General features: G+C 40.8%; 1 protein-coding gene across 1 annotated transcript; it reads right to left on the reverse strand.

Annotated features, from left to right (window-relative positions):
• Window positions 1-1,576: 1,576 nt before the first annotated feature.
• IPO5 (importin 5) lies at window positions 1,577-61,882 on the reverse strand. Its single transcript, XM_032314524.1, has 29 exons — window positions 61,790-61,882; window positions 61,314-61,392; window positions 51,632-51,742; window positions 45,999-46,092; window positions 39,750-39,830; window positions 36,914-37,106; window positions 33,911-34,013; window positions 32,705-32,801; window positions 32,379-32,483; window positions 29,952-30,074; window positions 29,748-29,868; window positions 27,906-27,993; window positions 25,613-25,719; window positions 21,865-21,989; window positions 21,684-21,773; window positions 21,392-21,565; window positions 18,646-18,864; window positions 17,488-17,571; window positions 15,880-16,012; window positions 15,672-15,793; window positions 12,918-13,014; window positions 11,605-11,777; window positions 10,275-10,386; window positions 10,133-10,188; window positions 9,019-9,141; window positions 7,685-7,904; window positions 6,667-6,895; window positions 4,780-4,921; window positions 1,577-3,957 (listed from the first exon to the last, which is right to left on the reverse strand). The coding sequence occupies exons 1-29, from the start codon at window positions 61,839-61,841 to the stop codon at window positions 3,871-3,873; spliced, it is 3,540 nt and encodes a 1,179-aa protein (XP_032170415.1). The 5' UTR covers window positions 61,842-61,882; the 3' UTR covers window positions 1,577-3,870.
• Window positions 61,883-144,179: the final 82,297 nt, after the last annotated feature.

The following is a 144,179-nucleotide window of genomic DNA, read 5'->3' on the forward strand; positions in this document are numbered from 1 at the left end:
AAGAAAACAGGCCCAGGCAAGAAACCAGTGGTCTAGTACACCAACGTGGAATGGGGCTGAAGAGAAACAGCCCCCGACTGGCACATCTAAGCAGTTTTCCAAACAGCAGGAAGCCTGTGGGGCCAGTTGGGAGCTTGTGGAGGCAGGGCTCTGGGGGGCTGTGGACTGGAGTCAGATGGCAAGATGGAACCAGACCCCACTGGCCAGCCCCCGGCCTTGCAGGCCTCCGGGAAGGACTCCTGGGAACTGACCTCTGCATTAGGAAAGCAAGCGGCTTTGGAATGATCGGGGTCCCTAAAGGCCGAAGCAGGGCTTCACACTGTCTCTGGTGACAGACCCTGAGGCTTCCATTTCGGGAGGGGAGCAGAGGGTGATCTCCATTGCGAAACCAGAAAGCCTCTCTTAGTATCTTCACATGCGGTCTTCATGGAACCTCAGAATCCTTCCTGTCACTCAGGAGTCATTGCTCTTCAAAGAAACGGCTGTAATTTCAATCCATTGTCATGTCTCCACGTTAGTGTTGCTATATTCACTCTCTACTCATTTTTTAAAAGATCTGACATAGAGTACAAGCAGGGGGAGCAACAGAGGGCGAGGGAGAAGCCTGTGTCTCCCTCTCCCACTCCCCCTGCTTGCGTTCCATCAAATAAAATCTTAAAAAAAACACAAAAAACCAAACCCCAACAAACCAACCAAAAAACCCCCAGCTACAATGTGAGCTTCTGGTCTTATTTATTATAAATGGTGACCCAACTCAAGAACACTAAAAATTGTATGTTTCATTTTTCTTAAAATCTTTAATAATAAATTTGAAAAAACTTTTTATTAAGATTTTTAAAAAATTTATTCGAGAGAGCACCCACGAGAGCACGAGCAGGGGGAGGATCAGGAGGAGGGAGGGGGTCTCCTCCTCGGACTGCTGCTACCCCCCATCAGCAGCACCGATCTTTAAAAAAACTTTTTGTGGTGTTTCGCACAAAAACCATACACATTGCACTCCTTTTGGATTCCTTTTTTTATAAAGTAAAAATTGAGCTATAATTTAAGTGTCATATTCAAATAAAAGTAGTATGTAAAACAAGGTCAAATACTGTCTAGTAAATGTCAGGCTTCTAGAGCTGTGTAAAAAAAGGGGGGGCAAGTCTAGTCCAGGATGGTCTTCGAGTTACCCCTGCCCCTGTGCTTCAGAAGTTCAAGAGTTCGAAGTAAGAGGGATAAGGTGCGAGGTGGTTTCTATGGAACAAGACAAGAGCCAAAAGATTGTTTGGTACTTCAGAGAATGAAGCCATACTAAGTAAAATATTTAGCTAGCCCCTTAAGTCTTTCCAACTGCTTAATAGGAAATCATACAAGACTAGATCATAAAACTGTAATGCTCCCACCACTGTAAATATGCACCCCCCTTATTTATTACGAGACCAGGTGCATCAAGAATGTTTATTTGCTTATGTATTTAGTGATGGTTCTGTTAGTCAAACTACAACTCCAGAGTCATGATAACGTCGCCTTCCCATTACAGAAATGCCAAATTAGCTTTAAGACAATTTACTTTTCTTTAAATTTACAGCATTAAAAAAATACTCCAAATGAGTTCTGCTACAAATTTCTAACACTTGTGCACGTAACTTAATCCTTTGTTACAAAATACCCAGAAAATGTAAGAGCCACACACATTATTTCCTCCCAGAAATAGCTTGGATTCATAAATATATCATTACTGGTGGACATACAAGGCCACTAGGCAACTCAATTTGGTACAAAAGGAAAAAACATGAACTTCCATCTTGTGTAGACAAAATGAGGTATTAAAAATGTTTCCCCGGAAAATTCCAAAGCACTGTTAGTTCATGAACAGATTACAGTGAGCTATGAGCCCTGGATTGCAGGATCACATTAACAGCCTTGAACACCAACCTTCCCCAACAGACTGGATTCAGTGTCAATGACCTGTTTCTCTAGCATCTCTCCAGAAGGTGGATTTGCACCCCTTTACTTCCTTCGGGGATCTTAGCGACTCTTCACGTGTCCGTCTTCTGACTGCTCCATTAATGCTTAACCAGAAGCTACGAAGAGTCGGACCTGAACGGGCTTAGAACGGAGCTCCACACACACGAGATTCTCCGAAAACGCGTGGCTATCCTGTGACCACACGTCCGTCTGAAGTTAATAAAAGTGTGCCACATTTTTAACATGCTTTCTTTCAAGTGTAGTAATAATTTATATTAAAAACAAAAGTGAATCTGCGATTGGCATCAGTACATGAACTGGCTTTTCACACTATTCTATGTCAGAAAGCACAAAGGAGTTGTCTTGACACGTTCTACTCCCACAGGAACACAAGGTATGGAAGAGCTCCAGACACACCAGCTAGCAGGCGCGGAGGCGCCCGCGGAAAGCAATGCCTGCGCTGGTCAAGTCTGCTGTCTGCCAGAGACCGAAGCTGCTGGGCTACCGATGCTGTGCTGAAAACTGAAAATAGATTTGAAGGGTAGCTGCTACCAAGTGAACCATCTAAGATGATTCATTCTTTCTATTCCATTTCAGATTTTGTTTTAATAAAGTAATGCAAATAGCTTAAAGAAAAAATCTTTAATTTTAAATTCTGATCTATGCATAAAATTCATTTCTTTTTATCACGGTTAAATTTAGTACAAACTATAAAAATGTTAACACTGAAGTTTCAACAGAAATCTGGTTAAGATCCCTTAGAAAAATTACCGAAAGAAACTACAGCAAGTCATTTACTGGTATGAGGTTAACACATAAAGAAAAAAAATTCACACATTTAACTGAATTTACCAGTAAATCATTTTAGGCATAATATTTATCATAAAATTAAAAGTTTGAAAGTTGTGTGTGGCTCCGTTATCAATTACAATTTGCAGTGAAAATACTGAGCCGAATCTTTTTTTTATCTACCAGGACAATCCTAATTTTAAAAAACTATTGGCTGAAATTTGCAAACCTTAAAAGATACCGCTTGTGAAGGAATAGGCATATAACTTAGTTTAAATTAAAGTAGAAGATGGTAAAAACTAGATGCTTTAATTAATGTTCCAACTGCACAAGGAAAATATTAGGGGAAAAAAGAAAACATTCAAAGCCACAGTTACTACTCTAAAAAAAATATTAGCTTACTCTTGTATTAAGAACATTAAATGAATCAAAGCCAGACAGTACTGAATTTTTACACAAACTTCTTTTGTATTTCAATGTTGTTTATTGAGGAGTGAATGAGAGACTACTGCCAGACATGCCAACGACACTTCACATTCAAGGGCTGGAAGCTGAAAAGCTTTCCAAATTGAGTCACTGCATAAGCCTTTTGGGAAAAAACTGAAAGTGACATCAAATATGACATCTTCATGCTTGTTTTTGTCTCCAGCTTTTTTTTTTCCTTTTTCAATTTTTAGATCTACTAGTTTGTTGGGTAGAAGGCTTCCTTCTACCCTACAAAGAGACTCACACTCCCAATTAATAAAATTAACACTAGGTGTATAGCAAATTGTTTTTAACAGACATCTACGCTGATTAACTGATCTTAAAGCTGTTTTGTCTTAAATTTCCTTTGTCTAATGAGAACTTAATTTCACTTCCCTTTCACGTTCACACGGGTGGTTTATACCAGTAGAAAAATACTCTTCAGTGCTACTGTAGGGCTTACGGGGAACCTCTTCTGTGGTACCAGAACCCGTTCAAACACCACTCTGAAACCCAGTGCTTCTCTTGCCGCTGGTGTGGCCTTGTAGAGGAAGGGCCTACACAACACAACTCTACCGCTCTCTTTGCTCAAAAACAAAACAAAGAAACCTAAACAAAAGGGTAAACGTTTATTTGGAGTTAGTTTTCTGGTGGTGATATTAAGGCCCTTCAAGCAGAGTTCAGGAGCTCCTGTATGGCTGCCTGCTGCTCGGGACTGAGCTGTGCTATGCACTCGGTCCACAATCCTCCAGAAGTCTAGGAAAAAACAGTTTCAGAAATTTAGATTCAGTGAAACGGTCATTTAGAAGCACTGTACTAACCATCATTAGGTAGACTGTAATAATGCCAAATACTTTCTTTCAAGGTAGAGTAGTTTCATGAGTATCCTTATAAAAGCAAGAAATCTGTTCATATCTTTAAAGTTCATTTACACGAAGTTTTCTTCATTTAGTCTGATCTGATAAACCTATACTTGGTAGAGGACACAGTCAAGTAAACAACAGGTAAGAATTTGGGGAGCACAAATCATTTAAAAGACTTTGGTAGATGACAGCTTACTTACTATTCAAATCTCATCCTTTTTTTCTTCAGACAATGCAAAAAAAACCCTACATGAGTATGTGCTAAGCACCAACCGGAAGATTCAAAATGTCTCAGGTTTAGGACAAATGTTTTAGTGCTAACAAAAAAAGTAAGAACACACAGACCATATATTAATTAATTTGAGCCTTGAAGATGAGAGAATATAAAAATGAAATTGGGGGGGGCGGCGCCTGGGTGGCTCAGTGGGTTAAAGCCTCTGCCTTCGGCTCAGGTCATGGTCTCAGGGTCCTGGGATCGAGCCCCACATCGGGCTCTCTGCCCAGTGGGGAGCCTGCTTCCTCCTCTCTCTGCCTACCTGTGATCTCTGTCTGTCAAATAAATAAATAAAATCTTAAAAAAAGAAAAAAAAAAAAGAAACTGGGTACCTATTTCTAATACAGAAGAAAGGAAAAAAAAAAGCCCCCACACCAAAACCAAGACACCTCTCAAAAACTGTATTATTGCCCCTTCCACAATTTTAGCAAAACAGCTTACCTGTACTTGACGAACTACATTAGCCAGACGTTTGGCACAAGGATCTTCATGTTTAATTGCTTCATGCATTTCTCCTTCTGCAATTATACTGAATATTTTGGGCAGATTGGTATTGTTTGGGCCAAGAACGATGGGGTGATTACTGCCCAAAGAGAAGAAAGCCATTAAAAATGAAAATTATAAGGAGAAATCACTCAAGCACTCATACTTTCCTACATCCTTCCTCCAACATAGAATTTTGTTACACAATTTTGTTCTGATTATGCATTCACTAAAGTCATATTCAGTGGGAGGAAACGCAGTTGATTTTATTTATTAGCTCTTTAGTGTCTTGCCATGTAAATGAGGAAAAATACTTGGCTCATTTCTTAGATTTGTTTTAAGGGGCAAGGAATAGAATGTTCGAAGTGCTTTATAAATAATTTGTGACTTAGTTAAGGAAAAAAAGATTACTAAGAATAACAGTTTCTTAACACTATTTTTATTTGTATGTGGCAAAATGGTTTCCAAATAAATTTGAAGTTTAAAAGGATTTAGGGGCATTTCAAGAGTATGTTGGGAAATAAACTTTACGCGAGTTTAATGGAAAGAAACATCATAGTGAATTTAACTAGAATTCTAGCCTTTCATTAAGAGACTTTCAGAATAGTCATTTCCAAGGGAGAGGATCCAAGAGCATAACGGAGAACTGGTGGCTTCAGAGGCAGGAGCAGATAAGGAGTGTACAGTATCCAGGATGGCTATCACATCCCCTAATGACAGTTCTCCGTGGGACACTCAAACACAGCATTTGTGTGAACAAGAACTGAAAAAGGCATGAAGGACTATGCCCACTGGCCTATTTCTACAACTTCTAAGAAAGGAGTGGTTGTAGTCCTTAGAGTTATTCATGAATAAAAGCAGTAGTTAACAGCAACAGAGCCTATATCTGATAAATATTTAAAAGACAGGGGCGCCTGGGTGGCTCAGTGGGTTAAAGCCTCTGCCTTCGGCTCGGTCATGATCCCAGGGTCCTGGGATCGAGCCCCACATCGGGTTCTCGGCTCAGCAGGGAGCCTGCTTCCCCCTCCCCCCGGCCTGCCTGCCTCTCTGCCTACTTATGATCTCTCTCTCTGTCGAATAAATAAATGAAATCTTAAAAAAAAAAAAAATTTGGAAGACAGACACCAAAGAACACGCCCTGGATGTGATAGCTTCCATGGCTTCCAGGTTGCTGCAATTCTTAGATACACTCATGAACACAAAATAGCATCAATAATGCCAGAGCCTGGGGCCAGATCTTGATTTCTGGTTCGGAATACTTTCCTTACACCACTGATTCTTGAATTCCCTCCCCTGCCAAATACCAGAATTTTAGAGGGTCAAATAATGGCCCTATCAACATTCTTCAATCTCATTCCACTAGTATGTGATATATGTCAATTACACCTTAGTAAAGCTGAAATTTAAAAAAAATCTAAAGCAGGGTGCCCAGGTGGCATCTGCCTCTGGCTCAGGTCACGATCTCAGGGTCCTGGGATTAAGTCCCGCATTGGGCTCCTTGCTGAGCAGGGAGCCCACTTCTCCCCCTGCTTGTGCTCTGTCAAATAAATATCTTAAAAAATAAAAATCTAAAACCAAATAAACAAAAAACCCCAGATAAATGGGGAGGGTGACAATACTAAAAGGGAATCTTCTTATAACATTATATTCTACAATGCCTCAACTGCTGAATTTAATTCCATAAAGAGTCAAAATTAGATCTAACTGTAAGGCAGCATTAACTGTGATATGGATTAACATGGTTTATAAGACAACATTATTAGAAACCTATACATCTGAGGGCTATGCACAGGAAACACTATAAAAAGAGGAAGAAAATACGGTCTAATTTGTCCTTTTTCTTACCTTTCAATCAAATCACACAAATAATTAAAAGTCTGAACAGCTTCTTCTTTATCTTCATGTAGTGGAAGCCAGGACAACCAGTGTGGCAGCACTTCTTCAACATTCACACAGTCAGGCTTGAACTTCATAATTTTCCCTACTGCTGAGATGCAGTTTTCTGTAGCATTGACATTTTCTTTGGTCTTAGAATCAGCAGACTGAATAACTCTTACCAGCAGTGGAAGTGCTTCTAAAATAGGCAATTGCAAGGAGGTCAGTTAAAACCTCACAGTTCATCCAATATTTTTTTTAATCTATGGCCCCATTATCGATTACAGTGAAGAATCAGTAAGGTGTAAGGCATACTGTGTCATTTTGGCGACAGAACCAGACCCAGTGAGGAAAGGCAGGCTGCCCCCAACCTGGAGCACCAGCACTCACTCTACTGAAGGAGACCCTACGAGGTCAAGGTCAGGAGCCTCCAGATTTACACTCCCGACCACTTACTTCAGCTTTAAAAAGCCTCCAGCTATATTCCTGTGCTACCCCTACAGGGATCCCAGTATGTCTGGAAAGTCCTATGCTCGGGGCGCCTGGGTGGCTCAGTGAGTTAAGTGTCTGACTTCGGCAGAGATCATGATCTCAGGGTCCTGGGATCAAGCCCCCTCATCGGGCTCTGTGCTCAGTGCAGAGTCTGCTTCTCCTTCTCCCTCTGTCCCCACCCTGGCTCATGTGTGCTCTCACTCTCTCAAATCGATAGAATCTTAAAAAAAATTAAAAATAAAAAAGTCCTCTCCTACAGCTGGGGCGTAAACCCCAAACCTGAAATGAACTGTGCTCTGGAGGACGTGGTGGAGAGGCTCAGACTCCACTCAGACTTCGTTTCCATTTCTAGAACAAAGAGGGCAATTTGTATGCACCAAAGGTGACAAGTTTGAGAAAGGGAAGGAGAATACAGCAAAAATGCAATATAATGTTTGGGGGCGTGGAAGAGAACTAAGAAGTGATTAACAGAGTGCCTGGAAACAAACAAACGTACCTGTACAAAAAGGACGGTAGTTATCTCCACCATACTGTGCCATGACTCCCAAGCCATATGCAGCTGCTTGCCTGACTTCCGGGCTGTTGTCACACACATATTGGAGCATCGGCCTTAAGAAATATTCTGCATATTTAAATGAGGCTGGACTACAGTGTTCTATGACATCATCAAAGATGCACAATCCCCATTGTCTGTCTGGCCATGGTCTATGTGGACACTATAAAAGAGAGAATCTTTTAAGCTTTGAATACCGGAGTATGTAAAAAAATGTAAACAAAACAAAAACAAAAACAAAAAAACCCCAAACACTATTGACTATCAGCTTACACGGATATTCCTGATACAGGCAATGAAATACAACACAGTAATAATCACTTCTTGTGAATAACAATCTTCAACTTACAACAGAGATTTAATGAACTACAAGTTTAAAAGACTCTAGGAAATTTTTCTATAGAATTTCACAACCTCACATTAGCACATACCAGGAAGAACCAGCAGCAGCAGCAGCAGCAACTTATGTACATTTGCTTCATAAAAAAGATAATGATAATGCTGTCTTTAAGAAACAACAAGAAAGGGACACCTGGGTGGCTCAGTTGGTTAAGCATCTGCCTTCGGCTCAGGTCATGATCCCAGCATCCTGGGATCGAGTCCCACACTGGGCTCTCTGCTCAGCGGGGAGCCTGCTTCTCCCTCTCCCTGCTGCTCCCCCGCCTTGTGCTCACTCACTCACTCTTGCTCTCTCTTTGACAAATAAATAAATAAAATCTTTAAAACAAAAACAAAAAAACAAGAAAAGCTGCGGACAGGTTTTAACTTTATGTACCCACTCAACAGGCTAAGTCACATGTACCTCAACTTTTTAAAAAACGTGCTGCACTACTAAATACAAAGCGAAAGTAAAAGCCAAAGCAAGGCAAACTTCTACTGATTGCTTTTCATGCATATTTAAAAAACTGAATACATAAGGCTGGTTGTACGTAACAAGGATTTTAACTGCATCCTCTAGGGTCCACCAAAATAAGTAATAATTTTATTAATTTAGCAGGGCACACATAACCTCAAATAATGAAAAGTCATTTGTAGGTCCCTGGAATGCACTGTAATTTAACTGAACTACGGAGAACCTCATTAGCAAACCTTAGACATGTATTAAATGAGAAAGTATCAAGGGCAATGCAATAAACTTGACAAAACTAAAGATGTACTCTGGAAGCTCTCTAGGATTTCTAAGATCCATTTTAACCTAAAAGTGTGTTTTCAAAAGCTGAACTGAAAACATCCCAGGCAACTATCTAAAATAACTATCAGAGAGAGGCAACACTTACAATTAGGTTGACAATTAACGGAAGCAGCTGTTCAAACCACGGTAACACCTTTTCCTTGTAGCTACTGAATATTGAGTGTAAAATGTCTGACACTTTGGTCAGAATATAAACATCATTATCATCCTAAAAACAAAAACACACACAACATCCATATGCATTAAAAAGTTATCTCCACTATGACAGTTACATTTATTTTTAAAAATTTAAGATGTGTAGAAAACTCAATTTGTCATCATTTTCTTAAGGGCACAGCAGGAGTCTGCAGCCTGCGCTTACACTGTTGACTGGGGGTGGCGTCTCCTACCCGCCCAGAAAGAGAAGGTGTGGGCAAGTACTATGCTTATTCCAAAGAGTTTTCTTGAAATGGACTTAAGTTTCAAAGTTCTGAGAGTGTTTTTTACTTCAGTACTTTTTGTTTTCTGCAAGAATGTTTCTAACCCGGGAGTAGGCTGGCGAGACGTGGGTTCAGTTACTCACAAGCTGCGGCTGTCAGCATGTGAGGCCCCTGCACAGCAAGGGGCTGACTGGTCTACCAGGATGGCTACAGGCCGCACTCTGGGCCCTGAACACACAGCGCAAGTAGATTTCACGGCATCAAGTGACTGGATGAGGAGAGAACTGGCCAACAAGCTAAAGACGACTGACTTACGTCAACCACTCTGTGTGTTATCTGTGATAAAATCTGTATTCTGTGGTCCGGGAGAAAAACAACTGATGTCACAGAAAGATCGAGCCTTCAGCCCTAGACCGTCAACAGGGTGTGGCTTAGATAGTCATTCAACAGCTGATCTGAGCTCACTCTAATCTTTAAAGTGCTAAAAGCACCAAATAAAAAGTTGTTCAGGGGTACATAAAAGAAATAGCCGGGGAACATCGAGCATTGCTCTGTGCAAGGTACGGCCGCAAGACCTTCCCCCAGCGTCCCAACCACAATCAGCTAACTTCAGTTACTTCTTCTCTAAATTAGTAAGTGCAACACATGTCAGAGTCTTCTGCTAAAAATTACTGATAATTACCATCAGAATGACAAGTCAGATGAATCAGAAACTTAAGCATTTAAAATCGTCCAGATGCAAACGATCATAGAAATTAGGTTCCGAAGGGAGTGATTTACCTCATCTTGCAGTGACTCTTCCACCTGCTCATCGTAGTCTTCATCTTGTCTTTTAACTAAAACACACCCAAATAAATGTCTTTGTAAATGTTGCCAAAATGGTCAAGGATCACATTCAGAAATAAAAGCATGGAAAACTTACCTTGCCGCAGTTCTTGATTTTTAAAATGCTCTTCGAGTTTAGCTTTCAATATTCCTCCCAATTCTTCAAAATGTTCATTATTAAGGCATCCATCTCCCATGACTTCAATGCACTACAATGGAATTGGGTCAAGAAAGCAAGCCATGGGATTGAAGGGTTTTAGAGTCACTAGTTAAATTCCACTAAGAATCACACATGGAAAGGGGTGCCTGGGTGGCTCAGTTGTTAGGCATCTGCCTTTGGCTCAGGTCATGATCCCAGGGTGCTGGGACTGAACCCCACATTGGGCCCCCTGCTCAGCGGGAAGCCTGCTTCTTCGTCTCCCACTCCTCCTGCTTGTGGTTCCCTTTCTCACTGTCTGTCCAATAAATAAAATCTTAAAAAAAAAAAAAAAAGAGGAAGAAGAAAAAGAATCACATGGGAGCATGAGAAAAATTCACTAAGCCAGTACCCTGGAAGACTAATGACTGACTGAGTAGAAAATGCATGGTATGTGTGTGTTACAATGACAGTACTTCAAAGAAAAAAACTTAAACAATGTTTTTATATGAAGCATATGCTGAGCAGGTCTTAATTAAATGTCAGGCATTACTGCTAGGTGCTGAGGTCTCAAAGGTGGAGCAGAACACCCAGCCTCTGCGGAGCTCAATCAGCACTCAGACTCTGCACAGACCCAGCTCGAGAAAAAGGGCAAGCGTGTGCTGGGAGGGCAGGCACTACAGCTTCGGGGAGGGGGGGGGGTGGTGGTGGAAGATATACGCAAAGGCCCAGCAGCATGCATTCTTTGGAAAAAGAAGTCAATTCAAACTGCAGGAGGGTAAATGGGGACAAATAAAGATGATGAAAACTTTCAAAATGAAGTGTGAAGCAGGCCATGGAACTGACCAAGAAATACAAGAAGGGAAGTGACAAGTAACAAGCAAGTTCATGTTTGAGAAAAGCAGCATGAACTGAGAGGGAGAGAAAGGACAGACACTTCTGGAACAGACCAAGTAAGGCTATCTCGGCCCAAAGACACAGGCAGTGGGAACAGCAGAGAATAGGACCAAGTAGGTGTGGGCTGGAAGTGAGCCAAGATTCTGCAGCTGGATTATTAGGTAAATGAGGGTAGAAACTAAGCAAGACTAGACTATAAGAGCAGCTACTCTGAAGAAAAAAAACACAAAACAAAAAAACACAAAACAAAAAGCGTTAAACTAAAAAAGAGGATTAAACATTTTCAGTAAATAAAATAATCTGTGATAGCACAAAAAGATTCAATTTTATTTATTTAGCTAGACTAATAAATGAAAACACACCTTATATGTGTTTTTAAAAGAAAAATACTTACCTTTGCAAAAGAATGCATTATTTCTGAGAGGACATCTGAATCTGGTTCTGTGCCAATGGCCTTGATTAGAGCATCGCACATAAAATGCCACATCTGAGTGAGATACTCAGGGCCACGAACTCTCGCACATTCCAGGAGAAGAGGCATGGATTCTGCTGCTGCCACTCGAACACGTTTTGTTGTTAAGGAAACATAATCACTATTCTTAGATACACTTATTGTAATTGCTATCCTCAAAAGATGGCTCAATCCCTTTGCTTATGTAAACATTAAAGTGCTCACTGAGCACCAGGTAACCTGTTTATCCCAGACTGCTTCCCAGGAGCTGAACATGTGTACAAACCAGACATCTCCCTACCCGTATGACTTATCGCCCATCTTTTCCGTCATCTACAATACAGCAGCAATGAGTCTCAGATGTGGAAGGATCTGGGATCCTTAGAGCCTATCTCGAGATGTTCCTATCCCAAAACTTTAGGCAAATTGGTTTCTAATAAAAGCAACCAAAGCTATGATTCTCCTGGGAAAACGAATGAGGATCTCCTCCTGTCAGAGCCTTTTCAGTTTTCAGCGAAGATTAATTGCCCCTCCCTATCTAATATCATTTGTAAAAGAAGGTTCGGAGACTTCCTCTTAAAAGACTTTTTTGTCCTCCGGCATCATGTTAAGTGTCTGTTGGGCAAAAGCTGCCATTTGTAAAGGACGGGACTGCATGAAGGACGACAACAAAGGGAACCTAGAGTCAGGCGAGTCTCAGTTTGGGTCTGGACTCAAACACTGTTGGGCTGTCCTTTTTTAAAAATCCATCTATGAAATGTGTGTGTGTGTGTGTGTGTGTGTGTAAAGGCCATAAAAATGTTTCTATATGTATGAATTATTATTATCACATTGGAAAGAAAAGATTTAACATGCAGATTTATCAAATGTTTCTCCCCAATGTAAAACCACACAAAATTCTGAGTCTCTAACCTATTAAGAAAGGTCTTAAGTTTCTTAACATCACCCCAAGATATTTGAGAAAAGTAGCAATTATATATATAACCACAAACATTTGCTTATAAAATATCAATCCTTAAAACCTGTCAGAGGTTCATAGAAAAAGCTGTCAACTAGAAGTTAAGACCTAACATTTCCTTTTTCATGCTTTTGGCCCAAGCAAAAACCATGAAACTAAAGCACATGCAAAAAACGAAGTTTATCTACAGTTAGTGCAAACAGTGACGTAGGCTGCAGTTAACACAAAGTCTAATACTTGAACAAGCTACAACTGAACTAATACTAGAAAAGTTATGCGTTCAAAAATTGTAGGATATCATCGTGGAAATAAAATTTCAGTAGAGGGACCATCAGTTTGACAACCTGTTCAGTATATTCCACAAAGCCTTCCTTCAACTCTTTAGCATAGCAAACCTGCAAACAAAATATTGGAAAAGAAATCAAGATCCATGTTAGTTTTTAAGTATTAATGCTTATTAAATAGCAGAATCATAAGGACCACAGAATGCTGAATCCGGACTAGAGATGTATTCAGAGCTGCACGCAGCGGGTGCCTGGGTGGCTCAGTTCGTTAAGTGTCCCACGCCCCATTTCAGCTCTGGTCAAGATCTCAGGATCCTGAAATCAGGCCCCGTGTCAGGCTCTGTGTTCAGTGTGGAGTCCCACCAAGAGGCCCTCTTCCCCTTCCCCTGCTCTCTCACTCTCGCTCTCAAATAAATAAATGAACAATATCTTAAGAAAAAAGAAAAGTGGCATGCAGGACTGTGAAGGGTATTTGGAAAACACAAATATAAATGTAAAAAAGAACTGTAAAATGCGCAAGGGCCATGGTGTGACTGCAGTATACACTGTCCTTCAAAGGTTCAAACACCACTCGTTTTAGTTCTTGTGCATGGGAGAATTCTGCATAAGTTTCAGCACTGTGAGAAACTTCAAACAAAATGTATCAAGTAAGGAAAAATAATTTAAAAAGATAAGGGGCACCTGGGAGGCTCAGCTGGTTAAGTCACTGCTTTCAGCTCAGGTCAAGATCTCAGGGTCCTGGGACTGAGCCCCACACTGGGCTCCCTGCTGGGTAGGGAGTCTGCTTCTCCCTCTTCCGCTGCCCCTCCCCCTGTCTGTGTGGGTGCGAGTGCTCTCTCTCAAATAAATTTTAAAAATCTTGGGGGAAAAAAAAAAAAGATATAGGGGTGACTGGGTGGCTCAGTCGGCCGAGAGTCTGACTCTTGATCTCAGGGTCCTGAGATAGATCCCTGTGTCGGACTACGAGCTAAGTGTTGAGTTCGTTCACGATTCTCTCTCCGTCTCCCTTTGCCTCTCCTCCACACTCATCCTCTCACTCTAAACTGTAATCGTGGCATATCATTTACTTTGTAAATCTGCCAACTGGCTTATGTTATTTTGTATTTTTTAAAATAATTATTTCAGGGCGCCTGGGCAGCTCATTCAGTTGAGCTTCCAGCTCCTGGTTCCAGCTCATCACCCCCACTTTGGGATCAGTGCTCAGTGGGGAGTCTGCTTGAGTAGTTTCTCTCTCAAATAATCATTCTTAAAAAAGAAATAATTTCGGCACCGAAACAGAAAAACAGTGCTGTCTGCTTACTTACTTATTCAGAGACAGAGCACCTGTTCCCAGGGACTGTGGGGTGGAGGAGTGGGGTGGCTGAGAGCGGGAGAGAGAGAATCCCACGCAGGCTCCACGCCCAGGGCAGAGTCTCATGCAGCTCCCTCTCACCCCTCAGACCCTGTCCTGAGCTGAAACCAAGAGCTGGATGCCCAAATGACTAAGCCACCCAGGTGCCCCAAACAGTGCTGTTTTAAAAATAATTGTTTCTTTACTTTCTTCCACTACATTAAAAGATCTGATAATTTTGTTTAGAGATGTGACATTTGTAACTGCTCTCTGCTTGAGAGATACCACAAAAATCCAAGATGTTCATAAATTATGGACATTAAATGTTCATAAAATATAGTAAGTACTCATAAGCTAAGTTTAGGAAATACAAGTTTAATGAATTAGAAAACACAACAACAGTCCTTTATTAGTACACAATAAAATGTAAGCAATTAACTTTTATTTAGGCTTATTTAATTGCTTAATTTATTATCCAAAACCATAATTTTAAAATTCTTTTAAAAATAAATTGTTGGGGCACCTGGGTGGCTCAGTGGGTTGAAGCCTCTGCCTTCAACTTGGGTCATGATCCCAATCCCAGGGTCCTGGGATCGAGCCCCATGTCGGGCTCTCTGCACGGCGGGGAGCCTGCTTCCTCCTCTCTCTCTGCCTGCCTCTCTGCCTACTTGTGATCTCTGTCAAATAAATAAATAAAATCTTAAAAAAAAAATTTATTGTCTCTGTCTATAACACAAGCTCATGAAGGGGAAAAAAACAACTCAAAGAGAACTTACACACAAGACCCCATAATACCACAAGAGATAATCACTGCAAACTTTCTGATGTCCCTAGCATGTTTATGTATTTTTTTTTTTTAAACAAGTGAAACCATACAATTTTCAGTATCCCGAGCACATTTCTGTTCATTCATTCAAAAAAAATGTTCTTTGGCCATCTCTACTATACGCTAAGCACAAAACAGACAAAAGTCCTTGCCCCCACGTAGCTTTGTATCAGCTGTGTAATGTTCTAGGGTACGTTATTATTATCTTCCTAGTAACAAGCATTCGAGCTGCTTATGTTTTGCTGTTGTTAGAAACAGCACCGATAATGAAGTTTACCTACATGATTTCTTTTTTTAAAGATTTATTTATTTTAGAAAGAGGGAGAGGATGAGCAAGAGGAGAGGCAGAGGGAGAGAATACTCGGCCCGCTGAGCATAGAGACCCCAGGGCCTTGAGATCATGACCTGAGCCCAAAGCAGGAGTAGGTGGCTTAGCTGACTGAGCCCCCCAGGCACCGCACCTACAGGATTTCTTTATTCAAAAGTAAATGGGTCACAAGGTTTCTACATTTTAAAGAGTATGTTCCTGCTCTTTGAAAAGAACTCTGAAATGTGTACGCAGGTGTTATGGGAGACTGTCTACTTAAGTTTGGTAACAGTGGACGCACTCACCAGCATCTGACAAGCAGTAGACTTCTCTTCCAATCCTGCAGTTTTAATACCAAAACTTTGCTGATCCCCAAGGTTCACAAACTCCCAACCATCATCATCACTCATATTCTCCATGTCTTGTGCTATTAACAGGAAGAAAACAAATTTATGTTAAAAATAATCACGGAGAAGAATTTTACAACTCCTATGTCTTTGTGAAGACACCTACTGTCTAAAAGGGCTACTTCAGGCTTAATTGAAGCGGTCTTCATTAAAGGCCCCATAACCACTGGAAGGTACTGCTGAAATTCTTTTCCAAGAATTTTGCACATTCTGGCCCATGCTGAGATCATGTAAGAGATCTGGGGAGAAAAAATTAGAACTGATTTTAAAACAATGGGTATAAAGACATCACAAAGAAAGACATTTCCCTATTTCATAGAAACAATGTTTTATTTTACACTCAGCCCTCTTTAAGAGGTAAGTGCATTTTCTGAGGTCACATACTTAAAACATTCAGAAATAACAAAATCATTGTGAACCTTTACCCTTGGATACAGACAGCATATGAGGTAAGAAAGACCAGGACCGGGTCTTATTGTTTGTTACTTTCAAGAAGCAATATTTAGTTTTTCTCTAATAGCATCTGGACTACATAAATAAAACCCACTTAACTATAACAGGTTAAGGTATGGCACTGAGTTTTTGAAGGCAGGAACCTATTTTATCTGACTGTATCCCTACTGCCTAGCATTCCATTTGTTAAACATTTATTTACACCCAAGAAACAAAGCATCCCTTTCTCATAGCTGTTTTAATTTTCTAAATGGCTAGGCATGTTGAAGACACCTCTTCTGCTACTGTACTTACATAGTCTTCATCACCCGCAAATTACCTACAGAGATTCCCAGTTTTTAATTCATCATCCTGGTAACCCGGAAGTGATTTTTTTCACTCCCCAATATATCTACCCCATGTGTGTTCACACAAATACTCCCCATTCCTACTCTAAAACAAAACAAGACAAATTTTAAGTTTATGGGAAACAATTATAGTGTGGCTGTATAGAATCAAAATGTAATTCAGCAATTATTTATTAGGTAGTGTGGGTATTTATTTATCAGGTAGTGTGGTAATTATTTATTAGGTAGCAATGATTTGTTAGGTACTGTGAATATTACCAGGATTACGACACACACACTTGTGATTTACAGCACAGGGTCGTAAGAACCCACTGTCATGACTTATACCAGACGTGCAGTATGAGCAGGGCTCAGGCTGAGTGGGGCTGGGGGGTGAGTCCTAAGTGAAACGAATGTTTGTTCACAGGCAGAAAGAAAAAAGCAGAGCATGTGCTAAGTTTGTTAGGTTTCTGTATTTCTTTTTTGACTGGGGAGGGAAGTTAGGTGGCACTGAGAGGACTGGAAGACAACCCAACGGGGCTGTCTTGTAAGCTGTTGGATAAATGAACCCTGAGTTCAGAGAAAGACCTGGAAGTCACAGCATACAGAGGAAAACTGAAGCCACGGTGTAGAGGACACTGCTCAGGAGACAAGGGGCCTGGGACAAAACCCGAAGAGCACCAAAAATCAACTGAGAGTCAGAAGAGAGGGGGGCAGCAACTATTTATTATTTGTTTATTTATTAATAACTGAGACTGAGCAAAAGGTGGCAGGGAAGTAAAGGGAAGCCAGTGAAGAATGTCTCTGAAACCAGGGGTTCTCTCAAGGAGCGCAATGATGCCTTTTATTTTTACTCATTATTTTTTGAGTTCATTAACCCTGCACTAGCCACAACTCCTAAATGGATCAAGGCCAATGTGAGCAAGCTGCGTTACCTGAGGGTCATCATCTTCCATGTCACTGAAGTCTGTCTGGGTCTTCAGTAAGAGCTGCATCACATCTGATGCATCTTGCATGAACTAGAAGGAAGTAGGAAAATCAACACCAGTGTTACTTGTGGCTCCCAGATCAGAGAGGTGCTTATTGCTACCCAGTTTTGTTTCTTGTGTAACAACATAACTTTCCAAAAGAAAAATCTATTACATTTCCCACATGGGTCACAACCCCTCAGACTAAAGTTACACAGAAAAATTCTCATCTATATATTGCAGACTTAGTGCTCTTTCTAGAATAATGTATTCTCCAGGAAGGTCAATGTGAACTGCAGTACAGAGGTATCTCCAATGACATCAAGTTTTGGTCAACAGTTTATGTATTTCCAGCAGTAAAAAGATCCCAATCCAGAAAGAAAATTTTGGATTGCTCCTTAGAACCATATGATTTTCATCTAACTCTGTGTAGTTCTGGCAATCTCCATTGTATAAACAGGCAGTGTTTCAAAGACAGTTTTGAAAACCAGACAGAGTATGGAACATAAATTATTGGTTAGGTTCTCAGTATCCCACAGAAAACAGTTCATAAGGTAAGTTAAAGCTGATGCTGGTTTTGGAAAACCCACCAGAGAGGTTCGAATGTTGATAGTTCTGAGAATTGGAACCTGAGGGGTCAGACGTCCTTTGGATCAGCTCTGACAACTCTGAGATGCCGGGGGTTGGGGCGGAATACACTGGGGCATGGTCCTTGGTAATTATTTTCTGAAAAGCTATATGCATATAGGATTTCTCTCTTAGGACACCTGATGCTTTTGGATTAGTAAGAAAGCAAGTGGAATGTTTCCAAGTACATGCTGAAACTGGTGAAACTACACATATGGATCTTGAACTCCACATGCCTCCTAGGAGACAGACTGTACACGGGCTAAGAAAAGGAGTAGGTTTCAAGAGCGTAACTGAATTAAGATTAAACCTTAGTATTAACACTGATAAAATGAACTTATATACAAAGTAGCAGTGATAGGAGAGTAAGACGATGGGAAAAAAAAAAAAATCAAGCAATCAGAAAACTGTTTATCAGAAGGAAAAGCCCTCTAGAACCCTCAATGCCTCCACAGCTGAATTACATACAGTAAATTCAACCTTTGAAAAATCACTTACTTTTTCCTTCCCAACAGCCAGACCAATGAGGCTGATGCACTCAATAGTTTTTCCTCTGAGAAGTCTGAGTTCCTTCTGAACTGCGTTCTCGACAATATGCTTTAGTGATGGCATAAATAAATCATAGTAGGGGACAAATTTTTCCTCTGCGGTATCTGCAACTGATGCAATAGATGTCACAACTTGTTCCAACACTAACTTGGTGCCTTTCTGAATCAACTAGAAGGAAAACACAAAAGACAAGTCATGGAAATGAGAAACTGGTGGAAACACCTGCTGCGAGCTCTCAAATGCTTCTCTGCCAGTAAGCTGAGACCACCCTCCAGCAGCCAGAGTGAAGACTGTGGGTTCCAGAGCAAACGGAAGGATCCCCACGGAACTACCGAGAGTGGCAGCTAGCAACATTTAACAAAGCGCTCGCTTCTCCTGTCTGCTTTATCTCAGAGCAGCTCATGCTCGACCACAAATCCAATTCCTCTTCCAATTTTTGTATCCCCAGCTTAATGCCAGTCTTTCTCTGTCCTTTTTCCTCATTTACTCCCACCACTTACTGTGTACTTGGTGCTGTCCTACCAGCTGTGGAGAGAATTCCCTTTTTCTTCTAATCTGACTGTCCCTATAAGGTCCCCCTTAACAGCACCACGGGTGCCAGGGCTCCCTCACGAACAGTTTCACCGTCTGCTGAGACTGATGAGCACGCCCTCCTTCTGCAATGAAGACCTGCGGTGTTCTCTGACCTGGCCGGTGACGAGCAGTGGGTACTTGCAGCTGGGCTCATGCTGTGACCAGTAATACTATTTTATAATTCCTGTGGATTCATATGAATACCTGACCCAGTGAGTACTCCAGATTTTTTCATTCCCCTTAGCAACTTTAGCCACTCTCCGCAGAGGTCTTCAACTCGGGGTACCACTTCCACTGCCCCTTCTTCTGCATCTGCTCCACATTTCAGTTCCCGACCCTACCTCTGATCTCAGATCAAGGCCGTTTTTTCTTGGCTATCCTCTCTTAGTACAACTTTTGCCCACATACCTTATCCTCTTCCCATCCCATTTTAGCAATTCCTTCTTTCAGCCTTTAAAAATCTGACCTGTCGCCCATCTGGGGTAAGGGGATGCAATAGAAACTCTCTTTACTCTTCAACCCTCTACCCAAACCTACTTGTAAAGTCACGTTTGGTCCATCACGCCTGACTAACCAACTCGTGAGCTTTCAATTTGGGTCTGCTTCTTTGTCTTCAGATTAACTCATGTTCCTTTACCATGTTCTCAGTCTGTTGTCCTCTGACTCTGAATACCGGTCCTGTCTCGAACCCCTTTTCTTTGCCTTCTGAGACACTGAATTTTGTCTTCCACCTTGTTCTCCTTGAGAACAGGGTTAGGCAAACTGTCACTGGTTCACAATGAATTAATGTAGAAGAATTAAGATTCCAGGGGCATCTGGATGGCTCAGTTGATTGAGCAACTGACTCCTGATTCCGGCTTAGATAGAGATCTCAGAGTACTGGGATCAAGCCCAGCGTTGGGCTCTGTGCTCAGCAGGGAGTCTGCTTGAGATTTTTCTCTCCTGCCCCTCCCCAATCTCAAATAAATAAATAAATCTTAAAAAACAAAAACAGGGGCGCCTGAGTGGCTCAGTGGGTTAAAGCCTCTGCCTTCAGCTTGGGTCATGATCTCAGGGTCCTGGGATTGAGCCCCGCATCGGGCTCTCTGCTCAGCAGGGAGCCTGCTTCCTCCTCTCTCTCTTTGCCTGCATCTCTGTCTACCTGTGATCTCTGTCAAATAAATAAAAATCTTAAAAAAAAAAAAAAAAGAAGACAAAACAAAAAATGAAAACAAACAAACAAACAAAAAACCCCAAAGAAATGAGTTTCTAATGTTAGGCTACTTTTACAGCAACTTGACAGTAACTTTATGACTGTTAAATGTAATACCTAAAAAAAGGCTTTTATTTGTCCTTTTTATTCCTGTCAGTTTTATAGCAATTTATTTTCATGGTATTTGACAACAAACCGAGCCTAAATCTTTGCCTCTCTCCTGCAGCCTCTTTCTCACACAGTGCTGTATTAAACATCGTTCAATCGTTTTTAGGTTGCACCGCTTATTTAAGCTGTAACTATAAACCTTCTATTTGGACAGCCGGGCCTTGTTTGAAATCCAACATATTTAAAGCAAAAAGGAAATTTTTTCTCATCTCTCTACTTCTGTCATCCAGGTGAGAAGAATGGTCAACATTTTTCACTACTTCTTCATCTTTTTAAATTCAAACCAGCAGAAACTGTTACTGCTTCCCGAGAAATGCCTTTTAGAGTCATCTTCCACCAATTTCCTCCCGAGCTCTCTGAGCAATAATCTTCTGACAGTCTTGAGGTAAATCTTCTCCCTTTTTGTTTATGCCTCACAATGCTACTGTGCTAATTTCCGACAATCACATTACCATGATTTCTTGCCGCAGTTAAGAAAAAAATGGTTCTTCCAAATTTACATAAATCAGAATTCAAAATAACTGCCTTGTTTCCAAGGCAATTCAAATACTGATTTTACCTAACCTTTAGGCTCTCTCTTCTTCCCCAATTCCAATATCGGCCTATTCTCTTGTCAAGACTGAATTATTCTACTTCAAATAGCTGAACTTAACTTTCTATTCTATATGGCCATGCTGAAAAGTTTCTCTTTCTCCAGGTCTTACCCATCAAATTCACCTATGTTAATCTCTAGATAAGGAGCTGAAAGACCTAGAAACTTACCTCTTGAAGTTTAAGTACCATGATGGAATGCAGATGTTTCACTAGATTGTCTAAATATGGGATAAGTAGTGACTTGGGACAGTCCTCAGTGAAGTTAATAAGCGCGGCAGCGGCGTGGGCCTGTACTCGCTGGTTGCCTTGGTCTTCCATGGTCTGCAGCAGAGCTGCGATCACCTGTGAAATGCAAGTAGGTAAGCACCCATTTCGAAATGCCACATTTCGAAGCATACACAGAAAATGCCAACCCTCTTCTTAAAGTCTTGATTTGAGTGTTTGGGGCATTGTCACTTACCTTCTCATGAAACTTCTTCTGGAAACCAGGTGCAAAATCTGTAGCCATCTGTCCCACAGCATTACAGGCTGCGTACCTTACTCTTGGATGCTGGAATGGGTAACTTTGTGTAAGTAAAGGCAATGGGTTCCCATGAGAAACTACAGTCATAAGTATGCGTCAGATATTTACTGGTACTTACAGGATCCTGGAGAAAAAGCAAAACAAAATTTACTATCTCGTTTAAAATTCCTTCCATTTGCTGGTGGCATCCTTCGCCAATGGCAGATAAGGCCATTAATCCTGCATGCCGGTATTTCCAGTCCGCTACAAAAAAATAATCACACATGAAAGAAGAGCAATTAACCAGTACAAACATGTCACTCTGGTAGTCAGAAGTCTAACACCAAGTTCTCCTTATTTGGAAAAGACTATCAAAATATTTTTACACATTAATTAGAAAAACGAACAGAGAAATGTGCTTGACTGGGACTATTTCACTGGGGGTGACAGTTCTGTCACACGAGCACTTAATATTCCAGAAGTAGTTAAAAGGCAATATGGAAGCAAAGAGCTTCTAAGTATTTTCACCAACTGCCGAAAATGAGGCTTTACCCCTAAGATGTACCGTAAGCAACAAGTACCTGGATTGTGTGTCACATACGCTATTTACTGAATAAAGAGTCACTTTATCTTTGTCTCCGGTCACATTTCCCTTTTTTTTTTTTTCCTTTAAAGTTTATCATTTTATTTATTTAAGCAATCTCCACACCCAACATGGGGCTTGAACTTATGACCCCAAGATCAAGAGTCCCGTGCTCTACTGAACTGAGTGAGCCAGGTGCCTCAGTCACATTTCTTTAAAAAGAAAAAAAAGCCATGGAGGAAAGATGCTGCTTTTAAAGAATGTTTATTTAACAATATAATACATAAACACAGATGAACTTCATTTGTATTCTATTGCTAATAGCTACGTGATTTTAGACTAACAGAAATTAGCTAGACAATATTTAATTAAACCTTCCTATTATATTGTAATATGTAATTTCCCTGACTCTCAATTCTAAATACTTGTATTTGTATTATTGTTCCCTTTGAGGTGTTTCATACAGCTTGTGGCAAAAAGCAAGAGATACATAAATACCGAAAGCTAGTATCTGTAAAGCAATGGTTTTCAAAGTGGGGCCCAAGAACCCTGGGATTCTCTGAATCAAAACTATTCTGATAATACTGTCTCTCATGAGGGTCCAGTGGGGTACTCCAAGGATTATAAAACATGTAAGATCCCATGAGACTGAAGGAAGAAGCAGAAATAGGAACTATTTCTAAATATCCTAAGATATTTAGAAAATATTTACAAAAATGCATAAAACATTCTTCTCACTAACATGTTTTTGTTTTGGAAGAGTCATCATTCTTCATGAAAAATGATTATTTGTTAGTGTGCAATGGGTTTAATACCGTTATCTTTAAGTGCGCATTTTAAATGTTTGTTTTCATTTCTAATGATATAAACATTGATACACCACATAAACAAAAGCACTCTGGGATCTTCAGTAATTTTTAAGAGTGTAAAGGGGTCCTGAAGACAGAAGGTTTGAGAACTGCTGGCTTAAGGGTTAACTAAAGTTGCAGTAAAGTCTGATATTTTATCAGACTTAGCTGTTCACTTTGGGGAGCCCAAAACCCACATAAAGATGAACTCTGTAGTGACTGTTATGTACCTTTTCTGGATTCTGTTATGTACCTATTCTGGATTTTTAGTTCACAACTTCATACATTTGAAAGATGGCTTGAGTTGGTCAAGAAAAAGCTGGTCAACTTTTCTACTAGAAAAAATTTCTGAGAAATTCTTAATTTTGCTGTTACGTATTAAAACATATTATTTATAACATTATTAAATATTTATTTTTAGTGAGTTTCAATTACTCAACAGATCAGTAAGCCAAAAATTTTCAATTGAGGAGTGATCACCCTAGGAAAGATGCTAATCTTTGCACAATGAATTTACTAATTTAAAGAAGAGAGGCAATAATTACTGAAGGTCTCCATATTTGGTTCAGAGAAGAGAGAGATGCCTACACATCTCCAACAGGCAGTCCCTGAAAGTATGTTCAGCAGAATGTGATCCTATGGTATAGGGATTTGGAAATGGATTTTCTCCTTTAAATTTTCCTTTTTATTATTTAAAGCAAAGCCAGTAGAACAATCTTTAAAAATACATGAGGCTCATGTGAAGTTAATAGGACATACATACTGTTTGCTGTTGCTGAAGCCCTCTTTGCACACAAGAAATACATCTCTGCATCATTTTTTCTCGTTTACAGATGAGGAAATTAAGGGGCAGAAGATTTGCTTAAAGCCATACAGTTAACAGTAACAAATCTTATTAAGAGTTCACTGCCATATATATAAAGCCTCTGGCATCCAGCTAGTAAGCTGTAGCAGAAATTTAAAAGCCAAATTCTTGAACTACAAGTCACAGTCACATCCACATTGATTTGAAGAATAGTGTGAACCAACGGTGAGACAGTGGCAGCTAGGGTGATCCTGTGCATCTGGGCTACTTTCTTCATTTTAAAAATGAAAAAGCTAGATACTTCCTAACAGCTCTTATAACTTAAGCAATCTTTGATGCTGTCTCCATCCCTCTGAAGGGACAAAGAAACTGTCAATAAATTTAGGAGGGAAAAAAAGGGGAAGATAATTATCCAAGACCCAGATACACAATCACATCATTAAAAAAAGGAATACCGGTTTTGGGCCATACCTTTTCAGGAGAAGAGTCTTATATAGGATAAGAAAGAATTAGGTAAACTGCATAAAGCCTCCAGTTCTCAATGATTCACTTTGATTTGAAGGTAGTCTTTTGTTACAACTCTGTTTTACTACTTTAAGATGCTGAATCAATGGTCGGACCCTCAAGTGTCTATCTTGTATGTAATGTGCCCTATAGATATAAATACACATACAAGTATGCCAGGATTTCTGTAGAAGAGTGTATGCATTAGCATTATTTGTAATCAACAAAAACTATTAACTTTTAGTGGAGTATTGTAGAAGGCTATGTGGTTGTTAAAAAAATGAGGGGGAGCTGTTTATGTGGTGATACAATATACCCTGGGGTAAAAGCTTAAACTGAGTATGGTGTCCATAAGGTATGTTCAAACTTTTTAAAAACTGCATGTATGCACAAAGGAGGTCAGACAAAGTGTCAGAGACCAATTAACAGTGGTCATCTCTAAATCTAAGCCACATTTCTGTATTTGAATTTTTTAAAAAAGCTAAGCACCTTAACTCCATAATTAAAGACACAAAAAAGAAAGGGGGGGGGGCACCTGGCTGGCTTGGTGGAGCACACTGGATGCAGAGATTACCTAAAAATAACATCTTAAAAAAAAAAAAAAAGACAAAAGTAGAACACCTATACAACAATTTTTGATACTGCTATAAATTACAGGTACAGAGGCTGACAAATGACCAAATATTTGCTATGAAAACAATAGCAGAAATACAGAAGAGGCTTCACTTCCAATTATACGTTTTTAAAAACAAAAGGGAGTGGATAAGGGAAGATGATATGAATTAAATATGCTAATATTTCATAAACAATAAATAATGATATCTTATTTAAAAGTTAGAACCTAGATTATTTCTGCCTAGGGAGGAAATCTATAGTTTTTCCTTGGATTTACAATTTCCTCCTATGCACTGAAACCAATTCTAGGGAGGGAACTGAATGAACATTTGCAGTAGTGAGAAAAAGCGTTCTTCCACATAAGACTGAGTGGTTCTAAAGAGGACGAAGTAGGATTTTATCAGGACCATACAAAAGTTGGGCTAAGCGCAGGATAAAAAAGGCAAAGAAAGTAAGTCTCAGTGCTTGTCTGAGTTTAGGATTTAGAAAGCCACACTGCACCCCTTGAGCATTTGAGGGAGACCCGGCTTACGATTCTGGAGCATCTGCATGATGTGTTCCTTGATCATCGGCAGCACCAGCTTCCCACCGAGTCCGCATGCCATTCGGTCCAGGGCGCTTTCCCCAGCAACTGCATTGCTGCACACAGACCAGAGAAGGGATTGACCTCGCTCAACAGACACAAGAACTGTGCACCGGATACACGTACATCTAAACACATTATCACATTCAACTAAGGCTGAGAAAGACCAACTCAAGCCATCTTCCAAATGTATGAAGTTGCGAGCTAAAAATCCAGAATTAAAGAAGAGGGGGAGGGCACATAACATCTTCTTGACTCATTCACCCTGGCGTAACAAGTCCTGTGGCTCAATCTTAACTTTCAAGACTCTGCTCTCTCTCTCCCTCTTCTGCACACACCCCTCACTAAAGCTTTGATGCTTTCGAGACTCAGAGGTGTGAGCGGAGTGTTTAGAAGAGCCTTGTTATCTCCTCTCCTGGACACATGCCCTTCAAACTCCTCAACGGACAGAACCCGGGAAACTGAAAGCTGTGCTGAGACTCTGGAGACTGTCTTCCTTGCTGTGAGCTCATTTGCTTTCTAAGGGGTGCAAACTGCACTGCCACAAATTATGCACAGGGGAAACTCAATTCCAGTGTTTTCACTGACTGAAGAAACTGAAGAAACCTGGCCGTCAGAGCTTTCTGCACTGTTCTGAGGGAGTGAGTCTCTCATGCCCATCATCGCAAACGGTCAGGAGGAGCAGACAATACAGAGGGAGCTGTAAATATCTTGAGGATTACTCAAATTCATCTTGGAAATATATTTAAGACCTGTTTACTCACAGATAGGAAAATCTTATTCATCTAGACCAGAAAAAATTGCTTTTGAAAGGCCAGGGAGCAGCACATTACAGTAAGTGAACCAGAGAAACTGTCAGTCTGACCAGTCTGAGCCTGGTCTTCCCTGCAGCCCCATGAAGTAATTTCCAGTGAAGGATTACTTTCATATATCTCAAAACGGCATTTAAACCAGAGTAGGCATTTCTAATCATGGGACTAGCCGCAAAACACACTGTATATTCTGTAAGGCAAATGTCTTTAATTTTACCTAATACCTGTTACAGTAGCTTATACCAACTACCAGCCTTTCAGGCGAATACTTTCGATTCTTTTTTTTTTTTTTTTTTAATAAAGATTTTATTTATTTGACAGAGAGAGATCACAAGTAGGCAGAGAGGCAGGCAGAGAGAGAGAGAGGAGGAAGCAGGCTCCCTGCTGAGCAGAGAGCCTGATGCGGGGCTCAATCCCAGGACCCTGAGATCATGACCTGAGCCAAAGGCAGAGGCTTAACCCACTGAGCCACCCATGCGCCCCTCGGTTCTCTTTAAGAGAGAGAGATAGTATGACGCACTGGAAAGAGTAAGAGAAATGGTATGAAACCCCAGTCTACAGACTGGCTAAATAAAACCCGGAGAGATCACTCAACCTCGCCCCTCCATTTCTGAATCTACCTGAGAATGGACCTTTAGGGCCACTGAAAGAATCCATGAAGGTAATGCTGCATTCGCATTTAAGAGGAGACCATCAACACCACTGGGCAGTGACTTAGATTCTGGCGGTCTCTGCCATAGGAATCTGTATCCATGACAGCCTCTTAAATCTGAGTAAGTTAAAAAGTAGCTCCGGTGTCACCGTACCTTGGAGTACAAATCTTGCCACCACTGTCTCCTCTCTAGCCTAAGGTTAACTTGTGCGAAATTGGGAAATCAGAGCATTTTGCCAGGAACTGTGTGGAAACAACTATTTTAAGTGAGGTCTACACATATAAAAGCATTTTTCACAATAAAGCTTCTTTACACATACTTTAAGATACTCTTACACTAAAAAAAAACATTGAAAACTTAGAGTAAGATGGGGTGGAAAAGATTATCTACTTTATTAAAAATATTTACAGAATCTGACACAAAGCCGAAGTGTCAGGTGCCCACGTGGCTCAATCGGTTAAGCGTCATGATCCTTTGGCTCAGGTGGAAACTCTGGAATCCCAGAAGAGAGTCCTACATTGGGCTCTCCGTTCAGTGGGGAGTCTGCTTCTTCCTCTGACCCTCCCCCATCTCATGCTTTCTCTCAAATAAAATCTCAATTAAAAACAAAAACAAAAACAAACCCAAGTGTCCCAGTTTCCAAACTTAAGTTTAACTTTAGATTACAGAATGCAGCAGAAAGAGACGGGCCCTAGAACCCCAAACTCCGCTGCAAGCTGTACTCACTCCATTCCGCCAAGGGTGCCTCCAACAAAGCGTCCGGCATGCGCAATTTACCTGTCAAAGTCATCATCTTCCAGCTCATCTGCATTTGCCCAATCCTCATCCTCTTCGAGGTCAACCATCATCGCTAACATCTGAGGAACTAAAGCAAATCATCATTTCATACCCAAATACTGTGGCTTTTTTATTTTATTAGTATCACTGCTTACGAACAAGAATTTTAAATAAAAACCAAAGGGTTTACTTTGTCTCTAAGACAGAAAAATTATTTGCCTATGCCCTCAACAACTGGTTTGTTAATTTTTAACCTTTTTGCCACATTTGCTTTAGATCTTGTTCCGCTTAAGAAGTAACATTAAAAATAAAAGTCAAACTTCCCAGATACTATTATATTCTTTCCTTTATCACCAGAGGGTAGCACTGCCTAAAATCTATGCCTCATTCCCAGGTGTTTTTACACTTGAACTACAGATTTCTCTGTATACAAAATACAGGACTAGCTCAAGCTTTTAATTTTTACACAATAAATAATACCATATTACATGTATCCTTGGACAATGCTTTCTTCTCAACACACATGGATTTCAACTTCATTCCTTCACGGTGTTCTATTACATAAACACACTACTCTACTAATCAGTATTTTAGTTGTTTCTAATTTTCTCCCTATTACAAAATTTGCTTTGATGAGATTACTGTTCACACCTCCTTGACAAGTTTGACTTCAGGGCATGAAACTGTTACAGGTATCTTCAATATTAGTAAGAAAGATTAACTGTTCAGTATAGTGGTTGCATAAACGTGCTCCAGAAGTCTGAAAGAACACCTGTCTTATTTCATGACCATGTGTGAGATGCTCTGAGCTGTAAGAGTCCTCTGCTCCACACCTTTCATCAACAGTTGGTAACTGCTGAACTTTGTGGCAACTTGGGACACCACAACTGCACTGGTGTTTACTGACACTGAGCAGCCCTCATTAGCTCGTTCCAATTCCTCCCTTATGAATTTCTGGTTCCTACCTGCTGCGTTGCCTGTTTGCTACAGACCTGAACTTGCTGAAGTCTGTGCAACTTATCCTGTTTTTACTTACGGTATATTTGGTCAAAAAACTGTTTTAGTATTCACAAATTTAGCAATGTTTGCATCTATGGCTTGTGAGTCACTCTTAAAAAACAAAACAACTTTCTCTACTCTCAAGCTTTACTTTTAAAGAGTATTTATCATTTAGATATTTAATCAACCCCAAATTGGTTTTTATAGGGTATCTGAGGTTGGGATAGATTTTTGCCACAGAATGGCCTTTAGTCAACTGTCTATCTTTGAGAGTCCGCTGTATTTCCAGGTGAATGGATCCACTCATAGATCCATCTGCTTCCTACGACCCATCTGTCTCCCTTTATCACCAACAATTTCTACAAAGTCACAGGTGAGAAGGCTAGATCTCTACTTTGCTCCTGTAAATTGTCTTGGCTACTTCAGGACCTATACTATTTTACATGAATTTCAGGATCAACCTTATGACCAACTTCACTGGATTTTGACTGAAACTGTAACAGGTTATACATAAGTTTGAGGAGAACTGATATTTAGTTCTCCTATCGGTCTTTCAACATGTTACCGAATTTCTCCCATAAAAGTCTTCCACATCTTCTGATTTATTTCCAGGTATCACAAGTCATGCCTACAACACTGGGATTTCAGAATATCTGCAGCACAGCCACCGTGCTGGGTCCATGCACATAAATACGTACAAAAAGACATTTCTCCACATTCATCTGATAGTAAAAGAACATTCACTACATTCTCAGCAAATCTGTGAGTTTACACAACTCTCAGCAAGTTCATCCAACAATTTTTCTACTTTTAACACAAATTATTTAAAGACCTTTGACTTACTGGTCTGTGCAACAATGTTGGTATGTTTTCTTAACATAGCAGCTGCAGTCTCAGATAGGGTCACGATTACCTCAAGGGCAAGCTGGCGTTGCATATTATTGAGGCTGGTGTCTCCACACAACTACAGAGAAGATGTATTTGTATGTGTTTAATAGTTTAGATTACTAAGAATAAACAGATCATTTACCAAAATACCAAATTTACCTTTAGACTTAGCTGTAAAGCAGCTTCTAAATGAGGACGCAAATACTTTGGAACGGTATCTGCAATCTCAACAAGAGATTTGAGGACTGAATCGTCATTCTGGTAGCACGAGTCATTCACCGCCTGGAAAAAATGAAAAGAAAAAAGGTCTATGTCCAAGAGTCACTTTACAGATGTGATGCCTCACTGTCAAAACACTTGTTAAGATGCAGACAACAGAATAATATTACTGAAGAGCATTTTCACTAAATAACAACTTAGGAATCTATAGAAGCAAATTCACAGCCACATGTATACCTTCCTTTTGACTAAAATTAACTAGAAACATACAAATATTTAAATCCAAGTCAGAATTATAGTAACTAGCACAATAAGCTTAAGGCTGTCAAGGAATTCTTTTCATGACCACAAAGAATCCCTTTCCTCTGTCCCTCCAATATCCAAATCCTTGTCTTTTTCAGACATGCAGTAAATACTAGACCTTATGTATGGTACATTTAAAGTGTCCAGGGACACCTGAGTGGCTCAGTTGTTAAGCGTCTCCTTTCGGTTCAGGTCATGATTCCAGAGTCCTGGGATCGAGTCTCACATCCCGGTCCTTCCTCAGCAGGGAGCTTGCTTGTCCCTCTCCCTCTGCCTGCTGTTGTCCCTGCCTGTGCTCTATCTCTGACAACTTAATAAAATTGAAAAAAAAAAAAAAAAGTGTCCAATATTACTCAGTTTATTTCTCTTTGACATCAAGTTAGCTCACTGTGGTATTTAAGAGTACATTTGTATGGGGGTGCCTGGGTGACTCAGCGGGTTAAAGCCTCTGCTTTTGGCCCAGGTCATGATCCCAGGGTCCTGGGATCGAGCCCCGCATCAGGCTCTTAAAAAAAAAAAAAAGAGTACATTTGTATGTACCATTGCCTATTTCAGAGTGACAACTCCTAGAAGTTTTGGCTAACATTTTAACTTACTCTAAATTCAGGAGAAGAAAAATATGAGATTAGACTTAAGCAGTGAGTAACTCCCAAATTTTTTAGGTAGTAAACCACTAAAACGACAGAATGGAAAAGTTCATGTTTGTCATTGACCCAAACTATCTTCAGTTTGACAGCACAGGGAGAAGTTTCTACTGGACCCAGCAAAATTACTCTGGGATACGCAGAATACATACAGGTCTTTTCAGTTTTAACTCCTCCAAATCCTCTCTAACCCAGTGTCCTCAAGGGGGACACTATTTCTCCCACTTTTCTTGGTTGTCACAATGACTGAGGAAGGGCAAAGTCCGGGTTTCTAGACAGCCCACATCTGTGACACAAATGCTCCCAAGGAACTCACAAGACAATAAAAGTCAGATACTTCTAAAAATGAAAAACTCATTTATAATGATCTGAACCTAAAACCTAACTCACAAATTATTTTTTGTCTGCTTTTAATGTCCCATGATTTCCCCCACCTGGAAGTGCAAATTCTATATAAATTAAGAATGGATACATATTTCGTTTTGTCCAGATTTTTACCATTTCTGGAAATCAAATCATCAATACTAACTGCATTCACAGTGTTTGCCTTGTCAACTGTATCTGTCAGTCCACATGTTTAGCCACCATGTTTGTATATGTCAATTAAAAATCACCAAGTCTATGTCTTTTGTTGTAGCCATGCCCTACCATTTATAGATTGAAAAGCATGCCATTTCAGTTTATTCTTTTCTTTTTATTTCTTCTTTGTGTTAACTTAGGGCAATATATTTGTATTTTTAAAACTATGTGTACATAAGCATGTCACCTATGCATTTCAAAATCGAATATGCAGTTATTACAAAATATGGGTCTAACAAGTTGCTCTAACTTATACAATGTTCTTTTACTTTCTGATTAAGGCAGGAAAGTATCCCTAAATTAGTTAACACCTTTGGGATCCAATACTGACAATTAACCATAATCTGTTCACTTTATAGTACAAACCATTTCAAGTCCTGGGCTTAAGAGTAAGGACTACTGTCCAGTTTGGGTTTGGATCACGTTTCCGTCACTTACCAACACTGTGATTCTGGGCAAGTTTCTTACCCTCTCCTCTTTAGCGTCTCCTTCTGTCAAATGGGCATTAAGTTTCATGGGTTATTTGGCTGATCCTATGGTAATAACTTATGTGGTTATATGTTCAATAGCCATAAATTGCTTTTATCATTTACGTTCTGGAAAAATTTGAAATCCTAAATATTTTAAAAGACCAAGAGTCTATGAAAGGCAGGAGATCAGAGTTCAGTGGGGACAGAGGCTTGCATGTTTTGTTCACTGCTGAATCCCTAGCGTCCAGTGCCAGCACACAGTAGGCAACCAACATACTGAATAAATGAATACAACAGAGAACTCTGATGGGACCTTCAACTACAGAAAACCAGTAGGATACAACTATCACTCGTTTGTACTGTTTTCCTACCTGTAGGAATCCAGGTAACAAGTCTGCAAAATGTTTGAACAGGGCAACGTTATGCTCATTTGCGAGGATAAACGCAGCTGTCGCTCTCGCAGATAATGTCCTGATCTAAAATGAAGACAGTAAAACAGGTCAAACGTGCGAAATTTTTGATGGATGCAGGTTCAAGATTTCTTACTCCAGATGAAATTTTTCTTCATCAGTAAAACTTAGTATTTATATTTTGAAGTATTAAAACTAAAGATAATCACCAAATATATACATTTCCTCCCCAAGTTAAATGTTCTATTAAATTTGGTGTTAGTATTAATGGAATTGAAATTCTTTACCGATGGATGTTCCTGATCTTGCATACACTGAACTAACATCCGTTTGATAACATCTAAATAGTGCTGCTGTTGGTTCCCAAAAATTCCAGGAAAATTCCTAAAAAAGATCCAAATGACATTATATTTTAGTGAAGCATCAGCTAGAGCATCTAATGCTCTAATCTAACCTTAAACATCAGCCTGACCCAAGGGTGCATTAACCTACAAGGCTGAACATCATCTGCCCATCCTCCAAGCAATCCTCTTTTGGGGTTGGGCGAAAGGCAACAAAGAGTGGAGAGGATTAGACTGACAGCAGGGGCAAGCCGGGTGCTCACATGCTATCAGGAGCCAATCCCAGCCCCATGCTTTATCCTTATCACTCTGCTTCTGTAGGAAGGTGACCTGGAGTACAGGACGGGACAGAAGCAAGTACAAGGTTTCAGATGGTAGCTGCAGTAACCGTGCTGCCAGACAATTTGCTCCTAGACTCGGTCGGTAATCCAGGTAGTCCAAGTTCTGTTCTACTGCAACTGTGGTTAGCAATTATAATGAATACTTTCAATTAATTCTGTACCCTAGATTACCAATACAGGTGAGATACATCTGAAAACTGAGGTAGAAAATGGTGGAGTATCTACCCTTATCCTTTTCTGATGTTCAAGACAGATCTCATTTTTAAAAATGCACATATCTTGGAAAGTTATAAATCCAATTAATTTTTACCACAGAACTGTATAACATGGACATATTTTTTCTTAGTGCAGATAATCATAATTCTCAACTTTGACCATTTGCTTGTAAGTATACAGAAGTTTATTAAAACACTGTGTAAAGTTTGGCTATAGAAGATCCAGAAAACAATGGGGATTCACCAGCCTTTTCTTTTTTCTTCAAGATTTCATCATTCAAATGGCTTTTTAAAAGATATATTTATCCTAGTATACTGTGTCAATCTCCAAATAAAGAAGAAAATATCTTTCATGGAATCATAAAAGGCAAAGGATTTTTTAAAAAACTGCAGAGAACCCTTGTGTACAAAAAAGGATTATAAAATGAAATTAAAAGCTTTTTTTTTTTTAATCAATTTTACTTCCAACACAAATACCAAGTTCACCTAAAGGCATTATTTAAGTCTAAAAAGTCAGACTAGAACAATCCATTAAAATGTGTTTTTGCACATTCATGACATTCAATTTCTCAGGACATGAAGATAAATGTACGTACCAGAAAATGTGAAGGGCAGCTTCCCGCAGTCCCATATTTTGAGAGCTCACTGAATCAAAAAGGAACTTCAAACCTTCAGGCCACTGATTGTTGCCATCCTCATCTAAAAGTAAAGAAATCAAGGCACGAAGTGTAGAAGTCAAAGCTTCAAAAAATGAAGGGTTATTCTTTTCATTTTATAAGCCTCAAAGTATGTAGCAGTAGAAAATGTCACATGCTCTACATTAAAAAAAAAAAAAATCCTAATACAATTAGGTTCTTTAACCATAAACATGGCATTCTAATCTTATAAAAAAAGCAACCGTGTTTTTGGGTTACGTAAGAAGAGATATCAACAGTGGTTATTTCCAAGGAGTAGCATTTGGAGAAAAGGCAGCACCATGACTATTTGATTGGTTAACTCTTATTTACACTATAGCTATTAAAGAGTTTATTTTTAAAAAGAATTTATTTTTACAAGAGAGAGAGATAGGGTGAGTGTGTGAGAGGGGGTCCGGGTTGGGGGAGGTGGAAGGGAGAAGCAGATTCCCTCAGCAGGGAGCCCGATGTGGACTCCATCCCAAAACCCTGGGATCATGACCTGAGCCAAAGGCAGATGCTTAACCAACTAAGTCATCCAGGTGCCTTTGTGGGGGTTTTTAAAGTTTTTATTTATTTATATATACTATTGCTATTAAAGAGTTTAAAAAAAAGGCAAAGTTAGTACTTGGTATCAAGATCTTGAAGCCAAAACACTGTAAATATTACCTTCAAACTGGAGAAGATCCAAGAGTGGAAATCCCAGGACCCAGAGCAGTTCTCATGCTAAAAAGGTGCTTATTTTTAAACCAGATTTTAAAATAAAGAATTTTTGTGGCAATTTGTAGTAAAAATGAGAGACCACAAAAATCTCTACTAGTTAAAAGACTCACAAATTATACTGTCACAAAGAATTTTAAAAGTTGTAGAAATTACAGATGACTTATGTATGCACTTTTCCTTTTTAAAAAATTTCCCTTCCATATTTTCTGAATTTTTTTGAAATGGCAAATGTGCTACTCAGCTGACATAAAAAAAAAAAAAAACCAAACCTTAATCAGTCCCTTTAACATAAAGATCATGCTTGGGAGCTGGGAGAATGAAATTGCTATTTAAAAAAAAAAAGAAAATCTATGGAGAGCATACTTCGAAACATTGTGGAAGCCTTTCCATTATTGGTGATTTTGAATTAGAAATGGTATGTGCACCTAACACAATTCTTATCTGCACACTTAAACTTGAAAACAGATTTTCCAGGCTACTTTAAAAATTCAAATTTAAAGGTTTCAGGGGGTTTTGAACTTATTTAAAATAATTTAACACATTTCCTATTTTTAAGAATTGGCTGATATCAGTCAGCTGACTTGAACAACTGACTTGGCATTATTGGTAGCGGAGATTAAGAAATTAGTGTCATACCTTAATACCCAGCAAATGCACTACTAGGTATTTATCCAAAGGATACAAAAAAAAGTGGATTCAAAGTGGGCACGTGCACCTCAATGTTTGTAACAGCACTATCAACAATCGCCAAATTATGGGAAGAGCCCAAATGTCATCGAACTTAAGAAACAAAACAGATGAACATAGGAGAAAGAAAAGAAAAATAAAATCATAAAAGGAAGCAAATCACAGAGACTCTTAACCATAGACAATAAACCAAGGGTTGCTGGAGGGGAGGTGGGCTGGGTATAAGCTAGATGGGTGATAGGTAAAGGAGGGCACTTGTTGTGATGAGCACTGGGTGTTGTATTTAAGTGATGAATCACTCAATTCTACTCCTGAATCAATACTACACTGTATGTTAGTTAAGTATTAAATTAAAAAAATATTAGTCATGATTTACTAATAAGCACAACCAACAATATTCTCCCATTTAGCCCTTATCCTCATGAGGTATCCTTTTCAACCTTTAAAAAGACTGCCTAAATGAATTGAGTTTAACATCATATCTATGAATGGGGTGCCTGGCTGGTGCAGTTGGTTAAGCATCTCTTGGTTTCAGCTCAGGTCATGATCGCAAGGTCATGAAATCAAGCCCTGTTTTGGGCTCTGTGCTCAGCGCAGAGTCTGCTTAAGATTCTCTCTCCCCTCTCCCCACTCTGTGTCTCTAAAATAAATGAATATTTAAAAAAAAATCCTATCTCTGAATCGGTCAGAAAAAAAAAAAAAGCATATTCAATTACATTATTATTTTTAGTGTGACCAAAAAGGGTTTTGATTATTGGTAAAATGCGTTTTTATTATTTATTTATTTATTTATTTATTTTTTAAAAAGATTTTATTTATTTATTTGTCAGAGACAGAGAGAGAGAGAGCAAGCGAGCACAGGCAGACAAAGAGGCAGGCAGAGGCAGAGGGAGAAGCAGGCTCCCTGCCGAGCAAGGAGCCCGATGTGGGACTCGATCCCAGGACCCCGGGATCATGACCTGAGCTGAAGGCAGCTGCTTAACCAACTGAGCCACCCAGGCGTCCCGGTAAAATGCGTTTTTAGAGATTTTCCTTTTATTTCACTGTTTAAAAACATTTTGGGAGTATTTCATAAAGTACACAGTATAGTGGTATAATAACCTATGTGCATAATTTACTAATATACAAATATAATAGCAAAAACTCCCTGAGTCAACACATTTTTGCTTCTGTTGGCAAGTTTAATCTACAAAGTAGGTTTTAAGTTACACTGTGCTTTCAAAACTTTACAGATCAAGGAGGAAATAAAACTGACAATTTTTAAGCAAACTACAAAATTATTTCTCCACACAGATGTTCTGAAGAACAACAGATAGGTACTTCACAAACATCTGTAATTTTTGGCTTTAAATGCAGAATCCATAATCATTCTCATTTTGAAGAGAGTAAATGGTACTCAGGTACTTAAAAATCTTCCTTTAAGATTCAACTGAAAAAAAAAAAAAGAAAAAGAAAAAAAGAAGGCTATACTCATTTTCAGCTAGAACACAATAATGAATGTATCTGCATACACACCTATTAAATTCCTGGCCAGCTCTGCAGCAATATCACAAATTTTTTTCCTCATGCTGGACTGGGTTTCCATTTGAATAATCATCAGTAGTTCACTCTTGATGGCAGTCTGAACATCAGAAGGAAGAGTTGGATAGACTTCATCAAATGCAGAGGACAAAAGACGTCTTAGGAGAACAGCAGCCATTTGTCTAGCCTATAAATGGATCATGTGGTTAATAACTTGGGTGTCTTAGGAGAGAAAAAAATTTCCAACAAACTACATTCACTCCACCATTGATGTATTTTACTATTCTATTTTTACAATTCATTTCAAAAGCAAAAACTAGGTAAAATACACCAACTCTTGTCACATTAGCCTACTGTATAGAAAATGCTACCCACAATCTGTTTTTTGTTCAAAGCTAAGGAAAAATCCCTCAACACAGATTACAAATAGGAAAATTCTTAGCCATGATAAACCTGTCTTGAATTTCTACTTTTAATACATTCTTTTAAGAAAAAGAAATTAATATACCCTTAGGATGCTCCTTTCCTACTTCTCCATCTGGCTGTCATTCTAGTTTACCTAATCTGACGCCTAGCCTGGCCTATCTCGCTGTATCACAGCCCTTTCATTAGCCTCTTAGATATCATGCTATCAAACCCACTTATCTTTATGCTTCATTCGAGCAAACAAACATTACAAGTTTCTAGTGCCTAAAAGCGCTCATCAATCTCAATGTGTATATTCTTATCCCATTTAAAAATCTGTAAAATTGGGGCACCTGGGTGGCTCAGTGGGTTAAAGCCTCTGCTCAGGTCATGATCCCAGGGTCTGCGATAGAGCCCCGCATCGGGCTCCCTGCTCAGCAGGAAGCCCGCTTCCCCTTCCTCTCTCTGCCTGCCTCTCTACTTGTAATCTCTGTCTGTCAAATAAATAAATAAATAAATAAATAAATAAATAAATAAATAAATCTTTAAAAAAAAAATCTGTAAAATATATTTAAGTTTGGCATTTTCTGTATAATATTCCTTTACATTATTTGAAGATAAATACCGTTTTAAAATTTTACCATATTAAATCAACAAGCCATTGAAACTATAAAACACAATTTTTCATCTTTTGTTTCATTTCTGGATGGCAACTACTCATTATCACTATAATCAGTTTGGGACAGTGACCAACAAAAAGGAGTTAAGCTACACAAATAAAATGTGCCAATTTTTTTCTCAAGTCATTTTTCACTGAATCTTTTTATCTTAACTTTTGGCAAAGAGCAAACTTTTAAAGAAATCTTTAATGCTCTAGAAAGGATTCAAAGTGGTTAAAATCCTTGTAAAAGTAGTTCAAGTTTATGCAGTTCTCACACTTACATTGACAACTATGAAGCCACAATCAAGATCCTGAGGCTAGTTCACAATCATCTAATTCCTAAATCAAATCAAGATTTAAAAAGGGTTCAATATATGTTTTTTAAAATAAAATTCGATAGTTTTTAGTAGTATTTATTCTTGGCTTTAAAATTTGTTTCATAGCGGGTGCCTGGGTAGCTCAGTTGGTTACATGTCTGCCTTCAGCTGACATCAGATCTCAGGTCCTGGGACCCAGCCCCACATTGGGCTCAGTGGGGAGTCTGCTTCACCCTCTCCCCCTCCCCCTCTTCCCTATCCATGCCCTCTCTCTGAGCGCACTCTCTCTCAAATAAAATCCTAAAAAAAAAAAGTTTTACAACCAACTTGATTCATTCTTTAACAATTAAAATAGCCAACTGTTTTTAAAGATGTTACTTTACACTTGTTCTTCATATTTAAATTAAATAATCTATTATAAAAATGAAGAAGTGCCTTCTGTCAGCTATTTTTAGAGACTAGAGCACTTTATACTGTTTTCTAAGCATCACCAAAGAACATCAAACTGCCAATTTAAACTAAGTGACCATAAGAAGTCAGGTGTAATACTATGTGGAAGTTTAGTATGACTTCCATTTCCCTCATGCTTTAATATTAGTAAATAAGCTTCACTATACAAATTAACTTTAAAAAAAAAAAAAAAATCATCTCTGTGCCCAGTGTGGGGCTCTAACTCATGATCCCTAAGATCCAGAGTTGTATGCTCCATGAACTGAGCCGGCCGGGCTTTCCTCACTTTACAAATTCTCAATCCCATGTTTCATAGGTGGGATTGGTTTTCTAGACTTGGGGTATTTTGATACCTTTTCCAAAATAAAGAAAATATTCATTTAACATTTAATATATATAAGGGTATTACTTCTGGAAAGGAAAAAAAAAATCCGCTGCTAAACATAGGAAAGCAGTAAGAAACAGTAAATCTGAATTTGGTAGAGTAACAAGGTCATCTGCTAAAAACCATGATTTAAAAAGGATTCAACAAAGTGTCTCTGTTCCTAAACATCTTTAGCACATACTCTTTACTACCTAGAGATGACTATAAGCATAAAAATTTTTAAGACAGATAATACATATTTTCTTAGAAACATCTGGAAACACATTAGAACACCAAATGAATTAATTTCCTCCTTTAGAATGGTTTCATGGAAGAAAATTTTTTTTCTACAGCTACAGATATCACTTAAATTTAATATATTTTTATGTAATTATTTGAAAACCATTAACTTAAAGTGTCCTGGATACATCATTTGACACAGAAAAAAGAAATTTCATTCTTAATAGAGGGTACTCAAAGAAAACTCTAACTGGAAAATAGCTTCTAGCAAATACTAGTTCAATGTTCTGGTAACGTCTATGCAGTCAACAACAGTTCTCATTACCCACAGACCACCATCTAATACCCAATTAGTTTTGTTAGAATGTCATACTCTCAAATACTCAAGTATACCTCCTCAGCAGCTGTTGTATTTCTGATGGCTTGTAAGAGGAATGTGATCTTTGACTGGCCTGGGATATTCTCATAGGTTTCCTACAGGAAAAAAAAAAAGTTTAAGGTTAGAATATGTTAAAAAATGTGATAAGCACATGAGTGAAAAGAAGTGCAGTGAAGAATGGGCAAGGTCCATGCACAAGAAACCATGTCATCTAGGTCTGGTGGTAAAACTCCCCCGTGAGACACAACATACAATTCAGCGGAAAAAAAAGGATGTCTAGAGAGTGACTTTCAAGCTCCCTTCCACCTTCAGCTCTTAAATTTTTCTCATGTATGTGCACAACTTCCAAACTTTTGCTTCTCTGATGAACAAAACTTAAGGCAAAAGAGGGCCAAAAAATTCTTAAATGTGACCTGAGCTACCATACAGTTAACTAAGGGCTCACCTAATATCCCTTTACATCATGGAAAACTACTTATCTTGTCATCATTTTCTAGATCTGATGATATAGAATGGTTCAAGTTAGCACTACTTAACAACCACCAGAGAGATATCTCAGATGAAGGAAGTCCAAGAAAGGGAAAGAACGCATTCAAATTCTTTATGCTAATTTTTCTTTCAAGCAAAGATTATACTAAAACTTATATACATAAATAAATGAACATGGCCAGGAGACTTTCTTATAATTTCTTTAATATCATTTTAATAATTATCTAGAAGTCTAGGTTTTGAGAATTAGGGCACTTCGTTCCTTCTCCGTGAATAATGTAAAATGAGAACACATTGGTTAACAATAAAAAGTTGACACCAATCAAAAGATGATCGTCAAACTAGATCAAAATATAAGATATGCATTTTCTATAAAAGTCGAAGGATAGATTTACATGCACGTATAATTCCAACAATAGCAGTCTTTTACTGTGGAAAACACATCATTCTCTGAAATATACTTGGAATCGTTCTCCCCAAGAAGATGCTTACCTTGCCTGCTCTCTGAGAACCACCACCCCATAACCCACCTGGTTTCTCTGGACAGAAGTGACAAGGACAAGGGAGGGAACAAAGGGTCTCCCTGAATCCACATCTACCTTATTATAACTTTTATTAAGTACTCTTTGGCATCTCTGAGATAGTGACAGATAAGGAAATAAAGGCTCAGAAGTTGAAATGACCTGCCAAAGGTCACATACAATAAGCATTAGAAAGAACTCTGGTTTTCTGAGGCCAGCGGTACTGAATGCTCCCTCTTTCTGGGTTTCACTCCTGGGGGTCCGTCTGACTCCACCAACCAACCAGTTCTATTTATGCAGTGTGCTACACAGTTTTCAAACTTCTCAAACATATCTCAATCCGAAGAATACGTGCAGGGGAAAGATTTCATTATCTTCTGATAACCTCAAGTTCTTTTCAAGTACATAGGCACACAGGAACGCAACAACGCTAAGAACTGTGACAACCATTTGCAGCTAAGGAGATGGTCTGCATTTATGTATACACAAATGAGGTAATTTATGTAGAGATATTCATAAGATGATTGCAAAAATGGCTATGTGCCTCGAGGTTTCTCACCTAATCTTTACGAATGCAACTGAAAGACCGGTTATAGCCTTTCCATTTAAACATGGTCTCTCACAGTACAATAAAAATGCCTTTTTAGTCTTTTTTTTTTTTAAAGATTTTATTTATTTATTTGAGACAGAAATCACAAGTAGACAGAGAGGCAGGCAGAGAGAGAGGGGAAGCAGGCTCCCCGCTGAGCAGAGAGCCCGATGCGGGGCTCGATCCCACGACCCTGGGATCATGACCTGAGCTGAAGGCAGAGGCCTTAACCCACTGAGCCACCCAGGTGCCCCTACCTTTTTAGTCTTTGTACCTAGCCTAGCCCCCATGCACTACAGATGCTATAAATGTTTAACACTTTAATTTCCAGTGGTCTAAATCAAGTTTCAGGGAAAAAATGCTTTACTAGGATATCACTCTCAGAAAACCTTGCCCAGCTGGGACTATTGATTTGACAGTTGTACTATGCTAATTTTAATAGACACTTATAAACAATAAGTCAAATACTAAACTCTATTCCATAAAGAATTAGAAGTCAAAGGAAAAGAGTTAAGTATGAGTGACATCTGACTCCTGAGACAGGGTTCTCCCCATTTGTTCTGTTCCTCTGTGGCAATCCAGATATAGTATTACATTTACACCATAACACTGGTCAAGGATAATAGTCTGGCAAAAAGAACACAGCCTTAAAATCAAGTTATTAGCCAAAGTAGGCTGAGTTCCACCAAAACAAGGATGGTATCTCTTTCTCCTTGTATTCCTAGCACCTACCACACTGGAGTGCAGCAAAAACAAAGAACATATATATAAAGACTATATAAAAATACAACTATTCTTTCTAAGAATATTCCTAGGCCAGGCAGGTTCAGTTAATGTTGCCAATGTCATGGCAAACAAAATTTCAATTCCATCTGATTTCACCATGAGCAATCAGACACTGTAAAGCAGATTTCACCTCCCCCTTTCCTGCCCACAAAGAAGAAATGTTAGTAAGTACTTATCTCACTCATTCCATAAATATTTATCGTGAGCCTGCATATTAAGAGGGGACAAGTTTCACCTAGTACAACTTTTACCTAGTAAACACCCTGGTTCCTCAAAAATCAAGTACATTTTTCAATATGTTGTCTTCCTTCAATTAAAATCTCATTAATGAAGTTCTGTATTAGAATCAATCAAAAACAAAGTCAATGGAGAAAATAAGAATGTAAAATCCATGCATATGATTAATAAAAAATACTTAAGCTTATGTCACATAAAAATGTTTCATTATGAATGCCATGGACATTCAACTTTGTATCATCTGCCAACTACTTATTTAATTGTTTATTCATGTTATTGTGTTTTGAGACTTAGGGGCATTAGAATCATTTTCTTCAAGCATCAGAAACATGTTTTGTAAAGTTAAAGAAAAAAAAATCCTTGAAGATTTAACAGAAAATATAAAGCCCACCGAATGGTTTATACAATGGATGTTTTAAAAACTTTCAAAAGTTTTAAAGAGAGGGGCGCCTGGGTGGCTCAATAGGTTAAAGTCTCTGCCTTTGGCTCAGGTCGTGATCCCAGGGTCCTGGGATCAAGCCCCGCATCGGGCGGAGAGCAGTGAGCCTGCTTCCCTTCCTCTCTCTCTGCCTGCCTCTCTGCCAACTTGTGATCTCTGTCTGTCAAATAAATGGGGGAAAAAAAAAGTTTTGAAGACCTTTAATGTTTTTAATATATCACAATAAAAGTCTTCTACTGTACTTGATTTCACATTTGAATATAAAATAAGTCACCTTACTCAACAGTTTGGTATTTGTGTCAACTAAATATTTTTATTTTGACTGAGTAAATTACAAAGATATCTACTGACTGTTTGCCAATTCTTTAGTTAAAAAAACATTCCTGTATTTGCTATATCAGACTGTAATACTCAATTTAGTTTGATTACTTATAAACAGCTCATTTCATAAGGCAAAAAAAGAGGTTATATGCAGCTAATTTATTTTTCAAATGTTTTCCTTTCTTAAGAAGCTCTACTTCCAGTCCAGCTTTGTGTCATGTGAGACCAGGAAACTACCCCTTTAACATTTACCTTTTTTGGGGTGTCAAATAAATAATATTATACTTTATAATACCTAATTTACATATTGATATATTTCCAGGATACACAAAGTAAAATAGAGTCTAAAAAAAGTAAAAATAGAGACTAACAGTATAGTTGACCCTTGAACAACATGGGTTTGAACTGCACGGGTCCACTTATACATGGACTTTTTTAAATGAATGCAGTATAGTACTGAAATGTATCTTCTCATGATTTTCCTCGTAACTGTCTTTTCTCTAGCTTAGCTTCTTGTAAAAATGTAGTACATAGTATGTATAACATTCAAAATATGTGTTAATTGGCTGTTTATGTTACTGGTAAGGCTTCTAGTCAACAGGAGGCTATTGGTTAAGTTTCTGGGGAGTCGGGGGTATGTGAGCCAGTGTCCCTAACCTCTGAGTTGTTCAAGGGTCAACTGTACTTTTCAACTGTTCTTTATGAGAAAATGTGCTGAATGCTGCTAACTATCCCCAAAGTGATGGAAGTGATAAAAGATTTACAACAGGCACCAATTGGAATTCAAGCTGAACCAGACACTGGTATTAAGTTCAATAGAAGAGAGATTCCCCACTAGGCTTGACAATAGAGACTTAAGCAACTGGAGGGAAGAGGGAGAATGAAACTCGCTTACTAACTACAGTGCTGTTCTGCTTTGTAACACATGGCAATTTCCATTATGGGTTAGGATTAAGAACTTATTTTGGTGAAAAATTACCTCCAGAGTTAGCAGAATGCATTAAAATGGTTTTATAGGATCATCACATCCCTCTGATAGGAGTGCAAATTGATGCAACTAATCAATGCACATTAGTTCCAAGGACAAACGCTACTTTTAAGTATTCCACAAGTAAACCAGCAAAGACTGAAAAGATAGGTATGCATGTATTCCTATTTTTAAGACGACACTGGGAGTCTAATGTCCATTCATAGGAGGGTTGGCTGAATAGTTCACTCATATGATGGAAAACTATGTAGCTGCTTTAACAGAATCTTTTATGTGGCAATGTGAAATATGTTGAGTGAAAAATCCAAGTTGCACAACAGTATGTGTATGATAGGCCCATTCGTGTAAAAATGAATGCATACATTTGCACTAGTAAAGATATTTTCAAGGACTACTCAACAAGACACTTAAAAGTAGTTATCTCTGGGGAATGGGATAAAAAACGATTTGTGCTATTTAAATTTTTACCCTGAACACGTATCACATGTATAATACATGAATCAAAAATCATTAGACTAACGTTAATAACTGTTTAAAGTGCTTTTTCATACAGAACTGACCTTCCTGTGTATTTACTTCACATATTATAAAACCACAAAGGTTAGCCAGCATATCCTAATCAAAGTAAATATTAACAACACTGTGATTCTAAAGACATCTGTAAAACTCAGGAGGACAAGAGGACTTGTCCCCCAATTTCATTAGCTACATGTAAAATTAATTTCTGCTCTGTAAAAATATCTAGCTGAACACCCTTCACTAAATCTATAATAATCTTTAATCTCCTGGAGGTAGAGAATTCTACATAAAATAAAATTTGAAGACAGGTTCTTATGATGCACTTAAAAGAATCTAGATAGCTTCTGCCCTTCCCTTTTAGTGTCTCACGTATACATCGAGTTCTGGCCATTGACAGCCTCAGTTCAGCCTTACACTGAACTAAGTGTGTCTTGCTGCTACTTGCTAAAGGAACTTGCAGATACATCTGAAAATACTGTCTCTTGTATCCACAGCTCCCCAATTTGGAGGCCAGGAGCCAGAGGTAGTTTTAAAGAAAAAAGAGAGAGAGAGAGAGAGAGATTGAGGTTAAATTAAATGAAATTAAAGACTTAAACATATGGGGGCACTGGCCCACTTAAACAACGGAAGTCCCAGGACATCGCAGTTATGTTAGGAGACCACAAATCTCTAGAGATCAAAGCAAATGTGTCTAAAGGAAGAATAAAGGTGGAAGGTGCTTAGAAAGAAACCCTAAAGGAAACTTCACAGAACTGGGGGGTGGGTGCGGGGAGGAGGGTAATCCAGCTTCCGATGTTGAGAACGAGACAAGAGAAAGAGGACTACATGGAAGTAAGTGGAAAGGCAAGAGAAGACACACATTTCAAAAGGAGGGGATGGGGGAGGGAAAGACGGTACCGGAGAATGAGAGGACGGGAGAGAAATAAGGGTGATGGGACAGGGAGCAGCCGGGGTTTGGGGCACCGGGAGGGCTAGGTTAGGCGGAGACCGAGGACCGAAGGGCGGCGGAGCCTCCCACCGGGAGAAAGCGGGAAAGGGGCAAGGGGAAGCCTGGGGGCCCGCCCCACACCCCACGTCCCTCCCCGCCGCCCGGCTTCCCCATCTGGGCGGGGGCAGCGTGTCAGGAGCAGCCGCACGTGTGTGCGAGGGGTGGCGGGGTGCTAACTGGCGCCCGGCGCCGCGGCGACAAGGGCCGGAAGGGCCCGGGGGCACGGCCGGGAGCCGCGGGCTGCCTCACACGTGGGCTGCGCGGCCGCCGCCCGGCCCGGCCTGCGCCGCCACGGCTGAGCTGCCGAGGCCCGGCGGGGCGGCGGCGGGGAAAGGGCGGCGCGCCGGCCCGGGCGCGGAGACGGGGGCGCGGGCGAGCTCGGTTACCTCTGCCTGTTTCCGGACCACATTGTCGGGGCTGAGCAGGTTTCCCAGGAGCAGGTAGAACTGTTGCTGCTCCGCCGCGGCCGCCGCCATTGCGCTAGGCGTGTGAGAGAGAAGGAGGGAGGGGAGACAGGAGCCGTGAGGCGCGCTGGCGGGCCGGCGGGAGGGGTGGGGGCGGGCCCAGCGCGGGGACCTGCACCAGCCGCGGCGCGGGGCTGGGGGGGCCGGGCGGGAAAGGGCCGGGCAAAGGGGAAAGGGGAGGATGGGGCGGGGCCTCGCGACCCCTCACCCCGCCGCGGCCCCCAGCGCCGGCCTCTCATTGGCTCTGGGCGCGGGAGGCGGGGCCGAGGCCGCCTCCTCCGGGGCCGAGCCGATTGGCCACGCACCCTGCAGTGCCGTCACTGGCGACTCGCGGCGGGCAGCCGGGCTGGTCGCGGACGAGGTGGGGCGGGGACTCTGCCGGCCAGCTGAGGCCTAGGGTGACGTCGGGAGGGTGGCGGGAGGGGCTGGCTGGCTGGCTGGCAGCGCCGCGCCGAGGGGCGTGAGGTCCGGCTGGGGAGGTGGGGCTAGCTCCGGAGCGCGGGAGATTTCCGCGCCGCGGGCTGCCCGGCCTCCTCCTCTGCCGCCCGCTAGCCCCTCCCGGCGGCCGGAGGAGTGCCCCCCAGCTCCAGCCCCCTAGGTCCCTTGGACCCGAAACCCCCACTCCCCAGGGAGTGGGCCCCTTAGAAACCCACTTCCCACTTATATTCCACCCCCGGGGTCCCAGACTCCTCCATCTGTCAGACCCTCCGACCTCCCCCAGGACTGTGACTCAGGCCGCCCCTCTCTCCCGCCGCGCTCACCAGTGACTCACACCTTCGGCTTGTCCGGGAGAGGAGTCACTCAGCCCTTAGACTCTCCCGCCAGGCCTCCCCTCCCCTCCCCAGCCCAGGGTCGCCCTGAGTTGTCCACGTAGCTCACATGCCTCCAGACCCCCTCCCCACCCAGGATCCGAGACTGTTCCCTCTAATTCCTTGTTTCGGGGTCCCTCTAATTCCTTGTTTCGGGGTACCGTTCTTCCAATGATGGGGAGAAGTGGAGAGAGAGAACCCCTTCCTAAAGCAACACTGGCTTGCAGGGTTGATCTAAATGTTTATTGGTTCCTACCGCCCCGAGACCTATTTTCAATGGCATAGACAATACACTCAATCTTCCTTTACAGCTGGAGCTGCCCAAATCGGAGAAAGCAGTGTTCAGATCAAAGGGTACTTCTCTTGAGCCCCTACCGAGTCCAGTGTTTTGAGCTAAGGGTAGTAGTGGAGAAAATAATAATTTATCTTTGCCTCAAAAGGACACTGTTAGGGACAAGGTTCCACACTGGGTGAGATGGAGAGTACTAAACTTCTGGCAGACCATAGGGAATTTAATTTCCTATAGATGTCCTGAAGTTCTGCTCTCTGGAAGTCTACTTTAAAAATTTGCTTTTAAGTGAATGATTTTAAGCCTTAGCTGTATATTAGAATCTAGGCCAGTGAGTCCAGAATCTCTGGGCGGAGGCCCGGGATCGCTATTCAATTGTGATTGCCAGCCAAGATCTCTTCAAGCATTCTAACCCATTGGTGGAGAAAACTCCCTCAGAAAGTTTTAGCTGTGTCAGTGATGAGTTTTCTACAAGAGGGCTGCAGACCTATCTTTGTAGAATTGATGTTTCTTAGATGTGACCATTTGTTCTTATGACACATTATTTCTTTAAACATAGACCATTATGTAAATTAATTTGGGGGTAGTTCTGTTGTTGTTGTTTGCTTGATATTTATTTAGGTCAGCAGTGGTCATGTCTGGATTGTGAGGAGGTTTTTTCCTCACCCAAGATTATTAAGATTTTGGAAGTTATTTGCCAAAACCATTTTATGACTAGGTTACCAGTGAAGGAAGATGAGGCTTGTTTAGGGTATGGCCTCAACTCCAGTTACTTTTTAACATCTGTGGTATGTGTTTTTATTGGCAATGACCCTATAGATTACATATATTTGTTTAATAATTATTAAATAAGAGAAATTCCAACGCAAGTCTACAGATATGTCAAGATAGGAAGCTCGTTTATTGGTAAGGTAAAGCATAATCTTATTTCAGTTTACAAATAGAACAAATTAACAACTGCTACAATATGAAATGTCAGCCTAGCCTTATTTTAATATTGTAAGTATCCAATCAAAAGGGAAGGAGATTTTTAAGGGTAATGAATAAAGAGATCCTCAAACGGGAGAAATTCCTGTAAACTAGAGGTGGAAATCAGCCATCCTGATAACTGAGACTAGTTCTCGTGTCCAGGAAGCCTCCAAAGTAGGAAATGCATTTCCAACATCAGGCTGGCCAGTTTGGAGAGTTCCTAATGCTCAGCCTTCTGGGAATTTATTGCACTTAGAAACCCATTTCCCATGGAGAGAGTCCTGTCTGTTTTATGAGCATAATCTCACCATAAGAGAGTAGCTCAGATACTGTATACTTGCAGCCTGCAGGAATATAGGTTTATTTCCCAAGGACATTAGATGGTGGAAGGTAAAGAACCTTGAACTTGAGTAGAGTGAATTTGGGTATTTGGTCTCTTACTACTTATGGGAACTTGAGTGAGCACTTAATGTCTCTAGGTCTCAATTTCTCATCTATAAAATGGAATAATAATGGCTGTTAAGATATGATATTAATCACAACAGTTCTGACATTAAATGACAATTGGAAATGAAATGGAGGAGTGGAAAACTTTTAAGTTTTGCTCACTCTGATTAGCTGTCATTGCTTTGGGCCAGTTAGTTCTGAACAGCCAGCCCCTGACGACTTTCACTTCGGCTTATTAGACCTGACCTACCTCTATCAAATTCTGGAGGACTATTTGCTCAGTGCATTTATAACCGCTTGTGAAAATGGGTAAGGTTGGGAAAATGGAAGACTTGAAGTTTCTCTCAACTGTGACATGAAATCCAGGTACTTTAGTTTAGTGTTTTTTAAGGTTTATTTATTTTAGAGATGGGGGAGGGGAAGTAGGGCAGAGGGAGAGAATCTTCAAGCAGACTCCCTGCTAAGCGCAGAGCCCCACTTGGGGCTTGGGGCTCGATCTCAGAAACCTGAGGTCATTACCTGAGCCAAAATCAAGAGTCTACGCTTAACTGATTGAGCCACCCACTGCTCTGGTAATTAGGCATTTTTGATGTTCCTCAGAAGGTACTGCACAATCTGGTCATGACCTAGTTATCATAATGCAGGAGGAAAGACTCCTTAACGAGACAGCATCAGTATCTTTGTATCAGTATCTTCGTCAGGTACTGTTCTTGGTTTTATGGGTTTTCGTATTGATGGGAATGGCTGGAGAAGTTAGGCTTTTAAAAACCCTGTGAAAACTTCTCTCAGCTGGAGTAGAACCTGGTCTTGTCTGTCATTTCTGGTTTATTGGATGCTGAGTGTAAATAAAATAAGATTCTCCCAAATGAGCAATCTGTAAATTTTTAAAAGTTGCCCCAGGACCCCCAAAGAACCTCACCTACTTATCCTGGTAGTTGTAAGCACGTGTGCTCTCCCTATCATAACTTATGAGAGTCGTTTTAAATAATATAATCGAGAATATTATAATCTATAACTGTATACAAATGTGAGATGATGGTATTCTTTACAGGTGTTTGTATTAATAGTTAACATGTTACAATGAAAAAAAGTTGGCTTTTTTTCTCATTTGTAAAAGGGGAATGACACTTCTTCATAGGGGTATTGTAGAAGTTAGGATAATATTTTTAAATGCTCATGGCATGGTGTCTGCATAGTACTCAGTAATTATCAGCTATTCTTAATTAGATGGATTTTAGGGTTAAATACGAAATAGACCTTAGACAAGTAATTACTGTTAAAGCTGCATGTGATATAGATGTATGCATCACACTTGTGTGTATAGAAATTGTATTGTATATTTTCTATTAGTCTCCTCCCAATTATGCAGAATAAAGTTGTACATTGATGGATTAAGGATAGTTAATAGGCATTGGGCTGATAAATAAGATTTCTAACTCTTTCTAATATTGATGCTCTTTGTTGCTTAGATAAGAGCCAGCAAAAGAGATGAGAACTGTTGAGAAAAGCTGTTTACTGAAAATAAAATGCTGAACTGTTTACATTTCTTCAGCTTCCTTTTATCAAGACTTTCAAGCCCCCAGTCTACTGCAGTCAGAGCATGCCGATCAGGGGCGAGTGAAACCTTCATATTCCTGAAGGGCACCGCACACAGTAGTCAGCAAATTGTTGAACTGAACACAGGCAGGGGAAATTTGGAGTCTTTCAGTTTCTTTTGCTCTCTCTCTGTTTCTCTCCCTCATAGCTTTCTATATGAAATTCACTGAATGTCTGCAGGTGTTTGGATACATTTTAGGGAGGTGTAGAGTTTGGAGGCTAGGATCACAGGTTCTAAGAGGCAGCCAAAATGAGACTTCAAATAATGACTTTACAACGTGCATGCCGTGATCTTGCTCAAGTTAATTAAACTTTCTCAACCCCAGTTCCCTCTTCCATGAAATGGAGATAACGGAAGTACCTTCCCCCATGTGTTAAAATACTTGGCATAGTGCCTAGCACAGAGTAGATGCTTAATAAATGTTAGCTGTAATTACTGATGCAGATTGAAACCTCCAAGATTTGTAAATTTAATTCTGATTGCACATCCACTTGTTAGGTTATTATATTTTTATACTCATGTAAGCAGTCATGTTATAGCAATGCATAATAAACTGTGGTTAAGAAAAAAAATTTTAAGTTTGATGTGATCATCATAGAGCATTTTAAGGCCATTATCAGTTTAAAATTCTATAGTTCTTTGTCCAAAGTGATAGCCAATAGCCATTGTGTTTATCTATCACTTGAGATGTAGCTAGTTTGAAATTAGATGTGCTTTAAATATAAGGTATAGACTAAATTTAAGAGACTTAGTAGAAAATTAAGAATAACAATTTTAGGGCTCCTGGCTGGGTCAGTCTGTTTAGTGTCTGTCTCTTGATTTCAGCTCAGGTCACGATCTCAGGGTTGTGAGGTTGAGCCTGAAGTCTGGCTCCATACTCAGAGGGGAGTCTGCTTAAGCTTCTCTCTCTCTGTCACCCACTGCGGATTCCTGCTCCTGCTCTCAGAGAGAGAGAACCCACCTGTACATGAATGGGCAGAGGGGCAGAGGGAGAGGGAGAAGCAGACTCCCCTCTGAGCAGCCCAAATTGGGGCTCAATCCCAGGACCCTGAGATCATGACCTGAGCCAAAGGCAGATGCTTCACTGCGACAGAGCTACCCAGGTGCCCTAAATAAATAAATCTTGAAAAAAAGAATAACAACTTTATGTTGATCATATGCAGAAATGATAACACATTGGGTTAAATAACATTTAATTATACTTTTTAATAAGTGATTATTATTAACTACATTAACAATTTTTCCTATTTTTACTTGTTAAAATAGGACTCTTAGAAACTTTAAAATTACATATGTGACTTGCATTTGTGGTTTCACATGATATTTCTATTCAACAGTACTTTGCTAGAGAGTAAAATTACCAACTAGCTCTGCACAAGTGTCCTACATACTTTGTTAATTTAGATTTAGGAAGTGACTTGTCAACAAAATGAAAATCAGTTACCTTATAGGACGTTCTGTTGCTTCCAGTTTTCTGACTTGATTCTCAGGGATTTGGAGACATGGCACAGTACTTCCTGAGCAGTGTTCCTTGCTTAGGAATTTCCTTTCCCTGCTATTGGACATAAAGAGCTTTGTGAACCTCTAGAAAGTAAGACTTCATATTTGATCTTCTAGAATAAACCCTTGTATAAGTCAAGTCAATAACTAGTTAAGAACTGGGCGGAGGGGGGGAGAAGAACACCTTTTTTTTTTTTTAATGTTGATTATTTTCATTTAAATGTGGCAAATGGTTTGAAAACCATCATTCACCGTATTTTAACACCTGAAATAAAAATATACATAGCAGAAGAATTTAGTTGTAAGCTGTTTTCTGTAGAACGCACAGAAATTGAAAGTAAAAGGGTGGAAAAAGACATGCCAGACAAACAATTCGAAAGAGAGCCAAAGTGGCTATTCTATACCAGACAAAATAGATTTTAAGATAAAATTAGCTGAGACAAAGTAGGATATATTATTATGAACAGTCAATCAGTCAGGAAGACACAACAGTTATAAACACATGTACCTACCAACAAAGCCCTAAAATACATGAAGCAAAACTTACAGAATTGAAGGAAGAAGTTCAACAAAATCGTTGGCAGACTACAATCCACTCTTAATAATGGATAGGACCTCTAGGCAGAAGATGAACAAACAGAAGACATGAAAAACACTGTACACCATCTAGACCTAACAGACATCTGTAGGATACTCTATCCAACAACAGTGGGATATGTATTCTCAGTGCATATGGAATATTCTCCAGAAGAGATCACACATTGGGCCATGAAACAAGTCTTGGTAGATTTAATAAAACCCAAATCATACTAATGTTCTCAATCCTCAGTAAAATGAAATTAGAAACCAAGCACAAAAGGAAATCTGAGGAATTCACAAATAAGTGGGAATTAACCAGCATCCTTCTAAATAACAAATTGGCTGAAGAAGAAATAACAAGAGAAATTAGGAAATACTTTAAGATGAATGAAAACAAAACCCCAGGAGACCAAAAGTTACGGGATGCAGTGGAAGCAGTGCTTTTGAGAAAACTCATAGTTGCAAACATCTTCGGTAAAAAAAGAAAAGAGAGCTCAAATCAATAATGTTGCTTAGTCTCTATGAAACTGGAGGAAGGGCAAATTAAACCCAAGCAAACAGAAGAGATAATAAAACCAAGAAAGGAAAAAAGTGAAATGAGAATTAAAAAAACAAGAGGAAAAAAGTTGTTCCTTGGAAAAGATCAATCAAATTGACAAACCTCTAACTAGACCAAAAAAAATTAAAAATAAAAGGGGCTAACTTCCAGGAATAAAAAAAACTACAATAAAATGCTATGAACAATTGTATGCTAACAAATTAGATGACGTGGATGAAATAGAAATCCCTAAAAAGTCACAACTACCAAAATGAATTTGAGAGGAAATAGAAGATCTGAATAGTGGTGTGCCTGGGTGGCTCAGATGGCTAGTGTCCAGCTCTCAGTTTCGGCTCAGGTCATGATCTTAGGGTCCTGAGATGGAGTGTCCATCAAGCTCTCCATTCAGCATGGAGTCTATTGGCCCTCTCCTTCCTCTCCTCCCCCTGCTTGCTATCTTAAGAAAGAATAAGGAAAATCTGAATAGACTCATAACAAGTAGAGAGATTGAATTAGTAATAAAATTTCCCACGAAATTCCAGGGCTAGATGGCCGTATTGGGGGATTCTACCAAATATTTAAAGAAGTATTAACACCAATCCTTTCTAAGCTCTTCCAAAAACTAGAAGCAGAGTGACTATTTATTCTATGAGGCCAGTTTTAAATTGATACCAAAATCAAAGACATCACAAGGAAACTGCATACTAACATAAATATTGATGCAAAAATTCGCAACAAAGTCCTAGCAAACTGAATTCAGCAATATATAAAAAGAACCATATATCATGACTAGGTGGGATTTATCCTAGGAATGCAAAGTTGGTATAGCAAAAAAAAATCAAGCAATATTATACACCATATTAATGGAAAAAAATATATAAAGACCACATGATCATTGGAATTGATGCAGAAAAAGCCTTTGACAAAATCCAACACCCTTTCATGATAAAGATACTCAACAAGCTCAGAATAGAAGGAAACTTCCTCAAATTGCCATCTATGCAAAACCCACAGCTAATATCATACTTGCTGGAATAAAAAATGAATGCTTTCTTCCTGAGACCAAGAACAAGACAAGAATGTCCATTCTCACTGTTTCAGTTCAACATTATAGTGGAGAGTCACAAATAGTGGGATCTTGTATAGAGAAAATCCTGATGAATCCACAAAAATGTTCTTAAAACAAATGAATTCAGCAAGGTTGCAGGACACAAAATGAATACACAGAAATCATGTATCATGTACTAACAATGAATAATTTAAAAAATCTCTATGATAGCATCAAAAATAATAAAATACTCAACAAGTTTAGCAAACATAAGAGTTATACACCAAAAATTATAAAACATGGCTAAAGAAATTTAGAAAGATCTGCATAAATGGAAAGATAGTCTATGTGCATGATTTGGAAGACTTAATATTAAGATGGCAATACTCCACACATTATTCTACAGATTTAAGCAATACCTATCAAAATTTCAACCGCTTCTTTTCTTTGGAAAAAGTTGATCCTAAAATTCATATGAATGCAAAAGACTACACATAGCCAAAATAATCTCAAACTAGACAAAATTGAAAGACTCATGCCTTGATTTTAAAGTTTATTATAAAGCTACTCTGTGATACTGGCATAATGATAGTTGTAAAGATCAATGAACTTGAATGAGGACTTCATAAATAAACCTTATATTTGTGGTCAATTGATTTTTGAGAAGGGTGCTATGATGGTTGACTTTAGGTTTCAGCTTGGGTGGGCTATGGTGCCCAGTCGTTTGGTCAAACACTAGCTGTTTCTGTGAAAGTGTTTGTAGGTGAGATTAACATTTACAAGTCAGCTGACTCTAAGTAAAGTAGATTACCCTCCATAATGGGTGGGTCTCATCTGACCAGTGGAAGGCCTTCATAGCAAAGGCAGGTTTCTAAAGGAAGAAACAATTTTGCCTCAGGACCTAGAAACATTTGGATTGCTCTGTAAATTTCAGACTCCATACTGCAAAATCAAATCTTGCCTGAATTTCCATTTGCTGCCCTGCCCTAAGGATTTCAGACATGCCAGCCCCCATAATCACATGGGCTAGTTCCTTAAAATAGATCTCTTTATATATATATCCCATTGGTTCTTTTTCTCTGGAGAACCCCGACAAATGCAGGTCCCAAGGCCATTCATGTGAAGGAACAGTCTTTTCAACAAATGTTTCTGGTACATTTGGATATCCACGTGCAAAAGAATGAAGCTGAACTGGTACCTTGTACCATATGCAAATCTCAAAATGGGGCATAGACCTAAATATAGCAGATAAAACTGTGAAATTCTTAGAAGAAAGCATAAGGCCTTTTTTTTTTTTTTAAAGATTTTATTTATTTATTTGACAGACAGAGATCACAAGTAGGCAGAGAGGCAGGCAGAGAGAGAGGGGAAAGCAGGCTCCCTGCTGAGCAGAGAGCCCGACATGGGGCTCGATCCCAGAACCCTGGAATCATGACCCGAGCTGAAGGCAGAGGCTTTAACCCACTGAGCCACCCAGGCCCCCAAAGCATAAGGCCTTTGATTAGGCAATGGTTTCTTAGATATGGCACCAAAATTATAAAAGACAAAAAGAAAAAAAAGATTACGTTGGACTTCATCAAAATTAAAAACTTCTGTGCATCAAAGGAAACCATCAAGAGAGTGAAAAGACAGCCCACAGAATGAGAGAGAGTATTTGCTCAACCTGTATCTGACTTGTATCCAAAATATATAAAAAACTGTTACACTCAATAACAAAAAGACACCTGATTAAAAAGTAAGCAAAATAGACATTTGAATAGACCTTTCCGCACTGAAGATACATAAATGCAAATGGCTAGTGAGTACGTTAAAAGATGTCCAACATCATTAGTCATTAGGGAAATACAAATCAGAACCAAGAAAAGGGTATACCACTAGGAGAACTATCATAAAACAATAGCAAGTATTGATGAGGATGTGGAGAAATTAGACCCCTCATACTGGAACCTTGGTACACTGCTGTGGGATTGTAAATTGGTGCAGTCAAGTTGACAAACAGTTCGGCAATTTCTTAAAAGTTACACATAAAGTTACCATACGACCCAGCAAGTCTACTAAATCCGTGTGCAAGAGAAATGGAAACATATGTCTACACAAAAACACGTACATCATTGTTCATAGCAACATTATTCATAAGAGCTGAGATGTGGAAACAATCCAAAATATCCATAAAATGATGGATAGACAAAATGTGGTATATTTGGCAATAAAAAGAAACAAATTACCGTTACATATTGTGACATGGATGAAACTTAAAAATATTATGCTAAGTGAAAGAAGCCAGACACAAGAAGTCACATAGTTTCTGGTTCCATTTCTGTGAAATGTGCACAAGCAGCCAGTCCATAGATGTAGGAAGTAGATTTGTGGTTGCCAGGGGCCTGGAGGGGAGAGGAGGGAAAGTGGGGTGACTGTTCGTGCTATGGAGTTTTTTGGGGGGGGCTATGAAAATGTTCTGGAATGTGGTAGTGACGATGGATGCAAAACTGTGAAACTACTAAACAATTGTACATTTTAAAAAGTGTGAACTTTATGGGATGTGAATTATATCTCAATAAAGGTGTAATTTTTTTTTTTAAGATTTTATTTATTTATTTGTCAGAGAGAGAGGAGTGAGAGTGAGCAAAGGCAGACAGAGAGGCAGGCAGAGGCAGAGGGAGAAGCAGGCTCCCTGCCAAGCAAGGAGCCCGATGTGGGACTCGATCCCAGGACGCTGGGATCATGACCTGAGCTGAAGGCAGCTGCTTAACCAACTGAGCCACCCAGGCGTCCCAATAAAGGTGTAATTTTAAGATTTTATTTATTTATTTAACACAGAGAGAGACAAAGAGAGATCACAAGTAGGCAGAGAGGCAGGCACAGAGAGGGGGAAGCAGGCTCCCTGCTGAGCAGAGAGCCCAATATGGGGCTCGATCCCAGAACACTAAGATCATGACCTGAGCCAAAGGGAGAGGCCTAACCCACGGAGCCACCCAGATGCCCCCCAATAAAGGTGTAATTTAAAAAAAAAAATGTTTTTCTTGAGTGATCTGAAGGAGTTTGATCCAGACCTCAATTACTATTTTGTTTTCTATTTTCACACTGTTTTTAATTCAATTCAGAATACATGGAGGACAGCATCCTTAACCTTCAAACCTGAGCATTCCTAAGCCATTATTTTGGAGGAAAGGGACTAGGGAGATACTGGTGTCTATATATTTCCCTCTCCATGCATTTGTTATTTATAGCAAGCATCTCACAGTTTGTATACTCTGATGTGCATATTTTACCTCATGCATTATGATGGCATTCACAGTGGAATATCAATTGTGACATCAATGTACAGCTCAGATTTTCTTGAACTGGCAGGAGATATATTTAGGTGTCTGTAGTTAATGAGGTAGAAACCAAAGGAGCCTCATAATATAGTTCATACTCTTTAATTCCACCCACATTTTGTGTTGTATTGTTTTATGACACACTTAACTGTTTCTGCCATTTTTTTTTAACATTTTACTTATTCACTTATTTAGCAAATATTTATTGGGCCCTTACTCTGCAGTGGGCACTCCTTGTGGGGATTCAGTGGTGAGCGGGACTGGGTTCCCGACTTCATGGAGCTGATCTTTTAGAAGAAGCCAGACAAGAGAAAAGTCAACTGAGTAGATTAGATAACTCCTAAGATAACCACTGGGAAGGAGATAATGGGTCAGGAATGACTGGGTGGAGTTGGGTGCTCTGTTGGGGGAGCTCTTTGAGCAGAGACTTGAAAGATGGGACAAGTTGAAAAAATGGGAGACATTCCCATTTCCATCAGAGGACACAGCAAGTGCAAAAGCCCCCAGACAAAACGGAATCTGGTGTGTTTCTGGGAGGAAAGAAGGATGCAGCCAGAGAGGAGAAAGCCATGAGGGGAGGGCCGAGAGGCTAACAGAGGCCAGACCGAGGGGACATTGTGATCCCTCAGTAGTATGACTTACTCTAAGTCGAACGGTTTAAGTAAGGGATAGGACTGGTTTTAACAGATCATTTCACATGTAAACAGTTATAAAAGGTAATTTGGGTGCAATATTGAAATCAGTAGGAGGGAGTGAGGAGGCTGGGGGAGCCTCGGGTCACTGTGGCACTCCAGGCCAGAGAATAAGGTGTCGGACTACAGCAATTGCCAGTGTCCAGAGTGGGCGGGTTGAGCTAGTTTGCTCTCCAAAATAGAGCAGGGTGTAGGGTGCCGAGGCAGGTCCGAGTTTTGTGGGACCTGACAACGCAATTCCAGGGCCCTCTGTAAGGAAACAAACACTGAACATGGGGGGGCTCCGTGTGAGCGAATGATCTGGAAGCTTAAGCTCTCCGAGCTCCATGCTGAGTCCTCTAGACGACATAAGATAGAGAAGTTGAGGCTGCCTAGGATTTTGATCTGAACAACGGCAATGCCTCGAATGTGAGGATGTGTTGGGGTAAGTTCTGGCGAGAAGAAATTGATAGGTGAGTTTCATTCATGGCAAGTTTGAGTTGCGTAGGAGACATCCAAGTGGGGGAATGTCCAGCAAGCAGGTGGACGGGCATGTCTGGAGCTCAGAAAGAGGGTGGCGCTGGAAATACCCACTGAGGCATCACATTCATGGCTTTTAAGGCTGTGGAAGTGGATGGCGTCTTCTGGGGAAGAGACAAGAGGGTCAAGGACTCAGCCCTGAGACATCTCAACACTTAAGAGCCCAGGCAGTGGAGGTTTGTAATTCACACATAATATAAATATAATCCTGAGAGGGAACTGATGATAGTACATTGAGCATGATTAGTCATCTTAAATTCGAATTCCCTTTTGATCTCTGGTTGGCAAGGGATTAATACCTAGGAGTCCACTAATGAATGTCAAGGTAGTTGGAAGAACAAGTAGGCACAGATGTTAAAGAAAAAGTCAATCCTATAACGTTATATTTGAAAGGATTATTTTTAATTTGTATTTTTTTTTTGTACTTCAGGAGTGAGGATATTTATTTGGTGCTAAAGAAATACTATTTTCTCTAAATTTTCTTCTCTGCTCAGCTCTCTTACCATCTAATCTACCTCTCTACCTCTCACTTAGAAACAATGCTGTAACAATACGGAATTAAAATAATTATTTAAAGACACTATTTCAAACTAATACTAAGATGTCCGATGCTGTCTTCTTCCTATCTCAATGGAAGTGTGTATCTAATTAGCTTTCTTTATGCTGATGTTTTTGCTTGATTATCAGAGAGATAATAGTTCCGCCCTTTTAAAAAATGTGGGACTGGACTGGGGAAAAGCAGGAATGTGTTTTAAGTTCTCAGTGTCACATAAAATAAGCACGGTATTGAAACCCTGTTGTAAAGAGGCCTGTGCTACTTCAATTCAGATGTAAGTCCAGTATTTTCTTTTAAAACAGAACTGCATATAGAGAATCTTGGTACAGCACAGCTTAAAACTGAAATATTGATTGGTTCTTGTGTCTAAACACCATCATTTTAAAGGGATTCCATCATTTCTTATTCTGGTTGGTTTCAGGCAGAATCAGTTGCAAGAACTTCTGTTCTTCTGGGGGCTCAGCCATTACACACTGACTGTTTAGTGGTTTTGAGCTTCAGATCAGGGCTAAATCCCTTCCAAGGAAAGAAAACTATTCTATTTAAAAACTAGAAGAAAATGACAAGACTTAAGCTGTTAACTTGAAAAGAAGCTTTAGAGGAAAGGCATCTAGAGCATATTAAGTCAAGGTAAGGAGATAGAAAGTGAAATTGGTCCTATTTTTAACAGGGAAGTCAGGGGAGACCTTTTTGAACAATCTGAAAAGGGGCTGCTTCATGGAAATTAGTTTTCTGAAAAAGCAAAGTTATTTCAAAGATGAATATTAATAATGCTCCACCATTCTGTGTATCAGATTTGTTATTCATGATATCCTAGCCAAGGAGACTTGGCTCTCTTCTGTGTCTGAGTGCTAACCTTCTGTACATTATCTCATTCAATGAAGCTTCAACCACTTCTCCATGAAAAAAAAAAAAAAAGTACTGGGGGCGGGGGATCCTGATTCCAGTGGGAATACCATCCCTAACCAGCTATGATCTTGAACTTGGCCCTGAAGTCTTCTCTAGGCCTCCACTTGCTCATCTGTAAATCGGGGAGCATTGGACTTGATTCCTGTGGGTATCTTCCCAGCCCCAGCATTTGAGGGTCATTAAGGCAATTATCACACTGTGTTGAAATAGGGTGATGAGTACAGAAGCCACTTAGGGTTGCTCATCCCGAAACGAATTCACTCTGGGTCTCTGAGATTTGGTGTCTTATATCACTGACTACTTTTCTCAAAGTTGTTGTTGTTTTTTTTTTCCTGTCAGTCATCTGCCACTTAATGTAAGTGCCAACATAAAATGACGGCTGCCTCTTCTTGTCAGCTGCTCTCATCATCTGGTTTGCTGTATGCTTTGGAAACGTGCATTAAAAAGGCTATGAAACAGATGCAGAGGACAGGGCAGTGCATATAGAGTAGCCCACATGAGCTTTATGACAATTATTTGGTCACCCAGTTATTTTTAATTTGAGAGTTCGTATGTTCCAGTTGTGTAACTGTCCTAAGACGCTAACACAAAGCTGTGTCCCACTACTAGAGTTAGAGATGTTTTCACACATATAAACAAGTGACAGAACAATGGAGCAAAACTGATTACAAAGGTCCAAATCAATTTCTGTGTAATAAAGGCATTGCCATTGACAAGTCCCCTACATCTAATAGTTTTCTTTGTAATTTTGGCTTTTTTTTTAAAGAAAGATTTTACTTATTTTTTTTTTTTTAATTTTAGAGAGAAGGCGTGCTTGAGTAGGGGCAGGGGCAGAGGGAGAAGGAAGGGGAGTCTCAGAGCCCAAAGCAGGGCTTGATTTCATGACCCTGAGATCATGACCCTGAGGTCATGACCTGGGCTGAAACCAAGAGTCAGACACATAACTGACTGAGCCACCCAGGTGCCCCCAATTTTTTACCTAGATAGGGGATTAAACTCTAAGAGAAGCAGTTAAGTAAGATAAGCCATTAGGTTAGTTGTCTTTTTGCTACTTAGTGGTTGATTTTTCCCACAATGGAAATGAATTATGTTTTCCTTCATTTACTTGACTAGTGATCTCTGAAAATTAAGATAAAATGTACTCAGCCTGTGCAACCATAAGGCATTTAGATATTTTTAATATTTTTGGAGGCCTAAGGTAGGACCTCTAAAGATCTTAAACAGAATTGTTTGAGTAACTTGAGAAATTAAGAGTCAGCCCTTAAAAGTCAAACTTTTAAGGGTTTCCCTTCTATAGAAAAGTAAGATAGAAAATCCTGGTGGATTGGATTTTGGTTAGTTGGTGAATAAGTGGTGAAATGATCATGAATATCACAATTGTAGGAAAAAGTAGGGCCTTTTTGTCATAAAGGAAATAACACAATTAGCAATGGCCAGAGACCGAACAAGGTGACAGTGATAGTCCTACCTGGGTACTGCAAGGGTCCTGATCAGGGAGAACAGCTGTGCCCATACATGGGTCCTGGAAAGGTTTCCCCCGGAACCACCTAAATGAAATAAAACCTCATTTCTTACTATTTTGGGGTGGTTACACACACAGTTAAGACTACGGTCTACATTCTTTTGGGCAACCCTAATCAAGTGATGCTTTCTTAAGTAAATGAAAGCAGTTGGCAGCTGATCTAAGAAGACACAGTATCAGGGAACAATGAACCGTCATGTTATTCTCATTCTTTCGTTCTTGGTTTCTGTCTACTAAGTTCTCTGTCCTTTCCCTTCCTTGTTGAGACTACCATGGGGACTCCGGAAGGTAAGAGAGCTAAAAGGGCCTCCTGGATCTCACACAGAGAGACCTCCCCACCTAGAACCACCCAAATCGGTCCCTTGGTATGGATTAAGTTCTTAAATTTTTTCATCTAAATTTGAGGTTTGGGAATTACTTACAGTAGTCAAAGCTGTTCTCGGCACTGTGGTGGCTCCAGTCGTGGGATGTCATTAATCCCACAGTTCTGGCCTCATGGCTCAGAGAGGTCACCATGGAGACATCTGACTGCAATTATGACCCGCTGCAGGCAAGCAGTGTCATGCTGTTGGCCTGTTTCAATTTGCCCACCATCCAAGCTTCAGAGTCCATCTGGGCATTCACATATTAGAGGTTAACCAATTTGTTCCCAAAGCCACAGAAGGCAAAGGGAGCTCTAACCTTTAAGAACATAAAACTCGTGCTGTTGATTGGGTTCACATGTTGTCATCAGCTTCACTTTGAATCTACTGGAGTGGTTTCCTTATCTATGGATTTCAATTCTATTCTAGTAATCAACACCTAAAAGAGCAACTGATTTCTAGAATAGATCAAGATAAATTTCTATGGAAACAAAAGAAATTCCCTATTAAATGCATTTTTGGCAGTTTGGTTTATAGTTCAAATTCTTATATGATCTATTCACTTCCCAAGTTTGGCCTAGATTGTCCTGGTCCTCTGTGACCTAGTTTTGCTACATCTAGCATTCCATCATTCTGTTTATTAATTTTCATAGACAATTAATTAAAGCTGAACTTTAATTAAAAGTCAACTTTTTGGTTTTTAAAATTGTTTCATAGGACACGTTCAGACCCTCTGGATGGGTCATATTTTTTATTGGTGACATATGACGTCTAAGCACTTTCAAGGTCTCTGCAAATCCTGAAATCTCTTCAGCTCCATTCCTTGCTGCTTTGTCCTTATTTCCATCACATGTTCTGATGTTTGGGCTCATAGGCAGGGGTGATGGCGGTAAGGTGTCCTTGCGGCTTTTTGCTCAAAGATCCTACCAAGAATCCAAAACCAGAACTTTCACAGCTTAAGAATCACTGATTGAGGGGCGCCTGGGTGGCTCAGTGGGTTGAGGCCTCTGCTTTCAGCTCAGGTAATGGTCACAGGGTCCTGGGATTGAGCCCCACCTTGGGCTCTCTGCTCCGCAGGGAGCCTGCTTCCCTTCCCTTCTCTCTCTGCCTGCCTCTCTGCCTACTTGTGATCTCTGTCTGTCAAATAAATAAATAAATAATCTTTAAAAAAAAAAAGAATCACTGATTGAATTATAAGGTGATTACAAGATGTATGAAGAACATATTAAAAGAAAAAATTCTAGCCCTTCCTCCAACCCCTATGATACTGACAGTTGTTTCCTTTTTTGGAAGGTGCTGGCTGACCTTGGCTGCCGTGGCTGAACTTTGGGCATGACAGACCTACACCAAAGACTGGATTCAGGGGAATATCTGTTGTTTTGTTCATCAGCAGGCACAGGAGCAAGAATAGTTGAGTAGGAAATATCACAGTGGATCAAGGTAGGCTAGAGAATCCGGTATGGGGAGAACTATGGTGGGTGTTTTGCATTATGGCCCCATTTGCCTTTTAGGCCACTCAATATCTAGCCACAGATGAGCCAGAAGAGTCTTGGGTAATCAAAAAGCTCTGTGACTTGTTTTTCTTCTCCTTTTTAAAATGTAAACTTTCTAATGATCATTTAGATATTTTGCCCTTCTTCAATTAATAGTTCAGATCCTCCAAGCTGTTCACGTAGCCTTCGTAACATTCCCTTTAATCCTGCTATTTAGGATGCTGGTGAGCCGACTGTGTCAGTGATGGATTATATAAATGGCCTCTGTCTTAAAAAAAAAAAAAGAAAAGAAAAGAAAAGAAAAACTCCTATCCTCAATTCTATCCTATCTTCAATTCTATCTTCAATGAACACATACTGTTTTCAAGTGATCAACTGTGGTGTCTTTGGTTGCCCCAGAATTGGTCATAATTTTTTACTCTTAACTTTCAAATCTTACCTCTACCCACTCACAAGTGGGTACATCCTTATTTCCTTCCTATCATCCTGAGCCTTATTTTTGGGACCGTTGAGCCTACAGACTTAAAAAAAAAAAACAAACTTAAAAATATTTTTGAAATGTTCACATTTAAATAAAGCAACATGATAAATTATTATAGAGATGAAGGGAAAGGCCTGGATGCAGAGGGCTGGCTTTGCCCATCCATGGCTGTACCTTTCACGAACACATTTGCACTGAGCCCCTGCTGAATTGCTTATCTTGAGATGCATGATTTCATGTTACATCATTCATTTAGGGAAACAGCTCAACTATACTCTCAGCTGGGGTTGAAGATGGATCATCTCGTAATGTAATTCAGACAAAAACTGGGTTTGTCTTCTCAGGCAATAATTTCAAAGTGTCCTAGAAAATTGCCCTAGAAGCCCACTGGCCCCTTCTGTGTCAGTTTGTGGCCTAATATAAACAGCGTGTTTTGCAGGACTCACCACCACTCAAAGGACCTTCCCAAAATGTATCTCTACACAAAAGTTCATCTTTGCAGGATGTGGAGACCTTTGGAAGCATTTTATCTTCAGCTTCCATTCTATGAAAATCTGACATGAGATACGACCAGAGATTCATAGAATTAGAAAGAACTAGAATAAATCAAATTCATTTGATTAGGACTCATATAGTTTATATAATGGAAAATTAGGTGTGAAGCAGCCCAAAGATTAAGAATCTAGTATACAGTTAACCTTTCAAAAGGAAATTTTTCTGGGCTCTTGGGTAGCTCACTTGGCTAAGCATTCAACTCTTGGTTTTGGCTCAGGTTGTGATCCCATGGGCTGTGGGATGGAGCCCTACCTCAGGCTCCTTGCTCAGTGGAAAGTCTGCTTAAGATTCTCTCCCTCTGCCCCTCCCTCCACTGCACCCTCTTTCTCTCTCAAAATAAATGAATCTTAAAAATAAAAAAAAATTATGGGAAAGGGATCTGAGTGGACGTTTCTCCAAAGAAGATATATAAGTAAACATAAGCACATGAAAAGATGTTCAACATCATTAGTCATCAAAGAAATGCAAAGCAAAACCACAATGAGATACCACTTCACTCACTAAAATGGCTATAATAAAAAAGTCGTAATAACAATGTTGGTGAGGATGTGGAGAAACTGGAACCCTTCTTTGCTGCTGGTAGGAATACAAAATGATGCAGCCAATATGGAAAGCTGTCTGGCAGTTCCTGAGAAAGCTAAATAGGGAGTTACCATTTGACCCAGCATTTCTACTTCTAGGTATACACCTAAGAGAAATAAAAGCATATGTCCTCACAAGAATTTGCACATGAATATCCATCACAGCATTATTCATAAAAGCCAAAAGGTGGAAACAACCCAAATGTCTAACAACCAATGAATGGAGAAGCAAAATGTGGTTTATCCCTACAATGGAGTATTATTTGACAGTAAATAGGAATAGAGTACGGATACCTGCCACAAGAATGAATTTTGAAAACATTATGCTAAGGAAAGAAAACAGTCACAGAATATGATTCTGTACACATTATATGATTGTATTTATACTTAATATTCAGAATTGTCTTTCAATTTCAATTCTTTCAAAGAATATGTCTTTATGGATTGACCAATCCATAAAGACAAAGTAGATTAACAGTTGCCTAGGGCTGGGGGAGATAGGGGTGCAGGGAATGATAGCTAAAGCATATGGGTTTTTTTGAGTTGATTAAAATGTTCTAAAATGGGTTCTGTTTATTGTTGTACAACTATGAACATACTAAAAACCATTGAATTGTTCTATTTATCTCTCTATGTATCTATCATCTTTTTTTAAAAGATTTTATTATTTATTTATTTATTTATTTATTTGACAGCGATCACAAGCGGTCAGAGAGGCAGGCAGAGGGAGAGAAAGGGAAGCAGGCTCCCCGCTGAGCAGAGAGCCCGACGTGGGGCCTGATCCCAGGACCCCGGGACCATGACCCGAGCCGAAGGCAGAGGCTCCAACCCACTGACAGATAGGTGCCCCTATCTATCATCTTTTAAGTAGGCTCCACACCCCGCATGGAGCCGAACGTAGGACTTGAACTCACAGCCCTGAGATCAAGACCTGAGCTGCGATCAAGAGCCAGGAGTTGGACACTTTACCAACTGAGCCACCCAGGAGCCTTCAGTGGTGTACTTTAAGTGGGTGAATTGTAGATTATGTAAATTATATCTCTAGGTTTCCTAGCTCAGTTTTTTATTATCCTGACTGCCAGAAATTCTTTTTTTATATTCAGCCTCACTGTTTTTGCTCACTGTCATCAAAACTCATTCCTTCTTGTTTTGCTTTTGGTAATGACAGAGAGAAGTAACAAAAAACAACAAAAAACCACTTCCTTATCTTGAATTATAATTCTAATACACAAAGGTCATTATTAAATTATGTGTTTAGGGGAGCCAACTTCAGGGTTTTTAATGTTTTCTCATAGAATCCATTCTTACACCGTTGACTGCCTTTGTGAGATATTTTCCTGAGCCATTGCAGGCATAACTAATCAGCTATTAAAAGAACCTGGAAATGCATTGAAATAGCTACATTTTGAAATAAGTGAACACAGGATGAACTGCAAAAGTTTAAGAGGTAGGAGACTTGGTTTCTGCTTTTATGACTCATGGGGGAGGTTTTGGAGAAATGGCCTTTTAGGTATACTTTCTTTTATGTAAAGTGGGCATCATAAAATCTGCTACTTGCTCTAAGACGTTCCCATTGAATGATGAAATGAGCAAATATTATAATGCAAAGAGTTTAGCGATGGTTTATCCCCAGTTCCAAAAAACACCATCATTGGCAGGCTTCTTTCCTTCACAAAAACTGACATCATCTAATTTTTCTTCTGGACCCATTTCACTTTGGTCTTCTCATCTCCTCTTAAACTTAATGAATACGGCGTAGTAAAACTTAAAGCAAACATGAAAGTGAAAGCTTAATGAAATGATAAATGTGAATAAAGCTAAGAACCGAAAAAATTTAATAAAATATTTTCCTTTTGAATTTGGCCATGTAAAAATCTATGTGAATTGTAAAAATTGTCAAGGATATCTCTAGTTGGCCCTTCCTCCACTCTACTGATTTCACTGTTAAACTGTCTTGTGTTTTTGGTCAGATCACAGACACCAGAGGTCAAGGGACCGTGTCTGATGTCTCCTTTGTAACACCTCAGTGCCTATAACAATGCATGTGTCTGGTATTTACTCAGTAAGTCCTGATATTAGTTGTTGCCTGGTAATGGAAGAGATTCAACTGGTGAATGTAAACATAAAAATGAAAATTTTGCAGTCCAAATAGATTTTTGTGTGTGTGTGTCAGTGGGCCTAATGACTCCTGAGGACCTTAAAGGCTACTTAACACACCTTGGGCAACGGCAAATAGGATATTCATGAGGCCAATTACATAATAACAAGACTTAGAAAACAGAATGACAGACGCGAGAGTTTACACAGCTAAATGAGGGCTGATCTTCAAAGTAGGGACACTATGCTTTTTCCAGTGATCGCACCCTTTTCAAAAAAGTATGGAAATTTCCATGTTGGGAATTGTGTTCCATCAGACTGCCGTGTTTAGGAGAACCCACCTCATTGCTTACACTCACACACTGTGGCTAATTGCGTGTCTTTTTCTTTTCTTGTAAGCTTCTGAGGTATCAGAGAATAGGATGCTTTGGCCAGGTGACATTGGCACTCTGCCAGTTGGTGTATAATTGGGGTTAGAGATGGGCCCGACTGAGAAGGAGGAAGATGGACATCCACAGCACGGAGACTGATGTCATTCTGGGTGCTTTCAGGGGTGTTACTGCATCCTTAAAACAACCATGGAGACAGGTGGCATTTTGCTCAAGAATCAGGGTGCATTCAGGAATATACGCACACGTCCTTGGTCCTGGACGAGCCCGGACAGGCTGTGCAAAGTAGGAAGCTGCTGGGGGTCCCCTGGCATTTGGCTCAGTGTTGCCTGGGAGTCCCTCTCGGGACACAGCAACACCACCGCGGCTTCTCACCAGAGCAACAAGCGGTGCAGCGGTGGTTGCGAGCTTGGGCTGATGTCCCCAGCCCACTTGCAGTACTGGGACTAAATGCATTTGCCTGGATAGGGCCAGGCTGTCCTGAGGCTGCTCTGCTCCTTTAGGAGCTGGGGACCCACTCCCTTGCCTTCTCGACCATTGCTAGTTTTCTCATGCTCTCCTACGTGGTCTCAGGTCCTCCCGATCTCTTGTTTAAGGATAAACTTTGGGCATGGCTTTTCAGAGCTTTCCTTTTGGACTTAAAAAGGGGGGTGGGGGGGACAAAAAAAAAAAAGGAAAAGAAAAAAAAAACAGGTTTGGGCTGTTTTGAAAATTGTTTTAAAACAATTGTACAGGGGTACCTGGGTGGCTCAGTTGGTTAAGGATAGGACTCTTAATTTCAGCTCAGATCATGATCTCAGGGTTGTAAGATCGAGTCCCAAGTTAGGCTCCGCGCTGGGCTTGGAGCCGGTTTATGATTCCCTCTATCTCTCTGCCTCTGCCCCTGCCCCTCTGCCCACCCTCTTTAAAAACAAGCAATTGTATGTGTTTAGGTCATTTGGAAAAAGTTTGATGTAGAAAGGTAGAGATCATGTACCCATTTAAATGGATTATAAGACACTGTTAATGGCCATTTTTAGACTTTGAAGACGATACTGAGGGTCTCTGGTGGTAATGTAAAAATTTTAGTTATTTTTACATGTCTATTTTTTCAATGCACAAATATTCTTTCTATATGAATACAACACTATTTTATAAATATTATTATTTTTAAAGATTTTATTTATTTATTTGACAAGCAGAGATCACAGAGAGAGAGGAGGAAGCAGGCTCCCTGCTGAGCAGAGAGCCCGATGTGGGGCTCGATCCCAGGACCCTGGGATCATGACCTGAGTCGAAGACAGAGGCTTTAACCCACTGAGCCACCCAGGTGCCCCTAATACAACACTATTTTAAAAATGATTCCAGTAATGTCATTTTTATTGTGATAAAATACACATAAAATTTACAGTTTTCATCATTTTTAAGTGTATACTTCTGTGACATGAAACCCATTTACATGCTTGTATAACCATCACCATCATTCATTCTCCAGAACTCTTTTCATCTTTCCAAACTGAAACTCCATACCCATTAAACACTAACTCTTTTTTAGTCTCTGTCCCTGACCCCTAACAACCACAATTCTCTTTCCTGTCTCTAGGTACCTCATATAAATGGAATCATAGACTATTTGTCATTTTGTGACTAGCTTATCTCACTGGGGACAACGTCTTCGAGGTTTCTCCTTATTGTAGCATGTATCAGAATTCTCTTCCTTTTTATGGATGAATTATATTCTGCTGTATGTTCACACCATGCTCTATTTATCTACTCATCCATCCATAGACACTTGGGTTTCTTCCACCTTTTGGCTGTTGTGAACAAGGCTGCTATGAACTCAGGTGTAACTAATATGGTTTTATTTATTTTTTTTTTTAAAGATTTATTTACAGAGAGAGTGTGTGGGGGAAGGGACAGAGGGAGAGAATGTTTTAAGCAGACTCCCTGCTGTGGGGTCCAATCTCATGACCCATGAGATCATGACCTGAACAGAAACCAAGAATGGACGCCTAACCTACTGAGCCACCCAGGCGCCCCTGCTACTATGGTTTTACATAATCAATTTAGGAGACCAAAACTGTTTATTTTCCTCTGTAATTCTATTACTGATCATCTTTTTACCTGAGGTGATGGATGGCTTTGACTGAAAAAGAGGAATATCATCCCCGCTGAGTCTGGAGAAGGAAAACAGGAAAAAGAGAAAAGACAAGCCCCCCACACACACACCCACACACACACACACACACACACACACACACACGACAAGCCACAGACAAAATGTTAGTATTCAGAATTTGTAAAAATTCCTACAAATCTGTAAGGAAAAGATGCACCATAGAAAACAGGCAAAAACTTGAGCAGATACTTCACAGCAGAGAAAGTCCAAATGGCCAATAAGTGAACCAATGCTCAAGGGAAGAATGTCTCTGAGAAGCAAGTTTCATCTACAAAGAGACACAATTATGGCACCCATCAGAATGGCTAAAGTCCGTCTTTTAGTATGCAAAAAAAGCAACAACAACTCATCCCACAGCAGATGGGAGTGAAAAGTGGTACAACCCTTTGGAAAATAGTTGACCATTCTTTTGTAAAGGCAAAAATAAACATACCCCAGGACCCAGCATTTTCTTTCCTGGGTGTATTCTTTAGAAAAACGCCTCCACATGTGCACCAGGGTATAACTGTGTTCACGACAGCATTGCTCATAACACCCCCAAACTAGAAACATCCCCCAAAAGCCAACTGCAATGAAACGGGCAGATAAATTGTGGCATATTCGTCAGATGGAATATTGGGCTACAGCCACCCATGTTAGGGATGAAACCCACAAGCACGACATTTAGTGAAAAAGGCCAAGTTCAAAAGATTCCATATGATGACCTCCAATGTGTCAAATTTAAAGTAGGCAAAAAATACTGTATATTTTTAGGGAAGCATATAGAGATGGTAAATACATCACACAAATCAAGAACTGACACTCATAGGATCAATGTGGAGGGTTCTGGGTGGGCAGGAGTGTGTGGGGCAGGAGACTTCCGGAGTGAAGGGACTGTCCTATCTTTTGACTTCAGTGGTGGCTACTTCATTATATATGTATTATATTTATGTATGTTATATTATATATATAATAATCATTTCCAAATTATTACAAATTTACAGGAAGATGCAAAGAGAGTAGAGAAGGTCCTGAAGACCCTTTACCAAGTCTCTTCTAATAGTTACAACTTAATTATAGCACGAATTGATGTTGGCACAATTATTTATATAGTTCTGCAGCATTTTATCACATGTGTAGTTTCCAGTTTCCACCTCCGCCAACACCATCCAGAACTGATCTGTCCCCACAAAGATCTCCCTTGTTCTATCTCTTCCCAGTCACCACCCACATCCTGTCCCCCCCATCCATCCCCAGCAACCATGAGTCTATTTTCCTTCTCTACAATTTCATCATTCTGAGAGTGTTACATAGATGGAATTGTACCATAGATGATTTTTTGAGATTTTTTTTTTCAATCAACATAATGCTCTTGGGATGCACCCCCATTGGTGTTCTTATTTATTAGGAGTTTGTTGCTTTTTGCTGATCAGTAGTATTTCACTTTGTGGCTCTATCCCTGTTTGGTCAGCCAGTCGCCTCTTCTAGGACATTTTGGTTGTTTCCAATTTTTTTGCTATTATGGAGAAACATGCTATAAACATTTGGGTACAGGTTTTTGTGGGGACATGTTTTTCCCTTCTCTGAGATAATGCTCAGGGGTGCAGTTGTTGGCTTGCGTGGTGATTGTATGTTTAGTTTTATCGTGGTGATCGTATATTTAGTTTTATCGTGGTGATTGTATGTTTAGTTTTATAAGGAACTACCAAAGTGTTTTTCCAAAGTGGCTGTGCCATTTTGCATTCCCACAGCAATGTGTAGGAATCCAGTTTCTCTGCATCCTTGCCAGCATTTGGTATTGCCGTTATTTTGAATTCAAGCTGTTTTGGTAGGGCGTGTGGTGATAGATCACAGTCCTAGTTTGCATTCTCTTAGTGGCTACTGATGTTGAATATCACCAGGGCCGGGCAATGTTCTTTCTTCTGACTTGGGTCGTGGTTACTTTAGAACGGCATCTATCCTGGACACATAGCTCTGTCATGGCTTCATATTTCACAAGGCAGTGACTAAGAAAAGAAGAAAGGAAGAGCACGGAGTTTAATATTTTGAGATATCAGTCCCCTACATCTATTTTTTTAAATGGGGCCACCATGAATAAGGCATGGAAGCAGCCTGGCTAGTAGCACCCAGGGTAGGGAGTGGGGAGTGCTTGTGTGTGAAGCCCGTGCTATTTTCGCTTGGCTATATCACGTTCTGCATGAAACAGGCTTCCAAAAAAACAAATCTCTTTCCAAAGGAGACTGACTTGGAGTAGTTCAAATGTAGGAAAAAAAATATCCGTGACACAGAGGCATGGCATAGGAGTTTCATGCGCTGCAGAGGGGCGTGTTCATATCAGAATAACTTAGGCAAAAATGAGAAACCCAGCGACTCATTTCCAGGAAGTTGGGAAGGTCATTGAAGAAGTGGCAATGTAAGAGTCTTTTAAAAGGCTCTCCCAGGGATGCCTGGGTGCCTCAGTCGGTTGGGCATCTGCCCTTGGCTTGGGTCATGATCTTGGAATTGAGCCCCCACATCGGGCTCCCTGCTCAGCGGGGAGTTTGTTTCTCCCTCTCCCTTTGCCCCTCCCCCCACTCGTGCTCTAACTCTATCTCAAATAAATAAATAAAATCATAAAATAAACGAATAAATAAATAACTCCTCCAGGTGCAACAGAGGGGAGGGACGGGGCAGGAAGGTGTTTCTTGTCATTATAAGCACTTTGGTACAATGTCTTACTTTGATTAGAAAAGAAAAAGACAGAAAAGAAAGAAAACTTTTGCCCTAGTATCTCGTACCCATTTTCTAAAGCTGCCATCACAGAGCACCACTGACCATGCAGACTGGCCAGCTCGGATGACAGAAACATATTGTCTCACAGTTCTGGAAGCTAGAAATCCAAGATCAAAAAAGTAAAATTCCTATTTGTTAGAAAGCTGATGGAGCAAAAGAAAAGGAAAGAAAAGTTTCTGGAGTTAGTTTCTTAGTGATGGGGAAATTCAGGGATTCAGGTGTGTTAGTTCTTCATCCTGGTTTCTTGGCATTTGCAGAGTGTACCACAAATGGCCTTTCTTGCTCGTGCACGTTATAACATCTTTCTCTCAACTTCTTCACCTGCCTACTGGCTTTGATGTAGATACTATTTATTGACATGAAATAGCCCTGTTACAAGCACTTTATGTGTGCTCACCCTCTGAACTCAACTAACACAAAACCCAATGAAATAGGTGCCAATATTCCCATTTTACAGATGAGGAGACAAAGGCATAGAGAAGGTGACTTAGTCCTTGTTTCAGAGGTAATTACCTGCAAGCTAAACTGTGACACAGGCGGTCTTTTTTCAGAGCCTGTGTTCCTAGGCTCTCAGCTGTAGTATTTCTTGCAAAATTAATACCACAACAATTACAACAAGATTTCATCACAGCATCAGCAAAGTACCTTTTGCAGTTCTTTGACATATGGTATGAATCTTTTTTCCAGAGTTCTTGAGGTATATTGGCATATAATGTTATATAGGCTTAAGGTATGCAGTATGATTTGATATACACCTATATTGTGAGGTGATTACCTCGGGAAGGTTAGTCAACACATCTGTCAGCTCCCATAGTTCACATTTTATTTCTTGTGACAAAAACATTTAAGGTCTGCTCTTGGCAACCTTCAAGTATGCTGTATGGCATTGTTGACTGTAGTCACCATGCTGTACAATATAACGCTAGAACTTACTCGTCTTGTAACTGGAAGTTCATATCCTTTGACCAGCATCTCCCCATTCCCTCCATGCCCCTGCCCTTGGCACCACCAGTGACCTTTCTGTGACTTCGACTGTTGAAAATTCCACACGTAAGTGAGATTGTACAGTATTGTCTTTCTTGTATGAGTGTTATTTATCCTTTCTTCCCCTTCTAATATCCCTGTTCTTCCTTTGATTTATTAGTTTGCGAGACAGACATATTTGGGAACCACAGAGTTAAAAAATTACAATGTTTGTCTAGAAAGTGTGTAAACCAGTGAAGTTGGCCAGTTGTTTGCATTTTTTCTGTCGCTAGATTGACACGTGGCCCAAAAGATAAAATTTTCTTGACTAGATACACAATTTTCTTAAAAAATTTTTTAAAAGATTTTATTTAACTTATTTGTTTGAGAAAGAAAGCAGGAGAGCAAGCATAAATCTAGGGCAGAGGCAGAGAGGGGGGGAGAAGCTGACTCCCCGCTAAGCAGGGAGCCTGACATGGGACTCCATCCCAGAAATCTGAGATCATGACCTGAGCTGAAGATAGATGCTTAACTGACTGAGCTACCCAGGTGTCCCTCTTCTTAAAATTGTCTTTAAATTAAAGAAAAAAAATTCTTTTTAAATAGGTTGCACACCCAGCTTAGAACCCAAACTCAGGGTTTGAACTCACAACCATGAGATCAAGACCTGAACTGAGATCAAGAGTTGGAGGTTACACTAACTGAGCCACCCAGACGCCCCAAGAATACACAATTTTCAACAGTGCTGTAATATTTCACTTGATCAAGGCCAGGCCAGCTCTGGAGACACACAGTGACGTGAGCACAGAGTCGTCAGTATGATTTTGCTTCAATCACTGAATTCTGACATAATCCTGAATTTGGAAAAAAAAAAATGCTGCCCCCAATTTTATCTTTGGAAACTGAAATCTTTTGCAGGTCATGGCCAGACTTCAGTAGTGTTGAGAGAAGATGTATTGAAAGTTAAACTGAGAAAGCCTTTTGGAGACGGAGCCTGTACTGTCTGGGACTCGATCCTTCCCTATTTACAAGCCAAGCAGTGACCTGTCGCTGTTTCACGTCAATACACACAGATTGCTGGGGCTGAGATGAACCCTTTCTACTCATGGTCAAGCAAGCCGCTCGAGCATCAGCACATTCGCTTTGGTTCTCTTTGCCTGTACGTCCTGGGGTCAGTGTGGTATGGCCCAGATGAATGCTTTCGACACAGTGGGTTTCAGATGCAGCTGAGAAACACAAAGCTTGGGGAACCTGCCACTTTTTTTTTTTTTTTAAGATTTTATTTATTTATTTGAGAGGGGAGTGAGAGAGGGTGTGCGAGTCGGGGAAGGAGGGAGAAAATCTCAAGCGGGACCCGGTGCTCGATCCTATGACCCCGAGATCATGACCTGAGCCAAAATCAAGAGTTGGGTGCTTAACCGCAGGAGCCACTCAGGCATCCTCCCCCTTTTGAATATTTTATTTATGAACCTGCCACTTTTAGAGCGAGCAGCAACCAAGCTCCTTGTATCCAGGGAGATATGACCTCATCTCTCAGGGTTACCAGCTGAATAGATAATCGTGTCCCAGAGGAAGATCCAACAGTGGTGGAAAAACTGTCGGTAAGGGCTCTCTGCTCAGCAGGGAGCCGCCTTCCTCCTCTCTCTCTGCCTGCTTCTCTGCCTACTTGTGACCTCTGTCTGTCAAATAAATAAATAAAATCTTAAAAAAAAAAAAAAAACTGTCGGTAAAGTCTGGATGTGTGCAAAGAATCACGGAGACTGGAAAAGCCGGGAGGAAACTCCTCTAGCAAAATCTGGGTGAACGGCAGGTGGCATTATGTAGTGTGTCTCAATTTGCCCAACCGGTGTCTGTAAGAACTTGGAAGATGGGACCTGCTGCTAATAAACTTCTGGAGTTGGCTTAAGAACTCATGAGGCATAATGTTGAAAGTATCAGTTTGTTGGACCTAAGGTAGAGGAAGACACAGATGGGGTCAAAATGCAAACTATTGAATTTGCCAGCAAAATTTAGAGACAATATGAAGGGTCCAGGAGCTGCTGGGCTGGAAAATAAACTCAGACAATAAAATAGACAATAGGCGAACATAGACATTAAAAGATTCTCAAAATGCAGTGAGGCCTGGGGTCAAGATCCAAGTTTAGTGTGTGACTGTCTTACACTTTGACGATGATGCCGCAGTTGGACGAGACGTGGTTCCTGGGGTTGGGTGAGAGAGGGAAGTAAATAATGCATTCCCGTGAAAGAGGAGAGGAGCTCGGGGGAAGCAATGGGCAGAGCATTTTACTGGCTTTCCCATCAAGAAGTGGAGTTTATGGGGCGCCTGGGTGGCTCAGTGGGTTAAGCCGCTGCCTTCGGCTCAGGTCATGATCTCAGGGTCCTGGGATCGAGTCCCACATCGGCCTCTCTGCTCAGCAGGGAGCCTGCTTCCTCCTCTCTCTCTCTGCCTGCCTCTTTGCCTATTTGTGATCTCTCTCTGTCAAATAAATAAATAAAATCTTTAAAAAAAAAAAAAAAAAGAAGTGGAGTTTATTATTCTGCTCTTGAATGTGGATTGGCGTTATCCTAGGCTTTGACTTACGGGATGCAGCGGAAGTAGGGTCATATGGTTTCCTAGCCTAGGCCTGGGGGATATTACAGCTTCAGCTCTTGTGTTTTTGGAATGTTGCCCAATGTGAAAAGTCCAAGCTTGCCTGCTGAAGATGTATGGCTCAGCCAAGACATAAGTGAGGACATTTCATCCCATCTGACCCAAATAGTGCCACTGAATAACTGTAGCCACGTGGACGACCCTGGAAGAAAACCTGATTGGCTTAGCCTTTGAAATGACAAGCCTACAGAACCATGAATCACAGCAAAAGAGTTGTTTTAAGCCATTGCATTCTGCTGTGGCTTGTTATGGCCCCAAAGTAATTAATATTTAAGCTCCTGACGCAAATTCACCCTGAACATAAGACGCCTTCCAGAAGAGCCTTGTACTTGTACTTGGAAAACTGGAGTTGGGTCTACTTAACGTTGGGCATGTAGAGCCTGTTACTCAGCAGCTCTTCTCTCAGGTATGCACAACAGAAATGTGTGTCTATATTCACCCAAAGACATGTAAAACAATGTGTATTGCAGCATCTTTGTACTCCCGAACTGGTAACATCCAAGTTCATGTCAGTGGTAGAATGGATCAATCAGTCGTGATATATTCACACAACAGAATGCTATACATACAGAAAATGAAAAAAAAAAACAACAACACTTCTTTAAGCAAATACATGGATAAATGTCAATCATAATGCTAAGTAAAAAAAAGCCCAACCCAAAGCACATGGTATTATTAGTGGTTTAGGATATTGGAGACCTCTATGGTGACAGAGATAGCACTGGCTGGAAAGGGGCCCATGCAGGGGTTCTGGAGGGCCAGTCACGCTCTGTTTCTTGATATGGGTGGGGATTACAAATGTGCCTTCATTTTGTGATAACTCATCAAGCTGCAAACTTATGATTTACTCACATATATGTATGTATAATTCAATAAAAACAGCTTCTTTTATAAAAACAAGGATCTCAGATTGATAAAGGAATTGGAGAAAGGGAGAAACTATTTTTTTTTTCTTATGCAAAATCTAGGACTTTTTGATTCATACATTCCAATGTCTTCAGGGGAGAACCTGGTTTTGTTTTGTCCAATATTCGCTCTGTGATAGTTCTGGTCACCTTTTAATAAGTGTTTTCTCTTGGGGTATCTGGGGGGGCTCAGTGGGTTAAGCCTCTGCCTTCGGCTCAGGTCATGGTCTCAGGGTCCTGGGATTGAGCCCCCTTTTGGGCTCTCTGCTCAGTGGGGAGCCTGCTTTCCGCCCCCTCTCTGCCTGCCTCTCTGCCTGCTTGTGATCTCTGTCAAATAAGTAAATAAAATCTTAAAAAAAAAAAAGTGTTTTCTCTCTTGATCTAAATCCTGTTTTTATCTTGATACTGTATTTCAAATCCGACAACCATCCTTTATGTAAAATTTGACCTAGAGTAATCAACAGCAGTACACATCTTATAAGGTTACTGGTCTACAAAGATGAAGCAAGAATCTTTGGCATTTTGGGGGAGGGTGAGGGCGGGGAGGACTTGAGCCACCTATAAGGGGGAAAAGATCAGGCTGGCCTCTGATTGTTCTATGTCCTCTATTTGTAAAATTTATATATGTTATGTATTTCAAGAGAAAAAATATATTTTCCATGGAGGATGTATAAAATTGTCTTGTGGCCAGTACAGAAGTACTGTGAGGAAACAGCAAAGATGAGGTCTAGAAGCAGGCTGGGGCCCGATTATGAAACACTGGGGATATGCAAGGTTTTACACTTTATTTTTATGCAATAATTAAAAAAAAAATCAACAATCATTCTGTGTTTTATGAAGAAAACGAGATATCTGTGTTTAAAATGGCACAGGAGGAGAGTTTTTCTCCAGTCTCTTCTCTAAAAATATCTGAAAACAAAAATAAACAGAGAAGAAAACTCCATATTTGCATAGACGAGGAGATAGCTATAATGCCGAAGCAGAAGACAGGTAGGTAAGGTAGGGTGGCTGGATTCAGGACAGGTAAAACACAGGCTTAGGTGTCAAGAGACAGAGCACCTGGAGGGCAAAACTCCAGAATGTTCTCAGGGCAAAACCAACCACAGCTAAATCGGCGTACACACTCTGATTGGGTTACTAGTCTACAAAGATGAAGCAGAAGACAGGTAACAAAGGCAAACACACAGACCTGCCACATTTGCCAGGAGCAGTTTGCCCATAAGGAGCTGTAGAGAGACTCTATCATGAGTAGCACAGGAGTTAGCAGTCTGGATTGCCTGTGGGTAAGTAGACACCAAAAAAACCCAAACCCCAAACAAACGACAACAAAACGACAAACAAGTGAAACACCTCGCTGGCACAAAAATCTTATGTCCGAGGAACCTAACTGTAAAGCTGATACTCTAGAAATTTCATCCTTCTTTTATGAAATTTCTGCAATTCAATGGTGTAAAAACAACTGATTATCCAACAATGACTGATACCAAGCATCAGTCATTTGTAGTTGGCAATCTATAACAAACCGTAACAAATTATAATCGTAATTATACAAGGATCCTGAAAGAAGAATGAGGAAAGAGGAAGACAAATGGCGACAAAAAAATACCCATCAGGAAAGGATTACCTCAGAGCAGTTGAAAATTGTGGCCAAACATGGGCACCATTATACATCTAAAAATCACAGCGAAGCAATGCTTCATTTGATGGTGTCTATTAAACAAGAGCTCAGAGAAGAAATACACAAAATTCAGGGAAAATATAGCAGGGCAACAGAAGGAGATGAAACATAAACTAACAGACTTCAGAGAAGAAGAGGAAAATAAATTTTTACTATTATAGGAATAAAAGCATCATTAAAGTAGCTCAAAGTAGCATATGGATAACACTGAGAAAAGCAAACAAAATGTGATAGAAGTGAGCAAACTTAAGAAGGCTTAGAAAGAAATTGAGAGCAATGGAAGACAAAAGATAGCTAACATAATGCACAAGTGGTTATGTGAAAAAGAGAACTGAAATCAGGGACCCAGGAAATATTTAAAGGTATGTTTAAGAAACATCTCCAGGGTACACCTGGGTGACTCAGTGGGTTGAGCCTCTGCCTTCAGCTCAGGCCATGATCTACAGTCCTGGGATTGAGCCCCCGTGTTGGGCTCTTTGTTCAGCGGGGAGCCTGCTTTCCGCCCCCCTCTCTGCCTGCCTCTCTGCCTACTTGTGATTTCTGTCGGTCAAATAAATAAATAAAATCTTAAAAAAAAAAAAAAAGAAACATCTCCAGGACTTAAAGAGGATTTGAATGTTCAGTTGTCACAGAAAAGAAACAAAACATTCCAGATATTTAATTATTTAGTAGTAGTAGAAGACCTGAATCTGCGGTTTGAAAGGACCCATTTAGCTAAGAAAAATTTGACATAGACTAATCAACAGCAGGACACACTCTGGTAGGGTTACCGGTTGACAAAGATGAAGCAAGTTTCTTTGGCCTGTTTTGGGGGAGGAAGGGAGGACTTACACCACCCATAAGGGGGAAAAGGTCAGATTGGCCTCTGTTCTACAGAGCCTTCTGTGTTAGAAAACAATGGAGCTTTGCTCACAAAAGCCCTAGAGAAAGAAAAGTGGGACTCAAGTATTTTTTTAAACCTAGTTACAGTTTTTAAACATACAAGCAACATACAAATCTTTTGAATAATCAAGAAAATAAGAACTTTAGCTTCAATGAGCCTCTCTCCAAGAAACTACTCTAGGATAAACTTCAGCCCAGCAGAAGCTCAATGGAAAAATAACAGCATGAACGTGAACCCTACTCAGAGGATTACGAGTAGTCCAGATCTCGTGTAATGATTGAGGAGTGAAAAATATAGACCATAAACTCTGACTATGCAGAAATAATATCAATAGCAAAATTTCGGATGGTAAGTAAGAGGGTAGGAGGTGATCTCAGTACTGGAATTGCAATACTTGATGTTAGAGGTACAAGAGATCATTGAAATCTGGCATGTCAACACATATAAAATATATTTAAAGGATAAGGATAAACACTAAGAGAGATTTTCAGTTAGCAAATATAAGGCAATGGTGGTGATGTGGAAGAGAAAAGAAGTCTATTAATTTTATTATTGCTCATAATGGGAGTAAGTGATACCGTCTAAAAATGAATGAGTAAATTGTATGGAATTATAGCTATAAAGAATTCTGTAATGATAATTGCCTCTAGGATTAAGAAATGGGTGCTGGGAAGACAGCAAAAGGAGACACTTTTTACTGTACACTCTTTCATAGCTTTTGAATTTTGTTCTATGTTCATATCTTAGCTACTATAAAAACAAAGAATAGAAAAATACAAAACAATGAAAAAAGCAAAATTATAGGTATGGGTGTGCCCATTAGAACAAAAACATGAAGTTTTCCAACTATTAAGAAAACACATATCCTAAAACTAAAGAAATTACAGCCTGTAGAATGAGAATGTATTCAAAGGCAGGGAAAACATTAGTAATATAACAAAGTATTTGGACAGAACCAAGACCACACCTATGGCTCCTATTCATAAATGTCGGTGGGTTAGCCTCACCTAATAACAACACTAAAAAGACTGATTGAATGGCTACACAAAACCCAACTACCGGCTATCTGAAGGAAATGTATCTAAAACAAAGTGAAACAGAAAATTGAGAAAATAAAGATGGACAATTACATCAACCTCTAAGAGACTGTATCTGGGTAATAAAAAGCATGAGCTACAGGGCACCTGGGTGGCTCAGTGGGTTAAAGCCTCTGCCTTTGGCTTGGGTCATGATCCTGGGGTCCTGGGATCGAGCCCCGCATCGGGCTTTCTGCTCAGCAGGGAGCCTACTTCCTCCTCTCTCTGCCTGCTTTTCTGCCTACTTGTGATCTCTGTCAAATAAATAAATAAAAATCTTAAAAAAAAAAAGCATGAGCTACTATTTTTTATCAAAGGTAAGAAAATAATATATATATATAAATATATATGTAAACAATATAAATATATATAGTATGTGTATATATATTTATATTATATATATGAATATTATACGCATATCTACCTGCTTTACATTTTGGGGTTTTGTACCAGGTGCATATATTACCCATTGTAAAGAACAAGCAAATAACTTATGTAAAATTTAAAAAATACTTATTCATTTATTGGGGGAGGGGCAAGGGGAGAGGAGGAGAGAGAATCTCAAGCAGACTCCACTCTGAGTATAGCAACCAATGTGGGGCTCTATTCCACAACCCTGAGATCATGACCTGAGCTGAAACCAAGAGTCGGCTGCTTAACTGACTGAGCCATCTGGGTGCCCCTGCAAATAACTTATTCGAAAAAGAAGATAATGTTGGTAACAGTGGGGGCTATGGATTTGAGGATACAGTTGAGGCTTGAGATAGGAAGACCAGCTATACCTAGTTAGACCAGCTTAAATGGGAAAGGATTAAGGTAGAGGATAGTGGCAGTAGTAAGAACTGGACCTTGCCCTAATATACCATAAGATGTAACTTAAACATATGGTGTTGTCTTATTTTAAACCTTATTTTATATTGTGCTTTTGGGACAATTTGACAGAAGTCTTAAGAATTAGAAGATGCTTCTAAAAACAGTTTTCTTTTGCATTTCCATTATCATAGCAGAAAACTTGAAAAACAAGCAGAAAAAGTTAAAGAAGAAAAATCCCTTAATTCTAATACTGTAGGATAGTAAGGGTTACTATTTTGCATATGTCCCACCATTATGCTCTCCTTACAAACACATGCATGTTTTTTAGGAGGATCATCGTATACACAATTTTATGGCTTAAGGAAAACTTTGTTATATTGTATAAATTTCTCAATGTTATTATAAAATACCCTCTACCACATCACTTTTAATAACTACACGTTATTAAAATTCTTTACTGTTGGACATTTGGATTGTTTGTAATTTTTTCACTTCTAAATAACATTGCAATGAATGTGTACATACAGAGATATAGTTACATCTCTGAGTTATTTCCTTATTATATGGTTCTGGAAATGGAATTGCTGGGAGAAAGGGTATGCATATTTAAAATTTTGATACTTACTGCCAAATTCTCTTCCAAAAAGTTTGTCCCAATGTTACAGCTCTAGCAAAACGCTGTACTTGTGAAAAGTAGAAAAATGCAAAGACCTCCTTCTGTTTGAAAGTTCCCTCACGTAGATTGGTAATGCTATTACCATTCGTTTTCATCTTTGTAAATTTACTTGGGTGACAAAAGATGCTTCATTATTCTTTTAGTTTGGATTTCCTCAATCACGAGGGACCTGGCAATTTTTTGTATGTTTATTTGGTCATTTGCAACTATTGCTTTGTTAGCTGATCATTCTCTACAGGCTAATTTGCTTCACTCCATTATATTGTAAAGAAATATTTCTAAGTCCTGAATATCAATGAACTTTGCAAGCATCCCAAAAAAATAGCTAGATTCTGTTTAGTTATAATCTTAACTCTGGAAGGGCATAGTGTCCTAAGGAAAACTGCAGAAGTTTGCCGTTCATTCAATTTTTTTTTTTCCTAGAGAGATTCTGAAAATAGCAAAGAACAGATGTGATGCCTTTCAGTTTCCATGGTCCTAATGGAGACTTCCAAAGTCCTCTAGGAAAAGGAGAGGGACTAAGGAGGGTGCTGTCTGTTCTGCACGCTGCCTGTTATGAGGCTGGGGGCTAGGTTGTCTGGATGACTAAATCCAGTCACACTGCAAAAGCAAAAAGAACAATTAAGTGATGACAGAACACTCTTTCATACTCCCCCATAATGTGTTTGTTGAGTGAATGAAGGCATGAAGACATTGACTCTTTCAAGGATGCAGAAAAACTAGATTGCTGGCTTTCAGTTTAATACGGGTAGAATTGCCCAGCCAGAAATGACATTCAGAGAAGAATGTCAGAAGCAAGGAGCTTAGCAGCGGTTACTGAATGGGCTCATGTTTGTTGCATCATTTATTCTTTTTAAAAAAAATTATATCATTACATCTTATTGCAGTTGTTTAACCAATTCTTGATAGAGTTTGAATGAATGATAAAGAATATCATTTTCGCTGCAATTCTCATAACAAAATATTTGAAATTGCTCACTATTATTCTCACTTTGCTGATAACGGATGATGGCTCTGCAGTGTTAAGGGACTTAGCAGTCAAAGCTCATGTAATTAACGTGCGGCAGGACCAGGCTTAGAAAGGATGACTTCAAATCCAATGCCCTTATCTCAAAGCTACAGTCCTAATTTCCCCTAGGTCACTCTCTTGCTCCCTATTAATATGTTAAACTCAAGTTCCTCAGCCGTGACTATTCTCCACCACCTGGGCTAACCCTCATGCTCAGTTTCCACCTTCCCCGTACCCTAATGGGTGCTACAGTTGCTTCTCCAAAAGCTGCTCTTAACCTTTGCGTAGCTGCAGGGCATCTGGGGGATTATTAGCTCAGCGCCGTGCCTGACTGCTACAAAAATAAGTCAGTCCTCCCAAACAGGAAAAGGGTTCACAAAGAGACGAGTGACCCAACTCTGGCCAAAGAGATGCAGAGAGTGTTACCTCTAGGAAAGCTCTCTGTTTCTAAGACGGTGATAAAAGCCCCTCACTGTCTCTTGTTGGTCGGGAGCAAGGAGGTACATATTCTGTCTTTTCTCATAGGTATAGTATTTTGAGCCCCATCCATATTCCATATTATTATGTGTCCATAATTCATTTCATTTTATCCCTGACTAGTATCCATGGCACACAAGTGCTGTAACTCATTTTTCCGTTTTTGTGTTGATGGCCATTTGGTAAGTTTCTAGTTTGGGGCTATTAAGAATAAGGCCATTATGAATATTCTTGTATACATCCTTCTGTGGTTATAGTTTTCTTGGGAAAATTCATAGGAGTGAGACACTAAGCATTCTACGTGTTTTTAGTTCCAGACTATTTGGGTTAAGAAAAAGTGCTATAACTATTTAGCTTAGAGACTTCACTAGATTGTCCTGAACTTATTTTAACTTTTTGTTTGTTTTAGTTTTTTTTTTTTTTTTTTTTTTGCTTGGAGAGGAAAATTAATCATTATCAAAATATCAGAGGATATCATTACTACGTACCTAATATGCACTCTAGGCAACTTACATCATATGTTATTGCCTAATGCTATTATTTACTAGCTGTTTGACCCCGGACAAATTGCTTAACCTCCCTGGTCTTCAGTTTCCTCATTTAAAGATTAAAAATAGCATACTTCATAGGGCTTTTGTGAGATGTAAATGACATACATAAAGTTCTAGTCACATTGCCTTAAAGGCACTCAAAAATATTAACTATTATAATTATCATGATGTAGCATCTTATAGCAACCCATGAAATAAAAATTCAGACCCCATTTTTAGAAGCAATAAGCAACTTGTCCTAGTTACAGAACCAGGAGGGGGTTTCACATTTGAGTCTACTTTGGGACCAGAGCCCTAGAACATTCCGTTACCCTATTTCCCTCAAGGTACATTTTTCATGGAGGATCTCATTGAAATCTTTACTGCAATCTTGTTAAATGACTTCTCTCAATATGAAAAGAACAAGAAACTGTAAAGGAAAGTATATAATGAAGTAGGAAAAAAAAGTGTCTGAGACAGAGTATCAGAGAAATTTGGAATACAATCTGTTTTTTTTTTTCCCCCATATGTGAACTATAGCTAACGCAAAGTGCTTTTCAAGCTTTTTAGCTGCCATAAAAGTTTTGGCAAGTAAACATAGGATTTAGGAGAGTTTTCTGTTTTTGTTTTTGTTTGTTTCTACTTTTCTAAAATGTAACCATATATTCCAGTTCTTTTTCTGTTTTTTTTTTTTTTTTTAATATTTTATTTATTTATTTGTGAGAGAGAGAGAGCACAGGCAGGCAGAGTGGCAGCAGAGGCAGAGGGAGAAGCAGGCTCCCTGCTGAGCAAAGAGCCCGATGTGGGACTCGATCCGATGACGCTGGGATCACGACCGGAGCTGAAGGCAACCTCCTAGCCCACGGAGCCACCAAGGCATCCCTGTTTTTTTTTTGTTTGTTTGTTTGTTTTTCCTCTTCCCTCTTTAGGGCTTTGGTCTCCTCTTATAATCAGGCAGTATTACAGATAGTACACTCAAATGGGTTTATGGGAAATTTTAATAAAGTAATTATTTATAAAAGTGTGGGCAGAATTATGAGAGTCAACAAAGGAAACTGAAGGGCTGTGAGGAAGGAGAGAGGAGAGAGTAGGAAACCAGCATGGCCCCGGTATTGGAAGAGGCTAGGGAAGGTTGTGGGTACTAGAACATGGAGTACATGGCTCTATCTGTAGGAAGGGACTGCCCGACAGATTCGGCCTTTGATGGAGGGACCCAAGGAATTTCTGATAACCTGTCAGGGTAGCAGGTAGGAAAAGAAATACCCTGACCTCTGTGTGCAGATGTCTGATTGGTGAAGAGGATGGGAGTGGTGAGGACACACTCTGAATGTCACTATTTTTTTTTGAAGGATTTTATTTATTTATTTGAGAGAGAGAGAGAGAGAAAGCATGCACAAGCAGGGGGAGGGGCAGAGGGAGAGGGAGAGAGAGAGAATCTCAAGCAGACTCCCTGCTGAGCTCAGAGCCTGATGCGGGGTTTGATCTTGACTGGAGTAGAAATCTAGAGTCAGATGCTTAACTGACTGAGCCACTCAGGTGTCCCTCTGAATGTCACTATTACAATTAGACGTTTTCATTCACATCTTGCAGACGTGGTCATAGACTTTGGGAGCTCCAGTGACTTGCCCAGGCTCCTAGAGTTATGAAGTGGGAGAGTTGAGATTTAAACCTGGGTTTAGCTCAGTGGGTCCTCATCACTGAGGGAAGGTTTTAGAAAATACTGAAGTCTGTGCTCCATCCTCCGAGATTCTGATGTAATTGGTCTGGCTTGGGGCCCAGGCAGCGTATTAAAAGCTCCCCAGGCGATTCTAATGTGCAGTGGGTGTTGAAAAATACTGGTTTGGTTGAACTCCAATATGTTTTCACTGTAATATGAGCCGCTATGGGCACAGGGCTAATGACAAAGAAATCACCCAGCAGAGGCAACCCACTGTGTAATGCTAAGCAAACCATCACAGGACAGTGAGGCAAGTGCTGGAGGGAGTCTGGAGGAGTGAGAGGCTCTCTCAGAGGAGATCAAGCCGGACAGGAGTTGTTAGTAGAGTCATCCTTAGTACCAGCCGTTGCTTTAAGCACTTAACGGTTTTAGCTAATCGAATCCTTATCACTTTCCTAGGAATAGGTGCTGCTATTATTATTCATAACCAATTAATCATTAATTAAATTAACATTTTATTAACCCATCAGTATCTCAGGTTTGTAGGTAAGGACATAAAGACAAAGAGAGATGAAGGGTCTTGCTCAAGGTCCAGCAGAGGTAGAAGCGGGCTTTTGAACCCGAGCAGTTTGACGTCAGAGTCCAGGTGTGCTAACACTATGTAAATTAGCAACAAAACCTGGGGGCAGGAAGAGGATTGGGAAGACCAAAGGCAGAGGAAGTGGTATTTCAGGCAGAATCAACAGCCATGGGGGACATGGGGGCTGTTAGACAGTAGAATGAATTTAGGGGAATCTGGGCTGGTTGGAGCTTGGGGTATGTGTGGCGGACATGCACCCCAGACCCCATTCCTGGGATGGGGCTCCATCACACTGTTATTCTAAAGGCAGTCCAGCAGCCACGAGAGAGGGACTTGGTCACACTGGCATTTCAGAGAGAGCCAGAGAAAGGATGGGACGGTAGCCCAGCAGGAAATGGAAGCAGGTGGGGGCCGTGGGGAAGGTGGAAGGAGAAACAGGCTTGGGGCTGGGTGTAGAGGTTAGGGAAAGGTCGAAATAATATTGCAGGAGAGATGCGGTTGAATTGTCTTTGTGGTGTCCATCAGACATGCCACAAATTATTTACATTTCTAATAAAGCCCTGACATTTGATAATGAATTATTTAAATAATTAATACAACCTAGGCTACTCCAGAATGGTCTCGTAACTGTGGCACTCATATTTGTTTGGGGGAGACAGACATGGGGTGGTAGGCATGGTTCGGAGTTGCAGTCAGAATAAAGAAGAAGGCCAGGACAGATAGAAACATGTCAAAATCTGCAAAATATATTGTTCTCTTATTTAAAAAATTAGATTTATTTATGCACCCACGTCAACATTTTGTATCTGTTTCATTTATCACCGCCGGTGTGGAAGTCTTGAAAAAAGAGAGAAGACATTTAAATGTTAAAGTTCAATTTTGGGATATGATTTGGTCATCCACATTTCTTTCATTTTTCCTTAGTCTCAGAGAGGGTGAGAAACAGAAGCTCTCCCCCTCGCCCTGACAGGAATAGAAAGGTAGAAGACGAGGAATTTGAATTTGGGTGACCGCCTGGGCTTTGAGAAAGACATCTCAGGATTCTTTCCTGGAGGAACATACTTGTTGACACATTTAAAAATGGTCATCACGGCCAGCAGCAGAGAGGGGTTGGGGTAGGGGGAATCCTGGGTACCCCTGGGTGGGCTGCCAAGAGACCCTGGCTTCTGGGAGCCCAGAGGGAGCCCCAGCAATGAAGCCAAGGCTCTGGACCAGCCCCTCTCTTGGTTGTTTTCTGGAATCAGGATTCTTACATATTTCTCTGAGAGCTGGGATACAGCCTCTCTTAACTAGGCTCACCAGGTTCACTGAGGGAGTGGGCTGGATGGGACTCTAGGTGATCCACTTGACTTAGAAGAAGAGAGAAAATGTCAAGTTTCTCATATTTGAGGGTCGAAGAGGAAGTGTCTCACTTGCCACAGAGAAGAGGAGGCAAACATTTTTTGTTTGCCTGAGACTGAAAGATGGGGTTGAGGGGTCTTGGGTGAGGGATGGTTGCAGGCTCAGGGGTTGAGATCTTAGCATAAAGAAAATTAAGATCTGGGAAAAAGGCACCTGAGGGGAGCCAAACGAAGATGAGCGCCCATTTGTAACATCAGTAGAAGGTGAAGTTGTGTCAGCTTTCAGGAGGCCCTGCAAACCCACAGGCCTGTTCCTGGGAAGACATGTCTCCCCCTCTTCCCCACATCTCTCCCTCAGGCACCAGGAGGATGTACCGACCAACCATTTTGTGGTGCAAAGGGAATTAAGTTTATTTATTTCTCATCTTCACAACCAACAAGATGAGAGGAGTTTTGATGGACGCCCCCTCGCTGAATGAAATCAATAGATTAAAAGCTTAAATCTTTATTTTGGTTTGAACTTTCTCTCAGCCCACAGGATGTCTCAGTCCTTGGACCTCATCCCAGGGAAGGGGAGGAAGGTTTTTTTTTTTTTTCTTTTAAATTAATTGATCGGATGTGGATTTAAGAACTGTGTGAACAGACCTCTTCACATAAAATGATGAAAGCACCATTGACCCCGGGTCTGAGGCTTCTGGAAAGCCTTTCCAGGAGGAGAGTGTGAAGATCCAAAGCCGCAGAAGCCACGTGTGGGTTCTAAGAGGCCTACTTTGCCCACCCAAAGGCTGGAAAACATTCTATCTTCTTGAGTCCAAAAAAGGTATCTGAGTTCATCTGCTCAAGGCAAAATAATCTCATATGGCCATAAGTACACAAGATAACTTTCCTTTTGCTCCAACTACTTGTTACAGAATAGCTGAGCTATTTTTTTCCATAGATAGAAAGGTAGAAAAAAGTAGTATAAAAAGCACACGTTTCGTACTACCAGGAGCTCACATGGAATATTTTTGTTTAGTTTGTCTTTCTGTTTTTGCAAGAAATTGAAATAGAGCAGATCAACCCTAAGTGACGTTTGACCTCAGGTCTCAGTCTTATTCCCGCCACCATTTTCATTCAGTGAACTCTTTTTTTTTCTTTTAAAGATTTTTATTTATTTATTTGACAGACAGAGAGATCACAAGTAGGCAGAGAGGCAAGTGGGGGAGGGAGGAGCAGGCTCCCTGCTGAGCAGGGAGCTCAATACGGGGCTTGATCCCAGGACCCTGGGATCATGACCTGAGCTGAAGGCAGAGGCTTTAACCCACTGATCCAGGCAGGCACCCCCTTCAGTGAACTCTTTATATTCTTTTCATATAGTTAAGTATCTACAACCAATACATATTACTGGTTTGTGAATGGGTTATTGCTTTCAATTTACATAAATGATGTTATTTGTCTCGATTTACATATGCATTTTTCCACTTAACGTTGTTTCTCAAACATATCCATGTTCACGTAGATAGATCTAGTTCATTCTTTTTAATAGCTCTCCAGTGAATGTACCTTATTTTATTCACCAATTTCCCTGTTACTTCAACGGTCTTGCCATTATAGATAATACTGTGATGAACATCCTTGTATGTGTTTCCTTGTGCAAATGAGTGGTGGCTTCTCCATGATACATACTGGAAATAGATTTGCCAGCTTGTAGAGTACACACACTTTTTAAGAGTCCACCAAAGGCTCTCTATCAGCTAACCCTCCTATCAGAGATATCCTGGACTGCTAGGAGCCCATTTCTCTACCTGTACAAAAGTTAGGCAATCTGGAATCATCTAAACCCAAACTCCCTACAGTCTTTCCGCGTGCTCAAAGCCCAAACTCTTAACAATGGCCAATGACGCTCTACAGTCAAGTCCTTCCCCTTCTTTCCTACCTCATTCTCACGCCTAACTGCTCATTCTGCTCTAGTTCTGCTGGTGTTCTTGCTATTTCTTGATGTTCCAAGTTCCTTCTTTTTGTACTTGAGTTTTCATCAGACTAGAATGTTCTTCAGTCAGATTTTTCTCATGGGTTACTTTGTGATTTCTCCCAGACCTCTGCTAAAATATTCTACTAGTGGAGACACTTTCTTGGATTACCCACTTCTCCTCCCAATGCCATTCTGCCCTTCACTACCTTTTTACTTCGTTTCGTTTTTATTCACAGCACTTCTGTGTGACATTACAATATATATTTTTGTTTGTTTATTGCCCCGTCACTAAAATGTGACCTTTGTGAGACCTTGTTTCTTTCTTTTTTTTTTTAATTTATTTATTTGACAGAGAGAGATCACAAGTAGGCAGAGAGGCAGGCAGAGAGAGAGAGGAGGAAGCAGACTCTCCACTGAGCAGAGAGCCTGATGCGGGACTCGATCCCAGGACTCTGAGATCATGACCTGAGCTGAAGGCAGAGGCTTAACCCACTGAGCCCCCCAGGCCCCCCCCCTTTTTTTGGCCTTGTTTCTTTTGTGTCCTGCTGTAATTTCATAACCACAATAGTCAGAACAGTAAATGCTTCCTAAATGGTGAGTGAATAATCATAATTCTGGAGAGTAGAGGCTGGCGGGGTGACTGGTGGGTAGTGAAGGGATGTTAAGCATCTTTTGCTCCCCCTTTCTTCCCCCACACCCTTATTCTGGAACACATTTCTGTATATGACAGTGCAGACAGCATTCAGAAAGGACTGGAGAGAAGATATTGGAATACTAGAATCTGATACCTGCATGAACATTTTCTTTCTTTCTTTTTTTGAGCTAGGTTTAAATCAGGACGCTGCCTGCCTAGCATGGTGAGTAGCTGCTGTGCTTCCATAAACTATCCTAAATTTGTGTGAGTCACGCTGGTCTCCATTTTTATTTAAGTTATCCACAAAATGCTTTGAATAGGGGTGGCTGGGTGGCTTAGTCGGTTAAGCATCTGCCTTGGGCTCAGGTCATGATCCCAGGGTCTTGGGATGGAACCTGGGGTCCTGGGATCACAGCTCTGCTCAGTGGGGAGCCTGCTTCTCCCTCTCTCTCTGCCCCCTCCCCTCTTGTGCTCTCTCTCTCTCTCTCTCAGAGCAGTAAAATCTTTAAAAAAAAAAAGAAAAAGAAAAAAAAAGCTTTGACCAATGATGAAAGAGGCAAGAAAGATATATGTTCATAATTGCCACATAACTAATAATCCCACAATGTAGTTATTTAACACACACTTATTCTCTCACAAAAATCTGTGGATCAGGAATCTGGGGAGGCTTAGTCAGCTCCTCTGCCTCAGGATCTCTTCCCGGCTGCGGGCAAAGTACTGGTCGGGGCTATCTGTCGTTATCTCAAGGCTCCACTGAGGAAAGATCCCCTTTCAAGCTCACTCATGCGGTTGCTGGCAGGATTCAGTTCCTCGTGGGCTGTTGGCAGGAAGCATCAGTTTCATGCTAACTGATGGTCAGAGGCTACCCTCAGCTCCTTGCCACTTGGGCGTCTCTAACACAGCAGCTTGCTTCACTGAAACAAACAAGCTAAGAAAGCAAGAAAGAATATAGGCAAGATGGCGGTAATAGGTGTTTATAATCCCATCTTGGAACTGATAGCTCACCACTTTTGCCGTGTTCTCTTTGCCAGGATCAAGTCACTGGTTACACAAGAAGAAGGGACTGTACAAGGGAGTGAATACCATGCAGTAGGGACCTTGGGAGCCATTTTAGAAACTACAGAAGGATTGATCACAGAAGAAGGGAATGTATGGAAAGAGTGAATGGAAGTGGCTGAGGCAGTAATGTTCATTCCTTTCCCTAAAATCATACATCAGAGGACTGCCTTGGTGACTCAGTCAGTTGGGAGTCTGCCTTCAGCTCGGGTCATGGTCCTCGGATCCTGGGGTTGAGCCCTGCATTGGACGCCCTTCTCGGCCGGGAGTCTGTTTCTCCCTTTCCCTCTGTCCCTCCCCTCCACTTCTGCTCTCTTTCTCAAATAAATAAATGAAATCTTAAAAAAGAAAAAAAAAAGCACTTGCATTTAAAAATAAATAAATAAATAAAACCATCCATCAGATACTCTACTCCTATACCCTAGTAGATAAGAGGATAGTCTATAAGGAAGACAAAAGAAGCCACAGGTATTCTTCCTGTATTTTTGCCTCCAGGAGAATGGAAAGGTGGAGAATGCACGCTCCTTTGTGCTGGAGCCTGCAGTACTTCTGGGGACTTGGTAATGGAAAGACCCAAAGCTTCCATATGCACTTAGGCCAACCCAAAGTGCAATGGTATTTGAGTGTGGCAAGTAGGTACCAAGGAATGTGAAGTTCGAAGTGAAATGTGAGGCAGGTCATCTTCTATAGTCACTTGCCCTTTGAATTGGACGCCACCATTAATCTGCCATGTTCAGTGTCCTACTAAACAATAGACTTTGAAAATGATGCACACACAGCCCTAAATTTGCTGAGCTATTCTCATACTCAGCCGAGCTCATTTCAGAGCATTCAGACTGTACCACAATTAGCTGCTGACACTATCCTAAAATAATATAAAGCCAGGCCAGTAATTATACACTGGAAGAAACTATGTATAGAAAAGCTCATTAACTTGTGGGGTGGTACAAGTTTCTGAAGTGGGAACATTTCAGACAGGATATAGTGCTCATGTTGGGATGGGTGCAAATCCAATCGCAAGTTCTTAGCTTAATATTTAACAACATCCTTCTCAAAAAGCATCCAACAGGTCTTCAGGATTTGTGGGTCCATCAAACGTGTCGGGTCTTTCTCAAGTTTCCCTGTAGGTGGCACTGTAAGAGTATTCGAGGGAACACCTACACTAAACTAGGGGCCTTAAAATTGGCCATTTGTGAGGGTCCCCATTGGGGTCACCATTGCTACCACCATGATCATTATCACCTTTATTACAGCCATCATTAACATTGTTCATTTATGAATGAATTGCATGATTCATAATTTCTGATCACATTTTTCTCTGTTCTGTAACCACAAAGTTTTACTGCAAGGGAGGCTAATCTCACTGATGGCATGCATTCAGCTTTGGGATTCCCACCTCTGGGCCTTTGCTCCTGTGATGTCCCTTGGCCGAGATGTCCAGCCATGCTCCTCCCTGCCTTGTTTTGAAGGGTTGTCCTGCATGAGTCACCATCACCCCCTCAGCTTCCTGAGATACAGTTCAGGGAGGGCTTCTGTCAACCACACAATCTTGGCCTAAAGAAGTTTGTCCTACTTCCTTGCCACTTTGTCACCCTAATAAAGATTTTACTTCTCCCTTCTAGTGTTGGAGTCTAAACTAAGTCTTAAACAACTATCTCCTGGGCTTCTTTTTATTTACAACCAATGCCTATCCAGCTCTCCAGAGTGGAAGCTAGCTCCTGACCACATTTGTTTATTGCCTGACAACAAACACCTGCTCCTCTTTTTTGGGTCACTCTCTTGACATCTCGTATGAACTCCTAGGATTCAAGGACTTTGTCTTATTTTTTGTTGTATCCCCAAAGTTGGACAAAAGTTCTCAACAAATGTTTGTTGAATGAGTGAGTCAAGGAAGAAGATTTAGTAAATACCCTATAATACCCTTTCTTAAAGGTAGGGGTACAGAGAAGAAGAGAAATTTCCAATCTTGCTCTCACTGAAAAGTTTTACCTTGACTTTGAGGATCTCTCTCTCGGGGGAAAAAGGGAGAAGCTATGAGAAAGCCATCTTTTGAGGAAAGAGTGTTATGTTATTCTCTCCTGAGGTGAGCATGTTGGTTGTTACCCCTCAGAAAATTTCACCCTTTATTAACAGAGCCCTGAGTTTATGGCTTCTCCTTCTTCCCCTCCCACTGAGTCTTGGAGATCAATCATGATGGTGATGAATTTAAGTGACAGTCTCAATTACATTGCTACAGAATAGTTTAAGGCCTGCATTCTGGCTGATGGGATCTGAGGGTATTCTTTTTGAAGAGTTTAGTCTTCACTACAATAAAGATAACCATGGAGGCAAAAAACTCTTATTCTTGACTACATGTTGTTGGGTGGTTGTGGGACACCTGGAATACCTACAGCCATCTTGTGGCTCAAAAAGGAGACTTTGCTTTCATGCGTGTGACATGGAAAGCACCTTACTTTTAATGACATGGTGGAACCATGGATTAACCTAGCTTTGAAACTACCTCTCTTCTGGACTTTCTGTAAAATAATAAATACCTTCTATAAACTTCTAGTAACTGGGTCTACTCTTCCTTACAGCCAAGAGTATCACAACTGACACACCTCACAATCTTCTGTGGTGTTTTCCTCATGGAATGTGCTGAATAGCTTCCCTTTGCCCTTTTAGATCCACCTTTCACCTTTCCTGTCCTGCTCTCTGCTTTGAAAGGCTGACCTATATTGACTATTTCTGTCTTCTCATCTTACCAAGAAGGCTAATAACCAGCACCTTTTTGAATTGGTAAATTATATGTCAACACATTACTTTCTCTAAGTCTTCTCATTGAGTGTCATGTGATCTGTGATTGCCTTTTTAATTTGCCCAAGGCTGAGCCCAAATCTGGTTGCTTATAATTGATTCCATGGGTCAGTCAGGGTCCCAACAAGACACAGGTGGCTCATTCAAATTCAGGTAATCCAGGGAAGTTTACTTACAAAAGTGTGGGCAGAGCAGCGGGCCACTATACGCTTAGAGTTAGTGAACAAGCTCTGCTTGCCCAACTCAAGCAGGTTCAAATCCAAAATCCATTGGAATCCTAGTTCTTCCTACAGTGTTGTTGGACCAAATGTTGCCCACACTTTCTCTCAGCCAAATTCTTCTCTTTCTTCTAGAAAGACTTCAAGTTATGCATATTTCTGGAAAGTTTCCTTGTTCTTCTCATTTCTCATTTATTCATCCTCAGTTACTCATTTCTGAGTAATATTGCCACCATAATATATATATATACTATTTTATTGTTACTTTTATTGTGGTAAAATATAAAGTTTACCATTTTAATCATTTTAAGGGTACAGTTTGGTGGCATTAAGTATTCATAGGGTTGTGCAACCATCACCACCACCCATCTCCAGAACTTCTTCATCCTCCCAGACTGAACCTCTCTACCATGAAACACTAAATTCTCATTTCCGCTCTCCCTCCAAGCCCCCAGGCTACTATTTTACTGCTATCTATTTTACTCTCTGTCTACCCATTGTGTTTGTGTTTATGAATCTGACTATTCTAGGTTCTTTATACAAGTGAAATCATACAATATTTGTCCTTTCGTGTCTGGCTTACTTTCCTGAGCATAATGTCCTCAGGTTCATCTATGTTGTAGCACGTGTCAGAGTTTCCTTCCCTTTAAGGGCTGAGTGATATCCCATTATATACGTATACCATATTTTGCTTATCCATCATCCACCGGTGGACATTTCATTATGATTATTTTTAAAATAACCTTCCTTACTGAAGTACAACAAACATACAGAAAAGTGACCCAATATGGTAAATGTGGTAAAGCTTCATAAAGTGAACAAATTCATGTCATCACCATGCAGATTAAGAAATGGAACATGATCCAGGCACCTGGGAGGCTCAGTCATCGCCTGAATCTTGATTTCGACTTGGGTCATGATCTCAGGGTTGTGAGATTGAGCCTGCCTAAGGCTCCATGCTGATCGAGGAGCCTGCTTAAGATTCTCTCTCTTCCTCTCCCTCTGCCTCTCCCCTCCTCCCCACTCGCATGCTCTGAAAAAACAAACAAACAAAAACCAGAACACTATTATCAGCCTAGAAGCCCGCTTTGAGCCCCTCTTAGTCACAACTGAAATGTAGCCACTGTCCTGACCTCTGTCACCTTGGATTAATTTTGCCTCTTTTGAATTACTGGAAATACAGTGTGAGGTCTTTTATGTCTGACTTCCCATACTCAACATTAAATTTATGAGTATTTTACATGTTGTGTGTATAGCAGGAATATGTTTGTTTTTATTACTTCATAGTACTTCATTGCCACATGCCATTATTTGCATATTATACAATTTTATTAATTTATTCTGCTGTTGGTGATCTTTTGGGTAGTTTGCACTTTTTTAGATTGACTATGTATACAAACACTCTATCTACCTTGTGGTGCACACATGTTTGTGTTTTGCTGAGTATATATGTATAAGCAAATATATGCATGGACACACACAGGAGTGGAATTGCAGGGTCATAGGGGAGGCATAGGTTCAGCCTTAATAAATACTGACAAAGGATTTTCCAAAGTGGTTGCACCATTTTATACTCTCGTTAGCAGTGTATCAGAATTCTAATTTCTCTGTATCTTCATTGACTCTTGCAATTGACAATCTTTTAAATTTTTACTCTTTGGGTGGGTAATACTTCATTGTGGTTTATTTTACATTTCCTTGATGACTAACAGGTTTGAATACATTTTCATATATTTACTTTTATTTTTTATATTTTATTTATTTATTTGAGAGACAAAGATCACAGGTAGGCAGAGAGGCAGGCAGAGAGAGAGGAAGGAAGCAGACTCCCTGATGAGCAGAGAGGTGGACACAGGGCTCGATCCCAGGACCCTGGGATCATGACCTGAGCCAAAGACAGAGGCTCTAACCCACTGAGCCACACAGGTGCCACCATTTTCGTATTTTTAATGGCTATTTTAGATATAATCTTTTGCGATATGCCTCTTAAAGTTAAATTTTTAGCCATTTATTTAGTAGCAGGCACTTAAAAAAATGAAAAGACTTTACTTTTTAGAAGGTTTTAAGAGTTATAGACCATTTGAGCAGATAGAGTTCCCATCTCCTTGTGCTCTGTTGTTAACTCCTTACATATGTATGGTACATCTATTATAATTAACAAACCAGTGTTGATAAATTATTAAAGTCCATACTTCGTTCAGACTCAGTTTTTATCCAATGACTTTTTCCTGCTCTAGGATCACATTCAGGATACCACACTTCATTTATTTGTTTTGTTTCTTTAGGTGCTTCTTGGTTGTGACCAAGATTTTTCTTATTTTTCATGACCTTGACAGTTTTGAAGCATACTGGTATTTTGTAGGATACCCCTTTATTGGAATGTGTCTAATGTCTTTTTTCTCATGACTAGAGAAAGTCCAAGGAAGGAGATCAACAACATAAAGCACCATTTTCATCATGTCTTATTAATGGACCTTACTAATCAATATTATTTATGACTATCCATGTTGACATTGACCATCTGGCTAGAGGAGTGTTTGTTAGGATTTTATTTGGCCAAGTTACTCTTTTTTCCTCTCCTTTTCCATACTGTACTTTTTGGAAGTAAGTTAAGGAAAGGGGAGTCACGGAGTTAATTTTTAAATTTTTAAATTTTAAATTAAATTTTTAAATTTTTAAAGTTAAGTTTAAAATTTTTAAATTGCAGGAGACACTTTCTGTGGCATCTCCCCAGCTCATATGATTCCTCATTCCTTGGGAACTTTCCTCCCCTCAATCCTTAAGGGCAACCTTTCCCTCCCAACACCATTCCTTCAAACACCTCTCTTAAGCAGCCAGATTTGGTCTATGAAACAACCCTATCTTTCGCCTGCAGGTGTTTGGAGAAAGTTGAGTCCACAGAGTCCCCTCCACAGGAGCTTGGCATTCTAGGGCAAGTCAATCTCTCTGCTTGTCCAGGCTCAATACATAGCTACTAAATTAACGACTATTTAATAATACCCTTCCTTTGACTATTGATTATGCAAATAGTCTAGTTTAAATGCTTCCAGCATTGTTGATCACCTATCAAGCATCTATCCCTCCTTCCCTCCTTGACCACATAAACCTAATTTTATTTCTCATAGACTATTTCTTCTGGGTAACCCATGTGCCCCAAGGGTAGAACTGTACCCCCAGCTCTGGGAGTAGGCTGAATTACTCCAGGAGCAATCCCTTCTCCTGCCTGTAATAGATGCAGGAACAGGAATGTGCCTCAGCTAAGGACAATAAAATGTGTGGAAAAATTTTTTAGGGCTTCCTGGGAGAGCTCTTTTTTACTTTTTTGCGTATACCTTTGAAAGGTTCCCTATCTCCCACAGACGGGAACCATGGCGTACAGCTCCATACCTACCAGCCCCCACAGGCAGCTAGAACACAGAGGAGGGCAGCCTAGAGAACGTCAGGAAGAGGGAGCATGAATGACACAAGATGCCTACCTTATGTTTAGACCAGTGCTACTCAAAAGGTAGGGTGAACTGTTGTCACCTTTCTGTGCTGATATGAACACAGAAACAGAAAGTGCTGTTGAGAAGCTTCTGTAGTGATTTGACATGGCCGAGACATGTAAGTGCGTGACCAGCGGACTTGGGTAGTTGAACAGGCTAGACACCAGTTTGAGTGCTGTCCAACAAAGGGATGAGTTGCAAGTTTAGTGCCAACTGTGTACACATCTCATGTACTAGAACCATGGAGCAATGTGCATTGGATTGAAAAAATCAACCCACTCTCCTTCACCATGGTTGGTGAAGCGCTGCTCTAGATGTAAATTGGCACGAGTCAGTCAATTTTTCTGTTTGGAACAATGTGGATTCTGTTTTCTTCAAAACACTTGCAAAAGCATCTGAACTGATACAGGGGGTGGATCCAGTAAAAAGACAAGAGCCCACATAGGGATTTTCTGTAGAGTATACCTGCTGCTAAGTGTGTGTTTACCTCACTATGATTCTGGGTAACCATTTCCCAATTTTAGTGATTGCAAAAACCACAAGAAGAGGACAACTTCAGTTGCTTTCTGGTGCCTTTGCCAGCTGCTGGCATTTTTCAGCCCTCCCTCTTTGATTTGAATGTGATGCCATCACAAAACACCTGGAAGAGATTCTGGAAGAAAAATTACATTCGTCTCTCCAGGGGGAACCAAGAAGAGAAACCAGAGTTGACTGCGTGCCATTCTCTAATTATGTGTTTACCTTTGTGTTTCAAAATTTTTTTAATATTGGGAGAACATCAATGTGGTTTTTATGACTATTTTTTTGGTCACAGCCTTTAAGGAATTAGAATTATAAGTTATAAAAACATTAATTATAAGTTACAAAAATAGAGCCTTGCCATTCTTTTTTATTTTCTAGTGAAGTGAACTAAAAGTTATAAGGAAATGATTATTGTGCGCATATAAATAGAATAAATGCATTTGTTAATAGATGCAAAACTTATTTTTGTGGCTATTCTCTTTGGATATTATTTTGATCCCAAAGGGATGTTTTTAGAGAATGAGATTTTTTTTTTGTTTTGCTTGGGAAAGAACTATTTCCACTTACGATCCCAAAGATGGCCTTTCAGCTAGTGATCTGAGAAAAATGGCTGTGTGAAATTAAAAAGTTTAAGTATTCTTGCGACTGTGATGAAGTAGGCACCCTTCTTAGCCTCAGTGGAATGAAGCCACATGACAATTGATTTATAGTATTTGCTGCCACAGCCATTAAGGGCTCTGGAAGTAGTCCTGGTGTTGAAGGATGAGGCAGATGGGGTGTTCTGAAGAACAACTAGAGAGTTTATTTTGGCTTCAAAGCTGGTTACTATTATAAGAGATAAAAAACTGGGCAATAGCAAGCTGCTGCAGAAGGGATGGCCTCAACAGATGAGCCTGAAATATTATTTTAAGAACTTTTTTCCAAAGCCAAGTCACAATACCTCATTGCTTTGCATGAAGTACAAAACACATTTTCTTTGTAGGACTTGCTTTCCTTTAAAATGGAGAAAATCAATTACATAAAAATGGGTCTTACTGTAATGTGAAAGTGGTGAAGCTCTTGACTCAGTGCTACAGTAAAACATGGCGCCATTGTCACAGACCATGTTGATACAGCCATCGCTCTGTATAAGTGTCATTCTGTAACTGGTCCCCTGGTTCCATTTTGTAAAAAACTCAGTTGCCTGGGAGAGATAGCAATACCCACCAAATATCCCAAGGTTCCTCTAGTTCTCAGCCTTCTTGTACTTGACTGGGGGCTGTGGGTCTACATTAAGCCAATGGACCATAAGTGAAAGGGATTTTTGTCACTCTTGACCCAAGGCAGTTAGAAACAAGCATAAGTCTCATAATCTTCTTCCCTTTGGTGGTGACCATGTCGACATAGAGGAGCCACAGATGGAAGCAGGGTCTTTATCAAGAACACCTATATCAGACATCTTATAAATAGGAAAGAAACTCCTGCCTTGATAAGGCTTTGAAATTTTGGCATCTGTTGCTGTAGCACAGGCTAGTCTTACGCTGACTCCTGTCAGTCATCTGACGACCGTGGTAGAATTGGAACTACCAACCCTGGAATTACACTGGTAGGTAATTCCAGAAGCAGGGAGATTGAATCTGCTCTAGCTGAGGGCACACGGTGGAGTTCCTGGGAGCTGTACTTTGACATTGCTTGTTGCCTCCAACTATGAGATGGTGTGAGCAGAATTGTTCTAAGAACTTTGATGCTATGAACAACAAAAAATTGATCTTAGCCCTAAATCAATTCAGGCCAGGGATGAGTAACAGACACTTTCACCCCTCAGGCAACTTGCAGTCTGGTTGGAGAGATAGGAATCCCATCAAGTAACCAAAGTACAAGGTAGAGTGGTGAAGAATGTTTCATAAACTTGGGGAGATTATACGTTGTAGACTGTAACTTGGCTAGAGAAGACACATCACCCACATTAATCCAATTAACAAAACAACATGCAGCCATAAGTGTTCATGCATGAGTTTGCATATTCTAGATGTAGTACTGTGTGAATTTGGGGAGGGAAGAGATCATTGGGAGATTGAAGTTTTTTGAAGGATAATTTCTATTTTGATGTACTGAATGGTTAACATTGTACTTTTATCCCAGTTTGGTGGGCAGAGATCTTGCATTTCCAGCTTGGCAGTAACAGCCTTGGATTTTTCTGGAACTCTGATGTTGCCTCCCAGTGATGGTGGATCTTGTTGCATCTGTCATCGTAATTGACCCCAATGGCTTCTACCAGCTTAGCCAGAGCTCTTCCGTTTTCCAAGTTGACCTGTGGGAAGGTGACAGTGGTGCAGATTTCTCCAGGGACAAGGCACATCCTAGTCTGTCCTTCCCCCTTGTTAATGAACTAGAACAATTTACAGCACAATACAGGCAGGAGGACAGCTAGCTCAATGGGATGGACACGTATGCAATTACCTTTTGTTTTCCACAAGGCAGTGACAGATTGCTACCTGCTCAAAGGAAAGGTGGGGTCAGTGGGGACATTCTTTGTTGGCAGCTTTTCCTAGCCTGGGACAACAGCTGCTTTTCTTGCTTTGTCTTTGAGTTGCACTGTGGGCCAGCTGAAGCAGCCAAACAGCTGTTTGACCCCTCTAAGGCCTGGGTGAACTGCTCAACAGAAGTGGGGTGCTTTCGGACGGTTACAGAGGAGAGCCTCTGCCACTAACAAACTGGGTGACCCCGGTGGCCAGGCATCCCATTTTGCAGGCCCACCGGAAATCACAATTTACTTTTGAACATTTTTAAACATTTTGCTAGCATTTAACATTTTGGTCAAAATAATACAGGCACATGTATAAAATTACCAGGCTTGTGTCAGGCCTGTTGTCACTCCCGGTCCCATGATAGGGGTTTTCCAGATTATTCTCATAGAAATAAATCTGACCACTCAAGGACTGTCTAAGTCTGTACTTTCAGATTTCAGCATATAGAAATAAGACTATTTTGAGTTCTTTCCCCATTGTAGAGGTTTTTTTTAATTAAAAAGACTGTATCAAATCAATTTTTTTCACTTTTCTGGTAAGAAATAATGTAATAAGAAATAAGAAATAATGTATTTTCAGATCTTTTTGTCCCCTCTTGCATAAAGGCATGATAACGCATGATACCATGAAATTTATCCTCAGGGTTCTGCAAATAATTATATGAAAAGACAGGTGGTTTTTGTCTGTCAGCTGTATTATTTTATTAATCTACTAATTTATGTACATTTAAATTCTGACATTTTATTAATCTACTAATAAAGAGATTGAAGAGAGTAAAAATTGGGGTGCTACATTAATATCATTTCTATGCGTGTTGTTAGAAAAACTTAGGCCTGATACCCTTTTCAGAAGAAACTATTATTCGAGGATCATTTTAACTGTCCATTATATATCCTCTGACCCAAATTCTCTAGTTTTTATTACATTTTCTCCTGGGAAAGATAAATGAGGCACCCCGCGGTGGAACAGAAAAACAGATTTGGCTTTGGGGAGTTGGGAAAGTTCTGGTCACATGCCAAGTGCTGAGCTGCAGGTTTTCAAAACTGTTTATTTTCAAGCCCACAGATGTTGAAAAAATACCACATCCGAGCTCATGTCCTTGTTTCCGACACTGAACTAGGTCAGCTGCCCAAGTGGTGTGTAAGGAAGAGCCCACAGAAAGAGGTGATGTATCCGTCTCCTTTTCAGCCCAGACTCTTTGTAGCTGTGGAAGAGGCTCTGTGGGATTGAAAACTCGTCAGTACCATTCTTTGATCAGTCTCTTCATCTGGTGATCTGACTTTGACGATTGTGGTCATAGTTATTGAAAGATTCGATTATTATTGTTTTTTAACCTTGGAAATTCTCCATTAACGCAGGACCGATACATTCATGGCAAGCTATAAAAGCAATTCTCGTTCCCAAGGGGCAGAGGCCTACATCCTTTTTAACGGCAAATCGGTATGGAATTCTAAATACCGTTATTCAGACTCTAGGTCATATGGTGAAGGAGCAGAGGGTTCATAATGTGGAAAGCAGCAGCAGTGAGGGCAGAGGGAGAGGCAGGGAGATTTCCAGACCCGACAGACGCCAGGTAGAAAAGTGTGGGAGGAGCGCTGGGGGGCAGCCTCCCGCTCCTCAGAGGTAGAGGAAAAGCTTCCTAGGACTTCTTGTCCCCAAAGGGGAAAACATATCTCAGTAGGGGAACTGGATAGTAATTGTTCTGTGTTGGATGATGTGATGTAAGTTGAATTTACCGAAGAAATGACTCCACTATGGAACCGTTCCAGTCTGTCACAGACTGTAATGGGGTGGTACTGCCTTCTGGATGTGCCCCGACCATCAGACACATGCAGAGGATGGCTTCCCTACTTTTCCTCGCCCTGGAGCAGAGAGGGTCAGCGAGGTGGTGGTGGCAGATTCTGAAGGACATTCTGGGATCCAAGAATATTTGGGGTTGAACGTGCAAAGGCAAGTCCTGAGCACACACAGAAGATGTTTCTGCAGATGAGCCTCTTGCCGCATCTACCAAGCAACATAAACTGCCCAGATAAGCTACAATTTGAGGCTCAATGTGTCACTTTGGAACTCCATTCTACATAAATTTTACTCTTAGACAGAGCTCAAGAAACTACTACAGACATATCAATGACTTAAACTAATTCATCAGAAACTTTAATTTTAAGGATTTATACTCAAAAGATAGATGTTAAATAAGGGGAGATGTATGCAAAGAAAAAGATCGCATTAACCATAAAAGAATCTACAAATGCAACTAATACGTAGGGTAGCTTGGGCTGCAATGCCACGTCAAACATTTTAAATATTCTTCAAAGTGTTTTTGAATGCTGCAGCATCCTGTTCATAAATTCTTAGAGCCCAGATGAAGCACAGAGAATTCTCCACCTATAAACTACAGCTCAGAAGTATCTCCAAAGAAGATTGTCCAATGTCATAAAGTAAAATGAAAAAGAAAAAAGGTAGAAAATAGACTTAACTGCATTACTCTTTGCATAATGGTTTAAAAATGGCTAACTGCTTTTGTTTTGGAAGTGGATTCCCACTGAGTACAGCAGGTCATTCTCAAACCAAAAGAAAAAAGAAAAAAAAGGGAAAAACAATAAGATAAACTCTGCTTGACTTTTTCTTGTAAATTTTTGTGTGATTGAAATTTTTAAATTCTTTAACACTAATAATCTGTTTTAGGTATCCTGGTGGGTGTATAATCGGGATCTCTTTGTGCCTTTAATTTGCATTTCCTTAATAACTGACAGTGTTGAGCACAATAACGAACTCACCAAAAAAAATCCATAGTTATAGAACTCTATTTTTCTTTTTTCTGTATGTCTTTTCTGTGCAGCCCATGTATTTACATAATCAGAGTACATCTAGAATTTTGTGTTTTTAAACAAATCATTTTTAAGTTTTTTTATGGACCTCATACCTCTTTTGAAATGGCTTCATATCCCACCGAGTTTGTGTAGGGGGATTTACTCCACCATTTCCTCTCGTTGAACATTAGGCTCCTCCCCCATTTTCCTTCCAGTTCACTGTTGTCCATTCCCACAGAGGAAGAATACATGTGCATTACCCCAGTCATGTTTCAATAGAATGGAAACTATCATTTGTGGAGAGTGGTGTGCTGGCTAGGTGTGCTAGCTAGCTGCTCCAAATATGGTTTCTATTTTGTTCCCAGTACAATCCCCGTAAGTAAGTGTTATCTCTATTTTACAGCAGGGTATCTAATGCTAGGCTATATCACTTGTCATCATCACGAGCTATTCGGCCATAGAGCAGGATCTCCAGCCCAGGTACTGGCTCCCGTGTTGTAGAGATTTCCAGCCCCACCTCCTGGTTCCTCTCAGAGTCTTTCCTTCCCAGAACCTGACCCCCGTCCCTCTGGATCTCACTGTTTCAGATGGTGCGTCATTCCAGTGCTCCATGCTAAATGTGTTTTACTCACCTGTTTCTTTCCTTTCTTTCTTTTTTTTTCCCCCACCAGAACCATATGTTATGGAAATTGCCTAGTCAGGAAGTGTTTGCAAGTGAGTTTATATCACGGATTTCATTGAGATAACTCTTATCGCCCATAATAGTATCCTTCATTGGAAAGACTTAAAGTTCAGACAGTTCTTCTTCCTTTTTCTAGTGAAGTGAAAAGTCCTGTCAGTAAGATTTATTTTTATTGTGGTGATGGTGGGGGAGTGAAGAAATTTTATCTATATTCTATTTCTATTACTTGGATGTATCCTTTCCCTCTATTGACAGCACCAATGGTGCTTGTCAGGGATACAGTGAAACGTACTGTGGTTTCCAGTATTGTGTTTGTTGTCCATGCTGATACATCAGGTCCCATTAAAGTCTTCTTTGGTATCACTCAGCCACAGCAGCATACCAACCTCGAAATCTCGATCTCATCTAGCCAAAAACATTATGAATGTACGAGTCAGCTGAGACAACTCTGTTTCCCATTGCAGGTTGACTGGGGTGGCTCTGCTTTATGGGGTTCTCATCCTTCTCATGGTATTAGCAGGCTGGCAAGAACCTGTTGTTTCCTGGTGATGGAAGAATCGAGAACCAGCTTCAATATGGCCACATGTCAAGTCCCTGCTAACAGCTCTTTGGTCTGAGCAAGTCACATGGCCAAAGAGAATGGCGGGGGTGGGGAAGCTCACACAGTCTTGTGTAGACGTTAACTGTGAAGTTACGTGACAAAGGGCATGGCGACAGGGAAGAGTGAAGAGTTGGGATCAGTAATTGAATCCTTTACTGTCTTGTATCTTGAACCTTTCCGATGAGATAGGTACTTGGTATATACCAAAATCCATAGTTGCTTGTGCCAAGTTCTAGTAAAAACTGGGGTGTAGGCTCTTTCAGTTTTGTTTCTTCAGAATTAATTGAAGAAGTATGCTTAACATGGTCACAGATTTTCCTCACACTGTCCTCAGCTGTCAGAACAAATGAAGTTTCTTCACTTTCTTCCTCAGCTTGTCCTCCTCTTCCTCCCAAACATCGCCCAAAGAGAAGTGGGGGAAAACATTGTCTTAGCTAGTAAATGTAAGCAGTTTCTTCAGTATGTGAGTCTTGTACAGGGTTGCTTGGGTTCTCTTCTATTTACTCTAGTCTCTCTCACCAGCCTGAGATGGTTTCTGCCTGCATGGAGTGTGGGGTGACTTACAGAACCTTGTTAGGACCTGGTAGCTCTGGTTGCCACATTCGGATCTGTAATCTTGGTGGTTAATAATGTGTTCTGTTCTGGGGCGCCTGAGTGGTGCTGTCAGGTAACCCCCTGACTCTCAGTTTTGGCTCAGGTCATGATCTCAGGGTTGTGAGATCAAGCCCCGTGGTGGACTCTGCGCTGAGTCTGCTTGAGATTCTCTCTCTCCCTCTCCAACTGCCCCTCCCACTCATGCTCCCACGTGTGCTCTCTCTCTCTCCCTAAAATAAACAAATAAATATTTTTTTAAAATGTGTTACCTGTTCTCACAGCTATCTAGAGACTAAGAGCCTGCCCTTGGCTCTTGCTGGTGTTCTAGAAACCCCAAGTTTCTACATTAGTCTCCATCGGACTCATGGTCAGAAAGTCTACACCAGGCCTCTGCTGCTGCTTGCTTCTCCCCTCACCACAGCAGGACCAATGCTTCTTCTAGCTTAGCTCGCTGCATTCTGAGTCCCCAGTTAGGGGCCATGGTAACTTCTCAGTTCCACCTATGCCTTGCAAGGCATAAGCACCCAGGAAACACACAGTACTAGGGGCTCTTCTGCTGAACCATTGGATTAGAATTCTGCAGAGAAAAAGTGCCAAGAGGAATATTAGGAGAAACTCATTCACATGATTAGGGAGGAGGAGGAGGCCCACAGTCTGCCACCTGCAAGCTGGAGACTCAGGAAATCCAATCATATAATTTAGTCTGAGTCCAGGGGTGCCTGGGGGGCTCAGTCAGTTAAGGGTCCGACTCTTGATTTGGGCTCAGGTCATGATTTTGGGGTCATGAGATTGAGCCCATGTTGGGCTCCCAGCTGAGCGTAGATTCTGCTTAAGATTCTCTCTCTCCCTCTGCACCCGACCGCTGCCAGTGGGCTCATGTGTGTTCTCTTTCTCTCTCTCTCAAAAAAAAGAAAAAAAAAAAAAGAAGTCTGAGGGGCGCCTGGGTGGCTCAGTGGGTTAAGCCACTGCCTCCGGCTCAGGTCATGGTCTCAGGGTCCTGGGATCGAGTCCTGCATCGGGCTTTCTGCTCAGCAGGGAGCCTGCTTCCTCCTCTCTCTCTCTGCCTGCCTCTCTGCCTACTTGTGATCTCTCTCTGTCAAATTAATAAATAAAATCTTAAAAAAAAAAAAAAAAAAAAGAAGTCTGAGTCCCAAGGCCTGAGGACCAGGGGAGCCAATGTTTGTAAATCCAAGCCCAAGGGCAGAAGATGATATGAGATGTCCCAGCCCAAGTAATAAGGCAGAGAAAAAAATGGGGGGTGTACAAATTCTTATTTCCTCCAACTTTTGTTGCATTTGGGCTCTCAGTGGATGGGATGATGCCTGCCTACACCGGGGAGGGCAATTTACTGAGTCCACCAACTCAAATGTTACCCTTCTCTGGAAACACAGACACATCAGCCATGGTCTTAATCTGGTGGCCCCGGGGTGCAGTCAAGTTGACATAAAATGAGCCATCACAACCATGTTGTGCTTTCAGTTTTACTTTGTTTTGTTCACACCCCAGGATAATGTAGGTCAACCTCTGGGGGTGGCCCCTATCTAGGGTTTAGAATGAGGAAAAGGGACAAGCCTCCCAGTTTCTGTCACCTCTAGGGGAGTCTCCCTGGCCACCAGCACGCCTTAGTGAGTGGTGCCCCAGTTTGGGGAGGGCCCCCATTCTCCCTCTACTTTGGAGGGAGGTGTATCACAGCCCAGGCCATCAGTTCTAGGCAAAGACAACTGGAAATTCCACTTGGGCCTCAGTTATACACTTCTGGTCCAGTTTCCCCTGCACCAAGAGCCTTGTTTTGGGGAGTCTTGTTAGGCATTTTTCCAAACCATTCATAAAATGGATACTGTGACTATTGGTCTGACGATCCAGGTTGAATTACATGACCATTAACATGGGACCATTCAACCATCCAGGTTGAATTACATGTCCCATTAACATGGGACCATTTTTAACTCGAGAACAACAGCACTTTCACATAGTTCAATTCATACATTAGGCAGTGGAACCCTGCCGGGAGAGGGAGGGTAAGTCTAAGATTCCCCGGTCAAATCTCACCTTTAGAAGGTCTGGGAAACTGCAAAGATGTTTCTGCACAGGCCTGGAGGAAAATGGGCCCAGCCAGGGGCTGTCAGAATTGCTGATACACGTTGGGGAGTAGCTGGAGAGTTTTTGTACTGACTGGGGTGTCCACGAGCTGCACAGCCTTTCCCTACTCTGGGACTCCTGGATCTGGGAGTCTGAGCACTCCAGCCTGTGGCCATTCAGGTGGGAACGAGGGGCAGCGGCTCTAGCTTCCTCCTGGAAGTCTGGCTTCCTCTCTAGGCGGGGTGACACGCTTAGCGTTTCTGTGTTCGGAGGTCACTGCAGACTGCACTGTGAAATGTGGCCTGGTGTGTGTGTGTGCATGTGTGTGCACGTGTGTGCGTGCACACGTGTGCACCTGGGGGTGGGCAGGGGTGGTAGGCGAGCTTGAAAAACAAAAGCCACACACCCCGGTTCTCAGCGTCTGGTGGTTCACTCCAGGCTTTTGAGGACAGGCAGGCTCCAGTGCAGACCCAGTTTCAAAGATAGCTCAGGGAGGTCAGGGAGGGAAGGTAGGTCAGGGCACATCTGTACGCACAAAAGGAGCTGAAATAGTTCTTGTCCCTGCAGAGGGGTGACGCAGAGAGAGACAGAAGCGGAGCAGACACCATAGCTGCCCCCCCCCCCTTTTCAAGTATTTTCTCAAGTTGTTTTCAGGTTTGGGAATTACGGTTTCTGAAGGCAACAGTGCAGGGACTCAGGGCCGTGGGACAGCCACGGAGGTGTTTTTGTTTGGTCTTAACTGTGTGCTTCCTCTGCAGCTCACCATGTGACCCAACCGGCAGCCAAACTTGGCTCAGGCCAGCTGGGGAAAGGCCGGTTGTGTTTTGTTTCTCTTTCAGGGAGAGACAGAGAAGGAAGCTGTTGACAGGGTTGTCCCTTGAGGGCCTGTCTACCTCCCCCTCCCCCAACACCCCCCCCCCTCCCACCTCCCTGCAACTCAGTTGCCCCAAAGCTATTCTTTACCCTTCCCTCAGGCCCTCTACCTGGGCAGTCTGACCCCTGCCGAGAGCCTCCCCAGGAGTCCCTTGACTTCCTGCTTCCACTGTTGGGGGTGGGGTGGGTGGGGAGAGGGAGGGCGGGAAGAGAGGCAGCGGCAGGGGAGGAGGAGGAGAGAGAAGGCTCAGGGAGAGGGCCTGGGGGAGAGAGGGGAGTAGGGGAAGAGGTAGGGAGGAAGGGAAGGTGGAGCAGAGGAAGAGTAGTGGGGGCGGGGGTGGGACAGGGAGTGGGGGACAGGAGAGAGGAGGGGGGGTGACCGCACCAGTTTCCCACCTGTCTCAGGAGGGCTGGGCTTGGCGGTGGCTGCCTCCTCTCCCGAGACCCCCTGGCTCTTCTCTGGAGGCCCCTTCTGCGGTTGCCTTTCCTACTGGGTCCTAGAGAACCTGTTCCCGGGTCTCTTTCAAGCCTGGAGATGGTAGGGGTTTCCTGCCATTTTTAGCCCCAGGGCATGTGAATCTTAGCCATTTCCCCAGAAGTCTGCCCACAGCCTTGTGAATAAAGTCTCTTATTAAACCCTCTCCGGAGCTGCCATCTGCCTTCTGCGGGAACCTTGACCGTGTTCTCCAAGGACCTCCCCATCTCCTGATCAGCTGGGGCAAATTCCAGTGCTTATCTTCAGCACCTGACTATGGACACTTCTTCTTCTTCTTCTTCTTCTTTTTTTTTAAAAATTTTTTAAGGTTTTATTTATTTGACAGAGAAAGAGAGAGTGGGTGCACATGCAGGGGAAGAGACAGGCAGAGGAAGAGGGAGAAGCAGGCTCCCCACTAAGCAGGGAGCTGGGCTCCTGGGGCTTGATCCCAGAATCCCGGGATCATGACCTAGCAGAAGGCAGACACTTAACAACTGAGCCACTCAGGCGCCGGACACTTCTGCATTTATAAACCTCTCTTCCCTGGGCTTCCCCTTGTCCTTCTCACAGGGCAGGGTGGGAAGGGCAGCCACCTCCTTGAAGTTCCTCCTGGGTCAAAGTCATGACCTTGCCTGGCTGGTCTGTCCTGCTCAAGGCCGTCCAGTTCTAGGCCCTTCTCTTTTAGTCTTTATTATTTCCCTCCATGATCTCAGGGACACCTAAGGCTTTAACTTAGAGAACCAGCCCTCACTGAGTACTTCTGAGTATCAGTGCTCTGTCCCATTATTCATTTAAATATTCAATGTTTATTCAGTGTAGCAGGATTAGTCAGAGACTGGGGATTTATTATCTCTTCGGGTCTTCCCAACAACATAGGTAGTATTGTCCCTGTTTTATAGATGAGATTCTGAGTTTTGGAGAAGGGAAATCATGCGCCCAGGGCAGCCTCGGGATTGAAGTCCTTTCCTGCCTCTAAAGGCTGAGCTCCTTCCCCAAGCCTTGCAACAACTGAGTGTGCCACTTCTTTTATACCACTGAACTTGAGTTGAACTTAGCAGAACCTTTACATATTCTAAAAACAGCACAGTCTGACTTCAGGGGTTTGAACTGAAGTGGAACAAATTTTTTTGCTAACTCATTCATCAGAGACACTTGCCTTACTCTGACTTTGAGCCTCTGTTTGCTCTGTAATTCACTGTGATTCTAAAATTACCCCTGGCTCCCTAAGTGCTCTATTTTTGAGTCTGGTATCCTGACAATACGAGATTAATTTAAAGTCAGAGCAGTAGGATTTATTCGAGAGATTTCTGCTCATAATAGAAATTAGAAGTAGGAGTGACTGCGTCTTCTCCTGCCCTAAAAGAAGAAGATACAGATAAGCCTTTTCCAGGGGGGTCAGGCCAGGGCCATCCTATATGGTGGCCTGGGAAGCTCACCCATCATTATTATGCAATTATTGCAGCCATGTTAAAGGAAAAAGGAGAGGTGCTTAGAGTATGGAGTCTCCTTGTGGACTAAGTGTGAGTTTTGGAACCCAGCTGGCCTGCTTTTAAGGCCTCACTGGGGGGGATCTTGGGCAAGGCCCATCACTTGTCAGAGCTTCTGTTTCCTCAGCTGTGACATGGGGATGCCGGAGATGAGTCAACAGGATGTGTGTCATGCTCAGTGCTACGCGATTCAGGCCCTAAAACCTTGGCCAGCTCTTGGTAGAGACTGTAAATGTCACTTTGGAGGAGACCTGACTTACTATAGAGAATGGGGGCGGGGTTGGCCTCTCCCATCCCTTACCCTGTGGAAAACAGAGAGCTGGATAGAACCTTCAACATCCTGCATAACGCGCATTGGACCTTAGGGACCAAGATCCTAACCCCTTGTCCCCAAGAGTCAAAATTCAGCACACTCTTCCAGAAAGTTCAGGAGGACTCTAGCAGGGACAAGGTGATAAAGACCCGGAACTAACATTACCAATAGGGTAAAAAGGAGTGTGACATGTGGGGGCTGGTGGGAGCTGCCTGCAGTCTTGACTTAGTGAAGAGCACACGGTTCAGGTGTCTCTTGGTCTCTGAGGAGGCTGCCCTACGGTCTAAGTGTCCCGACTCAGCCCTCCTGAGGGCAGAGTTGGACCTTAGAAGAGGCAGCTCAGGGGAATAAGCGGAAAGAGGATGCTGCCTAGCTTGAGGTGAAGTACCTTTGACAGAGTTTCCTTGGGAAGAGATGGGAGCAGGGGCGCCTGGTGGGAAGCCCTTCCCCCACCAGCGCTCGGCAGAGTTCCCCGACACACAGTAGGTTAAATGGTAGGTGACAATGCGTAGTGTTGTGTTATCACTAAGACATCTTGATGAGGAAAGAATGAACTGCTTCAGGGGAGGGGATAAGGGAGCAGGGAGGGACACTGTTGCATTCTATCGCGCTGGCTAGATATCTCTGGTGGCTGTCCCCCTGGGCGGGGTGGAAATGGTCTGTAGCATTCTCTCTATACTTCACCGCTAATGGCGTCATCCTGTTTCATTGCCCAGAAGCTTGGTCTAGCCCAATTCATCAAACTGTAATATTTGGAGTCTTAGAATCTTAGAAGCCATCTACCAGTGGTTATCAAACATTTTAAAGCAGTAAAGCCTCTTTTCTTCTTGAATAGAATTTTACCTTCCTCTGTTCTCTTGCTCTCTCAAATAAATAAATAAATAAATAAAATCATTTAAAAAATAAAAAGGGGGAGCCTGGGTGGCTCAGTTGGCTGAGCGTCAGACTCGATTTTGGCTAAAGTCATGATCTAAGTAAGGGTCCTGGGAGCCTCGCCTTGGGCTCTGTGCTCAGTGTGGAGTCTGCTTGTCCCTCTCCCTCTGCACCTCCTGCCCCTGGCATGGGCCCTCTCTCTCAAATAAAATCTTACAATTTTTTTTTTCATAGGACACTGACATATAAAACAAATATAGTAGAAGTTTTGCTAATAAAATGTCCCTTTAAGTTGAAGTGTATTCTACTGACTTATGATAGCATCAATCAAAGAGAACAGTCCAGGGGATTTTGAAAAATCCCCAAACGCATAACTGGGGCTCTGGAATCCGGTTTCATTCTTCTACCAGACTTAGTTAGCATCCATAAAATTCTAGTCAAAGTGCAAATTGAACCTCAGAAGTACCCCATGACATTCACATGCCTCTGATGCAGCTCATTGTATTAGTCATGGATGGCCTGGGCAGGAAAAAATGCGCACTCTCAAATGAGAGTGTTTGCAGGGGGCTTAAACTTAATGAGAACATTTACAAAAGCACAGGCAGGGCTAGGGAGCCACACAGGATAGGGGAATCCCTCAGAGCTAGTAACAGTGGTGTGGTTACCCAGCAGACCAGCAGTAGGGAGAAGACGGGACAGAGAGCTGCCCTGAGAGAGAAGTGACCTCTGGGAGACCCCAAGGAAAGAGAAGAGGAGGTAAATACCCAGTCTCACTATCCTCCTTCTAACTGTCTCCTGGGTTACAAGACCCCAACCAGAAGGTAGAGGGCAAAAGAGACTAATGGAATTCCGGCAAGCTAGTCCCCGAGGACAGAAGGCAGGATGGGGGAAGGAAAGAGGGGGAAGCTAGAGGAGCCAGTGGACACCATCCAGGACACGCCCACTCCTGTTTTTAAAGCTTCCAAGAATGAAGGCTCAGAGAGTTTAGATGACCTGCCTAGGGTTGTGAAGTTAGGGGCAATGATGACACAAAGTCCTCTGATTCAAGCTGAGCAATCTCTCCACCACACTATTTCTTCCCATTAGTCCAAGGACAATTCTAGGTTTCAAAGTGCTAATGTCACCCATTGAATTTTCGATGTAGAGTTCAAGGGGAAAGGCTTAGCCTAGTCCTGTAATTTCCTTTACTAGGATCGACTGTGACCCACTATTGCTCTGTAGTTCCGTGCAAGTGTCAAGACACACCACGGCTATTTAGGGAAAGAGCCCAGCATGGCGTGCTTTGGAACGTCTGTCCCTCACTCAGGTCAGCCACTTTCTCAGAAAGGACAGGAAGAATGTCAGGCAGACAACGCAAGGGGACACACAGAACATGGGTACGAATGCTGGCCCAGAAACATCCAAGAGTACCGGGCCTTTGAAAGCTGAACAGCTGCCCAGAGTTCTCGGATCCCTGGTGACCTCTGTGCTATATTCAGTATATCTCCCAAGGTTCTACCCTTGGCCTGCTTCTCATAGAACGTTTGGCTTTAGAAGAATCTCTTCTTCAAAATAATGTTCTCATCAATGTGGCAGATAACAACTATCGTCTAGTACTCTTTGCTGTGGTTTGGGGCATTCATTCAGAGGCATGGATCCCTTACCCATGAACTCCAAGGAAGTCACAGTTTGAAATAGGTCCTGCATGGTGGGGGTGTTGTAATCTCTTTGACTTAGCTGGACACTGTGGAGAAGCAAGCTTTGTGGTGAGGTGAATGCCATTTACTTATTGAGGGTTCAGGGTGTCGCGGTCAGCTCACAAAGAAACCACACGAGCCAGAGCCTTTGGAAACCCTAAGCATCTTGGGTATTCCCTCACCATACATAACCATTATGTGGTATTCCCAGTCAACTCCACCCAGCTATCCCTGAATGCATTCCCATCTCAACTGCCAGAAGCACCCTCTCTCCTCCGTGGCCACCCGTCCCCGTGTTGTTGATTGCCTACAGTTTACTGACAAGCTATTTACTCAGTCATAGTTGACCAGGGAATGTAGGAAAAACTGTGCATTTTTCTTCCATGGAATGTTTAGGCACTTAGGTAACTCTTTTATCCTAGGCAATCCAAGGGTCATTCTGACCTCCTCTCCTCTTCTCTTCTGGGAAGGTAGCTTAGCTTTTTTTTCATAGTTTTTCAGATTACACAACACCAATTCATGGCTTAGGTGAGGCTGATTCTTGTCTGTGCAGTTAACTCCACTCATCTGCAGCTGTGCATGCTTCCGGTAAGACAAGGACATCCAGCGACCTTGTTTTAACCTAGGACACTCTGTAACTTCCCTCATTGTTTGCATAAGTCATTTATATTTGAATGGACATGACCACCAAACTATTCTCTGTAGAGAACAATCTGGCACTGTATAAGTAGGCTCTCTGCGACATAATCCGAGAGAATTCTGAAAGATGTCCTTATATAAGACATTCCCATGAGCTATTCCACAGGTCAACCTCCAAGGGCAGCATAATTCTACTGCTACAGTCCTATCCACCATGTAGCCTATAATAAAGTCAAACAGAGCCATGGCAAAACAAAAGGACAACAATGTTTCATTGTCACAGTAGGACTATCAGCACACTCAGGGTCTTGTGCATACAGCTGTGTTGGCCTAGATAGACTATTTGACCTTATTTACATGTCAGGGAAGGAAAAAGGGTTATTAAGTCTGGGTCCCTGCTATAAAATACACATATACTTCCTCACTTGATTTAAACCCTTAATACTATTAACATGGGGTTCTTGCTGATTCATTAGTCACTTTTCATTGCCATCTATGACATTTAAAATCTTATGGGATTCTGATGAATGAATACAAATGACCCACTCTATACTATAATTACATCCGTATTTTAAGTCTTTTGTTTACTTTCCTTTGCTAACACTCTTATGTAAGGCGTATACTTTCTTTCTCATCTTTTCCAAATTAGCAAATGTTACATAAAACATTGTTAACAGAGGTTTGGCCTATGTATTTAGATTTAGAGAGGTTGTAATTTTATTAGTAGGTTTAAGTTTGAGGAATAGATGTTTAATTGGTATACATTAGTAGTTTAGTAATAGTTTTTCTGAAAAAGGAAGATTTCCTGGCTAGTAAGAGACCTCTTTAGCCCAGCCAACTTTAAAAAAAAGAGTCTATTTTAGATTCATTTTAGATTTACAGAAAGATTGTGAAAGTGGCACATAGAGTTCCCCATATATTCTACTCTCAATTTCCCCTGCTATTAACATCTTAACATTAGTAGGCTATGTTTGTTACAGTTGGCAAACTGATATTGACACTTTATGAACTAAAATCCATACTGTATTCGGATTTATTTTTATTTTTTATTTTTTATTATTTTTTTTTAACCTAATGGCACTCTCTCTCTCTCTCTCTTTTTTTCTGGTTCCAGCTAGAACACCACATTGCATTTAGTCATTGTGTCTGCTTAGGCTTCTCTTAGCTGTGATAGGTTTTCCTCATGATTGGTCTTGAGGAGTACTTGTCAGACAGTTTATAGAATTGAAATTCTGATCTTGTCCTCATGATTACACTGGGGTTATAGGTTTTGAGGGGGAAAACATACATCAAGGGTACATACTACCAACATGATTTAGGAATGTTGCTGTTGGGGCACCTGGGTGACTCAGTCTTTGGGTGTCTGCCTTCAGCTCAGGTCATGATCGAGCCCTGCATCAGATTCTCTGCTTGGCGGAAAGCCTGCTTCTCCCTCACTCAGTCCCCCTGCTTGTGTTTCCTCTCTTTCTGCCTCTCTCTCTGTCAAATAAATAAATAATTCTTTTTTATTTAAAAAAAAAAAAAAGAAAGAAAGGAATATTGATATTGACCTTGATGACCTGGCTGGGATAGTGTTTATTGGGAGTCTCTTTCATAAAGTTACTCTTCCTCCTTTCCCATGCTGCATTCTGTGCACAACCCATACTTAAGGAGTAGGAGTTATATTCCCATTTTATCTCCAAAATTATTTGGAATTCTTCTGCACGGAGTTTTGTCTCTTGTCATTCATTCATTACTTATACAAGTAATATATAATATTTATATATTAAATACATATAAATATATGTATATTTATGTAAATTTATATTTACATTGTATTTATATAAATATATATTTATTTATATAGTACATTATTACATTATACATGTATACATTACATGTATACATTATGTATACATTATACATGTATATTATATTACATTATATTTATATAAATGTGAATATATTTATATTATCTCCTAGATATATTTAAATATTTAAATATATTTAAATATATTACATATATTTAAATATTTATCCTAAATATTTATTTTAGATTTTGGGTTATATTCAAAAACCACTTTATTTATCCTGCTGCTCAAATGATGCCAGCTTTGGGCATCAAGAGCTCTTTCTGTGGTTCCCACATCCCTTTGATGTACTTTTAATATTGTGGGGTTTTTAAAAGCACTATCTTGCCTTTTGGCACTACAAGATGGTCCTGCTCTAGTCCTGGAATCAGTCCAAGAAGTGGTTTCTTTTATTTGGGAATGTTCATAGAAACCAAGAGCTGGGCACTGGGTGTGCTCATTGCCACTGAGGTGTCACTGCTTCTAGGTCCTCTCAGCTAACAGATTAAGAAAATAGAGGTGTGCATACTAACCTGTGAATATGCACATTTCTATAAATATTGCTGTATATAGCCATCTGTTTCTGTATTAAGCTAAACATGACTTGATGCTGACATCATGATACCACATGGATCAGTCTAGTCTCCTCCCCCTGCTTATCTCTAATTTCCTAGTCCAACAGCAAAAAACCGGGCTCCCACCATCCATTTACTTCATTTTTCTATTTCTGTGCCCCATGTAAGATTTTTATTATTTATTTATTTTTAATTTATTTGACACAGAGTGAGAGAGAGAGAGAGAGAGAGAGAGAGAGCAGCAGGTGGAATAGCAGAGGGAAAGGGAGAATCAGGCTCTTTGGTGAGCAGGGCACCCAATGCAGGACTCAACCCCAGGACCCTGGGATCATGACCTGAGCTAAAGGCAGATGCTTAACGGACTGAGCCACCCAGGTGTCTGTATCCCATGGATAGGGGTTTAGAACCGCTAACCCATATCCCCATGTAAAATAAGTTTTTCAATAAAGTACAGTATTTGTATACAGTTCCTTCTGCCTTAGACTCGACTCCTTTCCAAATGTAGGTAAAGACCTTTTCCTTCCACCCATTTTAGGGAGGTGGTTTTATACATTTATGACACAGAATCTTTTGTCACACTCCCCATTCCTTTCTAGAGTACTCTGACCACCATAATGATGTTTAAAATTTGTGTAGGTTAAGGTTTACTCTGTGTTGTAAAGTTCTATAGAGTTTTGGCGAATACCAAAATATTTTTGGTGAACGTGAAGCATCATGAATCCACCATTACAATATCCTGTGGAGTAGTTTTATTTCCCTAAGAAATTCCCTATACTTCACCTCTTTAATTCTCCCTACTCCCTTCAAACCCTTGGAAACCACCGTTCTGTCTACAATCTCTACAGTTTTGGCTTTTCCAGGATTTCATATAAATGTAATTACATAGCCAATTCAGACTGGCTTCTTTCACTTAGCCCTATGCATTTAAGACACATTCATGTCAGCGTGGCTTGATAGCTCATTCTTTTTTATTGATGTGTTGTATGAATACATTGAAAGGACCAACGGTAGTATATCCATCCAGTCATTTATTGAAAGACATTGGGCACCCCCGGTTTTTGGTGATAAATAAGGCTGCTTAAACATTTAAGTGCAGGTTTTTTGTTTTTTGGGTTTTTTTTTTTTTTTAATGGGCATAAACTTTAAAATCAGTTGGGTAAATACATAGACGTGTCATGAGGGATCTATGGTAAGGCCATGTTTCTATGTGTGGCTTTCTAGGAAATTGCCAAACTGTATTCCAAAGTGGTTTACCATTTTATGTTCCCAGCAGCAAAGAATGAGAGCTTCTGTTGCTCTACAAACTCACCAGAAGTTGTGGTTGCCAGTGTTCTGGACTTTAGTCATTCTAATAGATGTGTAATGTCTGTGTTCCTTGTTTTTTGTTGTTGTTGGTTTTTTGGGGGTGTATATATAACAGAAGCTCTCTTAACTGATCCTCCTTATAATGCTCTTGACGTCCACTTAAGAGACTCAAGAACTAACTGACATTCTCTACTTTTCTTTTAAAACACATGCCAAGAGTCTGTTCCCTGGTGAGGGACTCCCTTGCTCATCTGTGCACTTAAGGCCCCACCTGTCGAGATTTGTGCTCACCAACAGTCACCTTTGTTTCTGTACATGTTTATGCCAGACACATTTGTTATAATTATATAATATTTCAATAAATTATATAAATTGATAAAATGTGAGGCTGAAATGAAAGCATTGTCTTTCTTTTGATGAAAACTTAATGAATGCTTTGGGAAAGACTTCAAGGCAAGTGACTAAAAAATGCTGTTGAACTGGGTGTGGGTGAGGCAACTAATGATGAAAATTGGAAAATTGTAAACATCTGCACTCAGATTTTCTACCCAGATTTCTTGTGCGTGTGTGTGGTTTTTTTCTTCCAAGTTTTCATTTAAATTCTAGTTAGTTAACACATAGTGTCATATTGGGTTCAGGAGTAGAATTTAGTGATTCATCACTTACATACAACACCCAGTGCTCATCACAAGCAGCACCCTCCTGAATCCCATCCCCCACTTAGCCCATCCCCCACCCACCTTCCTCTTCTTGTGGTTCTTAAAATTACTCAGACTAGAAAACAGAGAAAGATCAGAGATTTGGTTTAAAAAGCAAGGGAGGAGTGAAAAATCAAAGCACAGGCCCTGAACTCAAAGAAAAGGACTATGACCTGAATCTCAGGGTCAGATTTTACACTAAGCTTGTGTGTTGGAGAAGAGGAGATGCATCTAAGTTTTACGTGTTACTCATGTGGAGAAATTATCTACCAATGACTCCTGTTCAGAAGAATATAAAATATGAATGTATTTTAAAAGCATTATTTGCACTTAAAAAAAATTCTGTAAGCAACTACTGGTCTCTATTATAGTGGAAAACAGGGCTGTCTGTTGGACTGCATTCATTCACCGGGGCCACTCACCCTCACTATCCCAACCGGACAAGCTTGTGATTACAAAGACAACATTTATTTCTATTTTAGAGTCATGCCTATGAATAGTGAAAAAATGCCCCTAGGTCTCTAGACACATTGGAGTCTTCAACTGGACAGATTTCCTCAATAGCTCTGGTCTTTAAGTACTGACCTCTAAATTTTACATTATATTCCTATGTCCATTCCTATGTCCCACTTACAGATTCAAAAATTCATTTATGGGGCTCCTGGGTAGCTTAGTTGACTGGGAGTCCGACTTGATTTTGGCTCAGGTTATGATCTCAGGTTCGTGACATCAAGTCCCATGCGGGGCTCAGCACTCACCTCAGAATCTGCTTGGGATTCTCTCTCTCCTTCTGCCCCTCCCCCTGCTTGTTCTCTCTAAATAAATGAAAGATAAAAAAAATCTTTTAAAAAGTTTATTTACTGTAAAAACCCATGATCAACATCAACAGAAGGGAACGAAGGTGTGGGGTGTGGTCTTCTAGGCATTTCGTTGCTACCTGGGCTTTTTTGGCCCGGTGGTTGATATGTTCTGCTTTGAGCAGACTGCTTGGTGTGTCTCCAACTATCATATAATCTGCTAAAGGCTGCTTTAATCTGATTTTTGGCTTTCTGGATACCAAGATCACTTCGGTACCTTGGCTATTAGTCATTTTGCTAGAAAGCTACCAGGATTAACAGTAATAATCTAACTTGAGTTCTATCATGTTTGGATTTTTTTTTTAAAGATTTTATTTATTTATTTAACAGAGATCACAAGTAGGCAGAGAGGCATGCAGAGAGATGGGGGAAGCAGGCTTCCTGTTGAGCAGAGAGCCTGACGTGGGATCCCAGGATCCCGAGATCACCACCTGAGCCGAAGGCAGAGGCCCAACTCTCTGAGCCACCCAGGCGCCCCATGTTTGGATTTTTTTTTTTAACTTTCTGCATGTTTCAAAATTTCCAAAGGGGGAATTTTTATTTTAGTAATCAGAAAATAAAATTAAAATAACTAACCTGTATAGATTTAGAAGTTGCTTTGCAAAGTGCTTTTAAATCTGCCATCTCTGGTGACCACAACCATCTGCTCTGTGATTTGTTGGCTTTTCTGGTCTCTTTGTGAATGAGCCCTCTTGCTTAACTCTAGACCCCATCAGAAATAGAGAAGATGGCCTAACTTGTGCTCTGAGACCCATTGTTCTTACTCCTTATCACACTTTCTTGAAGCATTGGAGAAGGCGTTTTGCAATACTGGGAACATACCAACCACCGGCCCTAAGAGCCCAGGTAGCAAAGGAATGCCTAGAAGACCACACACCACACATTCATTCCCTTCTGATGTTGGTCATGGGCTGAATGTACCCACCCCCCACCTTGATCACATGCTCCCTGCCTGCTCTCTTGCAGGCACCTGCCTGGACCCCTCCATAAATCTCTCGGTGTCCATCTTGCCGGCCAAGAGGTAGGTTACCAAGGCTTGTGCCTTTCCCCTCCCTTGGCTGCTGGCACCTGAAATAAATTTCTCCCTTTGGCTTGTCCAAACCCTCCTCTCTTGAGTTATTGGCTTCTCTTGCTATGACTTCATCCAAATTTATTCATCAGCACTGTTGGCAAACAGAGTCAGGAGCTAGGCTTCGGCTTTGTCCAGGATGCCCAATGGGCTCCCTGGAGTTGGGCTGGAGTTCACCTTTTCTTTTCCTGAGTTAGTGGCTGGGAGAGATGGTTCGGTAACATTTTCTCCCCATGTCCTGCTCCATGGTTCTTGGCCATCCTCAAGCCCAGACACCATCACCTCCACCCCAGTTCTTTTACCCTCTTCTGCCATGGACTTTCCACCAGTTATGGGTCAGAAAGTCTTTTGACATTTAGATGAAAGCTGTGAGTGGTATCAGGGAAATCTCTTTTGGAGAGCTTATGATATTTTTCATTGTTTCAAGGCATTCTTGGAGCCTGTGGAGCCCATCCATTCATGCCTGCCCTTGCCTGGAACTCCTCTTTAACACTGAGATTTCATTGGCTGACCTATCCCCGCGGAAGCCACAACTGATGGTTGCAACCCTACCTCCGTGACTACCACCCCACACGCTTATACACTGCCATCAAGACTCCCGGATTCTTGCCCCTGGCTTTTCCAGTGTGTATCATAACACACTGGTCTTAATATCCTTTCCCAAGTAGTTTAGACACAACTGTTCTGCACATCCATACGTTCCAGTGTCTGGGGTGGGGGGATTGTGATTTCACCAGCACCAACAACAAGCAATTCTGATACCTGGTGAGTGTCTTACAATTCAACACAATCCTGACACTATCCAGAGTGGTCACCAGATCCCACAGGTGGAGGGTTCAGTCCTACCAGGCTTCCCTCCTTCCCCATATCACATGCCAATTGCCAGCCTACATTATCATTTGTGGTTCCAACAAGGCTCAGAGTGGAGGTTCCCAGACCTGTTCTTGGGTTTGGTTAATTTGTAAGAGTGGCACACAGAACTCAGGAAGCCCTTTTACTCACTAGATCACTAATTTACTACAAAGGATATTGAAAACTATGAATCAACAGCCAAATCAAGAGATACATAGAGTGAGATCCTGAACAAAGACGCTTCTGTCCTGGCGTCCAACAAAGAAGTTCTGGTTCCCCAGCCTGGAAGCTCTTGGACCCCCTCGTGTTGGGTTTTTATGAAGACTTTATTACATAGGCATGATCAATTAACTCATTGGTCATTGATGATTGATCCAACCTCTCTCCCTGTCAGGAAATCAGGGTGGTGGAACTGAAAGTTCCAACCTCTTTTCAGGATTGGTTTTTCTTCATCTCTCTTTTTACTAAGCTCTACATCCAACCTGTGGTTCGAACTCACAGTGCTCCACTGACTGAGCCAGTGAGGTGTCCCCAGGGTTGGTTTTTTTATCAGCCCTCATTCTTAGAGACTTCCCAAAAGTCAGGACACTAACATAAACCCAGTTGTGGTGGGAAGGGACTTGTTACAAATACCAATGTACACATTTCATCTTTATGGCTCTGGAGCTTCTCAGGAGCTGAGGACAGGAGATAAAATATTATAAAAAATAGGCTCTTATTGCTCAAGAAATTCCAAGGATTGGGGAACTGTGAATCAGGAACCAAAAAGACCAGATACATATGAAAAATATATTTTGGTAACCTGAGTGATTTTATATAAATAAATAAATAAATAAATAAATGAAATATGTATATTTCTTTTATATATATAAGCCCACCACTGTCCAATATTTCACCTACTTTTTCCCCCTTGTCCCCCCTTTTTTAATCTGACCATCAGGAAAACTCTAGTCCTGGACCTAAGTCATCCTCTGTTCTCATCCTCTGTTATGCCTGCACTTCCTTGTCCTGCTAGGGAAAGTCAGGCAGCTGATAGTATTTTGACACCTCAGAGGTATTGCCCCCAATCTCATCCACACCTTTAATGTACCCCGCCATGAAACCCTAGTCCGGGTTTTCTCTTCTTTCCCACAATGATTTCAAAATGCCTTCTCTCAAGGCCTCTCACACCCTCGTGACTCATGGTCACAACCTCGTCCTCCGCGGGCACCAAGCGCTGTTCAAGGTGGAGATAACATACCTCCAGAAGACTTCCATTTCTTTCCATTTCCAAGACATTGAAGATGACAGAGAAACATCTCAGAGCAGTGATTTTCAAAGTGAGGTTCCACGGACCAACAATGTCAGCATCTCCCGGAATCTCATTAGATAACTTCTCATGCCCTACCCCAGATCCCTTAAATCTGAAACACGGGGGGTGGGCCCCAGGACTCTGGGTTTCCAGAAGCCCACCAGGTGATGCAGATGTATGCTAAATTACTGCAAGAACAATGGTCTTAAAATAAGAGGCAGCTTCTGCTTCCTTCTTTAGTCTTATTTCTGGCTACATTGCCAGCTTCATTTTATTGGATCTTCTGACCTTGCAGAGCTATGGAACTAACCATTGCCCAATCTGACCAAGCTTTCTCTTGGCTCAGGAGAGCTGCCACCTCAGCTTGGAAGAATTACTCCCTGTCTCTCAACATGAGGAACTTCAGGGACTTCCCACATCCTAGAGCTAATCTAGATGTGTGTGTCTTTTTCCTATAGTTTTGCAGTGAAGGAAGGCTACATGACAACATGGTGTGCATTCTGAGTATCATTCTCATGCATTCATTTGGCTCTCGTTATGTGGATCGGTGATGAGCTTGCTTGGAAGTAGGAGAACTTCAAGTTAAGTGGGGGGAGGGAGGGAAGGCAAACTTTTCAGGTGACCTTGTAGCCTCTGTATTTCCAACTTATGATTTCAGAGAATAGCTCTCACAGATGCATTGGACTTTCCTGGGCTAGATGGCACACTTGTGTCATTCAAATTAATTCTAGGAGAAAGAGGTCTGAAGGAAGGAAGAAATTAATTTGAAATAAATTACTCTTTTTGGTAATTTGCTCTTTTTATGAAGCCAAGCAATCAGCTAGAGCTAAGAAAATTACTTCCATGTGAATACTTTGCTTTGGAATGATGACTTTTCTTCTGTAGGGAATGCATTTCACCTGGCTGCACTGTGAAACCAGTTTCATCTCTTTTCAATAGTCATTTGCTAGGAATTTTTAATTTGTTAATTTCCTTGTGGTTTCTACCCAACAACACGCTGGCCCAAGTGTTTTGTTTTTTGTTGTCTTTTTTGTTTTTTGCTTTTTTTTGGTCTCTTGAAAATCTTTTGGTTCTGTGTAAAGAGGAGACATACCTATTTTTGAACCTGATGGAATTCTTTGGTTTTCTGTGCAATTTTCAGGCTGCTGGTGAGGTAACCTGACACCTGAATACACCCATGCATCATATAGCCACTATGACCCATTAATATGAGTTGAACTCACAATTTTTCAGCTGTTCCAAACCACAATCACAAGATCCTTCAACTCAGATATTATCCTGTAAGAATATTTCAGAATTTTCACGATAATGTTACCTATAATCTTAGCAATAGAAAAACCATGGAATTTTATATTTCAAAGCTTCCTGAATACTTATTATGTAGTATTTTCCAGGTTTTTAAAAATGTTGCTTTTCCATCAAGATATGCTCCTGAATTTTTAAGCATAATCTCATAATTTCCTTTTATTTAACACTAAGCTGAGTAAATAAATTGCAATGGGTTATACTTGTTCGGTTAAACTTATCATTGTGTGTTTAGATTTTCTACATCCTAACTATTTATTGTCTGCTTAATCTATCAGTTATTGAAAGGTTTCTTAAATTTGCAATTCCTCACAGTAGTTCTTTTATTTTTGCTTCACCTATATTAAGGCAATGTCCTTCAAGGATAGCCAGATGCAGAATGGGGGTTACATAGCCTGTGTATCCTTAATAATTCAGTTGGATACAAAGTGTATTTTACTTTTTGTTAATGTAGTTGTATTGGTTTTGGATTGCTGTTGCAACAAATCATTACACATTTAGGGCTTAAAATAACACAATTTACTATCTTACAGTTCTTTGACGAGTCTGATCTGGGTCTTCTGGCACTGAGATTGAAGTGTGAACAGGGTTGTATCCCTTTTTGGAGGCCCTAGCTGTGAATCTCTTCTCTTGCCTTTTCTGGCTTCCAAAGGCCACCTATATTCCGTGGCTGACGTCCCCCTTCCTCTGCCTTCAAAACTAGCAATGTTACATTTCTCTGTGGGGTCCTTTCAGAGTCACATTTTTCTCTGACTGCCCCTCTTCCACTTTTCAGGTCCCCTGTGATCATGTCAGGCCACTTGAATAATCCAGGATAATCCCCCTATTCACCAGGTAGGAGATTAGCAACCTTAATTCCAGTTGCAACCTATTTTTCCTTGGCCACGTGACCTAATATATTCACAGGTCCCAGAGATCAGGACATGGATAGCTTTGGATGGGGGCTGTGGTCATCATTCCACGTACCACTAATAGCTGTGGCAGTTTCTTTTTAGTATGTGTATAGTAAATCTCTGTAGTTTTAATTATCGAGAGTCTTTGTGTTGTAGGTGTGTCTCTTGAAAATAGCATGTAACTGGATGGATTTCCTCCTTCTCTGCTTAAATAGCAGATTCATTGTCTCACAGCTCTGGAGGCTGGAGGTCCAAGATCAAGGCAGGACTGGTTCCTTCTAGGGGCTGTGAGAGAATCTTTTCCATGCTTCTCGCCAGCTTCTGGTGGCTTCCGGCCAACCTTTAGCATTCCTTGGTTTGCAGAGACATCATCCTGATCTCTCCCTTCATCTCCACATCGTCTTCTCCCTGCCTGCACGTCTCTCTGTCCAAATTTCCCCTTTCTACAAGGACACCAGTCATTTTGAATCAGGGTCTACTGTAATGACCTCATTTTAGCCTAACAAATTCCATCTGCAAAGACTCTATCTCCAAATAAGGTCACATTCTGAGGTGTTGAGAGTTGGGACTTCAACATATGAAATTTGGCGAGATACAATTCAATCTGTAACCGTTCTCTTTCTTATTTTTGCACGCTTCAAAATCCACCATGACATTAGGTTTACTTATTTGGTTACTCAGGATTTGGCTCTCCTCCTTACTACTCTTTACTTCTGTGTTCAATTTTCTTCTTCTTCAAGTATACTTAATCTTTTTTAAAAAAAAATTTTAAGTTTAAACTTTATTTTTTCAGTGAGTATACTTAATCTTGACTTGTTTGAAAATGTCTTTATTATGTCCTCACTCCCCCCCGCCACCTTCTTTTAAAAACGTCCTCACTCTTGAGTGACATTTTAGTTGGGTCTATAATTCTGGGTTGACACTTTACCTTCTTTCAGTAATTTAAAATATATCATTTTGGTGTCTTACAGTTTCTTTTGCTACCATTGTGAGTTCTGCAATCAATCTCATTGTGGTTTCTCTATAGATGATATTTCTTTTTTCTTGCCGGTGGCTTTAAAGATCTCTCTATTATTTGCTGCAGTTTTACTACACTATGTCTAGGTGTAGATTTATTTTTATTTATTCTGCTCGGGATCCATTGTTGTCCTGAGTCTGCAAAGATATGTCTTTCGTCATTTCCAGAGAAATGTCAGTCTTGATATCCAAGAATATTGCTTTTGCATATTTTCTCTATTCTGTTGCAAAGATTTCTTTTTTCCTACAAGTGTAGTTTTTTGAGATATAAAATACATGGAAAATGCACACGTCATAAATGTATTTTGATGAGTATTCACAAGCTGAATACCCCAGCTTTACCAGCACCCTGATCAAGAAATCGAACAGGGGCGTCTGGGTGGCTCAGTTGGTTAAGGGACTAACTCTTGATTTTGGCTCAGGTCATGATCTCAGGGTCATGAGATGGAGCCTCACATCTGGCTCTGCATTGAGTGTGGAGTCTGCTCAGGATGCTCTCCTCTGCCCCTCCCCCACCCTCTCTCTCTCCAAAAAAAAAAAGAAAAAAAAGAAAGAAAGAAAGAAAAGAAGAAAGGAAGGAAGGAAGGAAGGAGGCAATAAAATAATACTAGGACTTCAAAAGCCTCCACAGGCTCTTTACAGTCATTATATACCTTTCCCATCAAGAATTAGCACTGTCTTGACTTCTATCTGTATAGATTAGTCCCTCCTTTTGAGCTTTATAAAAATGGAACCATGTGGTATGTACACTTCTGTCTCTTTCATGCAATGCTATGCTTATGAAGTTCATCCATATTTTGTATGTGATGGTCATTTATTCATTCTTGTCATAGTATTCTGTTGTATCAGTTCCAATTAGAATTTTTATCAGAAACATGTTGGGCCATCTTTCCCATCTTCCATGTCTTTTAACCTCTCTCTTCCATTTTCTATCTTTTTAATTCTTAGTTTCTTCAGATTTCTCTTCATGTTCACTAAGTATTGACTCAACTATATTGCATTTGATGCTTAGCCCAACAACCGAATTTTGTATTTCCATGGCAGACTTTTAAAAGAAAGATTTTATTTATTTATTTTAGAGAGAGAGTGCGTGTGCATGAGCATTTGCAAGTGAGCCTGAGTTGGGGGAGGAGCAGAGGAGGAGGGAGAGAAATCTCAAGCAGACTGCTCACTGAGCATGGAGCCCAATGCAGGACTCGATCTCATAACCCTGGGATCATAACCTGAGCCGAAACCAAGAGTTGGATGCCTAACAGACTGAGCCCTCCAGGTGCCCCTCAATGAGTCTTTTTCGTAATTTTAAAAGCTCTATTTGGCCCTTTAAAAAATATGTTTGTTCTGCTTTTTTCAGGGTGTTTATGTGTTTAATTTTTCTTCTCTCTCTCTGTGTGTGTGTGTGTGTTTTAAAGGTTTTATTTATTTATTTGACAGAGGAAGAGAGATCACAAGTAGGCAGGGAGGCAGGCAGAGAGAGAGGAGGAAGCAGGCTCCCCGCTGAGCAGAGAGCCTGATGCGGGACTCAATCCCAGGACCCTGAGATCACAATCTGAGCTGAAGGCAGAGGTTTAACTCACTGAGCCACCCAGGTGCCCCTCTTCTGTGTTTTTTAATCTTAAATATAATTAAGTTTAGATGACTCTTAAATGAATCTTCAGAGGATGTAATGTTGGTATTTGTTGCACATGCTTACTTTTGTTCTTGGTGCATATTTTCCTTATCAATAATTTTGATTTGATAGCTGATTGTTCAGGGGTTTCTTACATTTGGGACTCTAGTGTAGTCTTGGAGGATTTGCTCTTCAGAATGGTTTCATGGATTTCTGCCTGGAGTCTCAGAGGTATCATTAAGGTCTGGGCTAGCTTTCATATTAATTTCTAGGCTTGGAGGTTTCTGAATTATAAACATAATATATTAGAACATACAGTGATATCTATATTAGAATATGGAGTAAGGTCCAAGCTGTGGTTCTGAATTCTCAGATGAGATTCTTTTTCTGCTGAGTCCAATAGTGAGACAAACAACAACCTTTGCCCAATAAACTATTTGTGATTGAGGGAAGTTTACAGAATAATGCAGCCAGGACTGTGACTTACAGCTGGGTCACTGACTCCGTGACAGAAGTGGACTTGGAATCCAAGAATGAGTCCCAAAACTGGGATTTCAGGGAATCTTGTTGCAGAAATAGGGTAAGAGAGAATCTGGAAATTAAGTAAGGATTGGTAATGGGCTATCAGAGAGGCAGAACGACATAGGAGCTGGGACAATGAGCAGTGGAGTGATCCTGGGGCTAATTTTCAGTACTCTGATCTGAGTCCTGGTATTACAGTTATTTTATTTTATTTTATTTAAAGATTTTATTTATTTATTTGACAGGCAGAGATCACAAGTAGGCAGAGAGGCAGACAGAGAGAGAGGGGGAAGCAGGCTCCCTGCCGAGCAGAGAGCCTGATGTGGGGCTCGATCCCAGGACCCTGGGATCATGACCTGAGCCGAAGGCAGAGGCTCTAACCCACTGAGCCACCCAGGTACCCCAAAGTCCTGGTATTACATTTAAACCATCATTTTGCTTAGCTTGAGGCCTTCTCTGAACTGAGGCAGGTTCTTAATGGCACAGCGGTGGCCAATCTCATTTATAAAATTCTGAATTATGGGAAGTTGTTTTTAATAGTGTCCTATTGTCTTGTCTGACTTTCCCCATCCTACCTGCTGGAGTCACTCTCCTCTTTTTCCCAGTTCAAAGCCTCTAGGACCACGTTGCCAACCCCCACAAATGTCTATGGGGAGTGGATGATGAGGCAGCTAACGTAAGCTCATAAAAAGATGGAATGGTGACTGACGAGAAGGAAGGATGCAGGGGCACGTGGCTTCTCAGCTCCAGCTTATGGTTGTTAAGTGGATATGCATGGTCTGGGCTGGGAATTTGGATTTTTTAAAAAAGAAAACATTAAAAAATGTCAGCAACTCATTCAATTATAAAAATGTGCTGTGCTAACCAAAAATACATCTGTGGGACATTGGTTTGCAACTGCTACTCTGAGCTGCCTTCCAGAATCTTCCAGCTGCCTGAATTCCCTCATTCCATGGCAGCTCCTATTCTCCCTCCAGAATTACTTATCAAATATTATGTTTTTTCAAATCATCTGCATTATTAGTTTTCCACCAAATACCACATTCCTTGAATGACTATACATGAACAAATGCTCGCAAGTGTGTGAATGATGGATGGTTCCTCCTGACGTATGTTGGACCAAATCAGAGTGTGAACCCCTGGCAGGGAGCACATGGAACAGCATCCTGTGTGCATGACTGATCCAGGAATGGGGGGGTATCGGTGAGTGTGGGCTTTGCATCCAGATGCTCATGCCTTCTGACCCTCCACTTAGAAGTGGAGAGATCCTCTCTAAGGGGTTTGCCCCTCTAGACCTTGATTTTCTTATCTGTACAGTCAGGGTAATAATACTTAGCTGTGTTGTTGTGAGGCTGTTTTAATTTCTGTTTTATACTCAATGCTCATTTTTGTTCAGATTATGGGAATTCTGCAGTTGCGAATTAAGTCAAGTCTTTCCCTGTGTAGATTTTGTAGATGTGGATGACTGTGGTTCAAAGGATCTACCCAATGTCTCAGCTGGCCAAATTGGGAATTCATTTGCAATATTTATTTGTAATGATTATTTTTACGGTACAATTGACTATAATATCCCATAGTTTATCTGTGAGGCTATATGAATTAATTATTAAAGCAAGACTATGGCTCTAAAACCTATCAGATTAAAGTATTGGGAAAAGATGTGGGTTGTTCCAACCCTTTCATTGTATGTAACAGTTATGTAATCTGTCTATGTAATCTATGTTACGTAATCTCTTTAAGCCTCACTTTGTCATCAGGAAGAAGCAGTATCTACTTTGCCCATTGGAGTATTATTCCGAGTGTTAATGGTTCAACTTCTTTCCCAAACTGGGGGTGCAAACATGGTCTCATCTCTTTAAAGGATTAAAACTAACTCAGGGCCATATGTTCTTGACTGGCTCCTTCTCGGGGCCATCCTTCCCCCAGACTGTTCAGGAACCTGAGGGTTATAGAGTCCCGTGGTGGGGGCCGGGGGGAGGTAAGTGGTTGGGTATCAAAACCAAGGTTTCATCAGTTCTCTATTGCTGCTGCTCCTTCTTGTTGCACATAGTCCCTGTCAGAACCACGCCCTGCAGAGACCTCTTTTTCTTAGATTTATTTATTTGGGGGTGGGGGGCAGGGAAGGAGAGGAAGAGAGAATCTCAAGCAGACTTCACACCAAGTACGGAGCCTGACGCCATGAGATCACGACCTGAGCCGAAACTAAGGGTAGAATGTGCTTCACTGAGCCACCCAGGTGCCCCAGAAACTTTCTACAATCGAGGAAAGGATACCTCCTCTGGGAAGGCATAGCCCTGTGAACTCTTCAGCCTCACTCGCATTCACATGGTGGCCCTGGTCGGTGAGGACACTTCGTCCTGCACCTCCTGAGAGAGGGATCTGGTGTGATGCTGACTGAGGTCCGTGGCAGCTCCTGTGGATTGCTGAGGTCCGTGGCAGCTCCTGTGGATTGCTGAGGGAGGCTGGCTCCTGCCTCGCGCGGGCTCTTAGGAAAAAAGGTCTCACAGCTCGGCTGTTTCAACTCTTCTGGCTGCTGTTTCAGAGGGCATGTGGAGAGCACTTTTATGATCTCCTCCTCCTCCCAGACAGCCGCACACGTAGAATGCAGATGGCCTGAGATCTGCCTCTTTTGTGACCTCCAGTGCGATCTCCCCTCCACACTCCTGCCCTTACTTTAGGGTCCACTGGTGACTGACTCCCCTAAAATTTAGTCAGGTGACTTCTGGAACATGCCATGACTAAGCAAAACCAAACCAAACAAAAGAACCAATGCAAGTTAATGGAAAAAAAAAAGTCTCTTCAACAAATAGCATTGGGAAAACTGGAGAACTGGATAGCTACACACAGGGCAATGAAATGGTACCACTTTCTTACACCATACGCAAAAGTAAACTTTTGGAAAGGATTAAAGACCTAAATGTGAGACCTGAAACCATAAAATTCATAGAAAAAGTACAGACAGTAATCTCTTTGATATTAGCCATGGAAACATTTTTTTAGATATGTCACCTCTGGCAAGGGAAACAAGAGCAAAATTAAACTGTTGAGACGACATCAAAATAAAAAGCTTTGCACAGCTTTGGAAACCATAGACAAAACAAAAAGATAACCCACTGAATGAGAGAAGAGATTTGCAACTGATATCTCCAATAAGGGGTTAACATGCAAAATATATAAAGAACTTATACAACTCAACACCAGAAAGCCACATAACCCAGTTTAAAAATGGGCAAAAGACATGAACATTTTCCCAAAGGAGTCATCCAGATGGCCAATAGACACATGAAAAGACGCTCAATCATGCATCATTGGAGAAGCGCAAATTAAAACCACAAAGAGGTATTTCCTCATACCTGTCAGAATAGCTAAAATCAAAAACACAAGAAACAACCAGGGTTGGCGAGGATGTGGAGAAAAGGGAGCTCTTTTACAGCGTTGTTGGGAATGCAAACTGGTGCAGCCACTGTGAAAAACAGTATGAAGGGTCCTCAAAGAATTAAAAACAGAATTACCATATGATCCATTAATTCCACTACTGGGTATTTACTCAAAGAACATGAAAACACTAATTTGGAAAGGTATATGCACCCCTATGTTTATTGCAGCGTTATTTACAAGCGCCAAGATATGGAAGCAGCCCACATGTCCACAGGCAGAAGAATGGATGAAGATGTGGTGTAGACATACAACGGAATATTAGCCATAAAAGAATGAAATCTTGTCTATGCAACAACATGGGTGGACCTAGAGGGTATGATGCTAAATGAAATAGGTCGGTTAGAGAAAGACAAATACCCTATGATTTCACTCAGATGTGGAATTTAAGAAACAAAACAAATGAACAAAGAAACAAAGAGACAAACCAAAACCAGACTCTTTAACTGTGGAGAACAAGCAGATGGTTACCAGAGCGGGCATGGTGTGGGGGTTTGGGGGGGGGTGTTGGGGGTGTGGGGTGGGGTGGGGTGAAGCTGGAGGGGTGGGTTGGGGTGGGGGATGGGTGAAATAGGTGAAGAGGGTTAAGAACACACTTACCACGATGAGCACTGAGCAGTGTGCAGAATTGCTGAATGACTATATTGTACGCCTAAAACTAACATAATGTTGTATATTAATTAAACTGGAATTACAAAAAAAAAAAAAAAAGCTCCCAAACAGTGCAAGTTAGATTTTTCCTCGAGACGCTTGATACACGTGAGTGTCCCATTGCATTTGGAGCTTTTTCTTTAATATGCATTTATGCTATAAAATCAAATTGATTGTGAAATAATCTGGTGGTTTGGTGGATTAAGGTTTAAGTAGCATAAACTGACAGGTCACATACTCTTTAGCAAAAGCCTCCAGAGGTCTGGACCTTTCAGGAAACTCAACAAGGCTTTTTCTCTAGGTGCATTAGAGGCAAGGGTCATTTGCATATGAACTTGAGGTGCTGACTCATCGTCCCAGTCTCTGGTAGCAGGAACTGGTTGCTGCAACTCTCCGCTGGCCTCCCGGAGAACTAAGACTTAGACGAGCAGAAGCCAAGCTGTAGGGCCCCGCGTGAGGTCGCAGACTGGAACTGCCTCACCTGCACCAGCTGCCCACCTGCTGGTCTTTCCCTCCGCGGCATTACAGCTTCTCCTCCGAGTTAGTGCCCCTCCTAGGATCCACGGAGCCATCTGTCCCTGGGGTAGATGAGGTAGATGATTATAAGCACGAAGCCTTATTTTTCTTTGTTTAGAGTTCCAGCAGGACTAACCAGTTTTGTTTTGTTTTGTCTTGTTTTAAACTACCAGAAGTTCAGTTCAATCGAACCCAAGGATTCGGTGGAAAACATCAGCCAACGAAGAATCAATAAATCATTAACGTGAGCAGCCCTTGGAGGCCCGTTGCCTGGGTTGCCCTGCCACGTGACCGAAAGCTCAGCGGGTGTCTGAAGTGGAAGGAAAAGTTGGTACTGATTTCGCCAAGCGTGAATCCGTTTGTTCTCCCCGTGCTCTGGGAGGGAAGGGCTGAGCGTGATGCTGTACCACCACCTAGTGATAAACATACGCACATCGCCTACAACCCAGCACGCTCGCTGCTCAGGACGCCCTCTGGGTAAAACAATGCCCCATGCGGAAACCTCAGGGCCACATATCACATTATTCCTCACTAGTGGCTTTTGCTGATTACTTCTAGGATTTCGGTGTCATGGCCGAGGTGTAGAAATCATCAGGACATGATGGACACTTCGGCATGTCTTTGGCTTCCCTGGCCCAGGTCATTGTTACGAAGTGTCCCCGTCTTATGCTGCTGTGGCCACTGGCTGGAGGTGACACGATGCACCACGTGAGGGTCTAGTGTCCCACAGGATGCAGACTGACCAGTGAGAAACAGGAGATTGGAAGGAGCTGGTGGAGGAGTGGTTCTTCCCGTCTCCTCCCCAATGGACTGTTGTTGGGACATGCAGTGTCCACATTGTCTCTGGAGATGTCTTCCAGGACAACCAGAGTTTTGTTGGCGCAGTGGCCAGCGCAGGACTGTACCATGCGATTGTTGCTTTTTGTGTTCTCCATTCTTATTCCCTTTTGTTTCCTCCTCTTGGTCTCTGGGGACTACATTCTTCTCTGATGGGTTTTCATCTGAGTTTTTTGCCTCGGGCTCTGTTTTCTGGAGAACTTGAGCTAAGACAGTTACATGCCCATCTTGGAATGAGTTCCTGGGTTCAGGTATGTAGGTGCCCATTCAGACACGGGGAGTGAGGTGCTGTGATTGACGTTTCCATTGGGTTCAGAAGGTAAAGGGGATGGAGGTCCCCAGAGGAACGAGCAGAAAGATAGGAAGGAGAGCCCGCGGATGGAAACACACCCCCGTGGTGTTTGTGAAGCAGCCAAGCAACTTTTTCAGTCATGAAAAACGTGCCTTAGCCCTGAGATCCCAGTTAATGTCACCACAGAGGGACCACCTGGCATCATGTGTCTTTGAAGGGATACCGTATGAGGTGCCTGGAAGCACCCAGGACATTGTCTCAACAAAAATCTTTGATTTAAATCCAATCAAGCTTTTAGATGTAACTTTCAAGTTACAGGAAATATAGGAGAAAGAGGAGCAAGTTATACAACAGGACAGCAAAAACACTTTCAAATCGAGAATATGGAATATTCTACAAGACAGCTGGGTGGCATCGCAGGACGTGATGGCTGAAATGATGGAAATTAATTGTCTCACAGTAAGTACTAATCTGATTTCAGAATTTTTATATTTTTATTTTTATTATTTTTATTTTATTTTAGATTTTATTTACTTATTTGACAGAGAGAGGCACAATGAGAGAGGGAACACAAGCAAAGAGTGGGAGAGGGAGAAAGCAGGCTTCCTGATGCTGAGCAGGGAGCCCGATGCGGGACTCAATCCCAGAACCCTGGGGTCATGACCTGAGCCAAAGGCAGACACTTAACCACTAAGCCACCTAGGCACCCAGAATTTTGTTATACTTAAACAATTTATAACAGAACCAATCTCAGTTATGCATTTTGATACAATTTGTTGTAGGAAGAATATTCAACTTATAACACAGAGGAGGTGTGAAATGTGTTCTATGAATAAATTGGATACTTGTCTGCTTGATCTGAAGACAGATTGGGACATCTATCAATAACACTAGGGGAAAATTTCCCCCTGGCTTTGTAATCCAATAAAGTTTTCTTTTTTTTCTTCTTTATTAAAGTCTTTTATTTGATTCTTTTTCTTTTTTAAATCTTGTTAGTTAACATACAGTGAAGAATGGTTTCCAGAGTAGAATTTAGTAATTCGTCACGTACATCCAACACCCAGTGCCCATTACAAATGCCTCTTGAATACCCATCCTCCTTCTAGCCCATCCCCCACCCACCTTCCTCAAATAAAGTTTTCTTTTTTTTTTTTTTTAAGATTTTATTTATTTGGGCGCCTGGGTGGCTCAGTGGGTTAAGCCGCTGCCTTTGGCTCAGGTCATGATCCCAGAGTCCTGGGATCGAGTCCCGCATTGGGCTCTCTGCTCAGCAGAGAGCCTGCTTCCCTCTCTCTCTCTCTGCCTGCCTCTCCATCTACTTGTGATTTCTCTCTGTCAAATAAATAAATAAAATCTTTTAAAAAAAAAAAAGATTTTATTTATTTATTTATTTATTTGTCAGAGAGAGAGAGAGAGAGAGAGAGAACTCAAGCAGGCAGAGCGGCAGGCAGAGGCAGAGAGAGAAGCAGACTCCCCACCAAGTGAGGAGCCTGATGCGGGATTCGATCCCGCATCCCGCAGGACCCCGGAATACAGCCTGAGCTGAAGGCAGTGGCTCAACCAACTGAGCCACTCAGGCGTCCCAAGTTTTCTAATTAATATCTCCAGGATGTGGTGGCTGTTGATTCTGACAGATTTTTAAATATCAATATCAAATGGGGTGCCTGGGTAGCTCCGTGGGTTAAGCCTCTGCCTTCGGCTCAGGTCATGATCCCAGGGTCCTGGAATCGAGCCCCGCATCGGGCTCTCTGCTCAGCAAGAAGCCTGCTTCCTCCTCTCTCTCTCTGCCTGCCTCTCTGCCTACTTGTGATCTCTCTCTCTCTGTCAAATAAATAAATAAAATCTTAAAAAAATATATCAATATCAAATATCAATATTTCATATAGAGTTTGACTTGAAGTCCTGAATATCAAGTATAATGTTTTATGATTATGTTTTCAAGTTTTTGAGAGCCATTAGGATTATGACAGTGTTAAAAATAAGTTGAAGCATAATTTAAACATGTGTTGAAGGGAGATTAAATTTACATGTAGAATATTCTCAAAGACCAAAGCATTTTTGGATCCTGGTGTATAAATCACTCAGCTCTCACTTCAACAGCCTTTTTTTATTTTCCAACCACTGAAGAAGTAACTCATTACTTTCTTTGATATCACGCAATTACTGTGGAGTGGAACATAGTTCAACTAATAGACCCTCAGAAACTTTGATGACAGGTATACATAAAGTTTATGATCCCAGAAGTCACATTTCAAGTCATGTTAATCAGTGTTTGAATAAAAACACCCAGGCAATGAAGACATCATTTGGTCTGTCTTTGCTTTGAAGTGCCTCGAAAGAAAACTTTTGTCACAGCTTTATTTATCTCATTAATCATACTTGGGTTAGGTTGACACAAAACACATCAATCATTTTCCTTCTCCACTTTCTTGTAGGATGGATGCTAAGCTCTACACGCTCTTGGTGTCTTTCAGAAACATTAAGTGCTTTTCTCCAACTCTTGGATAAGTTGGGTGGTTTCCTGTGGACCACTTTTCTAGTACTCCCTGTAACCTCACACAGATATAATTTCACTCACTTCCTTCAGAAACATTTAGTGGGCACCTGTGGTGAACATTGTCTGAAATCTCAGGGAGCTCACAGTTCAATGGAAAGACAACCAGATGATATCCCAGGGACAGCCCAGGTTCAAGAGTATTCCACCGTGCAGAAAAGCCATATTGAGAAACAGTGTCCGGCTGCAAGGCTCAAAACCTTTCCGAGCCTCAGTTTTGCCCTCTGTAACATGGGGATAATTACCCCCACATAGAACGGTGGCACAGATGAACCTGCAAATTGTGATCATCCACTATTTCCAAATTTATCTTATGGTTTGATTCCATGAAAACAGTGAATCGATCATTGATCAACCCATATCTATCACTATCTTTCTGCTAATTTTAAATTCTTGGTGAAGGAATTGGATTAGCTCAATGAGTCAGGTGGCCACTCTTGGTTCCGTGATCTGTGGCTTTTTCTGCCAGAAGCCCACCCCCTATGACTTGGGGGATTGAAAGCAAATCCAAACCCTGTCTACTGCACTTTATATAAAGATTTTGTTGTGATTAGTAAAATGCAAATCATGCTAAATCTTGTATTGAGTTAATAGTTTATTTTTGCATGTGTCAATAGCTTGGCTTGTATCTGGCAGGGTTCTATGAACTTTATGATATTAATAAAATGTTTTTGAATTTGAAAAATCTAGGCACTCCTATTTTGGGAAAGAGGCATTTGCAGAAGTATTTTTAGTGCTCCCAGGTTACTGCAAAAATGAGAAGACACAAGAGTTCTGGAGATTAGTTGCACAGAAGTGTGAGTGTACTTAACATTACTGAACTTAAATTTGGTTAAAATCGTGAGTATTTATTTTATGTGTATTCTACCACCATAAAAAAAAAATCTAAGGAAAAAAAAATGAGAAAATACAGACACCAGATAGACTCACTGAAACAGTTCAAATTCCATAAAACTTCTTATTTAATATACATAGTCATTAATAAACAGGCATTAATAAATGCCATCAGTCTGAACAAAATGTGTTTCCATCAGGCTAGATAATAAATATATTTAATTTATATCTGCAAATTAAAGAACATAAGAATAGGTACACTCTTGTACATAGTATTAAACCCATAAAAAGGAAACCACCCAAGACATTTAAACTGTAGAGTTTGAGAAATTATCCATTATCATTGACAGAGCATCTCCATGAGGGACAATTTTTAAGAATATTCATTCACTTTTTTATTTATTTTAAAAGATTTTTATTTATTTATTTGTCAGAGAGAGAATGAGAGCGAGCGCACAAGCAGGCAGAGTGGCAGGCAGAGGTGGGGAGAGAAGCAGGCTCCCCGCCAAGCAAGGAGCCTGATGCAGGACTGGATCCCAGGACCTTGGGATCATGACCTGAGCTGAAGGCAGTGGCTTAACCTACGGAGCCACCCAGGCATACCTAGAATATTCATTCATTTTATAATGAACAGTAGAGACCTAGCAGTTGCCAGGTACCAGGCAAGAGTGGAATACGGCAGTAAATCAGATATCCAGGATCCCTGTCTCCATTGAGTTTATACTATAGCAAAGGAGCCCATTAGACCTGAGATGACCAGTTGGTGTAATAAGTACTCTGGTAACTGTGGGAGCACGTCGAAGAGGTTCTGGGGCTTCCTGGAGGAAGCGACTCATAAGCCCACTTATGAAGAATAAGTTAAGAGTTAGTTGGACAAAGATGTGGAGAAAAGAGTGATTCAGGCAGAGGTTAAATGGTGCTCAGAGTTCTGGAGATGAGGAAGACAGTGAATTCAGAGAACTGAAGGAAACCAAAACAAAGCAAAATGTTTGAGGAGTGAGTTTGACTCTAGTCTGGATGTTTTCAGGGTTGAGATCTGCTGAGAGGTTGACATGGAACAAAAGCAGAGGATTTAGGAGGTCGGTGACAGACTGACTGTCTGAGGAAGAATCATGACATGGAAGTTAGGCTTAGGGTTAACTGGAGAGGAAGAGAGGATCCATGAAGCGAGGAAATTAGAGAATTAACCAGTAACAAAGGATTTGTTGCAAAATGGGAAATGAAGGGCAGGTCCTGAAGACAAAAGCTGCAAAAATGGGAAATAGTGTATTATTTTGGTTAAAGATTGAAATCTGAAAGCCAACAGACTGGTTTGAGTCCTGCTTTTTATCATAAATTTGACCCCATTCTCCTTATCTGCCCCAAAGGGTTATTATAATACTTATTTATAGAGTTGTTGCAAAGTGAACATTTTTGAATGCTTATAGCCAACTATACAAACCACTTCCCTGTAGGAGCCCTCAGTGTATTTTTAAACACCGAAGTGCCATCACAGCTCTGTAAGGGAGGGCTCGGTCCTGGGCACAGAAGGAGAACGTTCCTGTAGACGGCTGGAAGGAAAGGAAGCTTCAAGTCCACCTTTTTTACTATATTCACAGCATCCAGATAGTGCCTGCACAGAGTAGATGTTCAATAAATTTTGTTAAAGGAATTAATGACCAAATAGCACATAAGTTGTTGAAATCAATATGGTTTTTTTTGGGAGAACCGTTTGGAAACACATAGCTTAGAAATGTTGATACTCTTTGATCTCATTTATGGAACCCTAAATAAATACCTCTAAGTAAAAAGCTAAAAGCACAAAGATGTTCATTGCTTTGTTCATGATAATAATGAAAAACTGGAAATGACTGAAATACTCAGTAACCACCAGTAGCCATCAGAATAGATGAAGACAGCTTTGGCATATGTATTTTAAGTGATGCAAAAGGTACACAACAAGTTTATTTGTGATGTATATATACTATTTTGGAAAATGCTTAAGAAATGGTGCTAAGTGAAAAAGGCAGATTTAATTGCAGTATTATCACACAATGGAAATACATGATATTCCCTGGGAATATAAAAAATCTGTGCATGGGAAAATGTTAAAAAATACACCAAAATATTGATGGTAGGACTATAGATACGTTTTTCCTTTTCTCCTTTACTCTTCTCTCTTTTTTAAAAAATCCAAAATTATATAATTCTCCATATGAAATTGTGCAAATAGCTTCATGTAAATGAGAAAGAGGGTCCAGGAGGAAAGGTGTCTTCTGTTTTAGTGGCTGCAACATTTTAGGTCCTAGATGTCAGGGGCAGTGGGAAGTGTTGCTGAAGACAGGGGTGGGTGGAGGAAGAATGGAGGGGAAAGGAAATGAGGGTGGGAACGGAAGTGGAGTAGGGAAGACGGGTCCATGGGATTGTGGTGGGGACAGGGGGGTGCCATTGCCTTGTGAATCTGGTGACAAGCTCCGTGACACAGCTAGAAGGGCAGTTACATGGAGAGGACACGGCTGTCCTGGAAGATGTCGAGAGTATTGTTAGTTGTGTTTCCCTCATGGTAGGTGGAGTTGAGGTGTCAAGAGCTAGACTGGCCATGACCATGTGGCCATACCCCACACGAATGTGACAGTCTTCCCTTCCGTATAAACTCCCCAATATCATCAGAACCAGTCATTTCTGAACTCCTGAATTCTGAACTGAATTCCTATATATTCTGTGTCTTGTAAATGCAAAGATCACATGGAATAGGGGAAGGGGAATTGAAATAGCATGGAGGAATTAAGGGATAATTTTAATTCAAGCCCTTCAAGTCACAGATGAGGACGTTTGAGAATTGGAGAAGTAAAAGACTGTACAAGGTGATGTTGATTGATTGCAACAAATTTGGGTTGATTCTCCCCATACGGTCTTGACAAGCAGGTCCTTAATCTGCTGTGTTCTAGGAGACAAGCTGGCTGGCTTCTTAAGCCTCCTTGGAAAGTATCTCTTTCTAGGGGATCTCAGATTTGTACTTAGCACCCGGGAGTGGTCAGAATGGAAGCTGAGTACAAGAGCAATGCAGAAAAGGTGAAGAGCTTCTCCCTTTCTACCCTTCCAGGGGAGTCAATGTTTTTTACTTAGATGATGATGATGATGGTGGTGGTGGTGGTGGTGGTGATGGCCAATCCTCACAGAGAATTTCCTAAGTGCCAGCGCTTATTTTAAATGTTTTTGTAGATTAACTTAATTCTCTTAACATTCTTATGAGGTAAGAACAAGTATTATCCTCACTTTCGCTGATGAAGACACTGAGGCACAGAGAAGTGGAGAAGTGGCTAAAGTCACTTTACTAAAAAGGGACAAATTGAGATTTTGAGCCAGAGTCAGAGCAAGAGTCCATGCTCCTAACTACACTTCTATTTAAGACACACACACACACACACACACACACACACAGAGAGAGAGAGAGAGAGAGAGAGAAAGGAGAGGAGGCAGGGGAAGAGGAGTGTGAGAGGGAGAAGGAATTGAAAAGGAAAAGAGAGATTGAAGCTTACTAGAGATGTGTACACTGGAAATCACATGTCTTCCTGCAGAAATTAGCTGGTCTAGATAAAACTGTTCTTTGGCCAACCTTCTTGGCAAACATATTTTTGCAGAAAAAGAACCTCAAGACTTTCTACTTACAATGATTCCTTTATGCCCCAAACTCTCCGTAATATGTTATGATGTCATCAAGATTTAGGAACATTAATCCTTAAGCCTGGAACCTGTGACTCCTGGAAGTCTTGCCAAGAGCGTGGAATTGGTGGGTTTCCAATCTCTTCCTGTTCTGTGTGTTGGAGTCCAGGCAGATGGAAGTGTGGGAGTGGGTAAAAGGCATGGTAAGAGAGGAGGAGGCTTTATATTTATTGGGTTTCTTTGCAAATTCTTATGATTTATAGCCAAAAGAATTTATTTGAAAACTTCCTGATGAATAAACAATCCTGTTTATAGGATGATGTTTGATAAAATTTCCTTTGTTTTTAACTTTGTTGTACTTCTATTATAAATTTGATCTGGTCCCTGAAAAAGTAAGAGGCCTACATGACATTGAAAATAAAAGCTGAAAAAAAATGGAAAGAAAATACACATTCAATTAACTATTTGTTTAGCCAGTGTGGTAATAAATGGTTTGACTGTTTTTAGAAAATGGCTGATTTTTGAACTAAGTAATTATGTCCATAATAAAGCTGTGATCTGATATCCTCTTCACCTTAACTGATTCTTTTGTCTTTTGAGTGCATAGATTAACGTTTGGAATGTAGTCTAGCATTTTCAATCGGACAGTCTGGTGGGAAAACTGATGGGAATTCTCAAACTATTAGTCTTTGGCTAGGATTACCTTCTCAAAAGTTTAAAACAGATAATGTCTCTTTCATCCTGCTTATCCCTTGATGCTGTGTTTATTCACCTAGAACTGTCAAGTTTTCTTCCCCGTTTTTCATCAAGATTTGTTCAGGTGCTTCATCCTGAAAAAAAAACGTAGCAAGTCAAATCCACCAATATATTAAAGGGATAATGTGTCATGACCAAATGGGGTTTATCCCAGGAGTGTATCATTGGTTTCACATTTGAAGATTAATGTACCATGTTAACAGGATAAAAAGAATATGGGGAATTTGTAATCTTCTACTCAATTTTGCTGTGAACCCAGAATTGCTCTTAAAAAATAAAATATATTAAAAAAAAGGAATCATATCATCATTCCAATAGGTCAAGAAAAGGCATGTGATAAGATGCAATATTTATTCATGATAAAAACTCTAAGAAACTAGGAATTGAAGCAAATTTTCATCCTGGTAGAGGACATTGTGAAAAATCTATAGTTAACATAATACTTAATGGTGAAAGGGTGAATGCTTCCCCCCTCAGATGAGGAACATGGCAATGAGGTCCTTTCTCACCACTTTTATTCAACACTATATTGGAGGTTCTCTAGTGAGTAAAACAAGACAAGGAAAAGAAATCCAAGGTCAACAGATGGAAAAGGAAGAGATAAAACTGTATTTTATTCGAACACTGAAACTAACAGAGTTGGCAAGGATTTGGAGCAACTGGAACTCATACGTTGCTGGTGGGATGCAAAATGATACCGCCATTTGGGAAACAGGCCATTATGCAAAAACCAACCACATAAACCATAATTTCATTCCTGGGAATTTAGCTAAGAAAAATGAAAGTAATTGTCTGCACAAATATTTATACATACATTTGCAGCAGCTTTATTTGTTAAAGCCTAATTCCAGAAATAATCCAAATATCCATCAAAAGGTGAATGGGTCAACAGATTGTGGCATCTCCCTATAATGGAACAGTACTTGTCAATAAAGAGAAAAAAAAATATTGATTCATGTAACAGCATGGAAAAATTTCGAGATCACTAGATTGAGGGAAAAAGTTAGACAACTATACATACTATATGATTTCATTTTTATAAGATTCTAGAAAATTCCAACCAATCTATAATGATGGAAAGCAGGGCAAGTGGTTACCTGGAGATGAGCAGGAGTGGAGAAGATGAGAGGTGGTTTTCCATTGGGGCACAATGGAAGTTTTGTGGGTAATGAACAATTTTGGAGGTTATGAAATAAATATTCATTATTTTGATTGGGGTGATGATTTTTGGTGCATATGCTGAAACTCATAGACTTGCACAGTTTATTAAATATATGCAGGTTATGCTGTGTCGATTACATCCCAATAGAGCTGCTATGAAATTAGCAAGCATGAAGCAGAAGGTAAAGGAAGCTATTTGGAGGCCTTCCTTGATGCTCCTGGAATTTCATCAAGTAGACTGTTACCTGCATGACTATATCCAAGTTTGACCTTATTTTGGCATAGGAAAAGAGCTAATTATATCCAAGTTTCCTGTTTAGGAGGCTTCTGAACATGTAATGTATTTATTTCAAATGGACCAACTGTTTCTGTGTTACCTTGCTGTCCCTGGTCCTCAAGAAGGAACGGCTGTAACCATGGAGCTAAGTTCCTGGTTCCAAATACCAGGGAATCAGGTGTGAGGCAGCTTAAAGAGCTCTTATTTTTAATCGTATTTCTCCCCCAAATGAAATATATACCCTGTGTTGATGCTTCAGAACATTGAGAATGAACACAGATGGTAAATCAAATTTAGGGAGGAGGGATGTTCTATGTAACTCCTAATGCCAACTTTGAAACACTAGATGGCTCCCCTAATGTATTTTAGGTTGGAGTTAAAAATAGGGCTCCTCATCAGAATTATTGTGAAAGATGACAATCATTTTTTTCAAGCAATGGACAGTTGCATCTATGTGGGCTCTAGCCAGCGAAGAAAAGGAAAACACAATGCAGACTGAATAAAGCACTTTTAGAGATTGTAACTTTCAGTTGTTTCTCCTGCTTTGGGGCCAATACACACCATGGGGGACCAGCCTAATGAGCTGCTGTTATCGACAGATTCAGGAATACATTATACAAAATGGTCATGTATTATTTTGGAAAAGAAACAGTAAGTGTTTTTTAAAACTAATTTGGAAATATGTACTTGAAAGTTGGTGCTGAAGAGTTACGGAATATGACCCCCCAAATATGCCTGGAGGAGCTCAGGACATGCCTCCCCAGAACATGCCACTGTGATATAGTGATTATTCTGAGCTGTAGGCTCTTAATATGCAGCAGAGAGAGGCTTTGGCTCCTCCAAACAGAGCTTAGTTGTTAAAAATGGACTCTCTGGAAGTTTACCCAACCAAGGAAGATTGACTCTTGTCATAGTAAAGCAGACTAGAGGTCCACCCCACACCCAGACATAGTCACAAACTACCCTACCTCCCATCTGTTCTTCTAAGGTTCCATTCATCTTTCCTAAAAATCATTTCCTTTCCTTGTTGAGACTGTATTTAAGCCTGAATTCTAAGCCACTTTGAGGAGTTAACTCATTTTCCCCCGACTCTCTCCTATATTTATATGATGTTAAGTGCTAATAAACTTGTTTCTTTCTCTCTTGTTAATCTTTTATTAAAGGGTCTCAAATAAGAACTTGGAAAGGTAGAGGGAGAATTTTCTTCCCTACAGTGTGGTAATACTATTAACAGCAGTAAAAGCCTAAATGATCACCCTCAACTCAGGCTGAGCCCCTGAGGATGTTTCAGAAGCAGAAATGCAGTGCTGAATTTTCTGAGAGGCAGGACACGTGCATTGCCTGAAAGGTCAGAGAAATTGATGAATAAAAAAATGCAGACTCTGGAATTAGTTATTCTCAAGAAAAGGAAAGGAGATCTACTTCTTTTTTCTCTTCTGTAAAATGGATATTCAGTGAATGTTAGTTTGCCATCCCTGCTAATGAGTAGATCTCATTCTCTTTGTGTGTATCTAGTAGAATAATCTATATCTATATTTGCATAGTACTTCATATTTTGGAAAACGTTTTTATATTTATTAGTGGTTTGCAAACTTTTTTTTTTTTAAAGGAATGGGTTTTTTTTCTTGAAATGAACCACTACACAGATACAGAAGATGTAAGA

The sequence above is a fragment of the Mustela erminea genome, chromosome 15 (genome assembly GCF_009829155.1).
Source record: "Mustela erminea isolate mMusErm1 chromosome 15, mMusErm1.Pri, whole genome shotgun sequence".
Taxonomy (NCBI): Eukaryota; Metazoa; Chordata; class Mammalia; order Carnivora; family Mustelidae; genus Mustela; species Mustela erminea.

What these genes read in the sequence shown, in the direction of transcription:
- IPO5 (XM_032314524.1), bottom strand. Translation starts at nt 61,841, where the DNA reads ATGACATCCCACGACTGGAGCCACCACAGTGCCGAGAACAGCTTTGAC. An exon ending in CATGCAGATGCTCCAGAATC is followed by an intron (nt 21,990 to 25,612) that starts GTAAGCCGGGTC and finishes ATTTTTTTGTAG; the next exon opens with CGGACTGGAAATACCGGCAT. An exon ending in AAATCAAGAACTGCGGCAAG is followed by an intron (nt 10,189 to 10,274) that starts GTAAGTTTTCCA and finishes GGTGTGTTTTAG; the next exon opens with TTAAAAGACAAGATGAAGAC.